Here is a 142886-nt window from a genome sequence, read left to right on the forward strand (position 1 = left end):
CCCTGAGTCCATACATGTTACACTTTTTTGGCAGGGATTAAAGCTGTGAGTCTTCATAAGGGTTTTGCACACCTGGTTTGCACAATATTTGCAGATTCTTTTCAAAATTCTTCACGCTCTGTCAAGGTGTTGGGGATCATGGCTAGACAGCAATTTTCAAGTCTTGCCATAGTTTTTCAAGCAGATTTACATTTGAAGTCGGAGGTTTATTAAAACTTGTTTTTCAACCACTCCACAAATTTCTTGTTAACAAACTATAGTTTTGGCAAATCGGTTAGGACACCTACTTTGTGCATGACACAAATAATTTTCCCAACAATTGTTTACAGACAGATTATTTCACTTATAATTCACTGTATCACAATTCCAGTGGGTCAAACGTTTAGATACACTAAATTGACTGTGCCTTTAAACAGCTTGGAAAATTCCAGAAAATGATGTCATGGCTTTAGAAGCTTCTGATAGGCTAATTGGCATAATTTGAGTCTATTGGAGGTGTAACCTGTGGATGTATTTCAAGGCCTACCTTCAAACTCAATGCTTCTTTGCTTGACATCATGAAAAAATCAAAGAAATCAGCCAAGACCTCAGAAATTTTTTTTTTACATCTCCACATGCCTGGTTCATCCTTGGGAGCAATTTCCAAACGCCTGAAGGTACCACGTTAATCTGTACAAACAACAGTACGCAAGTATAAACACCATGGGACCACGCAGCCGTCATAACGCTCAGAAAGGAGACGCGTTCTGTCTCCTAGAGATGTACATATTTTGGTGCGGAAAGTGCAAATCAATCCCAGAACAACAGCAAAGGACCTTGTGAAGATGCTGGAGGAAACAGGAACAAAATAAATCGATATCCACAGTAAAACAAGTTCCGTATCGACATAACCTGAAAGGCCGCTCAGCATGGAAGAAGCCACTGCTCCAAAACCGCCATTAAAAAGCCAGACTACAAGAAATGTATTGCCTTGAAATGGAAATTGGATTCCTCCCTGCCAGTTGCAATGTGGCTATCGGAAGTTAATAGTTGTATCCCTTTGGAGAAAATCACTTACTGCTTGAGGAATAAGTTAAAGGCATTTTACAGAATTTGGCAACCTTTTATTGACTATATGGAGAATCTCCCCCCACATCTCATTGATTGAATCTATATATAATCCTCACATAATGTTTCACATGTAATGGATAATATGTAGCCTACGGCAGGTGATCAAATGTCTCGTTATTTTTTTATATATTTTTTCTTATTGTATGTTTGTTTATATAATTATTATTATTATTTATTTTTGTTATGCTCGTCTGTTACTGTCACTTTGTCCTATCGTTGTCTAATATCTTTTCACTTTTGTTTTGAATGTTCTTAATTGGAAAATGCAAAAAAAAAATATATATATATATTTTTTTTAAAGCCAGACTATGGTTTGCAACTGCACATGGGGACAAATATCGTACTTTTTGGAGACATGTCCACTGGTCTGATGAAACAAAAATACAACTGTTTGGCCATAATGACCATCGTTATGTTTGGAGGAAAAAGGGTGAGGCTTGCACGCCGAAGAACACCATCCCAACCATGAAGCATGGGGGTGGCAGCATCATGTTGTGGGGGTGCTTTGCTGCAGGAGGGACTGGTGCACTTCACAAAATAGATGGCATCATGAGGCTGGAAAATAATGTAGATATATTGAAGCAACATCTCAGACATCAGTCAGGAAGTTAAAGCTTGGTCGCAAATGGGTCTTCCAAATGGACAATGACCCCAAGCATACTTCCAAAGTTGTGGCAAAATGGCTTAAGGACAACAAAGTCAAGTTATTGGAGTGGCCATAACAAAGCCCTGACCTCAATCCCATAGAAAATGTGTGGGCAGAACTGAAAATGTGTGTGTGAGCAAGGAGGCCTACAAACCTGACTCAGTTACACCAGCTCAGTCAGGAGGAAGTGGCCAAAATTCACCCAACTTATTGTGGGAAGCTTGTGGAAGGCTACCCAGAAACATTTGACCCAAGTTAAACAATTTAAAGGCAATGCTACCAAATACTAATTGAGTGTGTGTGAACTTCTGACCCACTGGGAATGTAATGTAAGAATTAAAAGCTGAAATAAATCATTCTCTCTACTATTAGTTTGAAATTTCACATTCTTACAATAAAGTGGTGATCCTAACTGACCTAAAACTGAGAATTTTTACTGGGATTAAATGTCAGGAATTGTGAAAAACTGAGTTTAAATGTATTTGGCTAAGGTGTATGTAAACTTCCAACTTCAAAAGTAAGTTAAAACTATAACTTTGCCACTCAGGAACATTCACTGTATTCTTAGTAAGCAACTCCGGTGTAGATTTGGCTTTGTGTTGTAGGTTATTGTCCTGCTGAAAGGTGAATTCCTCTCCCAGTGTCTGGTACAAAGCAGACCGAACCATGTTTTTCTCTAAGATTGTGTCTATGCTTAGCTCCATCCCATTTATTTTCATCCTGAAAAACTCCCCAGTCTTTGCCGATGTCAATCATACCCATACTATGATGCAGCCACCACCATGCTTGAAAATAAGGATGTGTTGTGTTGGATTTGCCCCAGACATAAGGCTTTGCATTTAGGACAAAAAGTGTATCCCTATGCTGTGTATTTTGCAGTATTAGTTTAGTGCCTTGTTGCATACATATGCTGTATATTTCTATTCTTCTTTTCGCTCTGTCATTTAGGTCTGGATTGTGTAGTCACTACAATATTGTTGATCCATCCTCAGTTCTTTTCCATCACAGCTATTGAACTCTGTTTTAAAATCCCCAATGTCTTCATGGCGACATTTCCTTCCTGTCGTACAGTTCAGATGGACGACTGCATCTTTGATGTGTCTGGGTGGTTTAATACATCATCCACAGCACAATTATTAATCCACAGTTATATCCTTCCTGTTTGGCCCTGTCCGGGGGTGTCCTCGGATGGGGCCACAGTGTCTCCTGACCCCTCCTGTCTCAGCCTCCAGTATTTATGCTGCAGTAGTTTATGTGTCGGGGGGCTGGGGTCAGTTTGTTATATCTGGAGTACTTCTCCTGTCCTATTCGGTGTCCTGTGTGAATCTAAGTGTGCGTTCTCTAATTCTCTCCTTCTCTCTTTCTTTCTCTCTCTCGGAGGACCTGAGCCCTAGGACCATGCCCCAGGACTACCTGACATGATGACTCCTTGCTGTCCCCAGTCCACCTGGCCATGCTGCTGTTCCAGTTTCAACTGACCTGAGCCCTAGGACCATGCCCCAGGACTACCTGACATGATGACTCCTTGCTGTCCCCAGTCCACCTGGCCATGCTGCTGCTCCAGTTTCAACTTCCACCTGACTGTGCTGCTGCTCCAGTTTCAACTGTTCTGCCTTATTATTATTCGACAATGCTGGTCATTTATGAACATTTGAACATCTTGGCCATGTTCTGTTATAATCTCCACCCGGCACAGCCAGAAGAGGACTGGCCACCCCACATAGCCTGGTTCCTCTCTAGGTTTCTTCCTAGGTATTGGCCTTTCTAGGGAGTTTTTCCTAGCCACCGTGCTTCTACACCTGCATTGCTTGCTGTTTGGGGTTTTAGGCTGGGTTTCTGTACAGCACTTTGAGATATCAGCTGATGTACGAAGGGCTATATAAATAAATTTGATTTGATTTGATTAACTTGACAGTGCTTAAAGATATATTCAATATCTGATTTGTTATTGTTACCCATCTACGAATCACTGCCCTTCTTTTAGGCTTTTGAAAAGCTCAACGGTCTTTGTAGTTGAATCTGTGATTGAAATTCAATACTTGACCAAGGGACCTTACATATGTTGTATGTAATGGGAGACAGAGGAAGGGGTAGTCATTCACAAATCATGTCAACCCCTATTACTTTACACAGAGTGAGTCCATATACACACAAAAAACACATGAACACAACATGCTACAATTTCAAAGATTTTACAGAGTTACAGTTCATAAGAAAATCCGTCAATTGAAATAAATGAATTAGGCCTTAATCTATTGATTTCACATGACTGGGAGTACAGATATGCATCTGTTGGTCACAGATAACTTCAAAAATAGGTAGGGGCGTGGATTAGAAAACCAGTCAGTATCTGGTGGGACCAGCATTTGCCTCAAGCAGCACGACACATCTCCTTTGCATAGAGTTGATCAGGCTGTTGATTGTGGCCTGTGGAATGTTGTCCCACTCCTCTTCAATGGCTGTGCGAAGTTGCTGGATATTGATGGGAACGGGAACACACTGTCGTTCACATCGATCCAGAGGATCCCAAACATGTCTGGTGAGTATGCAGACCACGGAAGAACTGGGACATTTTCAGCTTCCAGGAATTGTGTACAGACCCTTGCAATCCGTGCATTATCATGCTGAAACATGAGGTGATGGCGGCGGATGAATGGCACGACAATGGGCCTCAGGATCTCGTCACGGTATCTCTGTGCATTCAAATTGCAATCAATAAAATGCAATTGTGTTCATTGTCCGTCGCTCCTGCCTGCCCATACCATAACCCCACTGCCACCATGGGGCATTCTGTTCACAATGTTGACATCAGCAAACATGACGCAATACACGCTGTCTGCCATCTGCCCGGTACAGTTGAAACTGAGATTATCCAAGTGAAGAACACACTTCTCCAGGGTGCAAGTGGCCACTGAAGGTGATCATTTTCCCACTGAAGTTGGTTATGATGCCGAACTGCAGTCAGGTCAAGACCCTGGTGAGGATGACAGGCACGCAGATGAGCTTCCCTGAGACGGTTTCTGACAGTTTGTGCAGAAACTCTTCGGTTGTGCAAACACACAGTTTCATCAGCTGTCCGGGTGGCTGGTCTCAGACAATCCCGCAGGAGAAGAAGCCAGATGTGGAGGTGCTGGGCTGGCATGGTTACATGTGGTCTGCGGTTGTGAGGCCGGTTGGATGTACTGCATTCCAAATTCTCTAAAACTACGTTGGAGGCAGTTTATGGTATAGCAATTAACATTCAATTCTCTGGCTACAGCTCTGGTGGACATTCTTGCGGTCAGCATGTCAATTGCGCGCACCCTCAAAACATGAGACATCTGTGGCATTGTGTTGTGTGACAAAACTGCACATTTGAGAGTGGCCTTTTATTGTCCCAAACACCTGTGTAATGATCATGCTGTTTAATCAGCTTCTTGATATACCAGTCCTGTCAGGTGGATGGATTATCTTGGCAAATGAGAAATACTCACTAACAGGGATGTAAACAAATTTGTGCACCATTTGAGAGAAAACCTTTTTGTGCATATGGAGCATTTCTGGGATCTTTTATTTCAGCTCATGAAACACGGGACCAACACTTTACATGTTGCGTTTATATTTTTGTTCATTGTAATTTATTATGTGATTTGTTAAGAACTAATTTAGGCTTGCCTAAATAAAGTGGGTGAATACTTATGCAACTACTATATTGTAGTTATTTAATTGTTATTAATTTGTACAATTTGAAGAATTTTCTTTTCACTTTGACATTATGGAGAATTTTGTGTAGATCAATGACCCCCAAAAATATTAACTCTATTTCAATCCCACTTTTTTAAAGCAACAAAATTTGAGGTCAAGGGGATGTAGACTTTCTATAGGCACTCTATAGGCACTTGCCTTTGGAAAGTATTCAGACCCCTTGACTTTTTCTACATTTTGTTACATTACAGCCTTATTCTAAAATTGATTACATTCTTTTTTTCCCTCATCAATCTACACACAATACCAAATTATGACAAAGCAAAAATACATTTTCGCAAATGTATTTCAAATAAGAACTGAAAAATCACATTTATATAACTATTCAGACCCTTCACTCAGTACTTTGTTGAGGTACCTTTGGCAGCGATTACACCATCGAGTCTTCTTGGGTATGACGCTACAAGCTTGGCACACCTGTATTTGGAGAGTTTCTCCCATTCTTCTCTGCAGATCCTCTCAAGCTCTGTCAGTTTGGATGGGGAGCGTTGCTGCACAGCTATTTTCAGGTCTCTCCAGAGATGTACGATCAGATTCAAGTCCGGGCTCTGGCTGGGCCACTCAAGGACATTCAGTGCATCCTGCGTTGTCTTGGCTGTGTGCTTAGGGTCATTGTCCTGTTGGAAGGTGAACCTTCGGCCCAGTCTGTGGTCCTGAGCGCTCTGGAGCAGGTTTTAATCAAGGATCTCTCTGTACTTTGCTCTGTTCATCTTTGCCTCGATCCTGACTAGTCTCCTAGTCCCTGTCGCTGAAAAACATCCTCACAGCATGATGCTGTTGCCACCACCATGCTTCACCATAGACATGGTGCCAGGTTCACCACCATGCTTCACCATAGACATGGTGCCAGGTTTCCTCTAGACGTGACAATTAGCATTCAGGGCAAAGAGTTCAATCTTGGTTTCATCAGACCAGAGAACCTGTTTTTTCATGGTCTGTGAGTCTTTAGGTGCCTTTTGGCAAACTCCAAGTGGGCTGTCATGTGCCTTTTACTGAGGAGTGGCTTCTGTCTGGCCACTCTACCATAAAGGCCTGATTGGTGGAGTACTGCAGAGATGGTTGTCCTTCTGGACGTTTTCCCATCTCCACAGAGAAACTCTAGAGCTCTGTCAGAGTTACCACCCGGTTCTTGGTCACCTCCCTGACCAAGGCCCTTCTCCCCCGAAATCTCAGTTTGGCCAGGAGGCCAGCTGTAGTAAGAGCCTTGGTGGTTTCAAACTTCTTCCATTTAAGAATGATGGAGGCCTTTGTGTTTTTGGGGACCTTCAATGATGCAGAAATATTTTGGTACCCTTCCCCAGATTTCGGAGCTCTACGGACAATTCCTTTGACCCCATGGCTTGGTTTTTGGTCTTACATGCACTGTCAGCTGTTGGACCTTATATAGACAAGTGTGTGCCTTTCCAAATCATGTCCAATCAATTGAATTTACCACAGGTGAACTCCAATCAAGTTGCAGAAACATCTTAAGCATGATCAATGGAAACAGGATGCACCTGAGCTCAATTTCGAGTCTGAATACTTATGCTAACATTTCTAAAAAGCTGTTTTTGCTTTGTCATTATGGGGTATTGTGTGTAGATTGATGAAGATTGAATTTTATTTAATCCATTTTAGAATAAGGCTGTAACATAACAAAATGTGGAAAAAGTCAAGCGGTCTGAATACTAGTGTGTATTGTAAGTATTGTAGTGTGTAGGTTCAATTCTACTGCAAAATCAATTGGACAAATGTGACAGTTTGCCAATGGGGTTGTTATGTTACTTGTTTTGTTACAGAGACGTTAATGACATGAATATGGGGTGGAGGGGCGGGATCTACTGTCTTTGAAATGGCTGTCTAAAGACAACATACATTTTCACTATTTATGAACAATTCCTTCTGTACAGTGACTTTGCTGACAAGGTACAAATCTGTCGTTCTGCCCCTGTTCTGCCCCTGAACAGGCAGTTAACCCACTGTTCCTAGGCCGTCATTGTAAATAAGAATTTGTTCTTAACTGACTTGCCTAGTTAAATAAAGGTAAAATAAAATAAATAAAACAGTGACTTTGCATAATCTCAGGGGATATCATAACAGTGTGTCTTGCACTGTCATTGCTTCATGTTCTTTTTAGTGAGATATTGAGAGAAATATTTGCCAAAATGCTCAAATTCGCAACCATGAATTAATACAACGGGCGTGGCAACATTGTCTATTATTTTGTCCCTACATAAGAAACCCTGTAATTTTGTGAAAATCCATGGTCAATTTTGCATAAATCAAATGTGCTAGAATATACTGAGTGTACAAAACGTCAGGAACACATGCTCTTTCTATGACAGACAGACCAGGTAAATCCAGGTGAAAGCTATGATCCCTTATTGATGTCACTTGTTAAATTCACTTCAATCAGTGTAGATGAAGGGGGGAGACAGGTTAATTGAGGAAGGATTTTTAAGCCTTGAGTCATGGATCGTGTATGTGTGCCATTCAGAGGGTGAATGGGCAAGACAAATATGCAAGTGCCTTTCAATGGGGTATGGTAGTAGGTGCCAGGCGCACCGGTTTGTATGTTAAGAACTGCAACCTGATGGGTTTTTCCACGCTCAACAGTTTCCTCTTGTGTATCAAGAATGGTCCATCACCCAAAGGACATCCAGCCAACATGACACATTAGAGTCAACATAGGCCAGCATCCCTGTGGAACGCTTGACACCTTGAAGAGTCCATGACTCAACAAATTGAGGCTGTTCTGAGGGCAAAAGGGGGCGCAACTCCAATATTAGGGAGGTGTATATTCAATTACAAATAACTTAATTGATTGGATTATAATGGATGAATTGATTTGATTGGGTGCAGTCCCAGTTGTACATCTCAACAACATTTTCAGCATGGTCAAAAATGATATAACCAATAGCCTAAAATAAAATGGTGTTATAGAGTGGAAATGTTTGGCATCGTGGATATGGATAGAAATGGCTCAATTCTGTTGTCCATCTATTTCAAAAACATGTTGCTGTCCAGATAAACAATAATGTCCCCTGTTGTGGTAAGTATTGCTTTAAGAGGCTTGTATCTGTCCACGCGACGCAGTTTACACACAAGCAGCAAGGTCCCACATCCTGGTACTTTTCACCGTTGTCAAGGCAGCGATAGAGAGAAAGGCTGGCTCGCGGAAAGTATCTGCAGTGTCCTGACAGTATATCTGTCCAAACGTTAACAAACTGTCCCGGAAAGTTAGGTGTAACTACCAGGTAATGCATATGCATGTTTTTTTTCCACACGTTTCCAAACATCCTGCTCTTTCACCGCTGGCTTGGGTTTTATGCTTTTCGATTCATTTCGACAAGGAACACACACGCAGACAGGCGCCAGTCCGTGTGGACAGGGGAGGAGGAAGATATTGTCCATTGTACGCTGGTAGAGACAGCGCTGGTAACGGCATGAATATCACCAAATTTGTCCAATCTTCCGGACGCTTTTCTTTGGAATTGGTGGCGATACTTGGGACACTCGTCAGCACACTGCGTTTGGTATGCACATGAGAATAAATAAAGAATGAAAAACGGCACACGACAGACATATTTTGTGATAGACGAGGGACATGACTTAAAGAGACAGTGCCATTTTTCTCTTCCTGGTTGTAGTGCATGCTGCTAGGAACACAGCCTGCATTTTGGAAGCGTTTCAGATTTCATTTGCCAAAGATCATGTTGTCTTCAAAGAAAATGTGTTTTGCAACACTGTCTCCTTTAGTTTGCATGGAGGCTACTCTGAAAATCTGTCCTATAGTAGAACAAATCAATAAAAATGTTCACAGATAGCTCAGAGCTGTTAGTATAGTAAATATGTTCTTCAAGTTGGTTGTTGAACATTGCTAGACAGCCATTTTCTAGTCTTGCCATAGATTTTTAAGCCCAAACTGTAAGTAGGTCACTCAGGAACATTCAATGTTGACTTGGTTAGCAACTCCAGTGTATATTTGGCCTTGTGTTTTAGGTTATTGTCCTGCTGAAAGGTGAATTTGTCTCCCAGTGTCTGTTGGAAAGCCGACTGAACCATGTTTACTTCTAGGATTTTGCCTGTGCTTAGCTCTATTCCGTTTCTTTTTATCATAAAAAAATTCCCTAGTTCTTGCTGATGATAAGCATACCCATAACAGGATGCAGCCACCACCACACTTGAGAATATGAAGAGTGGTACTCAGTGTTGTTGGGTTTGCCTCAAACATAATGCTTTTCTATTCAGGACATAAAGTCAATTTATTTGCCACGTTTTTTGCAGTCTTTAGTGCCTTATTGCAAACAGGATGCATGTTTTGGAATATTTGTATTAGGTACAGGCTTCCTTCTTTTCATTGTCGTTGAGAATAGGATGAGTATTATAGAGTAACTACAATGTTGTTGATCCATCCTCAGTTTTCTCCTAACACAGCCATTAAACTCTGTAAAGGTTTTAAAGTCACCATTGGCCACCATTGGTGAAATACCAGATTTCCGATTTCCTTCCTCTCCAGCAACTGAGTTAGGAAGGACCAGTGGTGGTAAAAGTGAAAGTCACCTAGTAAAAGTAGGACAGTATTTGGGTTTTAAATATACTTAAGTATCAAAAGTTAATGTAATTGCTAAAATATACTTAAGGTTCAAAAGTATAAGTATAAATCATTTCACATTCCGTATATTAAGAAAACAAGAAAATGGTGCTGTCTGGTTCCCCCCCCCCCCCCCCCCCATTTACTGATAGCCAGGGCCACGCTCCCACACTCAGACATCTATTTACAAACAAAGCATTTGGGTTTATTGAGTCTACCAGATCAGAGGCTGTAGGAATGACCAGGGATGTTCTCTTGATAAGTGTGTGAATTGGACCATTTTCTTGTCCTGTTAAGCAATTACAATGTACTTTTGGGTATCAGGGAAAATGTATGGAGTCAAAAGTACATTATTTTCTTTAGGAATGTAGTGAAGTAAAAGTTGTCAAAAATATAAATAGTGAAGTACAGATAACCCCAAAAACTAAAGTACTTTACACCACCGGGAAGGACGTCTGTGGTTGAATCTGGGTTTGAAATTCACTGCTCAACTGAGGGACCTTACAGATAATTGTCTGTGTGGGGTTCAGAGCTGATGTAGTCATTCAAAAATCATGTTAAACACTATTATTGCACACAGGGTGAGTCCATGCAACTTATTGTGTGACTTGTTAAGCACATTTTTACTCCTGAACTTATTTAGACTAGCAATAACAAAGGGGCTAAATACTTACTGATTCTAGACATTTCAGCTTTCCACTTTTAAAGAATTTAAACATAATTCCACTTTGACATTATGGGGTATTGTGTGTAGGCCGGTGACACAAAATCTTAAATGAACCATTTTTAAATTCAAGCTGTAACACAACAAAATGTGAAAAAAGTCATTAGGGTGTGAATATTTTCTGAAGGCACTGTAAATGGGGTTTTGCGAACACTGATGATATGTGTCTTGAAGAAGTACCTTTCATTTTTTGTTTTATCAACTACCCAAAAAACTATTTCAAGGAGTGATAAGTCAGCTAACAATCCAATCGCAAGCCCAGTTATGATTAATATCTGAATGTGACCTTCAGTTGTTTATTCACGCGTTGTTTATTTTCATACTTTTAGGACTTTACCATCTGGCGTCTGTTAATGTCCAGATGTGGCGGGTGACCACCCGAGATGGGAGATGGACATAACAAGACCTATAGGATGCTACTCAATAGCTAAAGGCTGACGATATCCATATCTGGAGGACATCGGACGATAAATAGTAGGATGAGTGAGGATTCCGCTGCCAGCACAGTTTGGTGAAGAGTAGGAACGGTGACCAAGCAGCAACACGACCATCATGCCAAACACCCAGGGAACCGGAGGGGCTGGCAGCCCACGGGTTCAGCGCTACCGTCCGGCCTCGGAGTTTGACAACGCCACCCTCGCCCAGAAGAGAGAGTACTGGAGGACTAAGAAACGAGAGCAGAGGGCTAAGTTGTCAGAGGTCAAGAAGGAGAGGTCAAAAGCAACAAACAGAGGAAGTAAATCGTTGGACAGTAATGCAGTCCATAAAACCATAACCTCAATGGGGTTGAATTCTGGTGCCTCTTGTTCAATAGCAGGGTCTGCCCCCCCTTTGTTGAATAGTGATGGTTCCTACCAAACTTATGTCGGCGGTGCACCTGTAGTCTTATTGAAGGGAAAGGGCTCTGCTGTCTCCTATAATCAGAACCATAGTGTTGAGGAAGGGGGCCAAAACTATTCCTCAGCAAACCAAAAGGAGAGTTGGTTCCAGAGGATAAAACTCAACAAAGTCTTGCCTCAGTTCCCAATGTCCAGTGCAGGACCAGGAAAAGGTGCAATGGTCTGCAAGATGGCAGTGAACAGTTATCCAACAGGGGGCGCTGTGATTGGAACAGTTACCTCAGCCAAACCCAATGGAGTGCTTCTCAACAGTGGCTCCTTTGTGCCTCCGGTAAGAGTGGCGGTGAGAGCCTCAGGCTCTGCACCTCGCCAACCACAGAGCGGAATGACTATTCTCAATGGCAGCTCTACTGTAGTGTCATCTGAGCAGCATCTGACCACCCAGAGTGTATCAAGGCCCGATGCAATGACAAAGACGCAAGTTACAGTGTCTGTTCAGCCTAGATCGCTAACCACTAACATTACCACAGGGATGGCCATCGTGACCACTCAATCTGCCCCTATGCTCGCTCACAAACCAGGGGTTAGGCCTAGAGGGATGAAAGTAACACCGCTAGGCGGGAAAAAGAGTGCAGTGGTCGCGGCCCAAGAAGTTAGAAGCATCAACGACACATCAGCTACACTGGAGACTGAGGAGGAGCGAGCCGCCAAGCGCAGAGAGAATTGGCGCATCAAGAAAAGAGAACAGCGAGCGAAGCAAGCGGCTAGGTTAAGCAAGGCCAGCAAAAGAATCACTAACATGGAGGTATCGTTGCAGAAAGTAGAACTGTTACCAAACGTGGACGTTGAACGTCCCCAGTCCGCTTTGAGTGGACAGGGCCAGAGGCAGTGTGTTAGTAGGGTCAGTGCCCCGTTCATCTCAGCCGGACGGCTGCTGAAGAACGCCAGAGCAGTGGCTAGCTTTGCTGTCAAAAGGGAGTCTGAGGATTCAATCCTGGCTAAGCTAACCACAGTCGACGCTAATGAACAGACCGTTCAGCTAAGAGCAGAGAATCTGCAGGAGGCTAAAGCAACAATGCAGACTGGTATCACATCTAATATCATTGGTTATAAACCAGCAGGGGAACCAAGCAGAAGGCTCCCTGGTCCAGTGCAGTTTGCCAACGTTAACCGAGTTATGGTCCGTTGTAGGACTCCGAGACAGAGGTTCATTGAAACCCAAAGGAATTTCCTGGGTCAGAGAAAGATGAGGAAGTCCCCCTATCATGCCAAAGCCTTAACAACCTACAACGCACCACGAGATGACTCAAAGGAGACCCCCGAGCAGAGGGCGGCCCAGATGCGGGAATACTGGCGCGTCAAGAAGCGGGAGCAGCGAGCCAAGCTTTCTGGCGAAGTCCGAGCTAAGATGAAGGAGAGGGATGCTCTGATGCAAAGAGTCAAGCGTTACCAGAGCATCCTGGAGGATATGAGGAAGGACAGAGCAGCGGGCTGCAACACCCTGCCACAACCAACAGAAAATAGGCCTACTCACACCAGCGCCTCAGAGATCATTGGAGGTTTCATCATGGAGGATGGCACAGTGACCAATAACATTCCTCAAATTGATCTCACTACAGAAGCAAAAGAGACTGGGGATGAAATTGGGAACAGTAGTGGGATGCCTGTTAATAATTTATTTACCAACACACACCGCCAACACCAGCTGCTTCCCAAACCTACTGGTGATGCCTTTAGTAATGTGGTGTTAAGTCATCAAACACAGGACAACCCACCACCTCCTCTAATCCGTTCTGCTCAGTTTCAAGTCTCTTGCCCTCCTGTCGGCCTGTCGATCATGAATCCTCCCAGGTTGGTTTCAATCAGACCGAGGACTGAATTTCGCAGCACACCGAAAAACCTCTTGAATTTACACACAGTCTTCCAGCCCCAGAGTCATATCACCCTCACACACCCTCAAAACATCCAAAACACCTTTCCTGGTGTGCCTACAGCAATGCCAAAGCCGGCTAGCTGTGTCATGCAGATGGCTGTCAAAGCTTCTACAGCATCAGCAGTGCTTAACTTGGACCCAAAGCTAACAGAGGAGGAAAGTATGGCTAAGAAGAGGGAGTACTGGAGGGTAAAGAAACGAGAGCAGAGGGCAGCCCGCGCCATCCGCCTAAGGCAAGGAGTTCAAGTTCGGGGAAATGCTGCCTCACAGAAGAGGCGGAACCAAAGGTTAGCGCGATTAGCCAATCCCAATGTCAACACCTCTGTCAGCCACACACACACTATCAAGCCTCTCTCAAACACCAGTCTGCCCATGCCTCCACAGGGAAACCAAATAAAAAAAGAAAGAGAATCAATCTCAACACATGCTCCATGTCCTCCACTGGAACAACCCCTCTGTGTTGATATCAAACTGTCCCAGTCTCCACCACATCCAGAGCCACCAGACCTAGCCTTGAGTGCTGACAGCCAGGCCACCACTCTCCTGGCAGTGGCCTCTATGAAGAAGCTTCTGGAGGAATCTCTCAGCACTGTGGCTGACTGTAAAACGGAACAGCCTGACTGTATTACAGGACAGCTGCCTTGTAAAAGTGAACCCCAGGCTTGTTCCTCCGAGGAGAATGCCGTCCAGATTGAGGTCAAGCCAAATCTACCTCTGCTCACCATGGAAGACGAGGAGAAAGCCTCCATATCTGGTGACCTATTGTCGGAGGTCAAAGGGTGGCAGGTGGATGCTGACGCCCCACCACCATGTCAGGGGACCATTCGTCCACTGAGTTCTCATCCTAAGGACTCTCCCCTATCCAGTCCTTGTGCTAAAACCCTCTCTTTCTCAGCTTCCCCTCTCAATCGGTCCAAACCCCCCTCTCACACACCCACACAATCTTGCTCCCATAAGGCAGCTTCCGGAGAACCACCCCTCCCTGTCCCTCGTAGAGCCCAGAGGTTGCGTGTCAAAAAAGCAGGCCACCACCACTGCTGCTCCCCAGAACCTCCGAAGCTACATCACCAGCCACCACAACTACAACCACCTTGCCAACTTCAAAATCAACACCAGCGTCAGCAACATCAAAAACACCCCCAACAACAGCAGCAGCGCCAGCAACATCACCACGCCCCGGGGGTGACAGACCAGAATGTGACTCTGCAGAAGAAGAGGGAGTACTGGAGGATGATGAAGAGGCAGCAGAGAGCCAGGAAGGCTCGGCAGGGAGGAGGGGGGCTGAGGCAGGGGGACTACAGCAGACGACTAGCCCTCAAAGCAGCACAGGTGGGTGGATATAATTTGTAATCCATGCTATTAGATTTCATCATAGTGCAGATTTCATGACTCACATGGTAGGCCAATACCTATCATTTCAATTTAATTTGAGGTAAAAGTACATTTTGTGGTTATGTTAATTGGAATGTGGAACTATTATGTCTTTTTCAATGCAATACTGTACACAAGGCCACTGTCCAGTCTAACTGAAAAGCCACGAATCTCTCTGGCATTTGACACAAGCAGCGAAAATAGAGGGAGAGGGGGAGGAGGTGTATGGATTCTGAGAACTGAACATAAACAAACATAAACAAGTAACTGTTTGTAAAGTAAAATAACCCTGGTTCTAAATTATATATTGAGACATAAAACGAATGTAAAGCTGTCCATTGATTGTGTTGTTGTCTTTTAGGCTCCGAATCTCCATATTGTCAAGACTCTGACACAGAGGCCAGTGCAGAGAGGCGGGAGCTTCAGTCTACAAGCCGCACCAATGCTCAAACCCCAGCCCTCCCCCCTTCTCCAGCCTATATCTCCCCCTGACTCTGGACCTCAGGCAAGCCTCAGCATGGTCACCAACATCCCTACACTTCTGGTTGTGAGCCCCACCACCTCCAACATGGGACAGCCATCTGATACACTACAGCTCAGACCTCCGGTCAACTGTACCAGTATTTCCAATTCATCCATTGGCCACACAGGGTCCCCCCAGACATCTCACAGCTTCAGTACCGCATTTCTCCCTGTAGGAGGCGGTGTCACTGTCCCTCCATTGGGTGAGGGGAAGAAAGGCGGGCTGCTATTGGTGGAGAGCCAACAGGAAGCGGCCACGGGGTCCAGCCCTGACTCGCCACGTGTTAGAAAATGGCGATTGCAAGTGCAGGAAATCTCAGACGCAGACGCCTCACCCATCGCTACTCTCACACCTCCGCCCAACCCTCTGACTAGCATCAAGCTCTTACCAATTCATCCTCCCAGTCAAACGTCCACGTTCACACCAACACAGACTCCTTTCAAATGTCAAGGTGCTCAGATTCCTCAAAGTGGGAATTTACAAAATGTAGGATTGCCTACAATGCAGGGGCTCACTAGAAGCCCCATCTACATAAGCTCCATGGGTCCGCCCAAGCCAGTACCGGGGGAGTCTGAAGAGGAGACTCTGAGGAAGAAGAGGGAGTACTGGAGAGTGAAGAAGAAGGAACAGAGAGCTAGGAAGGCCATGAGGGACAGGGAGCTGACTGAGAAGAGGGCTTCGGTCAACTGGAGGCCCATCCTCCCCAGCAGTCAGCCTCAACACCTGCTGCAGGGGCTGGATACACAGGTAATTTTTTTACAATGGGGAATGTTTCAAAGAAAACACCATATCATATTTTAAGTCCGAACTATATGGTAAAGCAGGCATTGGTACCAAGGGGTGAGGATTCAGCCTTGGGTAACTTTGGTTCCTCTTGGGCAGTTAATTTCCATTAGGGCTGACTGTCATTTTTCTCAACCAAAGGAACAGAATCCTGAGCAGTGGGTCAACACCTCGGAGGACTCTGAACTACATCTAAGGTGAAAGAGTCGTTTTCAGGATCCCTCTGACGTTTCTCTTATCTCAATGTGTATGTTGGTAGTAACCAGTACTGTGGTGTCTTTTTCCATAGTACTTCCACAGAGACAGACATGGGCTACTTTCCTGACCAAAGCCATACGGAACCTATAGAAGGTAATACATTTGAAATGTATAGATGCCTCAAACTCAACTCTGGTCCTCGAAGCCAGTTCCACTGCATTGTTTTGATTGTGACCCTCTAATCAGGGACTGCTTTAGACCTGGGACACCGGGTGGGTGCAATGAATTATCAGGTAGAACAGAAAACCAGAAGACTCCGGACCTCGTAGGGTCAGAGTGAATACCCCTGTTATAGATCTATTAGGCGTAAATCTAGCTACAGCTATAGGCTTTTCTTAGAGTAATCTTGTTGCAAATTAGCCCAAATATTTGTAAATATATTTTCAGCCCTTGGCTAGTAGAATGTTTTCATGGGCTACTGTGACTGGCTAGTGCCCAAAAACTGTGGACGGGCAGTTTTACTATTTTGAACTCGGTTCGGCTTTCAACTTACTCACCAAAGCTGTAATAGTAGAATGCACAAGGTGCAATTTCGAAATTGGGTAGTGCATCATCAGGTTCTCTTGTTGTCATGTCAGTCATTGCATACTGTAGAGAGCTATGTTCTCCAATGCTAGAAGGGGGGCCTGGTTGAAAAAGTTTGGGAACCCCTGTCTTACAATACCACTCTCTTGCCCCCCCCCCAGAGGAATCAGAGCTCCTTTTCCCAGACGGTGATCATAACGACAACTACAACGGCCCCATCTCAGATGCTGTGTGGAGGAACTGCTACCTCATGGACTACGACCCCCTGAACCAGCTGCTGGTGTGCATGGTGTGCGGGGAGCTCCAGTACTCCCACAGCCTGGAGGGGGTGAGGGCCCACATCGAGGAGGCCCACCCGGACACCCTGAGCCTGGTGCCCCCGGAGCGCCGGCACATCCTGGAGGCCTGGGACGAGCAGGTGTCCAGGAGAGAACTTTTCTTCACCAGCCAGCTGCAGCAGCACAGCGGTGGGATGGGAGGTAATAAGGACCTATTACATATTAGAGGGCACAGAGTTCTTCCTGGTAAAGAAAGTCTCCGGTCCCTTGCAATGGGGACATTTGGGATTGAGGGTTTCTGACATATCTATCCATGCACATTTTGTTTCAGGGGACAGTGCCAACCTCCCAGCAGAAGTAGAAGTAATGGTTGATACAGAGGACTCGTCATACCTGAAGAACAGCAAGAGCTCCAAAACCACCAACAGACTCTGAGAGCTAAGGTGAGCATTTGAGCCTTCTTTAACAGTACATTGAACTGACACCATCCATGTCTAAATATCACCACGTTCACCACAGCCACACCACACCACACCACATATTTTCTTGACATACACCTACTTATGTGTCTTGATTTGCAGAAGAAGCACGAATCACTAAATGCCAGACAGCGTAAAAACAACATTGTTCAGAAGTAGAGGAGGAAAAGAAAAACGTTACTGCTGGTTTCTTTTAATGTCTGTTTATTTATTTTTGGAGCAGTTCACCTCTACAAAAGTTAAACTAAACTTGAACTGCATACATAGGTGACATTGAACCACAAGAGACGAGCTTTACCTCATTAACTTTGGGATACACACACACTCGCTGTTTTTGAAAGCGCAGTTTTGTAGCGATTGTCATTCTCTACTACTACACCAAGTCTCCTATGCCGAAGCAAACAGTTAATATTCATGTCGTCACTGGGTTCAATAATGTCATTGTGCTTTATGAAACACACTTAAGCAGACAGGAGGGCTCTCCTCGTCAACTGAATGGGTTAACAATCCCTGTTTTAATGCATCCATGACGAACAGGTCAGTTATGTTCTTCAATCTGAATGAATGACATGTCCTTGGTCTAACTCAATGTATCAGATATGATATGATGCAGGTTAAGGGCAAATCGCAGCCGTGTACATTTGACTTGAGACCATGCGTCATTGGGAATTGTCTACGGGTGATCAGCTGTTTGATATTCGTCTGTACATACAGTACCAGTCAAAGGTTTGGACACACCTACTCATTCCAGGGTTTTTCTTTGTTTGTACTATTTTCTACATTGTATAATAATAGTGACGGCATCAAAACTATGAAATAACACATATGGAATCATGTAGTAAATATAAAAAGGGTTTAACAAATCAAAATAGATTTTCTATTTTAGATTCTTCAAAGTAGCCAACTTTTGCCTTTGCACACTGTTGGCATTCTCTCAACCAGCTTCATGAGCACTTGTTGGCTGCTTTTCCTTCACTCTGTGGTCCAACTCATCCCAAACCATCTCAGTTGGGTTGAGGTCGGTTGATTGTAGAGGCCAGGTCATCTGATGCAGCACTCTCCTTCTTGGTCAAATAGCCCTTACACAGCCTGGAGGGATGTTGGGTCATTGTCCTGTTGAAAAATAAATGATAGTCCCACTAAGCGCAAACCAGATGGGATGGTGTATCGTTGCAGAATGCTGTGGTAGCCATGCTGGTTAAGTGTGCCTTGAATTCTAAATAAATCACAGACAGTGTCACCAGCAAAGAACCATCGCACCTCCATGCTTCACGGTGGGAACCACACACTCGGAGATCATCTGTTACACTACTCTGCGTCTCACAAAGACACAGCAGTTGGAACCAAAAATCTCCAAATTAGACTCAACAGACCAAACGACAGATTATCACCGGTGTAATGTCCATTGCTCGTGTTTCTTGGCCCAAGCAAGTCTCTTCTTCTTATTGGTGTCCTTTAGTAGTGGTTTCTTTGCAGCAATTCGACCACGAAGGCCTGATTCATGCAGTCTCCTCTGAACAGTTGATGTTGAGATGTGTCTGTTACTTGAACTCTGTGAAGCATTTATTTGGGCTGCCATTTCTGGGGCTAGTAACTCTAATGAATTTATCCTCTGCAGCAGTGGTAACTCTGGGTCTTCCTTTCCTGTGGCGGTCCTCATGAGAGGCAGTTTCATCATAGCGCTTGATGGTTTTTGCGACTGCACTTGAAGAAACTTTCAAACTTCTTGAAATGTTCCAAATTGACTGACCTTCATGTCTTAAAGTAATGATGGCTGTTCTTGCCATAATTTGGACTTGGTCTTTTACCAAATAGGTCTATCTTCTGTATACCACCCGTACAACTGATTGGCTCAAACGCATTAAGGAAAGAAATTCCACAAATTAACTTTTAACAAGGCACACCTGTTAATTGAAATCCATTCCAGGTGACTACCTCATGAAGCTGGTGGAGAGAATGCCAACAGTGTGCAAAGCTGTCATCAAGACACAGGGTGGCTACTTTTAAGAATATAAAATATAAAAAAAATACACCTTTTTGGTTACTACATGATTCCATATATGTTTTTTCATAGTTTTGAAGTATTCACTATTGTTCTACAATGTAGAAAATAGTAAAAAAAAATAAAGAAAAACCCGGGAATGAGTAGGCGTATCCAAACATTTGACATTTAATAATTTCATTTTATATTTTTTGACAATTCCTATCAGTTTTTTTATTCAGATCCAAGGGATGTCCTTGCATGAGGTTATTTTAAATATTCCGTAAAAAGTTGATTTTTTTTCGGTCCCACTTTAAAACGGAGAGCAACTTATAAAGCAGGGTCCTCCAACTGGCGTCATGCCAGTTTGGTTTTATTTGCCCCCCCAAGTTATCTGAGCCACAAAATAAGACTGTAAACACCAGCAAATCAGCTCTGGGATTTTAATTTTGGAGATCTGTTCCAAAGTATTCCCAAGCAGAAGAGAGATGCGATCGTATACAAATGCGAACAAGGTTCAAGTAATCTGTAAGCGTATGTGATACTCTATGAACAGTGTACAAACAGTGCATGTCGTCACATTTGGCAATTTACCCTACAGTGGGAATTGTCACCTTTTGGAGAGTATGACATACGCGTATTGATGATTTGTGAAGTATTTATTTAGTGCTTATGAAGCCTTTGTGTATGCAATACAGGTTGCACTTCGTTCAAAGTGGAACCGATTTTTCTAGATATTAATGCACCATACTTTACATCACTGAATCTTCAAAATACGTGTGACTTAAAAAAAAAAAAAACTGTTTTCGTATAACGTTTTTCTGAAATTTAAAAGAATTCTTCCGTTAAGAACATTTACGTTTTTGTAATGGTGATTTGACACATGTATATACAACATTTATGTTTAAAGGGGTGGTTAAATGTCAATACCCTTAATGTATTATTTGATTTCCTATGAAAATAAACCTAACCCTTTATGGTTAGTGGTACTCATACTGCTTCTGATTTTGTTAAGATTTCCTTGTCTCTATACATACTGTGTACATTTAACTCTTTCAATGTATTTATTTGGTCTGAACAATCAGTCAGTGACACATGACTATTTCATTTGTATTTAATATCTTTGATTAAACGATCAACAAATCAGCATTTTTTTCCCCCAGTCAAAATTACGATCCAATGGCCTGCTGCTTGGATGTGGACTGTTGAACATGTATATACGTATAGGAAGTATCAGAAATCATGTGGAAGAGATTTATTTGCAGTGTTTTTGGTTCACCAATATGCTGAAAATAATGTCCAAGAGCACAGTCTTTTTGAAAAGGCATTGAAAACAGAAAGAACTGTGAATTTGTTCTTGTACAGCTGTGACGAACTTTAAAATGTACAGGGGACACTGACCTTGCTGTACTATTTACCTGTTGAGAATGTACCACTTTCAATTGGTTCCTACCTTGTTTGTTTAAAAGGGAATGTTCAAATGCCATTATTTTTTTTTTGGTACTAATAAACCCTTTTGGTAACTTTTTAAAAGTGGTTCTATGATTTAATGGGGGGGGGGGGGTAGGTGTTATCAAGTAAGGTGGGCTGGGAGAGGCCTGTGAAACAAAACTTGTTCGATATGTTACCATCCCATCTTACATGCCATACAAAAGAAACGTCTATAGAAATAAATTCATTTATTGTTTTGTGTTGATTTGAGCATGTCTTGACACGGTGCAAATTCAAAGTTCCTTCAAGAGTCTTATCAAAGGCATTCTAACAGAAACATCAAATGAGTTGAGGGCATCGGGTTACAGCCGTACATATTATCTACAGTATTTTATCAATAGCTAACTTAAGCTTGGTTTCTTGAAAGATCCTAAATTAGTTGACTATAGGTGGGTACATTATAATTAGGTATTAAACCCACTAACTTGAAGACATCCTATGATTACCAGATGTTATGATGAGGGCCAGAAGTGACCTGACAAGAAGAACTCCCGTGTTCTGACAAATGCGCTGTGACAGAAAGCTAGCTCTCCGGGTAATCTCTGGTAGTGAAGTGAGCTATATCATAGTCCTGTCACTGCTTCACTCCCTGGCTACACTGATGCTCCTCCTCCACGACAATATCCGTCTCTGCCTCCTCTTCGCCCTCTTCCCTGTACCCGGGTCCTGGGTCTGCCACTCCCTGGAGCTCCCTGGGGCCGGCCTCCAGGCGGAACAGGGTAGGGACGCGGCCCAGGGTGGGGTTGGTCTCCTGCAGGCCTGAGATCCATTGGTTCAGGGTGGCCTGATCCCCCTGGCTCGTCATACACATGGCAAACACCGGCCCTTCGTCCACTGCAGAAAACAAGACGTATATCCTTAATCACTTTACTGTACGCCCCTGCAACCTCAAAGTCCCGTACGGATTCCTACAGCTGTGCCCAGCATCACTTTAGTTGGCGAGATATCTAAAGCTTTGCCGAATTGAACTGATGAGGTCCTAGGTGTTATCATCTTACCGTCTTCCACGTCAAAGCTGTCGTCGTCCCCCATGTCCCGGTCCAAGTCCAGGTCCAGCTGGAGAGGGTAGTCGAAACACCTCTCAGGGTCGTAAGACTCCTCCACCTGACAGGGTGAAAACAAATCAACTGTTACTGCTCAAGCAACAACATACAATAACACTATTGTAATAGTACGGGACAGATACTACTGAGGCAATATTCATCATCAAAATGATGACATTGCAAATGCTACCGTTAAAATATACACCATTATTTACAAATACACAATGTTATCATTCTTTTGGCTTTAACAGAGTTGCACAGGGTCTCCCACCTTCTCCTCGGGGGGCAGTGGGTCAGCCCTGAGTATGTAGTAGTAGACACAGATCTTCCTCAGCCACAGGGGGAAGGGGCCCTCCACAAACACAGGCCTGTTGGGGTTATGTTTAGCCAGCAGCTCCATCTGGTCTGGGCTCTGGATCCCTAACACAGGGGGAAAGGGCAGAAAGGTAGGAATTAACAATGAGAAGACAGAAACAACATTTATCATATGTTTGCAACCCCCAATACAGGGGTGTCAAACTTATTCCACAGAGGGTCTAGTGTCTGCTGGTTTTTCCTTTCAATTAAGCTCTAGACAACCAGGTGAGGAGAGTTCCTGACTAATCAGTGACTTTAATTCATAACTGCTCCCTAGGCGCTGAAGACGTGGATGTCGATTAAGGCAGCCCCCCCGCACCTCTGACTCAGAGGGGTTGGGTTAAATGCATTCATTTGTACAACTGTACACCTTTCCCTCCGTGGAATGAGTTTAACACATGCCCTAATACCATTGATCTATTCAATTGATCATTGCTAACCTAAATATTTTCTGACCACAAAATACGAGCTATATCAACTGAAAACCCTTCAACTATAGAGTGAGAAAACCTTGGATTCGGATCAGAGTTTGTATGTAAAAGGAGAGGGAACTTTGATTATCTACCTACGACGTGTGGGAAGGTGATCTCCTCTCCTGACTCAGAGATGTCGGTGCAGGGCATCTGGTAGACGGTGACCTTAGCGTCCAGGTCGTTGGCGATGCGGTTGAGACTGAGCCGGGCCAGATCTACAGGATCCTCGGGGAGCTGCAGGGGGACGGGGAAGGGGTTGGCGTGCTTGAACTTGGGGAACCAGTACATGATGCGCTGGTACTTCCTCATCGGGTGGCTCTTGTCCCCGAAGATCTGGACGATCAGGACCTTACTTTCGACATTTGGCATGATACCTGATGACACAACAAAATTAATGTATGACAAAAAGGGGTCTGTCAAAAAGACACTAGCTCCTTATTTTAATGGTTTAAAAAGACACTGTTCTGAAAAACAATTGTTGGCCCAATCTCTCACTCACACGTCCCCTCCCCACCCACCATAGTTCTCCATCTGTTCCAGCAGTTGCACCCCACACTCCTGCTGTCGGGGGTAGTGGTTGAACATGCGCTGGATAAAATTCCTGGGGACAAACACCTCCTTGGGAAAGACATCCAACAGCTTGTTGTAGACTGTAAGGTCCCGTTCCACACCAAACTCGGGCATCTTCTTCAAGGCAGCGTATATGAACTCTACGTGACCCCGACGCCGTATGTCCCTCTTACTGAAGACATCCACCACTCTGTTGAAGGTAGCCTTAGTCTTGGCCTCCCTGGCCACCCTCTCAAACAGGTCATCGTGAGTGATCAGTGACTTGTCCTTCTTTATTCTATCCTCATGCTCTTCACCAGGGTCTGTGGGTACAGGCTGGCTCTTATAACATCCAGGGCTGCCATGGAAACGCCTGAGTGCCTGTTGATAACGAAGAAATACATTGGCGAGGACATAGTTCCAACAAAATGCATAAAAGGTTAACTTGATATTTTCGTCATCCTAACCCTACAATTGAGCATAATGATCATTATCAACTCAAAAACAGACTACCATGATGTGATTAAATGGGAAACTTCATAAAGGGTTCACCCTTGGTCCCCTTGAGATTTTTTTTGTGTGCATTGTTAACACTCCAAAGGGACTCGGAACCCTCAAAAATAGCCCCGAAGCGAACCAAACAGAGCATCTGGAACGTTCGGTTTGCTTGAATTTCGAGGTCGGGTTCCCTTTTTTAGGCCAATGTGAACACAAAGCCCCCCAGGTTCGCTTGTGATTATTCCCGCACCACACTAGACTACTTCAACACCGTTTCCCCTGCCTTAAACCCTCACATTGGTGCCACAAAAGAGAGAAAATTATGTTGTGCAGGCTTGCGGGAAAAAACGTGTGCCGTTTTTCGACATTGAAAAAAAAAGAAGACAAAAATGTGGTGTTTTTATTGCAAGATTATTTGTTTGCAATATGTGATCTTTTGTATAGACGATGAGAGCTTCATAAACTGTTCATTAATTGTGGGGTTTGAATAATGTGAGAGAAGACAACATATACGCAGTGAGAATAATAACCGTACAACATCAATTCTAGCTCTTAAAGGCGCAGTAGCCTACATTGGGTGTACCATTTTCAATTAGAGCATTATTTCACCTGCAGTTATTCTTCTGCCATTCATTCTTCTACCAGTAATATTGACATGTTAATCTATATTCTGATTGCATTTAGTTAAAAGATTAGACATAATTGTAATCTATTAGCTTCCAAAATGCAAGCAGGTAGCTGCCCGATAACACGTTCCGATGGAATAGCTTGTCCTGCACTTTGTAAAAACCTTCCTAAACATAGCAATGTGAATTCAAAAGAGGACTCGGACCACAAAATAGGTGAAGTGAACTGGCAAGAGTTGAGTTCCTCGTTTAAAGGCAAGGGCAGTGTGAATACAAAGAGACCTGAGATCCTTAGCTTCTTATGTTTCTTACCCCGGAGGTTTACTTTAAAGAGGACTTTAAAGAGGACTCCCCCCGGGAGTGCCTTACCTGACCACATGTGTTGTGTGCTGTTATTTGGGACAGTGCTGTGGCTGGCTGAAGCAGGGCAGCATGCTGGACAGCTGCTCTGACAGAGGGGGCCAGGAACCCTACACTCTGGAGCCGTAGTAGACAGCGGGCACAGTTCATGGTACATGCATCATGTGGATCCTAAGAGAAAACAGTGACATGATCAATAAGATAAGCAGGTGGGACAAATAGCACATGTACACTATTATACATCTGCATCCGCATGATTATTGTTACAAATTGCAAGCACGTAAGTGCAGTCTGCTGATCAACCTCTGTGGTTTTGAGGGTTGCATGACACAATCATTGACAGTTAGAGACAACCGACATACTGTAACGCACTGTGGAACGCTAGTTAACTAAGTACTTATCTTCACGCTAGCTATAAGTGTTCAAGTTATCAACTTGTGTGTGAAAGAAGCCCGATACTTACACGGGGACGTGAAAGGGTGAGGTTAATCTCCTTTGTATCAAGTCTCCTTCAGACATGTCTCTCCATGGGCACCTCCATGTTGAAACCGCTGTGATATAAAGGACCAGAGATATTACAGAATGCATGAGATAGGAATCCCATTTGGTAATGAATGGAGAAACGTATTAACACCCCACCCAGCAGACTGCCGACTAATCGCGTAATTTTTAAAATTATTTTTATTTAATCTTTATTTAACCAGGTAGGCTAGTTGAGAACAAGTTCTCATTTACAACTGGCCAAGATAAAGCAAAGCAGGTGCGACACAAAACAACAACACAGAGTTACACATGGAATAAACAAACGTACAGTCAATAATACAATAGAAAAAGACTATATCCAGTGTGTGCAAATGAGGTAGGAAGGGAGGTAAGGCAATAATAGACAATCGTGGCGAAATAATTTAACACTGGACTTATAGATGTGCAGAATAGTCAGGGTATGAGTCGAGAAACCTGCCTATTCTTCTTTAAAGTATATGATGTCTTGATTCAAAAGCTATACGATATTACAGAGAACAAGTTAATTATCTCACATCTCGGAAAATATTTGTAATGTACTTTTTGAGCAAACGCCCAATTGACTCCCATTCACTTCTTGAAGGAGAGCCCTCATTGTCCCATAATCGCCCAGAATACAAGGTGGCACATTGACGACGCATGGGCAACGTACACAATACTCGTTATTACGAGTTTTCCATCTCCTCAAAAGTGTTTCTGTAAGAATGCCGGGTGCATTTCCTGTTTCAACCACGTTTTCATTCCCCCATAATAACAGAAACAAGGACGCCGACTTCAATTCCGCCATCATATGTACATGCAGTACACAAACACGCCACCAGGCGGCAGGAAATCTATGAAAATCTAATCAGTTGAACTGAACTTTTGGACGACTGGGGGGCGTAACCAATGATTTATATATACACTAGATGACTTATTTTGGGGGCACTGTGTTGAAGCCACCTCACCTCCATACTGGCACTCCCTTATCGTGTAATTATTTGGGGTAAACTATAGAAATGCACTTATTAATGTCTACATTCGTTTCTGCCATGTTTATTCTATTACAGACACTTTAACATTATATTATGTTAGCTAAACACAAATAAAAAATTCAAGACAAATATTTACAAACAGTATCATTTTTTTAGATGACTGTTACTGTCCCCACTACAACAACAAAATACTTAAATACATGTAATTTTGTCTATGAAACATTTAATTGAAATAATGTAGAATTGCATTAATTCCTATGGAGGACTGCTCCTACTGGGGAGTGCCAATATGGCCGACCAGTGTCTTCAGAGCCTTTCAATGGCCAATACATAGCTTTAGCAATCCAGTGTTTATATACATCATTATGTGTATGTAACCCAAAAAGTTGTGTTACAAGTTTCAGTAAGGAGCATATTATTGCATGCACGTGTAGTCATATAAAAACGAGGCGATAGTTAACCTATCATTGTCTTGGTAATTCTAGTGCGGTGTGCATGTGAATCTATTGGGCGATTGTGCATTTGCCCACCAGATGCTCAGCTCATTTCCTGGATTTATGTACAGTAAGTATTTGAGTGAATTTTTTAGGCCAATCCTCTCCGGCAACTGCGTACGTTCGTTGCCATGCGTGCCTCTCTTTTCTCAAGAACGACTTCTGACACCCTCAGGTAAAGCAGCGGCATACAGTATGGAAAATACACCCAAAAACAAACTTCACTACTAGAAAACAGTAAATAACTCCTGGACGATCAACCATGGATGGTTCTACGAATAGTCTAGGTAAGTCCAGCATTTAAAATGTATTTTTAGGTAACCTTATTTATTTAATTTTAAGTAGACTACACAGTAAATTGGCCTGTGTTACCTAGTTTAGATTTTTCATTGTAACATTTCTAGTGTTGATGGTGTAAATTAAAAGAACCTCAGTGTAATCCCAATGCAGCTGTTTAAAAAAAATCTCTATCAAAACATTTCTGGGTAACAATTTAAGTACCTTGATGTGATATTTTTCAATTAAAATGGTCATAAATAAACAAAAATAGATTCTTAGCTAAATGCTATTTCTCAAGCAAAAATGTTGCTCGGACATCCTGGGCATGGTCTGAGAGAGGGGCCTAATTGGCGGAACTGAACGGGAGGGATGTGTAACCTGAACTAGCTATTATGATTGGCAGAGAGGAGGGCAAACTCTCTGAATTTATACAGGCAGTCCAGAAAACCCACCCTGCAAAACAAGCTAAAATTTCATGCAGTCTTTTCAAACACATCTAACAGGAAAAGTGTATTATTTGATTTGATATTATCATAATTTTCAGAATTAAACAGTATTATTTCTACCTCATGTGGAAATGTATGTAAAACACAACCTCTGCCCCTTTAATAACCAGAGTAGCACCAAAACCACAGCCATATTTTATCAAAAAATTGTTTTGGGGGGGGGTTGGGTTGTTTCAATGTTCTTGCATGCACATTGATTCATTCATCTTATGCTAATCAATTATAAATAACACATTTTTCTAAACGAATCCTATCTGTTACTAGGCCTTATTGCACCCCTTACTGAAATGATTTAGATTATTTAGGTAGTCTAATACACCACGTGAATACTTGATTGTCAAACTGCTCATTGCAGTCTGCATTCCAATTCATCCCAAAGGTATTCAATGGGGTTGAGGTCAGGGCACTGTGCAGGCCAGTCAAGTTCTTCCACACTGATCTCGACAAAACATTTTGTATGGACCTCGCATTGTGCATTGGGGCATTGTCATGCGGAAACAGGAAAGGACCTTACACACACTGTGGCCTCAAAGTTGTAAGCACAGAATCGTCTAAAATGTCATTGTATGGTGTAGCGTTAAGATTTCACTTTGCTGGAACTAAGGGGCCCAGCCCGAACCATGAAAAACAGCCCCAGACAATTATTCCTCCTCTCCATATTTTACAGTTGGCATTATGCAGTGGGGTAGGTAGTGTTCTCCTGGCATCCGCCAAACCCAGATTTGTCAGTCGGACTGCCAGATGGTGAAGCGTGATTCATCACTCGAGAGAACAGGTTTCCACTGCTCCAGAGTCCAATGGCGGCGAGCTTTACACCACTCCAGCCGACGCTTGGCATTGCGCATGGTGATCTTAGGCTTGTGTGCGGCTGCTCGACCATGAAAAACAGCCCCAGACCATTATTCCTCCTCTACCATATTTTACAGTTGGCACTATGCAGTGGGGTAGGTAGAGTTCTCCTGGCATGAATCTCCTGACCAACCGTTATTGTGCTGACGTTGGTTCCAGGGGCAGTTTGGAACTCTGTAGTGAGTGTTGCAACCGAGGACACATGATTCTTACTTGATTTAGCACTCAGCGGTCCCGTTCTGTGATCTTGTGTGGCCTACCATGATGTGTCTGAGCTCTTCAGTATGGGCCATTCTACTACCAATGTTTGTCTATGGAGATTGCATGACTATGTGCTCAATTTTATACACCTGTCAGCAACTAGTGTGGCTGAAATAGCCGAATCCACTAATTTGAAGGGGCGTCCTCGTACTTTGGGTCGTGTAGTGTATCTTGGTTTTCCTAACCCTGGGCAGTCTTTCTGAATGCAGGTTACGGCTGAATAAAAAATGTAAAACGTTGGATATCCCCACTCTGGCTGGATTCCAATAGGGATTAAGTCACTTTTCAAGCCAGCATAATGTGACTTACAGGCCTGATGTGGCCTGTAAACCATGAGTTTCAGGCCACTGAATTAAGGTCCTTAAAATACAGCCTTATGAAATACATATTCTATTGTCTTAAATACATTTATTGGAATGATTACATATTCACTTAGGATTTCACTAGGTGAAGGCCACAGGTCTGAAAATGAATGAATGCAACAACCATTTCTCTGTCGCTGACAAACACAGTCATGGATGGTAACTCACTCACAATTCACTCGAAAGGCAAGACACACTGAGAAATCTGCAAATAAGGCTTTACACTAAGCAAAGTGTTAATTTAACACTGAAAAGTGTAGACCCATATAGACACTGGAACAGTGTGACATTAAACAGTCTGCGTTGATTTAACACTTGAGAATTTGCTGTGTGCTTTTTCATCTGTCAAGCCCACTCCATAGAACAGTTACCGTCTGTGGGTTTATCAGTTTGCAAATGACAAAACAGCATGTAAACTTCATGTGCATAACATGCAATTTCAAAACAGAAAACATATGTTTGCAATTGTTATAAATGAGCAACATCCATTTGATGATAACCTAGGGCCAGGGATTTTTATTGCAAAAACACTCTTGATAGTACAACATGTTCTTGCTCACTGTTTTCAATCACGAAATTGCACTTTGTTGTATCCTATAGACAGGTGGGAAACCAAGTAACCTCGATCCCCCATAGTCTCTCCGGAGATCCGGTGTGCGAGGTTCAAGTGAATGGAATGGCAGGCGTGGGAACTGAATGTTATCTTGAATGTTACTTTGTTTCTCACACAAATGGATAGGAGGCCACAAAGTATCAAGTTCCATTTTCGATGCCAACGAATTACCCGGATGCCATATTTTCCCCCTTGGTTCTGTGTCTCTCTCTACAGTTACTGTCGTTGATGGACCTCCAGCTGCACCAGAGCAACTTCAGATGTTCCTAGGTTGAGCAAGAGAGGAGCTCATTAAAAAGTCATTTGCAGGCCCTCCCGGGTGGCGCAGTCGTTAAGGGCGCTGTACTGCAGCGCCAGCTGTGCCACCAGAGACTCTGGGTTCCCGCCTAGGCTCTGTCGTAACCGGCCGCGACCGGGAGGTCCGTGGGGCGACACACAATTGGCCTTGCGTCGTCCGGGTTAGGGAGGGTTTGGCCGGTAGGGATATCCTTGTCTCATCGCGCACCAGCGTCTCCTGTGGCGGGCTGCGCGCTAACCAAGGTTGCCAGGTGCACGGTGTTTCCTCCGACACATTGGTGTGGCTGGCTTCTGGGTTGGATGCACGCTGTGATAAGAAGCAGTGAGGCTTGGTTGGGTTGTGTATCGGAGGACGCATGGCTCTCGACCTTCGTCTCTCCCGAGCCCGTAAGGGAGTTGTAGCGATGAGACAAGATAGTAGCTACTAAAAACAATTGGATACCACGAAATTGGGGAGAAAAAGGGCTAAAAATGAAAAAGTCTTCACGGTGGTTTTAAATGGGACAAGTCAGTCTGTGGCTGTTATGCTAATTGTTTATGCCTCCTTTTTTTTGCGCCTTTGACAATGTAGCTTTTACTGCTTCTATAATGACGGAAGTACAATGGGAGCCATTGTGCCACATCTGTTGCTGTCCCAACTCATGTGCTGATGTTTCGTTTACAGTCTTGTAAAGTAGTGGGCGGTTAGGCACACAGGGGAACACACAGCACAGATCTAGGATCAGCTCACCCGACAGCAATCCTACACTCAACCATTTGAGGGCTTAAGAAACAAAACTGCCCTCAGATCAGCGCTATGTGTTATTCAGTAAGAAGGATTGGGGTGTCTGTGTGAGTCCGCAAGTTTACATTCAGGGGTCATTGTCTGCCTCTGTTAGGCTGAACTGTCCATCAAATCACCTTCGTCTCTGTGTCTCTCTCCACGGCAAGCTGACACTACCATGCTGCTCAGTCACCAATCACAAATCAATGCTGACGAGGGTCTAAGAACTTGTCAATGTCCGATAACTTCATTCAATACTGCATTTTCATTGCAGTTTATAATTGTGTTTCTTACAAATTGCAAATCGGTACATTGTTCTGACAAGATCTGTGTCCCAGTCCCTCGAGTACCCTGAGCTGTTACATTAATCACCCATATAAAGCCGAAATCTACCGTAAACATGTTTTTTTTTAAATAAAAAAAATAATAACTTCAGATATGTTTAAATTGAGATAGAAAAAGGTAGGGGCTTTTAACAGTTGACTATATCCAGAAGCTCTTTGCACGACCATCCTCTCTGTGTGTGAGAGATCATACCTCTATTTCTGTAAGATTTATGCTGCCTGTACAAGCAGTTCAACAGAATACTTCATAGCTTTGTTATCTGCAAGCAAAGCAAGTCTGGTCTTGCATAATTTCCCTCTGATTTAGACTTTGCATCACAATCAGCTCAGTGACAGTGTTGACCCCAAACAGCTGAAGATAAATTTCCTTGTGCTTTTTAAAAATGTTTATTTTTAGATTGCTTAGATCCTCTTCATCTCGTGTTTAGCCTCAATATTTGCGGCCAATGTTTAATCTTCAGCTGGCATCGAGTGCATAGTATTATATGGTAGGCTTTGGTGAGGGTGTGTTATGGATTGATGAAGATGAAAGTACACAGTTACCGCCATTCAATCAGACAATTCTACTCTGAATTCTCTCACACGATAACAAAAAAATAGTTTTCTTTTGAACTTTGGACAGGGAGGTATACCAGCAGGCAGTGAGGGTGAGACCGTGAGTGTTCGACTGTGATATGTCTTGTCTTTTTTGGGGTTCAGAGTGACGAGTTAGACTGCATCGCCCACCGCCCGTGCAGGGGAGTACAGTACGGCACAGGGATGTGTTGTGGTGGCGACGTGCTCGGGATCACACGGCTCCCGGGGACGAGTGACGGGGACGGACGCTCTCTGTCGGTGGTGACGCTGCCAGGGTGGTGGTGTTCACAGGAAGGAGCTGACAGGGTGGGCGAACTGTGGGAAGACGCTGTGTGTCTGTGTATGTGAGAGAGAGACTCAACCAGCTGTCACTGCAGACTCTTCCCGAGAGTCTGGGTTGGAAGAATAGCCACTTCTCAATTTAGACTCTTTGAAATAACAATGATCAATCAATCCCATTTATTTGACACATCCCTTTCTACCATCAGCAGTTGTCACAATGTGCTTATAAAGACGCCCGGTCTAAAACACCAACGAGCAAACAATGCAGATGTTGAAGAAAAGTGGCTAGGAAAAACTCTCTAGAAAGGACCTAGAGGAACCAGGCTCCGGGGGGAGGTCCTCTTCTGGCCGTGCCGGGTGGAGATTATGATAAATCACTCAAATAGGCCCAAAATATGAAGGTGACCTTCTAGATATATAGGAAATTGACTTTGATACAGCAACATAAGAATAAAGTGGAATTGGAGAAGAGTGAACATCTAAAAAACAAAGATCGAGACGATAGCGTCCCCATAACCATTAAACCACTACCTTGATTTAAAAAGTACTTTTTCCTTGAATGAAACTACCGTTCTTCAAAAAGTCAGCCTGGGCAAGAGTGCCTTTTTGAGAGGGAGCTGAGCAAATTGATTGAAACTTTCTCCAAATTAGATGAGAAAGGTAGCGGCTTGGGCAAATGCAGTCTGAACAAAGAGTCCGTTTTCTCTGTCCAAACCCGCTTGGCTCCTCATCAATAAGACCTTAGATGACCCAGGCCACTTAGCATATACAGTAAGTGATAGTGAAATTGACTACTAGAGCAACATCCTGCAAGGTTATAAACTAGCTAGAAACCTATCCAAACCTGGCCTCACCCAAGATTCGGTCGCAATTGTGTCGTTTTCTTTTCCTGCCAGGACTGTTGTTTTTATCAGCCAATAATCAGTGACGGTTCTGATCCGTCTTTGTGATAAGGCGTCAATCTCTGGAAAAACATTGGCTTAAACTGAGCCCTTGAATGACAATTTTGTAGTTTGAGGTGTTGAGGCGTTGTTAGTTTCTCACTCAATCACGGTCTTTCAGTCACTGCCATCAAGTCCGTATAAAGCCAGTAGGGAATGTTGTTTTAATTTCCTACCAGTATTGCCGTTTGTCAGCATATCGTCTTTGTGGTGCTTCTGATCTGCCTTTGTGATATGTCGTTCAACCCTGGACAAACATTGGCTTTGACTGAGTGCTTGAGTAACACTTTGAAGTATGAGCTTCTCACTGTCATCGAGGGAGCGCGGGGGAGGGAGAGAGTGTCACTCACTCACTCACTCACTCCAATCAGACCAGAGACCACACTCCAATTCAGCTCTTTAGCTGTGGCCAACTCTCGATTGCTTCCAGCCCCGTCCAGTCAGCCATTGTGAATCTCTCCTCTTCAGCTTCTTCTAAACGACTGTGACTCACCCTCAGGCCAGTTGTAACGACCAAAAAAAACAAGAAGCAGGGAAATGTGTAATAGTTGTGTGTGGTGTGCATGCTTGTTAGGCTACGTTCACATGAGAAGCCCAATTATTGGCAAAAGAGCTGAAAGATTGGAGTTGGGCTGCCTGTACACTTGTGCATGTGACCGTGTGTGTGTGTGTGTGTGTAAGCAAACAACCCTCGCTGGTTCTCTTTAACAAAGTACAGCATTATTGCACTGGAAGAAAGGAAACATGTCCCCCTCTTCCCTTTCACCTCCTGGACATCCTATTCCCATCTGTTGCTCCCGTTCACAACTATAAATACCATACCTCCCCTAAAAACGGACCAAGAACACAAACCTCTAATTACTTCCCGATGTGTTCAGGAGTGCTATTGGCTACGTTCTTGAACATCCCCCTGAAAGTCAAAGCCTCATCATGAATAAATGCATAGTTACAAGGTACACTATATATATACAAAAGTATGTGGACACCCCTTCAAATTAGTGGATTCGGCTATTCCAGACACACCTATTGCTGACAGGTGTATAAAATTGAGCACAGAGCCATGCAATCTCCATAGGAAATAACATTGGCAGTAGAATGGCCTTACTGAAGAGCTCAGTGACTTTCTACATGGCATAGGATGCAACAAGTCAGTTTATCACATTTCTGCCTTGCTAGAACTGTAAGTGCTATTATTGTGAAGTGGAAATGTCTAGGCGCAACAATGGCTTAGCCACGAAGCGGTAGGCCACACAAGCTCACAGAACGGGAACCCTGAGTGCCTGTCCTCAGTTCCACCACAACTACCGAGTTCCAAACTGCCTCTGGAACCAACGTCAGCGCAATAACTGTTGGAGCTTCATGAAATGGGTTTCCATGGCTGAGCAGCTGCACACAAGCCTAAGATCACCATGCGCAATGCCAAGCGTCGGCTGGAGTGGTGTAAAGCTCGCCGCCATTGGACTCTGGAGCAGTGGAAACACGTTCTCTGGAGTGATGAATCACGCTTCACCATCTGGCAGTCTGAGAGACGAATCTGGGTTTGGCAAATGCCAGGAGAATGCTGCTTGCCCCAATGCATAGTGCCAACTGTAAAGTTTGGTGGAGGAGGAATAATGGTCTGAGGCTATTTTCATGGTTTGGGCTGCACAAAGCCCTGACCTCAACCCCATCGAACACATTTGGGATGAATTGTAACTCCAACTGCAAGCCAGGCCTAATCGCCCAATATCAGTACCCAATGTCACTAATGCCTTCACAGAAGAGTGGAGGTTGTTATAGCACTAAAGGGGGACCAACTCCATGTTAATGCCCATGATTTTTGGAATGAGATGTTCGATGTGCAGGTCTCCACATACTTTTGGTCATGTAGTATATCTTACAGTAACTTTCCTTTGCGAGTGCAGACCTACCTAGAGCAATGCATTCTGGGACTGCAAGTGCCCAACTGTACCTTTTGTACATGCCAACTGTACCTGCAAGTGCCCAACCAGGCCCAACTGTATCCTTTAAAAAATGGCTAAGGTCTCTCACCCAATTGTTATGGTGAAGACGTTATAGGTACCACACCGGCACACCCACTGGTTGCTGTAGGAGTGTTATGGCAGAGACTGTTTTCCATGAAAAATGTACTCCGAACACTAGCTTTTATAGGTACATGTATTGAAATGGAGCTCTTTATTATCGGTTTCATTAGTGGTGGCAGTTTTAATGGTTAGCATTAGCAACAGCAGCTGTAGGGCTACCAGGAGAGGGCTAATATTGCAAGGCTAACCTTACATACAGTATATTGGCATTCATGCAATTGCTCAAAGATTCTGCCCACGTTCTTGGCTACATCTTTCACACCCCCCCTATGACTCAGAAGCCATGTTTGCTTAGATCAGACCTGTGATTATTGGCATGAAATACTAGTATGGCTCCTTTCACAACAGATATTAAAGATAATGATAGTGCACTATCTGTGTTCATTGAAATAGATTAACGATAATGTTCAAAGCCCTTTGATTCAGAGGTGCAGGCCCACACAATCTGAGGTTAATCAAGACACACACTACCTTATACACACACTGTCATACAATGTTTGTCCTGTGCAAGGTTTCCCCCCCTTTCCTGCAGAAACGCTGGGGTTGTGAGAGTGTTGTTGCCTCATGAGATTGTTTCTGTACATGTGTTTTGGCCTGAAGTTAGGATGTGGTAGTCATTCTCTGTGTGTGTGTTAATGGTGCGTGGGTCATCCGCCCCGCAATAGCTGATAACCCATCCGCAACCGCCCGACTATACCGTGGATTCAGAAGGAGTTCAGACCCCTTGACTTAATCCACATTTTGTTACGTTACAGCCTTATTCTAAAATTTATTAAATAGTCCCCCCCCCCATCAAGCTCCACACAATACCCCATAATGACAACGCAAAAACAGGTTTTTAGACATTTTTTGCAAATGTTTAAAAAAATAAACTGATATCACATTTACATTAGTATTCAGACCCTTTACTCAGTACTTTGTTGAAGCACCTTCGGCAGCAATTACAGCCTCGAGTCGTCTTGGGTATGACGCTACAAGCTTTGCACACCTGTATTTGGAGTTTTTCCCATTCTACTCAGCAGATCCTCTCAAGCTCTGTCAGGTTGGGTGGGGAGATTCGCTGCACAGGTATTTTTAGGTCTCTCCAGAGATGTTCGATCAGGTTCAAGTCCGGGCTCTGGCTGGGCCACTCAACAAAGCCACTCCTGCGTTGTCTGGGCTGTGTGCTTTGGGTTGTTGTCCTTTTGGAAGGTGAACCGTCGCCCCAGTCTGAGGTCCTGAGCGCTCTGGAGCAAGTTTTCATCAAGGATCTCTCTGTACTTTGCTCCATTCATCTTTCCCTCAACCCTGACTAGTCTTCCAGTCCCTGAAAAACATCCCCACAGCATGATGCTTCACCGTAGGGATGGTGCCAGGTTTCGTCCAGACGTGACACTTGAGAGTTCTTTAAGTGCCTTTTGGCAAACTCCAAGTGGGCTGTCATGTGCTTTTTTACCGAGGAGTGGCTTCCGTCTCGTCACTCTACCATAAAGATGTGATTGGTGGAGTGCTGCAGAGATGGTTTGTCCTTCTGGAAGGTTCTCCCATCTCCACAGAGGAACTCTGTCAGAGTGACCATCGGGTTCTTGGTCACCTCCCTGACCAAGGCCCTTCTACCCCCAATTGCTCAGTTTCGCCGGGGGCGGCCAGCTCTAGGAAGTTCTAGTGTGTGGTTCCAAACTTCTTTCATTTAAGAATGATGGAGGCCATCAAGTTGTAGAAAACATCTCAAGGATGATCAATGGAAACAGGATGCACCTTGAGCTCAATGTCGAGTCTCATAGTAAAGGGTCTGAATACGTGTCTCATAGTAAAGGGTCTGAATACGTGTCTCATAGTAAAGGGTCTGAATACGTGTCTCATAGTAAAGGGTCTGAATACGTGTCTCATAGTAAAGGGTCTGAATACGTGTCTCATAGTAAAGGGTCTGAATACGTGTCTCATAGTAAAGGGTCTGAATACGTGTCTCATAGTAAAGGGTCTGAATACGTGTAAATAAGGTATATCTGTTTCTTTTCTTTTATACATTTGAAAAAATGTCTAAAAACGTGTTTTCGCGTTTTTAGAGGGGTATTGTGTGTAGATGGATTAAAGAATTGGTTTTATTCAGTCCATTTTAGAATAAGGCTGTAACATAACAAAATGTGGGAAAGAGAAGGCTTGTGTATACTTTCTGAATGCACCGTTTGTGATAGGCTAAAGTGAAAATCTGTGACCCGCACCCGACCCTAACCCACTAATATAGAAAATGCGCTGCGGGCCACAGTCAGAGACAGCGGAACGGGTTTTTGACAGGGGGTGCCGGATTTCTTTTGCCTGATTTAGATGTTTCTGCTTATAATTTCAGCCATTTTGGGAGGCAATTTTTTTGTTGTTGTCAGCTTGTGTATAATTTAGATACATGTAGCTTCTCTTCTGTCATTATATGTTACCCTAGAAGACTAAATAAACTCTTGCTCACCAAAGTAATGTCATAAATTGATGGAATGAATGCTTTAATTTAGTTGACATCGGTGAGGTTTTCTGTCGTCTCTGCAGAGTGAAGAGATTTAGGGACCGGGGTGAAAATGCAATAGGTTAACTCAAATATATATATATATATATATTTTTTTTTAACTGTAAAGATTTTCTGTGCAAAATGTCCATATGACATCAATTTGACCGGTTGTAAATAGAAACATTTGAAAACGACCCAGTTTCTGAAAACATTTCAGTTTGGCTTGGATGTGTATTTTATGTGGTTGAAATACTATCAGCTTTCATGATACTAATAGAGATAGCACCTCTATATGAACAGAGGGTTGGTGCCACTTTACTTGGGGAGGACAGGCTCGTGGTTATGGCTGGAGCAGAATCAGTGGAATGGTTTCAAACACATGCTTTGATGCCATTCCATTTGCTTTGTTCCAGCCATGATTATGAGCCTGTCCTACCCTCCAGTCTCTACTGATACAGACGGTATTTAACGGCAAATTTGCATTCTCTCAAGATGCTGAAATAAATCATATCTCCACTCCTGTTCCTGAGTCCAAGTTTAGCCTACATTTTGTGTATCATTTTACTGCAAGAAATTCTTAATTTTGCAGGAGTTAATATATAGGCTCAGTTTCCATTTAACCCAGTAGGCTACAGTTCCCTTGACGTGCCATAGGCCTATTTGAAGTCCCCGTCTTGTGACTGTCAAATTTGTATGGCGCCTCACAATCTTCACACTTAACAAAGCCTGCACTGCTATCATCATCTTTTACCACTTAGCCAAATCGTTCCCAAACATTCATTTTCCGGTCTTTCTCTTTATTTTCAACTCTCCTTTCGCAGCTTTTCTCTTATTTAATTCAACTCTGACATTGACCTTTGTGCCTCCGTGGTTCGACCTGACATTTTTTTTCTGCTTGTTCCCAAAAGTGATTGACGCGTAGGCTATTTGGCGCCTGACAGTTATGCCCCAAAGCTTAGGTTTGCGCACTAATACCAGATAGCCTAAAATAATGAAATAAAAAGCCTACAGATATAAATTGCACACGAATGAGACATTTATGGATGTCTTAAGGTAGGCTATTATTGTCTTTTTATTCAATCCGCCACCCACTCGCCCTTCATCCACACAAAATCGAATGACCCTAAACCCTCCTGCCCTGCGACTATAACAGCGCGTGTGAGCGAGAACGAGCCTGGGAGAAAGCGAGTGATCAAACAATACTGCATGGATGAGTGTATCGACAAGTGAATAGATCATGTTTCATTGCTCCTGTACACAGTCCATTGCATTGTCTCTCCCGTATGTTTTTAATTACTTGGTTACATTTTTGTCCACAAGTTTTTTTGGGGTTTTGTTTTGCTTAATGCTTCACGCACAGTTGATCAAGTCAGCTGATATTTGCCAAAAGAGAGAGTTGGAAGGCTGGCTTTTGATTCTGGTTTAAAGCCAGCGGATTGGAGCAGATCCTAATTATTGTGTTACGATACAACGGAGTCCCGTAAACCGTGTTTAGACACGTAAGCCCAATTCTGATATTTTATTCCAGTAATTGGTCTTTTGACCAATCACATCTAATGTGAAAAGAGCTGATATTTTTCAGAACTGATCTGATTGGGCAAAAGATCAATTGTTTTAAAAAATCTGAATTAGGCTGCCTGTCTAAACTCGGCCAAAGAGCCTCACAACCACATTTTTTAATCAAGACTCTGAGATTAGACTTCCTCGTTGCTTTAGGACCCTATTATCTGTAGGCTGCGGAGCATCTACTCTTCACAATGCTGGTGAATATCAACATTCCTTAGTGGACATTGTGCCCTACCTCACCCACTTTTGAGTCCGGTGTTTCCTATCCTTAATTAGAGTACAGTAGTCTTGCTCTCCCCGCTAAATTCTAAGACCTCTTCAAACAAGTGCGTGTGAAGTCATGTTTGCCTGTGTATGTCATCATGACCAAGTTCACGGAGTTGAGAGAAGAAAGAAAAAAAACGATTTCAACTGGCGAGAATATATGTGTACTGTAGGTAATGTATCAAAACCATGGCATAGTGTCTAACACGCCGTTTTTAACCAGAGCCTTAGATATACAATATATAGCTATGGTTCTAAAGTATAGACCTAAATGAATCCAAAAAGCTTCTACTACTGTCATGTTAATATACAGTGCCTTGCGAAAGTATTCGGCCCCCTTGAACTTTGCGACCTTTTGCCACATTTCAGGCTTCAAACATAAAGATATAAAACTGTATTTTTTTGTGAAGAATCAACAACAAGTGGGACACAATCATGAAGTGGAACGACATTTATTGGATATTTCAAACTTCTTTAACAAATCAAAAACTGAAAAATTGGGCGTGCAAAATTATTCAGCCCCTTTACTTTCAGTGCAGCAAACTCTCTCCAGAAGTTCAGTGAGGATCTCTGAATGATCCAATGTTGACCTAAATGACTAATGATGATAAATACAATCCACCTGTGTGTAATCAAGTCTCCGTATAAATGCACCTGCACTGTGATAGTCTCAGAGGTCCGTAAAAAGCGCAGAGAGCATCATGAAGAACAAGGAACACACCAGGCAGGTCCGAGATACTGTTGTGAAGAAGTTTAAAGCCGGATTTGGATACAAAAATATTTCCCAAGCTTTAAACATCCCAAGGAGCACTGTGCAAGCGATAATATTGAAAAGGAAGGAGTATCAGACCACTGCAAATCTACCAAGACCTGGCCGTCCCTCTAAACTTTCAGCTCATACAAGGAGAAGACTGATCAGAGATGCAGCCAAGAGGCCCATGATCACTCTGGATGAACTGCAGAGATCTACAGCTGAGGTGGGAGACTCTGTCCATAGGACAACAATCAGTCATATATTGCACAAATCTGGCCTTTATGGAAGAGTGGCAAGAAGAAAGCCATTTCTTAAAGATATCCATAAAAAGTGTCGTTTAAGGTTTGCCACAAGCCACCTGGGAGACACACCAAACATGTGGAAGAAGGTGCTCTGGTCAGATGAAACCAAAATTTAACTTTTTGGCAACAATGCAAAATGTTATGTTTGGCGTAAAAGCAACACAGCTCATCACCCTGAACACACCATCCCCACTGTCAAACATGGTGGTGGCAGCATCATGGTTTGGGCCTGCTTTGCTTCAGCAGGGACAGGGAAGATGGTTAAAATTGATGGGAAGATGGATGGAGCCAAATACAGGACCATTCTGGAAGAAAACCTGATGGAGTCTGCAAAAGACCTGAGACTGGGACGGAGATTTGTCTTCCAATAAGACAATGATCCAAAACATAAAGCAAAATCTACAATGGAATGGTTCAAAAATAAACATATCCAGGTGTTAGAATGGCCAAGTCAAAGTCCAGACCTGAATCCAATCGAGAATCTGTGGAAAGAACTGAAAACTGCTGTTCACAAATGCTCTCCATCCAACCTCACTGAGCTCGAGCTGTTTTGCAAGGAGGAATGGGAAAAAATGTCAGTCTCTCGATGTGCAAAACTGATAGAGACATACCCCAAGCGACTTACAGCTGTAATCGCAGAAAAAGGTGGCGCTACAAAGTATTAACTTAAGGGGGCTGAATAATTTTGCACGCCCAATTTTTCAGTTTTTGATTTGTTAAAAAAGTTTGAAATATCCAATAAATGTCGTTCCACTTCATGATTGTGTCCCACTTGTTGTTGATTCTTCACAAAAAATACAGTTTTATATCTTTATGTTTGAAGCCTGAAATGTGGCAAAAGGTCGCAAAGTTCAAGGGGGCCGAATACTTTCGCAAGGCACTGTAACTGGAATATATCTCTTTAGCGTCATTCTCTCATTTCCTTAATATTATACTGGGTGAAATGTCACTGTATTCTTCCATTGCTGTTGTTGTTCTGTCTCTGTGGTGTGTGTGTGTCCAGTGAGAGGCCTGGCTCTGCACACGGTTGGCCAAGTCCGTCTGAACACAGACAGCAGACAGAGACTCCCTCCCAGCAAGCCTCAAAGACCCCATTGTGTGTGTGGAGTGGAGCCATGGTTCTGGTCCAGAGATTGAGTGTGTGGGTGTATCGAATGAAGGCATCACTGGAATCCGTCTGTCTCTGAAAAGCGAAACAGTCTTGTCAGGCCTTAAGGCGAGGGATATATTCGTACTTTCAAGCCGATAAGCGAAACTGGTTCTCCTCTTGGGAGGACATGCATGTTTGCTTGGCCACTGCATTCTTACTCAACCGTTTAAAGTGTTGTTTTTGCCTTACGAGCTAAGCAAGGCGAAACAGTCAAGTGGCTTAGGACGTTCTTAAGAAACGCCTCGCCGAGTGCTCAGTAGTAAGTGGGTGAGAGGCACTCAGTCAGAACCACTCATCTCCTCAATCCTCAAAAGGGAATAAGCCCACTTGCATTATAAATACTTATTATCAACAACAATGACTGTTAGACGATCGCTTGACTGCTATACAGTACTTGTGTCAGCATGAGGATTGAGTAGTAGCATAGGCTATATCACCTGCAGTGACGGTAGGTGAAGGGTTTTAAGGAGGAAGGGAAAGTAACAATCTGTGAGTCACTTTAACACAAGAAAGGAAACGATAAGCTCCCCAACTTGGATATGATGCATGGGAAGGCCTGGGGGAGGAGGAATAGGAGGTGGAGAAAGAGAGGAAGAATTAACCGACAGTCGTGTGCGTCCTCTTGGAACGGACTTTGGAGAACGGAAGCCACACCCACTGGATGCCAGTTTGGCCTGGTATCAGTCATTGCATCACATGAACCCGCTGTGCCAGATTCTCAAGGTATATAAGCCTCTTCAACCCAGTAGATCGCAGAGCTGTTAAGGCATGTTTGGAACATGATTCATGGTGATACACCCCCGTGGTCGGTTTTCATTTCATCCCACAGAAACACTGTTTTTTTTAAGTGCATCATCAAGGTTCTTACAGATCCATATGCATGATACAGAATACACAGGCTATGTAATTCAAACCACCATGCACATTGACATGTCAGGTGACCTATAGATGACTCTGTACTTGTTAAATCAATTCAAATGTTATTTTCATAGAACGTTTTACAAAAGTAGACCTGGAGAATCAGTCTATTTATCCATGATCAGGTTCTTAATCAATCAGACGACTTAATCTTTCCCCCGACCCAGGGAGACATGACAGTTTTATTGGACTGCGTGGTCATTGGTCGGTATTGTTACCATAGCAACATGTGTCCAATTTAGGGAGGAGGAAGTATTTCATAAAGTGATAGAAGAAGCAGGGGATTTTCCAACCGGGAACTTTAGACACACGCACACACACACACGCAAGCGTTTTACAATTGATGCCCATTCAAAATCCTATTTTCCCTAACTCCCTAACCCTAATTATAACCCTAAACCTAATCCCTAAACCTAAAATAGCATTTTTTTCTTGTGGGAACCAGTGAAATTGTGGGGACTGGCAAAATGTCCCCACAAATTGTCCTTGTTTTACTATTCTTGTGAGGACTTCTGGTCCTCGCAAGGATAGTAAAAACAAACACACACACACACATACTGACACACAATAGAACAAATGTTGCCAACCAAAGCAGGAAGTTGTGTAGGCTGCAAAAAAGAAGAAAAAAAGCTGCAGTTGGCTCAGGGTCTGATCATTAGTCACATGACCTGTGGATTGCGACACCCTGGAATGCCTTCTGTCTCCCTTTCACCTCTGAGGAAATCAGTTGGAAATGTAAACATGCAGGATGATAGAATAGATCTAATCCCAACATGTTGTACACACAGAGAAAGTGTACATCTGTGGTGATTGATTAATAGCCCAACAGATTCAAATCCATTCATTCAACACAACCTGATGATAAACAAGTCTTCCGACTGCCATGTCTCAGGAAATTCGCAGGAAACGTGGACATAGACAGAATTTATAATGGAAAAGGCCCGAGACGCTCTTACTTTAGAGAAAGTAAGTCTGCGGACACTTAACAACCATTTGAGCTAAACCTTGTTCCCTAAACACAACCTGATGATAAACAATGAGAACATTCCACTCCTTTTTGCGAGGCTGCCCCTGGAAATGGCAAACGGTTGAGAGAACCAGAAACACATGCGCTTAGCTCCTTTTCTCCTAATAACGGCAATGGTCTCCTGCCTTTTATTTTTGATTAAAAAAAATGGGACTTGATTCAGTCAGTAAGCAGCATCAAAGCCTCGTGATATTGAAGTGAATAAACCATTTCTCTCCAAACTCATCGACACTTTCATCTTCTCCTTCTTAAGTTAGAAAACAGTGCTGGATGGGCACGTTAATGTTGGCTTCACAGGCCCACCTTCATGGACAATGTGTGTCCTGTCTCTTTTGAGGAAGATGTGTGGGCTGTTAGCAGTATTTACAACACTCACTGCGGTCATGTCTAAGTGTGCCCATCTTTTTGAAGTTCTCCCTTCTCTACAGTTCTTTCACGGTATTCCGCGTACGCATTGCTACTGCTTGGTTTATACCACTTCTGTGGGAGTTACAATGGCATGACATCATGGAGTTGGATATAGGCTCCTCATTGGTTGTCCTAGTCCATACTTAGCATTTACCAATGGTTCATCTAGTTCCAGACTGTCTAGTTCCATCTAGTTCCATACCATCTCCTGATTGGTTGTCTTGGTCCACCTGCACAGATGATGTGTCGGCAGGCAGCAGCGCTGAGTACCCAGACCGGGTGTCCGTGATGGAAGGGCGCCTTCAGTTGCAGGAGAACGAGATCACTCTGCTCAAGTCGTCATTGGCCGACGCGCTGCGCAGGCTCCGCCTCCACGACCAGCTGATCCCCCTGCTCAAACAGCAGCTCATCGCAGGTGGGTGGCCAACCATCACACCTTAGATCAGATCGCGGTCTTAAACGACACAAGTACCCGAAGCCAATCGAATAGAATCTAATAAAATAGAGTGTTATCCCATCCCTATGACCATTGTCTTGTGCTTCAATGCCATGTCCATCCTCAATGTGTGTGATTGTGTCTTATCGTATGTGACCTCAGTGAACCCTGCAGCGGCCCGTGTCCTGAACCAAGTCTTCTGCTCTGATGGTTTCTCCAGCTCCCGTAAACTGTCGTCCAGCTCGGCCCTGGATGGCACCCGCCACCCTGCCACCAGGTACTGTACCAGCACAGAGGGACTGTGTGGGTAGGAGAGACCTATATAAAGATAGTGCTCTTAGATTATCAACGTGTGTAAATAGGGCATCGTTTGTTCAGTCAAGACATTGGACTTAGTGACCAGAATGTGGATTTCTAGCTGTCAACTTGAATGGTAAAGTCTTATTGGGTTCATTTTAATATTGTATGATGTTTTCTACTTGTTGATCTCAACTCTACACTGTGTGTGTCTCTAGCCAAGTGGGAAACAACATTGAAGGTGAGAATGGTCACTATGGGGACAATGGAACCCTAGCCCCTATGTGTAAGGCCCCTACATATGATCGGGCTACCCAAACAGAGCTCACCCCGCTGGGGCAGGACCAGGGGCTAGATGGGGTCCCCCTGGCTCTCACCAGTGACATCCAGAGCCTCTCCCTGGAAGATGCCCTCCCCAAGGGTATCTCTCTGACTGAGGGGTCCCAGGCCAAGCTCCACCGCACCCAGGGGCTTGAAGAGGAGGATGAGGAAGTGGAAAAGGACCTGAGCAGGACGTCTTCTGTAGAGGAGCCCATCCACCCCACCACCATCAAGAGCCTCCAGAGAGAGGACCTCCAGGACCCCAATGGCTCCACGGAGAGCCTGAGTTCAGCCCGCCAGACCCCAATCTCGGGGTCCCCAGTTCCCCCTAAGGACCTGCCCCCCAGCCCCCGGAGCGGACCTCTCTCCACTATCCTGGAGGGCCAGAATAAACCCTTGTGCGTTATCGTCTCCTTCTCCTCTTCTCTATTCCTGCCTGATTGCATGGCTTTTGGGGATAAATCTCCTATTCTCTATGCTTGCGTTTCTACAGACCCCCAGTGTCAAAACTCTAATCTATGAATCAGTTTGCGGTAGACTGTTGACTGGGGAGTATACATTACGTTCTCTCTCCCGATGGATCCGGCTGCTGTGTTATTTTTCCATGTGTTTGAGCCGGGGGCTAAATAAGGGTGATTGGGAACATAAGGCTCTGTGTCCTCATAATGACAGCGCTCATCGTATGCTGAGTGACACGTCCTTGAGAGGCAACACACACACACACACACACACAGAATCAAGCGCAGTGGAAAAGGTGTTAAGGGTCATGCGGCTCAGCCCTGTGTATACAATAGCAGTGAATGCTGGGATAAGCTGGGGGGGCCATGTCAACACCTCTTTGATGTGGGGATCTAGAATACAGCGTTTCAAAATGGCCGCGTTGTCCAAGCAGCAGCCGTTTCAGGGCATATCTATAAAAATGAATAAAACACATGCCCTACGGATAAGACATTGAATCAATGTTAAGGGTTGCGTTCAGAACAACTGGGGTTTGCCGTTAAACACACGTTGAGTAGTTCACACGGTGTAACAATAACACTGGGGTTGTGTTCATGAATCCACACTAACCTGATGATCAAACCTGAGCGTCACCCTTTAACAAAGTTCTCCTCCTTCAAGCATGGATTGATTTCGCATCATTTCCTGCATGTGGACATTTCAATGGGGGCTTTTCATTGGTAGATTTTTGTTGTTGTTGCTGCATGCCGCTCCATAATCACAAAATAATTGCTACATTATTCCTCTGATTTGTGTTGTGTGTGGATGTTTTGTTTGCTAGTTATGACTTGGAAGAGGCCTATTGCTGATTGATAGCATATGTTTTAGGTAGCTCTATCATGCCACACCATGAGAGCCACCGGTGCTATGGATAGGAAGTCTTAAGTTATGAAGTACTTTTATCCAGATCCAAACCATTAATATGAACTAGACTATTCAGTTCCATTACATACTTAGACACAAATGCTGTCTACATAATGTACCTAGTGTGTATAATCAGTAGGAGCCACAGGCTTCAGGGGAAGGGAGTCAGCTGGGTTTCACTTCCTAGTTCTACTTCCTGTTACATACCTCGAACATCCCTGTCACATGACGAGGGCAATTTCCTCTGATTATTGAGCACATCGTCAGGAAAATGGTTGTGGCTTACAGGAAAATTCTGGCCCGTCATAGAATACACATAGAATACACATAGAATACACATAGAATACACGTTGAAACACACACATTCATATTTAATCTGAGCGCGTGTGTGTGCATGTCTCTGCGCAAGTATGTGTTTGTGTTCTCAAGTGTGGTTGTCTGTCTCAAACCCTGCACATAAATCCTCTTACACAGACTCCCTATCCTCATTGTCCAGAGTTCGCAGGAACAGTGAGAAACTGGCAAAGGACCCCCAGGAGAAGACCAAGAAGCGGTTGGACAAAAAGGCAGCTTCTTCGGCCAACCTCCTCACCCGATCCCCCAGTCTGGAGAGGTGAGAGAAGGCCCATCTGATCCATCGGCAAGATCCGCTTTCAAACTCATCGCCACATCTCATTTTCCTACGGCCGCAGAAACATATTTCACTAAATAGTCACTCATTGGAAAACAAGTGCCCTTTATTCTAGTATAATAAAATTCCTTTCCTTTTGAAAAGTCTTAGGATTTCCCAAGTTGCGTAAGCTGGGCCCAAAGACTGTATAATATAACGGTTGGTCCAAGTGTCTGAAAGAGTCTCTTGGATATAATGTCTTAACATTTACGGTTGTTTTTCTTTTCTCACAGCCGGACCAAAGATCTCATCGCCAGTGCAGGTCATGTATATCCAACAACACTACTCTCTCCAGACTCTCTACACTGTATTATCCAACCATAGTCTCTATATTGGCTGAAATGACTCGCAGACAGACTGCAGGCCAGATCTGGATAGGATGAATAGCCCATACGTACATAACAGCTCCAGCTAACCTGTGTTTTACTCTACCTATTATTAAATGTGTCCATAGCCTCCCATTTAGGGGGCCTGTAAATGATTAAACATAGTTATAGGCTGAAAGGCTATCTCATTTTTGGTGTGTTAACTTCCCATTCTTTAGTTGGGGACACGAAACTGCATACTAGATGTCAAAGATAGTAGCTTTTATGAGCGTTGGCTTGAAGTCTGGTTTAGCTTTATAATGGGGACTCATTTCTAAACCAGAGCGAGTTAAGAGGACATTCCCTCTTTGATTGTTTCTGTGTTTTTACCAGTTGGACCTAATGGGGATTCAATTGGCGGAAAATCGGTTTGATGCGCCCATCCGATTAGCATAATAGTCTGTAAATTTGATCAGTGAGCCACAAGACAAGGGGTTTCTACTAGACAAAGGGTGCATGGAGTGAGCCTTAAAAGAGCTTATGTCTGTATATACTAGGAGCGTACTGCAACTACAACAACAACAATATTACTTCTAATACTCTACACATTATAATAATGACCGTCGTAAAAAGTGACTGGCCATTGGACGTTGCATCCATCCTCTAGTCGTCTCTAGGCTCAAAGGTCACTCAGAGTCCACCACAGTCCATCCCTCTGCCACAAACTAAAATAAGCCTGGTCAGAAATATCCCTCATCATACTGTGATCACAGAGAAACTTTTTTACACTTGCGTGTTTATGAGGCAGCGCGGCAGCCATTCCTGATGTTAAACACAGAGTGTCTGTTTTAGTGCCCCGCCACTCAGTTCTGGGTTGGGACGCTCCCATTGGACTCTCCCTGGAAAGCCATCCATTGTGGTTAACCATGCTGCCGCAGCACTCCGAGACTCCTGACGGGATGATGGATGACTGTTTTACCCGAGAAGGACAGTTTTCAAAAAAATATATCGATTTCTTTTTTCTCTTTCTGTGAGCTTGCCAGGGCTAGATATATTCCCGTTTTTTCACTGTCTCTCCGAGCTGGCCCGGGACAGGTCTGCCTGAATTCAACACGAGTTAGGTCATTTCTGCAACTGTCTCTTCTGCATCGTGAGAGGGTTGTAAAAAGTGTAACCAGGTCTTAAAAAAAAATTTGAACTCACTATATCCTAACTGAATGTCCATACTTGGAAATGTGAATGGCAATAGTGTGGAAATACCTCTACATTTTAAACCAATCAAAATCTGTCATTGATTTGATTCGACGGGGTACAGGAACAGTATGAAGCAGGCCTATGGGAAAATTCCATGTAGTGTCACCAATGACTAATAAAAGAGCTAGATAATAACTTACAGTAGTTCAACTGTACCGACTTTCCCTCCCATGCTCCTTCAACCTGTGGCGTGGGCCCTGCCTAACAACCTTTTCATAGTGAGACATGCAGATGGGTCAAGCCCCTTTTCTCACCAGAAACATCCCAAACCAGAACCTTCCACAACACGGGTAAAAAAATTAATTAAAAAAAAACCTCTCCACTCCCCAACCTTTTTAAATTGGAGTGTGAGACGTTATTGGTCCCAGATTGCAGTCCGTTTCAAGAGGAGATTCACCTGGTTATTGAGCTATAATGTATACACAGGATGCTTTAAGCTAGGACACGACTCAGACAATCCCTCTTCTTCCACCTCCCTAAAACAGTATGTTATGTTCTCTGTCAAACATTTTGTCAGGCTCTGATGTTTATTTTTTGGGGATTTGACCAACAATTGCGTGTCCCAAAGTTTGGGAACCACTGGTTTAGGTGACCACGCCTGATGTTGGAAAACCTCCCCACTGGTTTGCTCATAGATCACATTCGAGCGGCTCTGAAACTGGTCCCAGTGGATCCGTAATGTCAGAGCAGGATCTGCTCTGCTGCAATCAGCTGTGATTTTAGTTCTGCTCGGATCCCTGTGTTTATTTGTCTCTTCCTCTCCTCTCATAGGTTCTCCCGGATCGAGACGAGGAACCCAAGGTACGAGACATCATAGGAGATGTTATGTGTTAACTGTAATGTCATTCAACTACACGCAGGTCTGAGACTTGGGCTTGGGATTCATACAGGTTAATGGCACTGCACTGTTGACTTAACATTATTGAATGAATTAGGATCTAAATGTGATTTGTGGTGTAGATATTGTAGCATCAGGGCTTTGGCTTGAGGGCTTTGGGCTTTGGTTGAGGATAGGTTTGCGAAAGTTCATATTGAATCATGGTAGCAATTGGAGATGTACAAATATGTATCCATGGTCCAGTCTTGTCATACATGTTTCTTCATCTGTCATTGGCTGACAGGTCAATCAATCAAGATGTTCATCCGCGGCCGACCAATCACCATGTACGTCCCCTCCAACATCCAGAACTACGATGACCTGAGGATGGAGCCACCTGTAGAGAAACTGGAACTCGATTGGGTGTATCCTTCCTAAGTCCCTCCCACCATTCACGACCAATGGGGCTTTGATATAGCAACATACTGTGTGTTTTTAAATCCCAGTCATGGTTGTTTAGAATATTTGGTATCCTATAGTGCAAAGTTTATTGGATGAAAGCCATTAAGTCCATTTTGCCCATGAGTCAGATAGAGAAATGTATGTAAATTCCCTGTCCATGAGCCAAGCCATCCGCTCCTCAGGTCAGTGGAAGTTGTGTCCTCCATAAATCAACAATTATTATGGGTGGAGCTGTGGGTGAAATTGCTTTAGGCTGAATTAATGATTTAGACTGATCAGCCAATGAGACATTTCAGTGATGTCACCTTGACTGGAGCCGCATAGTTACGGTTACCGGGGGCGCGACTGCCGAGCCAACCTGTACCTGCTGGCGTCGGGGGAGGCAGTATACTTCATCGCGTGTGTGGTGGTGCTGTACCACATCAACAACCGCACTCAACGCCACTACAGCAAACACACAGACTGTGTCCGCTGGTGAGTGGCTCACGTTGAACCATGACCTCTCATTTCATAATTCAAGGTTGTTTGTCATGTGTACAAAACACAACAAACTGTACAAAATCAACACAAATTGTTGTTGAGCAAGCAAAATGTGAGAATTGATTGTCAAGTGAAAAGGAAGTGATGCTGTGTAAAAATCACAATTTGTCTGTCCTTCAGTCTAACCATCCATCCAGACAAGGTGCGGGTGGCGTCGGGACAGACGGCTGGGGTGGATAAGGATGGCAAGGTGAGGCAATTTATGAATGAAAAATGTTTACTAAATCTATGTACTGTAAATGGTCACACTTATCATCAAGTCCTATACATCCAATTGTGTCTCTCAGCCCCTGCAGCCTTATGTCCACATATGGGATTCCTCCACACTGATCACCCTACAACAGATAGGACTGGGCACGTTTGAGCGAGGTGTAGGATCTGTAGCCTTCTCCTTTGCTGTAAGTGATCATCCTTACTACAAAACACCCTTCCTCCCACACACTAGATGTGACTGAGTATAACGGGTCTATATGTTTAAGTACCTTGTGCTTTGTCAACTCACAAAGGCTTTTGAAGAACTCCTGACACTAATCTCCATGCAACACTCACAAACAACCAATGCAGGCTTACATTGAGAGAGCTGGATAGACTCAGCAACAACAAAAAAGAAACGTCCCTTTTTCAGGGCCCTGTCTTTCAAAGATAATTCGTAAAAATCCAAATAACTTCCCCGTTCTTCATTGTAAAGGGTTTAAACATAGTTTCCCATGCTTCATGGTTCAATGAACCATAAACAATTAATGAACATGCACCTCTGGAACGGTCGTTAAAACACTAAATGCTTACAGATGGTAGGCAATTAAGGTCACAGTAATGAAAACTTAGGACACTAAAGAGGCCTTTCTACTGACTCTGAAAACACCAAAAGAAAGATGCCCAGGGTCCCTGCTCATCTGCGTGAACGTGACTTAGGCATGCTGCAAGGAGGCATGAGGACTGCAGATGTGGCCAGGGAAATAAATTGTCCGTACTGTGAGACGCCTAAGACGGTACTACAGGGAGACAGGATGGACAGCTGATCGTCCTCGCAGTGGCAGACCACGTCTAACAACAACTGCACAGGATCGGTACGTCCGAACATCACACCTGCGGGACAGGTACAAAAACAACTGGACATGGTACAACCAGGAACGCCTGTTGTAAGGCAGGTCCTCGCCAGACATCACCGGCAACAACCCACCTTCGCTGGACCAGACAGGACTGGCAAAAAGTGCTCTTCACTAACGAGTCGCGGTTTTGTCTCACCAGGGGTGATGGTCGGATTCGCATTTATCTTCGAAGGAATGAGCGTTACACCAAGACCTTGCGCATGTCTGGGACCTGTTGGATTGGAGGGTGAGGGCTAGGGCCATTCCCCCCAGAAATGTTTGGGAACTTGCAGGTGTCTTGGTGGAAGAGTAGGGTAACAAATCACAGCAAGAACTGTCAAATCTGGTGCAAATGCACTGCAGTACTTAATGCAGCTGGTGGCCTCACCAGATACTGACTGTTACTTTAGATTTCCCCCCCCCCCCCCCCCTTTGTTCAGGGACACATTATTTAATTTCTGTTAGTCACATGTCTGTGGAACTTGTTCAGTTTATATCTCAGTTGTTGAGTCTTGTTATGTTCATACAAATATTTACACATGTTAAGTTTGCCGAAAATAAATGCAGTTGACAGTGAGAGGACGTTTGTATTTTTTTTGCTGAGTTATATATACTGCTCAAAAAAATAAAGGGAACACTTAAACAACACAATGTAACTCCAAGTCAATCACACTTCTGTGAAATCAGACTGTCCACTTAGGAAGCAACACTGATTGACAATACATTTCACATGCTGTTGTGCAAATGGAATAGACGACAGGTGGAAATTATAGGCAATTAGCAAGACACCCCCAATAAAGGAGTGGTTCTGCAGGTGGTGACCACAGACCACTTCTCAGTTCCTATGCTTCCTGGCTGATGTTTTGGTCACTTTTGAATGCTGGCGGTGCTTTCACTCTAGTGGTAGCATGAGACGGAGTCTACAACCCACACAAGTGGCTCAGGTAGTGCAGCTCATCCAGGATGGCACATCAATGCGAGCTGTGGCAAGAAGGTTTGCTGTGTCTGTCAGCGTAGTGTCCAGAGCATGGAGGCGCTACCAGGAGACAGGCCAGTACATCAGGAGACGTGGAGGAGGCCGTAGGAGGGCAACAACCCAGCATCAGGACCGCTACCTCCGCCTTTGTGCAAGGAGGAGCAGGAGCAGCACTGCCAGAGCCCTGAAAAATGACCTCCGGCAGGCCACAAAGGTGCATGTGTCTGCTCAAACGGTCAGAAACAGACTCCATGAGGGTGGTATGTAGGCCCGTCGTCCACAGGTGGGGGTTGTGCTTACAGCCCAACACCGTGCAGGACGTTTGGCATTTGCCAGAGAACACCAAGATTGGAAAATTCGCCACTGGCACCCTGTGCTCTTCACAGATGAAAGCAGGTTCACACTGAGCACATGTGACCGAGTCTGGAGACGCCGTGGAGAACGTTCTGCTGCCTGCAACATCCTCCAGCATAACCGGTTTGGCGGTGGGTCAGTCATGGTGTGGGGTGGCATTTCTTTGGTGGGCCTCACAGCCCTCCATGTGCTCGCCAGAGGTAGCCTGACTACCATTAGGTACCGAGATGAGATCCTCAGACCCCTTGTGAGACTGGTGCGGTTGGCCCTGGGTTTCTCCTAATGCAAGGCAATGCTAGACCTCATGTGGCTGGAGTGTGTCAGCAGTTCCTGCAAGAGGAAGGCATTGATGCTATGGACTGGCCCGCCCGTTCCCCAGACCTAAATCCAATTGAGCACATCTGGGACATCATGTCTTGCTCCATCCACCAACGCCACGTTGCACCACAGACTATCCAGGAGTTGGCGGATGCTTTAGTCCAGGTCTGGGAGGAGATCCCTCAGGAGACCATCCGCCACCTCATCAGGAGCATGCCCAGGCGTTGTAGGGAGGTCATACAGGCACGTGGAGGCCACACACACTACTGAGCCTCATTTTGACATGTTTTTAGGACATTACATCAAAGTTGGATCAGCCTGTAGTGTGGTTTTTCACAATTTTGAGTGTGTCTCCAAATCCAGATCTCCATGGGTTGATAAATTTGATTTCCATTGATAATTTGTGTGTGATTTTGTTGTCAGCACATTCAACTATGTAAAGAAAAGTATTTAATAAGAATATTTTATTCATTCAGATCTTAGGATGTGTTATTTTAGTGTTCCCTTTATTTTTTTGATCAGTGTGTATACATATGCCGTTTTAGCAGATGCTTTTATCCAACGCGACTTACCGTCATGTGTACATATATTTTGCTATGGGTAGCCTCAGTGGAATGCACCCGTGACCCTTCAGACGGTTTCACATGAGCTATTGATCTCCGTTTCCCTGTCCTTGTGACTCTGCATCACCTAAACATCACCTAAATCTCCATCTGCCATATGGCCTCACTGGTTCCTTCTCTCGCTCGTACTTACATCTCCGCCGCTTGCAGGACTCTGGAGCCTTCCTCTGTGTGATTGATGACTCCAATGAACACATGCTGTCTGTGTGGGACTGCGCCAAAGGAACCAAGCACGCAGAGGTTAAGGTAAAGCAATGCACCAAGACACACACTCATGCACACTTGGCATTCATGCAAGCACACAGGCACGGACGCACCTACATGCATGCACACAAAAACACACACACACACACACACACACACACACACACACACTCATACTCATAGAGAGTCCTATTCATATTGCACAGTAGGTTTATTGCAGTAAAATAGTGAGAATCAATATAATTTACAGTATACATCTGCTTCCTTGTGCTATAACAAACCTGCCCATGTACATGAAATAAGCCTCTAGTGTATCTTTGCTGGGAGCCAAGACTGTCATTTGCGTGCGTAGGCTTTAAAGCCAACATTCCTTAGAGTGAGAATCTGTAGATGCCTGAAAAAAGAGGACTGTTTGCGTAGATTAAGAAAAAAATATGGCGTCCACGTCATCTCGTTCTGTCGCAGACTTCTGTCCCAAATTTCTCAACTTCCCTGAGAGTAAGTTCAGCAGGGTTGCCACGGCAACTGTGTAAATATTTTAGACAGTGAATTTGTGTGTGTGTGTGCGTGCGTGCGTGTGTGTGACTGTGCGTGTGTGTTGGTGGGTGGTTTGGATATTAGGTGGGTGTTTATATGAGCTCATTTCCTGTCTTTGGTCCTCAGTTTCTTGTAGCACACATGTATGATTCGCCAAATTGATTTTGCATAAGCATAATTTGTCATGAGAGTGGCATAGATTCAAGAGTACAGTTTTGGATCTCCAGCAAAAATTGGGAGTGGTCACATGGTCGGTCGGTCGGGCGGGCGGGCGGGGGGGGTAGCAGCCCACATACATATAGCAGTTTGTTCAGTATACAGTATGTAACATATGCCCATCCCCCACTGTAATGCAATAGTTCAATGCTTTTTTTCATATAGTGCAGCTGCTGCCCATTGAGACTTTGGTGCAGGAGTGTTGGGCATTATACCCTCTTATACAACATTGTCCTCAAGTTAATTCCAAGGGTGGCAAAATCATAGAAATGCAGTTCTGAGATATTGCGATTCACCGTTTCAATTGATATTTAGCATTTGAATCAATTATTTCACGACTTGAACTCTTCTCCTGGTGTGTGTTAATCCAGAGCACCAACGAGGCAGTGTTTACAGTAGAGTTCAACCCCAACGACAGCACCAACATCATCACCTGTGGGAAGTCTCACGTCTACTTCTGGACGCTAAGTGCTGGCTCACTCACCAAGAAACAGGGCATCTTTGGGGTGAGTGTAATCCATTATAAGCCCCTACAAGTACATTGACAGCCTTTTTCACATTGTCAAAAGGTTAACAGCACCCTGTAAATATGACCGACTGGGTATATCAAACCCGGCTTATTTGAATGCCTCAAGAAAGACTATTATAGCCCACTGAGCTAAAGCCTAGACTAGTCTGCAGGTCTCAGGCAAGGCTATTTATCACTGAACCACCTCCACTACATATAGTCATTCAAACTCTTTGTTGCATAAATGTTTGTCTTTATCTACTGTCAGAAATACAAAGATCCCAATAAATATAGTCATTGAAACTTGTTTGTGATGTTTCCTCGCTCTTCTCTTTTAGAAATACAAGAAGCCCAAGTTCATCCAGTGCTTTGTGTTCAGCCTGACGGGAGACGTGCTGACTGGGGACTCAGAGGGGAACATCCTGACATGGGGCAAATCACCCGGCGACGTCAAGACACTGGGGAAAGGGGCCAAAGGTAACTGTCTGTTCCAAATTACGACTAGGTGAAATAAATGTAATTTTAAATGGACAAAATATCGTTTCATTTGATTTAGTACCTCCTCAACCAACTATGCTACCAGACTCCATAGCTGTGACTCTTTTTCCCCTTGCTCTCCAAATGTGTGAGACCTGTGACAATAGTAAGTAAGTAGCCTTGGCTTGTGTGAGCCGGAACGGCTCATAGGAGCAGGAGCCCATCTCCTGTTTCTGTAGAGTGAGGCAGCATGATGTACAAGTTACACCCCCTGGACAGGACGCTCGTCTATCACAGGGTCTGTGACAATAGACTAAGTCATCTTCTCACTTCCTCCTTTTGCAGAGACATTCCAGATCATGCGGCAGACGCGGGCCCACGACGGCAGTGTGTTTACTCTGTGTATGCTGCAGGGGGGTGCTCTCCTCAGCGGCGGGGGCAAAGACCGTAAGATCATCCGCTGGAGCGCTGACCTTGCACCCGAGAGAGAGTGTGAGGTGAAAGACACGTGTGTGTGTGTGCATTGTCGCTCTTAATAACCAAACTGAGCGTGTTACAACCCCTTTTTGTGGCTATTTCTGTATTATTTCAGAATAATACCTACGTTTTATGTATTTGTTATAGATTCCAGAAAAGTTTGGGGCGGTCCGTTGCATTGCGGATGTAGACGGGGAAGAGTTGTTGGTTGGTACCACCCGAAATGCCATCCTGAGGGGCACTTTCTCTGACGGCTTTGTAGCCATAGTACAGGTATGTAAACATTAGCATGATGGAGTATATGTCGAGTGATATGTGGAATGGTTTGCGGTTACACACCTGGTCTGCACATGTTCTGCGTTCCGATTCCCTACACGTCTCCCCGACGTGCACAGCGCACATTCTCGCTCCCCGTTGTGGATTTAAAAGCATTAGATTGTTGTATCCATGGGTCAAACTACTGGAGGTGTCAACCATGTCTTACTCCAGTCCAATCAGTGTCGAGGAGGGAACATTGAGGCTTAGAGGATAGAAACCTTAAGCCAGCGTGTGTGTGATAGTTTGTATTGCTCTCTTCCGTGCAGGGCCATGTGGATGAGATGTGGGGCTTGGCCACACACCCCTCCCAGGATGTCTTCCTCACCTGTGGACATGACAGACTGGTGTGCGTGTGGAACACAGAGGAGCACAAACTGGACTGGTGCACCACGCTAGAGGTGAGCGGGCATAAATGCACACACCTACACACACACACACACACACACGGTGAAACATATTCTTAAATACTTATCCTCATATTTTTCAGGAGTATGGACTGTGTGCTGATTTCTGTCCCAATGGGGCTGTGGTGTCTGTTGGGCTCAGCACAGGCAGGTGAGAAACCCCACTCTGAAATACAACCGCATCAAACGCGAAGACGAGAGCAGGCAATAGAAGTATTTCATTCGTTATCTGCTAATCTACTGCGTTAATCAGTGTCAATGCGTTCCTGTTTGTCACGATGTCGACCCTAGATATTTACCCCAAACTCCAGGACGATAAAGCAGACTCGTTTGCCTGGAGGATCGAACCTTCACACTGGTTGTGTTCCTCTCTCTCCCTGTAACAGGTGGCTGGTCCTTGACCTGCAGACCAAAGACATAGTCTCAGACTACACCGACGGGAATGAACAGCTGTCCGTAATGAGATACTCAACAGGTCAGAGGTCAAGCTCCTTCAGTGTGTCACAATGGAGCGAACGTCAACCATGCTTCAGCAATAAGTGCTGACTCACCACTAGGTTTGACCTCTGTTGTTTGTATTTATCTCTATTTGGAACATGTTTATTTTATTTTTTTTACCCTTTCAGATGGTAGCTTCCTGGCCGTGGGTTCCCATGACAACTTCATCTACATCTATAACGTCACAGAGAGTGGACGGCGCTACTCCCGCTACGGAAAGTGTAACGTAAGTTGCAGTGCCGTCCTGGGATGTTGCGGATTATTTATGTCATGAATGAATGATCCATTGTGGGTTACAGTTTGGAGCACAGTGGCCCTGTTGTTCAGTCAGACGGGGGACATATTCGTCACGGTGTTTGGGCGTTGTGTCACTTTGTCATGTCTGTCTCTTTTAGGGTCACTCCAGCTTCATCACTCACCTTGATTGGTCCAAAGACGGGAAGTACATTATGTCCAACTCAGGCGATTACGAAATCCTTTACTGTGAGTGACTGTGCAAACATCTACATTTTTTTATTTGTGCATTTGTGTCTCATTTGAACACGTGTATATTTTTTAATATGACAACATGTCTAATTTTCACTAAGTCAATTATCCTAAGGACTATTTTACTCAAACAGGGGACATCGCTGGAGGCTGCAAACTGTTGAGGAACCGCTATGAGAGCAAAGACAGAGAATGGGCGTCCTACACCTGCGTACTGGGCTTCCACGTCATGGGTGAGAAGAACCAGCATTCAAACTATCACGAGCCTCCTCAATATCACTCAATCCGTTACCTGTGGCTGAGGGGCTGACGTGTTGTGTGTTATTGTGTGTCTTCCCACAGGTGTGTGGTTGGAGGGTTCAGACGGTACAGACATCAACGCCCTCTGTCGCTCCCACAATGAGAGAATGGTGGCGGTGGCCGACGACTTCTGTAAAGTCCACCTCTTCCAGTACCCCTGCCCAAAACCCAAAGTCAGTAATAATTCAGTGCCACATTTTTCAATTGATTTCAATCATTTTTACTCCTTCCACCAGACAGCTCACCACATATCAAATGTCTTATTTGACCCATCAGGCTCCAAACCACAGCTATGAGGGCCATGGCAGTCACGTGACCAACGTGCGCTTCACCCACTGTGACAGTCACGTGCTCTCCATGGGCGGCAAGGACACCTGTATCCTCCAGTGGAGGGTCAAGAGAGGAGGGACGGGGGACAGCGGTGGAGACCGCCTACACTCCTCCTCTTCCACCTCAACCAGCTCCCCAGAACCTTAAGGGAGAGAAGGAGACATGGAGAGAAAGACCGAGACTGAGAGAATCAGAGAGAGGCTGATAGAGAGACAAAGGGGAGAGAATGTTTACAGAAGGAGAGCGAGAGGGAGGGAGCAACGTAGAAAGAGAGTGGCTTCTGGACCTGTGGCGTAGTGTTTGTCTGGCTTTTAAATCAAAGCAGGTTTAGGAATCACATACCTGATGTCCACAGGATTCTCTGTTCAAACACAATGGAGTTTTGTAATGCAGATATGAGCCACACATGACGTAATGAAAACATTTAATACATCTGGGCACAATTTACTTCTCAGAATGAGTGAAATGCTGTTGCATCTTTGTGAATTTCCTAGATTGATGCAATTGAAAAAGGTCAAACTGTTAACAACTGACTGTTTGGACTGCCATCATTAATTGACGACAAACGGATCAATTGTTGAAAACATTCCAAAATATCCTATTTTGTTTACTAAATTGTTTACCATGCCAACTTACCCTACTGGTGTTTTATGGTTATTGTCTTCTCATAAATGTCATATAAAATCATACATATCTTGTGCTGTTGCGATCTTATGAATATTGAACTTTTTATGTGCTTCTGACAAATTTAGCATTTTGCTACATGTTGACAATCACTCAAGTGCCTTAGAATTGAATAACAAAAATATTTGCTTTACTCATTGTAGTTTAAACTAATCTCCTGAGTATTAGACAAATTCTGAAATGTTTACCTTCATTGTACACTTTGCTTTTGTATTGGATTTCTTCTATGTTTATTTAAAAGTACTTTTGAATGGGTCGTGGTTTTCTTTGTCTCCAGATATTTCGATCAATAAACTATGACAAACTAGTGCTTATGAATTCATAGCATCCTTCATTATAAAAGCATGCCTGCATTTCCAGTTACACTGTAGCGCTAAAAACTGTATGCTATCGAAATGAACGCTAGAGGGGAGTGTTGTTCAAATTATGACCTTTGGGTTGTCATTTTGCTTACTGCATCAATGTAGGTTTTAGAGGAAGGCTGTTTCTCATCAAAGTGCTCATCTGCATACTCTTCATGCGAAATATGCGAATCAGATTATCTGCCTTCAGTATTACTTTAATTATATCTATGGGCTGACACAATAATGTTGGTGTTGGTGATGGTTGGAGCAACTCTGTCTTGCTGAGAATTTTGTGTGTGTGTAATAAGTAGCCGGAGTTTTCCGATTCGAAGTTACATTTTCCGGAGATGACGTTTACAAACGAGGGGGAGCAGTGTGTGTGTATGTATGTGTGTGTGTGTGCAAACTGAGCGGAGGTGAAGAAGAGGAGGATGAAGCTGGGAGCTGAGGATGGGAGGAAGAGTGGAGTAAGAGACAGGCTAGCTATCAAGGGCTGTGTATGCATGCCTGCCTGCAAGTGTGAATGCGTGAGTGAGTGTGGAAGAGGGAGGTCGTTATCGGACTGAAACAAAAGACGCATTTTGGAACCCCGAAACATTGCAACGGAAACTTTAAACTTTTACCCGCCAGAGCTTGGCTACTGTGCCGGGTCCCGGCTTTGTTTCGCGGCGGGTGAGGTCTCTAATAAATGCAGTGATAAAATAGCTCCAGATCGACATTTTTTAACGCAGGAGGGGAATCCCTTTGGACAGTGTTTTGTTGGGGGTAACGAGAGAATGGCGGCCAACATGTACCGAGTGGGAGGTAAGTATTTTTTTATTTTATTTTTTTATTTTGAGGAGCCCTCACGGTGAATGTTAGCTAGCTATGCTAGGGTAATTAGCTGGCTGATTTGCATTCGCTATCTAGCAAACGGTTGTTATTTCCGCGAATGCTGGCCACCAAGTTAGCAGGCTAGTGCTAGCTAACTTAATAGCGAGACGTGTTAAATTAGAACGCGTTCGTTGGCTAACGACCTAACGTCAGTTGTATTTTACGACTAGTTAGTCCACTTGTAGTGTAGTATAGTCAACCAAGTTTTTATATATAGCCTGCCGCTAATTGCTTTGTTGAAACCAATGATTTATGTCATTGGCTGAACCCAGCAAGTTAACTTGAGTCAAACATGGTTTGACCAACAACCTTTTTACAGTCAGGCTACCTATGTTATCTAGCTAGCTAGCTGTATATTTTTAACTCGCAAGTCAGCTTGCTAGCTACGTAGTTAGCGTAAATTAACGTTAGCATGCACGGCAAGGAAATGTATTATCTTTGGGGAAGACGTATTGTTACACTTCAAACTACTCTGCAATTTGTAACATATTTTGTAGTTACTATCATTTACCATTTAGCTGCATTGTTTAGCTGCCACGGTCAATATAGTGCATTTAGCAAAATAACAACACTGAGGTCTGCATGTTAAAAAAGCCGGTAAACGTGCGTTGCGTTAGGTCGCAAAATGGCCAGAGTTAAGCCGGCTCCTCAATCCCTAGGGTAGACCGCTTAATTTGATCATCAACATTGCAATGATATGCGATACTATTATTGGTGGTGAGAAAGATGATCAATATCAGTGATCTTGACTTGGTTGGTGCAACGTTGTTGTAATTCACGTTCCCTTTCATGTCTTGGCTCGAGTCAAGTGTTTTGGTGGATGCACAGTTACTGTGTCTGTGAAATATAGCCATACGTTCTGGCTATTTTATCGATGTGTAATGTTTCAACAAGAGCGTCTGTATTTAGGTCACGTTGATTAAACCGTGATGTCTGCTTTCTGTGCATAATATAACTTGAACAATATAGCCTACAGCATTCATTGAATTCTACATCATTGATAAAGACATACAGACGTCTTGCAATATATGTTGATGTTGCGTTGGGCTGTTTTACAGGCAACAGCATAGATGGATTTAACTACTGACTGTCTGAAAGACATGACACTGCTGAGACTATTTCTTCCATGTCATTGTTTTAGTTGCAGGATTATGCAGTCATTGATTTCACCTCTACTAACATGACAATTTCAGTTTGGCATTTCAGCCTTTTTAATCCCCCCCCCACCCACAGTGCTCTATGCTGACTTTTTTTACAAGTTGAAAAATATTTGAGGTAATAGAATCTGTAATTGTTCAAGGTGCACTGGTGCTCCTAAATAAAAAGTTGAAGTTGCACCGCAAAATATTTAGGTGCTTATAGAGTAAAATGGTCTCACTGTAGAGCCCCTCCCCCCTCGGTCATCTTGGCCTTGAGACTGTGCCCGAGATGGCACTGCCCCACAGATGGTAGTGTCTTCCGGCCTGTCTGTCTGCAAGGCCTGCTTGCCTAATCCCTCACAGCACTGCATCCTAGCACCTCAGAGCGCGACAAAATGCTTATTAACCCGTGTACCGTCGCCCTCCTGGGGGGAACCTTCCCAGAAAGCGCTCACACAAGGCAGCCATTACATCTATTGTTGTTCCACCGCTGAGGAAAGTGATGTTCTTGCCAATTTTCCTCGCTCCAGTCAAGGTGGTCACATGAACCACTGCCTAGCAAAATAAATACCCAGTTGGGTAGCTCTGGGCCAGCGTTTCCGAGTAGGTGTACTGATCTAGAATCAGCCCCCCCCCCCCCCGTCCATTCAATCTTATTCATTGTGAACTAAAAGGTTGAACTTATCCTTTATCAGCACTCCTACTCTGAGACGTGCTATATATATGGCCACTAGTCTAGTATGCAGTGGTGTGTCAAGGAAACTTGTTCTTGTCGCATTTCATTGTATAATCAAAATGGTGTGTTTAGCATATTCTGTTATCCTCCCAAACAGTAGAGACAGACCATACACGACTGCTCTCTTCTTTTGGCTGCTAAGAGTCCTTGAAAATATGTTTTCATGCGACTTCCCTCAGTTGAATGACTCACAGCTACTGACTGTGTTGCTCCATGTCTGTGGTAGAGTTTCTGCTCTGTAATGAAATGACGTGTCACTCTTGACAAATTGTGTGTTGGCTATGAAATTGTGCTCTAATTATTCATTTGAATATGAGGGCGCTGTGTTCTATTTGCTCAGTTGCGGTTATTTCTGAGGGTCCCACATGTCATAGCTTTGCCATTTTTGTCTGGACCTCGTCTGATCTTGGATAGTCTACTGGATTTAGGCTTGCAACTGTATTTACCTCATATAAGATCACATGTCCCTTCTGGTGAATTGTGTTTTAAGCTGTTACTTGTCTCCATTAGTTGAATTGAATGCCTTGGTCTCGGGCTAGGTCCTGCTTTATAGCCAGAGGAGCCCATTGAAATCAACATTTTATTTGTCACATGCGGACGAAAAACAGATGTAGACCTTACCGTGAAACGTTTACTTACGAGCCCTTAACCAACAATGCAGTTTAAGAAATAGAGTTTAAAAAATATTTACTAAATAATAAAATAAGAAGCAACACAATAAAATGACCGTAACGGGGCTGTATGTGGGGGTACAGGTTAGTTGAGGTGATTTGTACGTGTTGGTAGGGGTGAAGTGACTATCCATAGATAATAGACGGTGGCTGGATACGGGTCCTGTTGATATAGTGGCGCAGCGGTCTAAGGCACTGCATCTCAGTGCAAAGAGCGTCACTACAGTCCCTGGTTCGAATCCAGGCTGTATCACATCCGGCTGTGATTGGGAGTCCAATCGGCCCAGCGTGGTCCGGGGTATATAGCTCATGGAAGGAATCAGTGCTACTGGGAATGCATCAACGGTGTAAGGGGCTAATGCAGGGTCAGTGAGATTGAGACCCGGGACCCCAGGCTGACCCTTGTGTAGTATTGACTGTTTTGTGAAATTTACTTGGTTACATGGGAGTTCATCCTATAGAAGTGTATGGAATTGGTGAAAATCCACTCACCCGTGTTTCAGTCCAATGTCTCAACAGCAACATGCTATTAATGGATTGTAGGTTGTTAGTGCTTGCCACGGGTGTTTTGTAAGTAGCAATAGATGACCTGGTAAGACTGTGATCCTAAAACGATAGAGCATCCATTGCTTCATGAAAGGGCAGATCCTAACGGCACCGCAAGTCATTATAAATGTATAGACCTAATTAGGCAGTTCTTCAGATTTTTTTTAAGGGCTCCCTCCACTCACTACTCTGAATCCACCCACAAGCACCTAACACACTGCGCCACAACTGCCACCGTACAGTAACTGCAATAGACGAGAAGCATATTACGCTTCCTGCGATTATTTGTCCTTCAAACAACAATTGGTCATATTGAACATCGTAGGCATCTGGTTAATGCTGACTGACTCTGGGTGTCTGAGCTGAGGTTGTCTTTTCAGAAGGGCAGATTGTGATCCCCGTTCAAAAAGCCCCTGGTCCTTTGATCCGTGAGGCACCACTTTAGTCTGCTGTCTCCCTGTCTCTCACCGTTTTCATCCAGGCAGGCACGGAGCCCCCATAGCGTGGAGAGAGGGCTTCATGTTTTCATTTGTCCCGCTGGGGCAAGACCGAGAGCCGAGAACATCGATGAATATGGAGAAAGAGGGGTGAATGGATGACGGGAAAGAAGAGGATGACAGTGCTGTGTGCGGTCTTTTCTCTTGAGCCAGTGTCGGTGGTTACATAATGGCAGCGGGGGAATTTCTCCCGTCATCCACGACGTGTTCTTTTAACCTAGGAGTGGAAAATATTTTTGGTATCTCTTGATTTTTCTGGCAATTCTCACATAGAAACTTTATTGGTTTGGATGATGATTGTCTAAAAATGGGAAAAATCTAAATTGTCCTAAAATGTCAAATTTCATCATGATTTTCAATAAAGTGGTTTATAAGACACATGTAAAAAGCATCCTTCCACCCAATTAAGTTTTTTTATGTGAGAGTTGCCAGAACATTCTGAGATACCGAAAATATTATTTTGCTCCCGCTTGCGTGGAATTTCCCCTGGGCTACATCCTGTAACTCTCCTTCTATATAATAGATATGATTGCTGATGCATTCCAATGTTGGTGTCCGTCTTACGGTTAGTGTCCCTGATCATATCCAAGGCGACAGCATTGCTCGTAGACACCCATTTTCAATATGTTTTCTGTATTATCCAGGTTTGACTGGCTATGTCTTGGTGTAGACAATGTCCAGTCTCCACGATAGTTATAGATAGTGTCACATAATTTGCTTGTATTTCCTAGATTAATGTTGAACAGAGCTGTTGATTCATCAGGACAGTTATTTTGCTGAGAGTTACGTTACAGGGCCTTTGGCTTTTGCAAAATGACCTGCAAATGACCCCTAAAACACACTGGTGTGGTTCCCCTTCCAAAACACTGCTAGAACCAAAATATTGGCCACGCGAGCCAAAATATCACCTGTCATGCCTTAATCACTGGCGAGAAATAATTTCGAGGTGTGTTTTTGATATTGTAACCTAAACCGTATGGGTAGCCAAGGCCTATAATACTGGGCATACCAAAACAATTTTGGTGTGTCTTCAAAGACTGACTTCTCTTCTGGGTGATTAATTAATTTACTTCAGTCATAGGCTACTATCAGTAGGCTGTGGGGGAAGAGATCGAGGTCCACCATCTTTGTAGACAAAGACAGAGTAGGCGAAGGTGCTGGGCTTTGTTCTTTTAACTGAAGCCCCATTTTTTTGTTGGGGGGGCGTCTCTTTTCAGTAACACCAGCATCTCTAATAATGTCATGAGATATGAGGGAAATTCCCGAGATGTCACATGCAAACAGAAGTCATCTTATGGTGGTACTGTAGTCTGGCGTAGCCTAGGATGGCTGAGTGAATATTGGCTCACTTGTCCTTGAAATGGCAGACACAGACGGGTGTGTTGTGCAAGGCTATTAGCTCTCCCCACCAAGCACCTGTAGGCTTTTTGATGGATTGATTTTGCCTGGTGAAAGCCTGTCTGAGTGGTAGTTGACGTCATCTGCCGTTAGTGGTGGTGGGTTCCCCTTAGTCATATCAATAAGTGACTGTACCAAGACTCCGACAGAGTCCAGTCTCCACACAGACGCATTACAATGATTCTCCTGTGAACGTGTTAAGAGTAACCGGAGAGGTCAAGTTCAAAGTCATGCTCTGAATTGAAATGCTACAGATTTTTATGATTCATATGACTCAGGCTTTTCTTTCCCTTTCAGATTACGTGTACTTTGAGAATTCCTCCAGCAACCCCTACCTAATCCGCAGAATAGAAGAGCTCAACAAGGTTGGTACAATAATCTGTCCTTCACATCTACCCTCTGATTCGGAGCGTTTACATAAAAACTCGCTGACATTAACAGCCCCATTTTGTAAATGTAAAGCTTTTCATATCTGACCTGAGAGCCTGTGTGTTTGTAACTAATTTCAACACTGGGGCGGTGATGGTGGTAAAACACACACACACCCAGAGAGAGAGATTCACACACACCTCCAGGTTCTAACCACAATCTTCTTGCCCCCCCCCTGCCACCCTCTTCCCGATGTATTGTGCTTTCGTTAGCCAGCCAGGACTACTACAGTAGTGACAAGATGCTGGTGCAAGAGCCATTACGTAATGCTGCTGGCTATAGCAGTAGCATAGTGGCGTATGACACAGCCTTGTTTCCCAGTCAAAGGATTAAGCTCATTTATATAACACTCTTAAATGGAAGGGGTTGTGGCGAGCACCACTAGCAGAACCCTGTCCTTCTGAGCACTAATGGAAGAGGAGGAGGAGGGGGGGGGGGGCAATAATAGATATTATTATGACTGAGGCTGCGTCTGAAAATTCCCTTCCCTACGTAGTGCGCCGCTTTTGGAAAGAGCCCTGGCCAAAAGCAGTGCCCTACATGGGGAATAGGGCGTCGTTTCGGACATTACCTTGAGTGTGAATTAGATGAGGAGCCCAACATTGAGGCCTCAGTTTTGTGGTTTCTCTCTCCCTCTCTTCAGATCATGGTTAATCCAATGGTAATGATGGAGAGTCTCGCGTCACCCCCTCGTCACTTACAGCCCCAGTTTAAGTTCTAGCATATATTCAATACATTTGATTCAATTCAAAATGGCCGATTTTTTCCATTCATAGATGGGGAAATCGTATCTATGAATGTGGCATGCCGTTCAGAGAATAATATTGTGATATGGCAATCATTCAAAGTATTGGCCGGAAGTGACTGACCACTCTTGTCGCACATGTCTCTCAGACGGCCAATGGGAACGTGGAAGCCAAGGTGGTGTGTCTGTTCCGGAGGCGGGACATCTCGGGCAACCTCAACACTCTGGCCGACAGCAACGCGAGTGAGTACAACAGCCTTTATGTCCGTGTAGTCTCATCGCAGTCCATCGGTGCTCTGCTCCTTCACCGTGTTCAGAAAAAGATCAAGAGGCCTATTACACAAACCACTTGAGAGAGCCAACTCTTTGCTCTATGCCAAACTCTAATGCTGTGCGGTCTGTGTAAAGTTATTGGAGAGCATTATTAGAGCAGGCGTCTCTTTCGTATAAACCAGTTTATTATCTCCATCCAGAATGAGTACTGTGTTGCGTTCCAATCAGATTGGGATCTCCCTCTGCGCTACCAGCAGGCAATTGGCTCTCGCTCTAAGGAGAGGGATGCTCTGCCTGCGTCCCAAATGGAGCCCAATGTAGTTTGCTGCTTTTGACCAGGACCCATAGGGAGTGCACCACATAGGGACTAGGGTGCCATTTGGGGCGGACAGTCTGTCTCCAGCTGAAGCAGAACAGCGTCTGTAAGTGTGTGCTTACTGCGTAGTGCTGTTCCTCTACAGCTGCCAGTAGGAGTTTGATACTAATGTAGGATTCATTCACAATGGACGAGGGGATTTTTTTTTTTTTGTGTGTTTTTCTATCATGAATAGTGCTGTACTTGTGGGTTGTTGTAGGAGTAATAGTGGCTGGCTATTGGTTTGAGTGTCGGTGTTTATCACACACGTTTCCAGTTAAAGGGGGTCGCCCACTAGAGTGCCCTGAGTGGTGCATTTGTGCAGATGCCCAGGGATCAGAGGAAGAGATGCAGAGCGGGGGAAATGGAGAGAGAAGCGGCCGCCGAGGTAGTGTTGTGATGCTAATGATACTCGGATTACCTAGAGCCCTGATCGACTTCATTTATCCACACACACACAATCAGTCCTCTAACATAGTGGGCTGCATGCAGTGGCAGGGCTCCAGACAAAACATTCAGATCCACACCCCAAAATGGATGCATTTACCAGCAATCTGTAATGCATTTTATAATGTTAACTACTACACCTATCTAGCTGACAAAGTTAATTTGTTTGACTCTGGATTTACATTTTATTCCATGTTTTACCTGTAGGCCTGTGCAGTGCCTCCGGTTTGGTTTCATGAAAGATCCTACTTATTGCAAGTTACTCTGGATAAGACATTCTATTTGCTGAATGACTAAAATGTCATAAAAAAAAGTCATTTAGCGACAATAGGAGATAGGATCTCCAGTAGGAGGCAGGGATGGCTGCGGGTTGCTGGGTAGGTAGGTGATCTCCTGTCCTGCCCTGGAGCCCCTGCTAGCTGATTGGTAATGTCACCGTGGTGTGTTGGCGTTAACTGCCCCTGTGTGCTGTGGAGGTATTCTATCTAACCTCTCCTGGGGGGGGGTCAGTGGAGAAACACAAAGATGGCCCTGAAACTGGCTGCAACCAGTCGAGAGGGAGAGGAAGGCTGAGGATGGGTTGCAAACAAATGGCCACAACTGGGCCGGTGTAGAGACCCTAGTGCCCAGTCTAGCTCCAGCCCTCCTCGCGACCTGGCCCAGTTGTCTGGTTCACTCTGATCTGACTCCCCGCTACACACACACTGTCAGCTGTTGCGTTATGCTTCGCTACTGTACGTCCCTCTCCTGCGTTTTGGCTCGGGCGTCTGAAAAACGCCTCGCTCCCGCCTCTCACTCGGCAGCACGAGCCACCGCTTTGGCACTGTCCTGTTACACAAGACCTGGGCTTCTCTCCCAGTCTCTCTCTCTCCCTCCAACAGTAACCCCCCCTCTTCTTTATTCAAATCCTTTATTCTCTTCCTCTACCACCACACCCCCCCCAATTGCCCACACTCCTCTTAGCTTGTCCCCAGCCCAGGCACGCTGCTCAGAACAAAAGGCCCTTGGTGTGTCCCACAGGGCTACGGCACGCAACGGGTTAACTCTGACTTGCCTTGTGTCTTTGTCAAGGAAGAAAGTGTGTGTGTGTGTGTGGAGGGAGAGAGCGTGTTCACTGCTCTGCTGGAGCGCCACTGCACGTGGGTGTGCCTTGAGTGCCTGCCTTTTTTTCTTTTCTTTTTTATGTATTTTTTTCTTGTGGGTGGGGGGTGTATACATGATGGGGGGGATGGGCGCCTCAGGTTTGACGCACAGGGTTTCCCACTTGGTCTGGCAGGGACTTGCCGGACAAGGGGAGGGAAGGGGGGCGGGGGTTGAGGGGTGGCAGGAGGGGTTAACAGAGAGAGAGGTGTGGCCTGAGGTCCTGCCCCCCCCCCCCTACTGACAGGGTTTCCTGTGGCTGAGTGCAGGGGTGGAGTCCGTGGAGATGGAGCGATAGTCCTGCCCAGTTCGTTCTCTCCTCCCTCAGTGCTCAATCCACCACCACCTCACACATTTCTGACTTGCCCGCCTCAAATTAGGAATGTAGCGAAGCATAACGCAATTTTAGTCGTGTAAAACTAGATATAATACAAAAACAATTTCCATACAGGGAAAGGAATGTTTCTTTATCTACACTGACTAATTTTTGCCTGCCAGGTCATATAGGCTATATGCAGTCCTTTGTTTACATTGACTGTAAAGCTTCAGTGGGGCTATAGAAGGTCACTAGAATAGACCAGAAGAGTTTGTCCTTCCGAGTAGGGAATTATTTTCATTGTCTGGTATTGGTTACACATAAGTACAGTTACAAGTTAAAGTTCCAGGTCACAGGTCATGATAGACTTGCACTTGTCACAGTAGATAAAAGGGCAATGTATATAGTCAGTTTCACTTTGCTGTTCAGCGTGTTTGATTTCAATAAAGATACTGCCGGGGGCTGGTCGATTGGCAGTGCTTCCACCCCTGGACCACACATTTCCCATGGCGGCAGCGGTTGGATCCCCTGTTCCGTCACTCACTTTCTGAGCTTTATCCCCCTCGTTCTGTTTCCCCATCTTCATTTCTAACCGATATCTGTCATTTAAGACTTGAAAATGTCAAAACCAATACACTGCGGGATCGTTCTCCCCGTAGCCACAATTCTCAGTTGGTTATATTGATATGAATTGTGTGATTGAACAGATCATGACTATTAGAACCCATCTAACTGGGGAAATGTGCTTTGTCGCTAATGTGTCTTTTTGTGTTCTGCGTTCCATAGGAGACTTTGAGGAGGAGTCCAAGCAGCCCACTGTGTCTGAACAGCAGAAACACCAGCTGAAGCACCGAGAGCTTTTCCTCTCTCGGCAGTTTGAGTCTCTACCTGCAACTCACATAAGGTAAGATAGAGCGTGTGTGTGTGTGTGCCCCTGAGGTGGTCTCACCGCATAGCGGTAGCTGCAGACAATGGTGCTGCCGTTCAACCCTTTCAACTCTGACGGGATATGGTGTCATGTGACAGGACTGATATGCACAGTTAACTCTCAACCTGGAACGTTATCCTCTCTGGGCCATTCACAATCATTAAGCCACTGTGTTCAAACTGTCCCTTTCTATAACATGAACAATCGCCACTGTTCAGGCTCCTGATTTTAAAATATAGTAAGTGACGGTATTATGACTGTCAATCATTTAACTGTGTTGAAATGATCTTGCCTGTTCTGAATTTCTTTCCCAGGATCTCCACAGACATTCTATTGTTTTCCAGTGCCTTATTGGGGATATAGGCTTGGTACAGCAGCGGGGCTAGGTGCAGCTCAGTTCCGTTTAATGCAGGGTGCCGTTTTGACCTCCTGAATAACCCTCACTCTGTCTCTTCTCCTGGCGCCTCTCTCCCCTCCCCAGAGGGAAATGTAACGTCACCCTCCTCAACGAAACGGACATCCTCGCCGGGTACCTGGAGAAAGAGGTGAGCTTCAGTCTCTCTCCAAAGCGTCACTGTTCATCACCAGCAAGTCTGTCCCACGTATTACATTGACTACTGCACTGTTGAGGAATTTATGGCAAAGGAGTTGTGCATGTCTATTTTAATGTTTTTTTTATTTTTAGGACTACCTTTTTTGAGTGAGGATATATTTTTTGATACAATAAAGCAGTGAAATATAGCGTCTATTGGCTGAGAATGTATCCACTCAATCCATTCCTAACATCTGTTCATCTTTCTGTCCAGGAGTGTTTCTTTTACTCGCTGGTGTTTGACCCGGTTCAGAAGACCCTCCTGGCGGACCAGGGAGAGATCCGCGTAGGCTCCAAGTACCAGGCCGAGATCCCTGACAAGCTCGCCGAAGGTGTGTGGGGGGGCCTGGCTTAACTCTGACCTTTTGGAATGGGCTATCACGTTGTATCCTGTTGTGGTTGTCATAGTGCTCTGACTACACACTCTTGGGGTTAAGTTGCACCCCACTTCTTAAGGTACTGGGTTGAAAGAAGGTCTTTTATCACGTCTAAATGATGGTGTATGAGTGAGTAGTGAGACATGGGTCGTGTTCAGTAGGGCACACAGGAAAATGTTTTGGAATGGGGGGGGGGGGGGGGCATTTGTATTCCCTTTCAGTCTATCACTTGGCATAACATACTATGGGGAGTCAATGACCAATCCTATTCACCTGAAGCAAACTGAAATCGCGCCCAAAGGGCCAATGGATGCCGAGCCCGCCCTAGGAAGACCCTTTTTCCTGGCTATAATACCGGGGCTCGCATCCATTTCCCAAATTCTTTGCTTTTCAGCTCGCCTGAAGGAAGGACGCGTCACGCAATTTACAAACTTTTCAAGAATATGAAGGCTATGAGATTCTGCCCCGTCATAGGTGTCTGTTAGTGGGAGAGATTATTTGTCCCCTTAGATGTTGCACGTTTTGGATCTCGGTATCGGTTTTTGTTTGATTAAAAACCCACAACTTTCTGCTCTGCTAGTGGCGCCAGTGCTTCCTTGTTTGATTGCCAGTGGTAAAAGTTCAAAAAGGCTAGCCAGCTGAGTTTGAACCTCCGACTGTGCCCTAGGGCATGTTGTTTCACAATGAAAAATAAATATACTCACCAATGCTGTCCTGTTGCTTGGGGTGGAAACGCGCTCAGGAGGCCTCCGCTTGGACCGGTTTGTTTGACCATTGTCTCCGGCTGGGTTCAACTTCCTATTGGAAGTCGGGCTGACTTTGTGCGGAAGGTTGGGTGGTGGGATTTGATAGGGGTGTCATCCCGAGTGAGGCTCGTTCCGGTTTCTCTGGCAGTGTTCAAAGTCCGGATTCTGGGGATGATATTCAATCACTGATTGGCTCTGGAGTGTGAATCGGATGACATCAGTACAGGGTCTGAACCATTGGCGGTGAATGCGACTTTGGTGTTTTCTCCCCCGTGGCGAAGTTCGTCCAGCAGCGTTGCTTACCCCTGTTTCAAAGATTTCCCCGATGGGTGGCGAGTGACGCACGGAGCTCTGCCCCTTCAGGAGATAACATATGGGATACTTTGAGCGTGCTCCATCCAGTGGCGGGCATGCACAGTTTCACCATGGGAGATGCGGACAGTGACGAGGGGATACGGTCTGTGCACTGTGCATCCTCCTTTTCGTGGCGTCATTATGTCAGTGTTCGCAGGGTCATAGCAACTGTCTTAAGAGGAGATTTCGTCTCTCTACTTCAAAAGCGGGCTATTCGGGTGGTCCCAGTGTCAGATGTACAGAGTGGTTGATACAGCCAGTACTTCATAGTTCCCAAGAGCCCTGAGAGTCCCATTCTGGACTTGTGTGTTAAAGCAGTTTTATCATGTCCCCCTCCATCCTTGACAAAACAGAACTGGAGTCATAACCAGTTTTAGGAGGCCTCGTAATAATGGTTTTCCCACTGTGCGCCTCCGTCTCCCAACAGTAAGGCCTGCTCCGCTCAATCTTCCGCCAGTTATGTGCAGTGCCCAGCTGATAATCACAAAACTGCTTCGAAACTGATCCTTAACTATGCAAAACTAATTTTACACACGCACAACAACAGATTAATAAAATTAAGTGAAGTATGATTGGGGGGGGGGGGGCGTTGATGAGCGAGGGGAAGCAAATGATGCATAGTTATTAATCACCAAATGTGAATGAAGAACAGGGTGGGCCACTCTATTGTATTGCTCCATTCTAATCTTAAAATGGTATGTACCTTATATCAGTCCACCGACTCATAGAAGTCTTATCAGACTACTCTGACCTACTTGGGGTAGGCTACTCTGACCTACTTGGGGTAGGCTACACAGTGAGAGCGTGCGTAGTTAGTTGTACATGCAGAATGGCTTTCAATATCTGGGAAAATATGCACCGGGCAGCAGGTGAGCGAGTGTTGGAGAATGTGGTGATGAGTGTTGTGGAGCCTTACATTGGCAAGGGGAGAAATGTCACCATGGACAATTTCTTAACTTCACTGTCATTAGCAAACAATTTACTTCCAAAGAAAAAAAGTCTGGTTGGCACCATGAACAAAGTGAGATGGGAGCTCCTTCCCGCTGAACAAAATAAGGCACCTGCGCAGCCATTGTACTCCACAATGGTGCTAAATAATGACAACGGGAACACAATCAAGAAACAAACGGAGACTTATGCACCACAAACAAAGGTGTGTCATGCAAGTAAAAGTTAGGCAACCGTTAGGGCATGGGAAAACAGCCAGATGAAATCCAACTGCTGCCGTTGCGTGAAGACGCACACTATGTAAGCATGAGCTGAAGACAATTGAGTGTTTTTGAATGCTTTATGATCGACACTTATATGAATTAAAATGCCATTATTGCTTTTGTGTTGAGTTTCACAATCTATCGAAGCCACTTGGCGCTTGTAATGGTATTTAGGCTACTGATGTTTTCATAATTTGACTGCACATTTTGGTGGTTGGGGTATATTTATATTTTGTTATAAAAATATTTTACCGTGTTCCAGCACATGTCCTTTCTGTTTCATAGTTGTAACAAAGGCACTCCATGAATATAATTGATTGAACTCTTGAATTGGAGTGTTTTTTGTTTTTACATCTAGCCTACAGCCCTCAAACTCAACTCTGGACCTCATAGTCAGTGCCACTTCATTTTGTCATTGTCCCCTCTAATCAGGGACACCAGGTGTGTGCAATTATCAGGTAAAAGAGAACCAGCAGGCTCTGGACCTTGTAGGGTAATGCAATTTTAAAGCTGATCCTCCCCTTGAATTATTTTTTTTTTTTTTCAAAAAATAAATTGTTGACTACCCCTGGCCTAGAGTAACATAATCTAATGAAAAGGCTGTTATTATTTGAAATAAAGATCTGAAGGACGCATATTTTCATATCCTATACATTCTCCCTATCGCCCCTCACCTTTTCTATGGTGATGGAGGAGGCTTTGGCACCGGTGCGGTGCCAGAGGATCAGAGTATTGGCCTATCTGAATGATTGGCTGGTCATAGCGGAGTCGATAGAACAAGTGGAGCTCCGCTGGTTTCCCATATTCAGTCTCTGGGCTTGACGGTGAATCACAAGAAAGTAGTTTGTCTACGGCTCAACACATTTCGTTTCTGGGTCTCGTTCTGGACTCACTTCTGAATCATGCTCTTTGTTCGTGTTCCGGCTCTGTCTGGCACGCTTTCAGCTGGGGCACTCGTGCTTTTCGCGTGGGCCTATGGTTATTGGGTCGTATTGGCCTCTATGATAGCTGTATTGCCGCTGGTATGTCTGAGGCATCTGTTTCAGGGGTGGTTGCTACGTGTCTCTCCGCTTCTCGCCACTGTCATGGATTGCTCAAGGTATCCCTGTCGTGCCTAAGGGTGTTGAAACCTTGGGGAGACCGGCGAATGCTGTTGCTGGGGGTTCTCATGGGCCGGGTAGTGTCCCCGCAGGGTAATCATGACAGGCTCATCCTTACTGGGATGGGGGAGCGCTGTGTGTGGGCTACTTTGAAAGAGGGATTTGGTCAAGAGCGCAAAGGGCCCTGCATATCAACAATCTAGAGCCACTGACTGTTTTGCTAGCGCTGAGACGGTTCCTTCCGATGTTGGAAGGCCAGCATGTGTTTTTAAGGTCTGACAACAGGACGATGGTGGCATACATCAACAGGCAGAGAGGGACGCGGCCTCTCTGACAGCATGTAGTCGGGATCTATTGTCCCAGGCGCACGGGAGGATTTGGCACCCGCGACCGCAGATAACGGCTCTGTGTGTTTGGCCCCTGAAGGCTGATTTTGACTGCTACGTGGTTTACCTAGAGAGTTGTGTACATAAGTGGTGCGCATTTGAGGGTTGGTGTCAGGTTGAAGGATTTTCTCATTGTCTGTGCTCTTTGATAGACACTTTTTGAGCAGGACTTTTCTTTTTCCACATTTCCGGTTTACACTATATGGCCAAAAGTATGTGGACACCTGCTTGTCAAACATCCTCATTCCAAAATGATGGTAATTAATATGGAGTTTGTCCCCCTTGCTGCTATAACAGACTCTACTCTTCTGGCAAGGATTTCCACTAGATGTTGGAACATTGCTGCAGGGACCTGCTTCCATTCAGCCACGAGCACTAGTGAGGTCGGGAGCTGGTGTTGGGCGATTAGGCCTGGCTCGCAGTCGGCGTTCCAATACATCCCAAAGGTGTTTGATGGGGTTGAGGTCAGGGCTCTGTGCAGGCCAGTCAAGTTCTTCCACACCGATCTCAACAAACAGTTTTTGTATGGACCATTGCGCATTGGGGCGTTGTCATGCTGAAACAGGAAAGGGTCTTCCGCAAACTGTTGCCACAAAGTTGGAAGCACTCCAAAGTGACGTTACGTCCTAAGGCATAATGTTGGGCGCAAACTGCATATGTCTTACAGGTCTTTTCCTTTCTCACCACCACCGTTTGTTCTTCACTGGAAGCAGAGGTTGCATGGCCTGTGTCCAGTGCACGCTTTACGTACGTACAGTGCATTCTGAAAGTATTCAAACCCTTTGCTATGAGACTTGAAATTGAGCTCAGGTGCATCCAGTTTCCATTGATCCTCCTTGAGATGTTTCTGCAACTTGATTGGAGTCCACCTGTGGTAAATTCAATTGATTGGACATAATTTGGGAAGGCACACACACACACCTGTCTATATAAGGTCCCACATTTGACAGTGCATGTCAGAGCAAAAACTTAGCCATGAGGTCGAAGGAATTGTCCGTAGAGCTTCGAGACAGGATTGTGTCGAGGCACAGATCTGGGGAAGGGAACCAAAACATATCTGCAGCATTGAAGGTCCCTAAGAATGCATTGGCCTCCATCATTCTTAAATGGAAGAAGTTTGGAACCACCAAGACTCTTCCTAGAGCTAGCTGCCTGGCCAAACTGAGCAATCGGGGGAGAAGGGCCTTGGTCAGGAAGGTGACCAAGAACCCGATGGTCGCTCTGACAGAGCTCTAGAGTTCCTCTGTGGACAGAGAACCTTCAAGATTGAGAACCATCTCTGCAGCACTCCACCAATCAGGCCAGACTGAAACCACTCCTCAGTAATAAGGCACATGACAGTCTACTTGGAGTTTGCCAAAAGATAGTTAAAGATCTCTGACTGTAAGTAAAAGATTCTCTGGTCTGGTTTTTCAGTGGCATGGACTGGGATACTAGGTTTGTGGGAAAGATGAATGGAGCAAGGTACAGAGATCCTTGATTGAAACCTGTTCCAGAGCACTCAGGATCTCGGGTGAGGGTTTACTTTCCAACAGGACAACGACCCTAAGCACACAGCCAAGACAACGCAGGAGTGGCTTTGTTGAGTGGCCCAGCCAGAGCCCAGACTTAAACCCGATTGAACATCTCTGGAAAGACCTGAAAATAGCTGTGACGCGATGTTCCCCATCTAACATGACCGAGCGTGAGAGGATATTCAGACAAGAATGTGTGTGGAATGGGTGTGGCAAGCTTGTAGCGTCATACCCAAGGCTGTAATCGCCGCCAAAAGTGCTTCAACAAAGTACTGAGTGAAGGGTCAGAATACTTAAGTAAATGTGATATTTCAGTGCATTTTCTTGAATACATTCTGAAAGAAATCCTGTTTTTGCTTTGTCATTATGGGGTATTGTGTGTAGATTGATGGGGAGGGGAATGTTTTAAATCCATTTTGGAATAAGGCTGTAATGTAACAAAATGTAGAAAAGTCAAGGGGTCGTAATACTTTCCAAATGCACTGTCTATGGATAGGCACAAGCATGTCTGTGTTGGTGACCAGCTTTTTTTGTCTGTTTTGCAAATCCAGCTTGGGGTAGGGTGCTTTATAAGCTGTGTCATTCTAATTGGATTATGGAGGCTATCTCCCTGGCGTATAGCAAAGGGCAAGGGTTGCCTAGCGGTGTGCCTGCTCACTCTCTACTAGGGGTGTGGTGTCTTCTTGGGCATTGTTCAGGGACTTGCCGATTGTTGATATCTGTGCTGCAGCGAGTTAGGGTTCCCCCACATACTGTACCCATGTGTTTTTTTTGTATTGCTTGGCTGTAACTGCTTCCAGTGTGGCTCATAGTGTTCTTATGGCTGGGTCCGGGAGTGGCTGTTGAGCAGCGTGCAGGTTGCATATTTATCCGGTTTACCACAGTTGCCCTGTGGGATTTAGCCTTGGGCTGCCTTGGTTTCCTGCAGTGCGCATGATTTCAAGTTTTTCAGATTCAGTGAAATCCTTAGGTGTCTGTATGAGGCCTTTGTAACCGGTTAGGTCTATGGACTTGGTCGACGTTAGACAGCATTTTGTCTGGGTTACCACAGCTTCCCTGTGGTGTTGAGCCTTGATGTGTGGCACACAGTGTGCATTTATCAGGGTTACCACAGTTCCCTGTGGGTTTGTACCTTGGGCTGCTGTGGCAGTGTGCGGGTACTCTGTTTCCAGGTTACTGCAGGTTTTCTGTGGGTTTGATCCTCTGCTGCTGTGTTTCATCGACTCTGGTCGATGCTATGTAGCGAGCGTGTGCGCTTAACCAAGTCATGACAAGTGTTGTATTGGACTTGTGGTTCCTGTTTTGTGTTTTCAGACACTCAAGTTAAGTATTGTTCCAGGACCCGTGGGGTCTGGACTTGGGGTGCGGTGTCAGTACGCAATAGCCAAGTTGTAGCAGGTTCGTTCTGGTTCCCTATGTTGGTCTATGACAGTTCAGGTTTCTCGGCTAAGTATTAAGGAGAAAATGTGTTTTCTGTAACACCTTTTTGGAGCCGGTGAAACCTGTCAGCTCGGGCTGCCGTGGGCCTCCTAGTTTGGTACCCTTTGAGCCAGCTTTGGGCATGATTGTATGTCCCCCGTAGTATGTTATACCGAGTGACTGACTGACATAGGGAACGTATAGTTATGAATACAACTACTCTTCCCAAAAGGAGAGAACCATGTATAACATTTTGGCCTGCGCAGTCAGGTGGGGTTGGGCTCGCTGAAGATGGATAGGGCCCTTCAGGCAGGTGGTGTGGTAAGCTGCTGCCCTCTCTTATGTTCCCTAGTGTAGCCAGTGTTAAGTTGAACGTTGACTTTTTGTGGAAGGCGTTCGAGCCCCTGTGTGTCTGACACTGGTTCTGTCTGGTCAGACGGACATAGCTGTTCATCCTCTGGAGACTACGTAGGAGTAGTCTGGACTGCCTGCACACGCTGTAATTTCTGTCCCCTTCCTCTCGCATCCTCTGTTCATTCATATTTTTTTTCTCTTCTGCTTATCCCCCTCTCCTATTCCTCTTTCACCATTTCCTCTCCTCTCAAGTCTCTATCTTGTTATAGCCATAGTCCAGTGTCTACCCAAATACTGGGCCACACAACCAGTATCTTTCACTATCTGCTGCGTCATTAGTTAACGTGTCTGATCGTTGTTCTATTGGTATTGTCCCTCACAGGTGAAACACACACCCGTATCCAGGAAAAGCTGGAGACCAAGGTCTGGGACCCTGACAACCAGCTCAAAGACCCACAGATTGACCAGTTCCTGGTGGTGGCTCGGTGAGTGTCCCCTGTCCCCCTTCATCTGTCACAGGTTGCCCTGGTTACGTTACAACCCGGCCCTGTTGCTATGTAGGTTCTTGTCGTCGGGACGTTGTCAGGGTGCCTCGTGAGCTTGGTGCAAATTCTGATTTGAGTTTCGAAGTCCGCCTTTTGGTTTAATTGTAGCACAGTCATTTCCTGACATCTTTGAATGATCTTGCCTAAGCGGTGTAGTAGCAGGAGGACCCCAGTCAAACACACAGCATGTTTGTCCCTGTTTTTGGAGGGAATCGACATTGTAGTGAAAGACTCCTTGATTACATCAAGCTGGAGTGCCATCTTGTGGCCATATGATGTAAATTGACACATTTACTAAACCCCATCTGATTGGGTATCAAAATGCCCAGACAAAAATAAGTTTGTAATGTGTGTGTTTCAGTACTGGGTTTGTCATAGATTCTAATTATGATATTTGATGGTTGTGTGTGTGTGTGTGTGTTCCAGTGCTGTGGGGACGTTTGCCAGAGCCCTGGACTGCAGTAGCTCCATCCGTCAACCCAGCCTGCATATGAGTGCTGCAGCAGCCTCCAGAGACATCACACTGGTGAGACACACACACTTTATCCATGTCCCATGGTGACGAGACAGTCAGCAAGTGCTCCACTACCCCCTAAACTAACGGACATCTACCTTGCCGTAATTAGTAGCAGGAATGTACATTGTATCGTAATATTTATCTAATACTATATGCAATATCACATATTTACAAAAACCTGAATAATGCGACCTGTGCCAAAATCACCACGACCTAATCTCCCCCTCCCCCCTTCTAGTTCCATGCCATGGACACCCTGCAGAAGAACGGTTACGACCTAGCCAAGGCCATGTCCACGCTGGTCCCGCAGGGCGGGCCGGTCCTCTGCCGTGACGAGATGGAGGAGTGGAGTGCCTCGGAGGCCATGCTGTTTGAGGAGGCCCTGGAGAAGTACGGCAAGGACTTTAACGACATCCGCCAGGACTTTGTAAGTAGTGAACACTCATCTCAATGACACTCCTACGGTCCTTCATTCATGACTCCAAGGTCATGTTCATTAGGGCACACAATGGAAAATGCTATAAAACATTTAGCCAAGAAAAGCAAAAATGATTCCGTTTGCCCCTACCTTCTTTTTGGGGGGGGGGGGGGGAGATATCTTAACACCTTCCTTGTTGTCATGCTATGCACCTATGGTGTATGTTCTACTGGTCACAGATGGCATTGGTGATTCTGATTTGTGTGGTGTTTATACCTCTTCTTTTTTTTTAGTTACCATGGAAGTCACTAGCCAGTGTGGTCCAGTTCTACTACATGTGGAAGACTACTGACCGCTACATCCAACAGGTAATTCACCTCCTCTCACCTCTCAATGACAATATGACATGGTTTGCATTCGTCAGTTGTTTCACTGATGTATAAATAGTAGTTTCATTCACGCCTATCAAATGTTATTAGTCACATGCGCTGAATACAACCGGTGTAGACCTTACAGTGAAATGCTTATTTACGAGCCCCTAACCAACAATGCAGTTTAAAAAAATATGGACAAGAATAAGAAATAAAAGTAACAAGTAATTAATGAGTAACAGTAAAATAACAATAGCGAGACTATATACAGGGGGGTACCAGTACAATGTGCGGGGTCACCAGTTAGTTGAGGTAATATGTACATGTAGGTCTTAAAGTAGATAACAGAGTAACGGTGGTGTTAAAGAAGGGGGGCGCGCGCAGGTAATGCAGATAGGCTGGATAGCCATTTGATTAGGTGTTCAGGAGTCTTATGGCTTGGGTGTAGAAGTTGTTTAGAAGCCTCTTGGACCTAGACTTGGTGCTCCGGTACCACTTGCCATGCGGTAACAGAGAATAGTCTAACTAGGGTGACTGGAGTCTTTGACCATTTTTAAGGCCTTCCTCCGACAGTGCCTGATATAGAGGTCCTGGATGGCAGGAAGCTTGGCCCCAGTCATGTACTTGGCCGTACGCACTACCCTCTGTAGTTCCTTGCAGTCGGAGGCCGAGCAGTTGCCATACCAGGCAGTGATACAACCAGGATGCTCTCGATGGTGCAGCTATAGAAGCATTTGAGGACCCATACAAAATGTTTTCAGTCTCCTGAGCGGGAATAGGTTTTGTCGTGCCCTCTTCACGACTGTCTTGGTGTGCTTGGACGTTGTTGGTGATGTGGACACCAAGGAACTTGAAACTCTCAACCCGCTCCAATAACCTACTTGCTATTCCTGTGCTAATTGTATCTCATGTTTATACCCTTTCAGAAACGACTAAAGGCAGCAGAAGCAGACAGCAAGCTGAAGCAGGTGTACATCCCCACCTAGTGAGTATCGGTCTGAACTGCATTCTCCTCAATATTACTATCCTTGCATCAAATACCATTATGACACATTTTTCCCTCCCTCCAGCACCAAACCCAACCCCAACCAGATCATGGCTCCTGGTAACAAGCCTGGCATGAACGGGGCCGCTGGCTTCCAGAAAGGTCTGAGCTGCGAGAGCTGCCATAGTGAGTATATGTGTGTCTTGAAAGTCTCTCTCTCTCTGTCTCACTGTATTGATAAATGCGTGTATGTACCTTTAACGTCATGCATTTTAAAAAATATATATTTTTGTTAACAAATCTTTATTCATTTTCTTGTTGGGTGGGGCTACACGCACAATACACACATTCAGATAATGTAATAGTTGGCTTGCATCACAGAGCCAAAAAGTATGTGTAAAGAGAGAAAGAAAACATAGGTGAGCCTCCTCCCACCCCACCACTTGGAAACCATGTTTCCCACTCCTCCCCAGCAACCATCCCATACCACCCCTTCTCTGTGGGTCTGAAAGCAAAGAATGTAAAACAGATAAAAATGTGTACATTTACACTATCCTCAGAAAGAATTCACACACCTTGACTTTTTCCGTCTTTTGTTTTTATACGGATTGAATTTCAATTTTGTCACTGCCCTTCACACAATACACCCATAATTTCAAACGGATATTATTAATTACACTTTGGATGGTTTATCAATACACCCAGTCACTGCAAAGATATAGCTCTCCTTCCTAACTCAGTTGCCGGAGAGGAAAGAAACAGCTCAGGAATTTCACCATGAGGCCAATGGTGACTTTAAAATCTACAGAGTTTAATTGCTGTGAAAGAATAAAACTGAGGATGGATCAACAACATTGTAGTTATTCAACAATACTAACCTAATTGACAGAGTGAAAAGAAGGAATCCTGTACAGAATAAAATGTTTCCAAAACATGCATCCTGTTTGCAATAAGACGCTCAAGTAAAACTTGAGTTATCTGTGACCAACAGATGCATATCTGTATTCCCAGTCATGTGAAATCCATAGATTAGGACCTAATTAATTCCTTGAAATTGACTGAATTCCTTACAATTCATTTATCTCAGTAAAAAAAAATTTTTGCATGTTACATTTAAATTAGTTTACTTTGTGTGTGTCATATATATTTTTCATGTTTGGCCTTAATAGATTGTTTATTTGTTGGGCTTTAGCTCAGATTATTCTTTAGTCAAGTATATTTGTCCAGGCCTCAATTGTTTGCCTCTCACCATTCATTCGTATGTTATAACTTCAAATACTAACTGGATCCACTTGGCAATTGGGAGCTGGTGAGGTGAGTGCCATCTAAGAGCCAAAGTCATTTTTGCTTTTTGCAGCAGTGCTGCCTGCCAGCAGTAATAGTCTCTGATGTATTGATTTTCAAGGAGCTATCATCGTTAAGTAGCATTAGTAGATGCAAAGTATTGAATATTTACATTCATGCACTTTGGGAATGAATGGTGTAATTTTGTCCCAGAAGCATTTAACTGCAGGGCACTCTCACATCATGTGAGTTAGGGGACACGGCGAACAGTTGGGAGTTGGGGCCAATTTCATTGCAAAATGTTTCTTGCTGTTAAATAGTCTGAACAAACTTAAAATGTGTAAATTGATGGTTCGGATTACGGGAAGCCATGGTCATAATTTTCCATTTTCTGTGGTTTAAGGGTTGTTTCTGTGGTTAAAGGGTTGTTCATATTCACTTAAATCTGTGGACCATAATTTTTTTTTAATAGCTTGCTCAGAATATGAGCTTTCCAAAAGTAGTTTATATATTAGAGAGATCAGTCCTTTTGGGAGCCCAGATAATCATTGGATGGTTCGGTAGTTGGGTTTTCCGTGGGACTCCATAGGCCAGCATACTAGACCTAAGTTGTAAAAAAGCAGTTGCCTGGTAATGTTTTTCAAATCTAGGAATGTTTTCAAACCATTACAGTCCATGATATTGGCATGGGTACGGATTCCCAGTTACGTTGTTTTAACATTTTGCGCCAAATAGAAAATTGTGTGAGCAATAATCGGCCCAAAGCGTAGTTTACATTAAGGGATAGAGTGAGCTCAAAGTATTGGGACAGTGACACATTTTTGTTGTTGGCGTCCTCCACCGGGATTTGTCTATGATCTTCAAAGTGTTTTAGGAGGGATTGAGATATATCGTTGGCGTGATCTGTCGAATGGAGATATTGGTGTAAATTCTTTCGATTGTCTAATTGCCAGAGCCAGGGGCTCCATAGACAATACAAATAGTGTTACTTTTCTTGTGAGCTAATACAAACACCTTGCCTCTTCCAGCTGCCCAGTCAGCACAGTGGTACGCATGGGGTCCTCCCAACATGCAGTGCAGACTGTGTGCCTCCTGCTGGATTTACTGGAAGAAATATGGAGGTTTGAAGACCCCCACACAGCTAGAGGGCGCTGCAAGATCTGTCTCGGTACGTCTGCTTTCACTAACCAGCTTCCCTAAACCTCGGTTCATCTCCGTAACCTTAAGTGATACATTGGACAGGGAAGAGTGCGTTCATATTTTCATTTCATAATCCCTGGTGGGCATCCACCTTGTTGCTTTCACCTACCCTGTGTTATCAGATCATTACAGCGGCAGGAGGAGAGGAAGCCACTGTAGACTAGACTAGTGAGATGGCTGTGCTAGCCGGAATCCTTCAGACATCCCTACGCTAACCCTTAATCTTACCATAACCCTTAGTTAACCATTTTACATTTCAACTTCAATGGGGGGTAGGGATGTCCCAAGGATCCCGGATAGCACGGACCCTATTGCAATGGACCCTAAACAGTCAGTCTGACCAGTCATGATATTGCAATATGTTAACTTGACTCTTTTGGCCCCTCAGGAGTCCACTCCGCGCGGTCACATGACCCGCCAGGAGGTGCAAGGCCTGTCCCCGTTCACGACGAGCGGGGGGCGCGCCAAGCTGCTGGCCAAGAACCGGCAGACATTCATCCTGCAGACCACCAAGCTGACGCGTATTGCCCGCCGCGTCTGCACTGACATCCTGCAGCCCCGCCGCGCGGCACGCCGCCCCTACGCCTCCATCAATGCAAACGCCGTCAAGGCCGAGTGTGAGTAGAGGAGATACTTTATACACACAAACACACTCAGACATGTGATTTTCACACACACACTGCTTATCGTCATCTTTTCTTCCTCAGGTATGATAAGGTTGCCTAAAGCAACCAAGGCCCCTATAAAGAACCGCTCTATCCCTCGACCACCGCTGGCCACTATAGTGAAGGAACTGGGTGAGAATCTACCAACCACCAGAGAGCTCCTAAGAGATCTTTTTATTTATTACTTCTCAAAATAGCATTGTGAACTATTGGGATTCAAAACACTTGCCTGTAGCTTTCCCCTACAATCCTTTTTTGTACTTCTATGTCAGTTCTCTTTCAATACTCTTTATAGCTTCAATGCAATAGTTAGGCTCCTTCCTGTTGTAAGTGTCTTGATTTTGGTTTGTGATTTATGCCTCTCCTGTCCTCTCCCTAGCCATCCAGGCTCCACTCAAGCTGAAGGCCCCCAGAGGCGCTCCCACACCCATCAACCGCAACCAGGCCAACCAGCCCCGCGGGGGATCAGGCCTGCTCGGGAAGAGGCCCTTTGACAGTAGCGTGAGTACTCCTCAGTCCTCACACACAAACACACCACAACCACCATTTTGACTTCCCCCATCTGTCAGTCAAACCATATATGTGACACTGACTGGTTCTTGTTTGGTATAGACGGCCTGTTATCTTTCCTCTGTTAATGTAACCTTGGATAGCGTCCCAGGCTACTCTGACTGTGGAGAGGGAGAGACTAGCAAACTGGTTCTGGTTCCTCCGTTACAATGGGAGATTCACTGACTAGAGCCTGACCGATAAATCTGTTGACCAATATTGTCGGCCGATATTAGCCTTTCACAGAAATATATATTTTTTTATTCCACAGATAAAGCGCCAATATTATATACATAGAATAAACAAATACGTCTGCACATTTGCGTTCATTTTTATTTTATTTTCAATGGTTGCCTGACGAGGGCTCTCTACCAGCTGCTCATTGAACATCGTTCAGCCCTAGGTCACAATGTGCACGAGTTGGCATGGTGGTTTGACAGTGAGTAGCTTGTTACAGCCAGTGTATTTGGATAGGTAAATCATCAAAAGTACACTTCAAGCAAGCAGCCCTGTCCTCATCACATTCTCACTTAGCTAAGCTAACCATGTTAATAACTAACAAGCCAGCAAGGTAGTTAGCTTAGCTAGCTAGCAATCTGTTCTACTTATGTGCTGACATTGAACTGGTGCAAAAAGTCAACACTCGTCCTAGATACAAAAATAACTCTTACTGTCTGGGCCTATTATGTGAGCTATGGGATTTATTTATTTTCTTTTCTCAAATATGCAATCTGCAGCAAATGTCTTGCTTTTTTCAGATCTATCATTCATCTGTTTGTATTCTTTATGAGATGAGTAGCTAATGTTAGCTAGCTAGCTAAATTAGAACGTGCGACTAAAACCAGTGCGGAAAACATTTGCCTGCATGTCCCTTGTGACACAGTTGGTAGAGCATGGCGCTTGCAACGCCAGGGTTGTGGGTTCTCGTCCCACGGGACCAGTGCGAAAAATCTATGCGCTCACTACTATTAGTCGCTCTAGATAAGAACATCTGCTACATTACAAAAAAATTTAAGAAATGTTTTCAGTCCCCATTTGCAGTTGAAATGTATAGCCAATACATTTTGTATACCACCCTGCATCCCACTGCTGGCTTGTCTCGGAAGCTAAGCAGGGTTGACCATGACCGGTGCCTGGATGGGCGACCAGATGCTGCTAGGAGGGCCAGCAGGAGGCACTCTTTCTTCTGGTCTTAAAAAAATAATAGCCCAATGCCCCAGGGCAGAGATTGGGGACATTGCCCTGTGTAGGGTGCCGTCTTTCGAATGGTATATTAAACCGGTTTTCTTGACTCACTAAATATCCCATGGCACTTATCGTGAGGGTGTTGATCCCGGTGTCATGGTTAAATTCCCAATCTGCCCCTTGTACCATCCACGGTCCCTTAATCTTTCCCAGCTTCCAATTGGCTCATTCATTCCCTCTCCTCTAACTATTCACCAGGTCATTGATGTACATGAGAATGTGTTCTCAGTCAACTTATAAATAAAACATTGTATTGTATAACAGTGTAATGACGCAAACATTGTCGTAATGAATAGCTAGCTTTTGCTTGTCATAACATACTCGCATTGCTAGGTTGCCATTAAGTGTTTGCATGACCTTTTGATTCTTGTAAACCCTGTAGTATATCTACTCAATACAAATGCTGACACCTAGTGGTGACATTACAAACAGCATGTCACTGCATTTCAAAGCTTATTTGTGAACAGTGCAGTTTCAGATTTACTTTGAGGCAGTTTAATTCAGCCAGCCACCCTTTGTGGTGGTTTTGCACAAACACTTCTACATACTTCTTATCCACTGCTGTAGATAGGCATATCTTTAAGTGGTAGCTAAAAAGGTCAACTAAAATAGTTTTGTATTTACAGAGGATTTATAGAGGATAAAGTTGGTTTTGATGGATTATCTGTAAACCCGAAGATTTTCTTAAATGTACATGTTAAATATTTTGTTAAGAAATCATAATTTAGAGTGTCTGCTTATCCTTTGGAGCACAATTTGTGCAAAAAAACATTTGGGGTAAAAAATGTTTTTATTCCACCTCTAAAAATAAAAACTATATCGGCAGGGGTATTGGTAATCGGTCACTTTTGCTTCCATAAAATTGGTATCGGACCCAAAAATTCCATATCAGTCGGGTTCTCCCACTGACCATCTGTCCATCTCCCTCCTCCACCTTTGCGCAAAGCAGCATCACCACAACTTGGGCCAAGTGGCTACACACATACACACACTTGCGTGGCACACCGCGTCAGCGCACACACTTCTTCCCTCACAGTTCTTCTCTCATTTAGTCACAGGCGGCAGGGCTGCCGTTCCCCACCAATGGGAGGCCGTTCACATCGGGCATGAGGACCACCTCACAGTCGGTGATCAAGCGTCAGAAAGTGAACCAGGGAGACGCACCCAACCCCGTGGTGTTTGTGGCCACGAAAGACACCAGGTACTGTCCTTTTGTACAGATTACTTTCTGTATATAGTAGCAAGCAGCAATTGAGGATACTAATTTAGATTCTGTCCTTTTTGTGTTGAAAAATATACAGTGTTGTACCCTGAGTGTACAAAACATTAGTAACGTTGCTCTTTCCATGACACAGACTGACCAGGTGAATCCGGGTGAAAACTATGATCCCTTATGGATGTCACTTGTTAAATCGACTTCAATCATTGTAGATGAGGGGGAGGATTTTGAGACATGGATTGTGTAAGACAAAACATTTCAGTGCCTTTGAACGGGGTAGTAGGTGCCAGGCGCACTGGTTTGAATGTGTCGAACTGCCACACTGAGTTTTTCACACTCAACCGTTTCCCATTTGTATCAAAAATGGTCCACCACTCAAAAGACATCCAGCCAACATGACACAACTGTGGGAAGCATTGGATTCAACATGGGCCAGCATCCCTGTGGAAGGCTTTTGACACCTTGTGGAGTCCATGCACTGACGAATTGACGCTGTTCTGAAGGCAAAAGGGCTGCATCTCAATATTAAGGTGTTCCTAATGTTTTATACATTTGTTGTATATGGAATACCTGACAAAGGGTATCAATCAGGTCTCTATGGCAGTAAATTCAATGGGAGAATTTTTTTTTTTAACCAAAAGGTTGCATTTGTTGATTAATGCGTAATATTGCATTCAACTAGTTTGAAGACGAGACGGATTCACTTCTTTGCACCTGTGCACTTTGACTCCTAGGTGTGCAAATGTGGATTTTGTCAGTCCTATAGCTAATTCACTGTGTTGTGTGTTTCTCTCCTCTCAAGGGCTCTGAGAAAACACCTTACTCAGTCTGAGATGCGGCGTGCAGCCAGAAAACCTCACCTCCCGGTCAGGGTCAAGCTGCCCCTAGGTCCCCGGACCCTGGTTCTGCCCACCCTGCCATCCAGCACCAGCGAGCCCATCGTCCTGGAGGACTAAGGGGAGGGGGGGGCGCTGAGACCCACTGCGACATGGGGGGCGCACCACCCTGCACGCCCACCTGCTAGTGCAACAGCGCACGCAATACCAGTCCAGTAGTCGTTTTCTGTTATATTTTTTTTGTTCTGTTACCTCCCAAAAGCTGACGTGCTGCTCACCACACACACACACACACACACACTTTAGTGACACCCACATGCATACTTTTCATTGAGCTCACACACACACATGCCAACATTACTTCTCTACACACTTACACCCACGCGCTAGGCTTTGTAGTATTTTATTCCGGCTCTTTTTGCTTAATTATTTTGCTCCCCTTTTTTTAATGGCAAATATTTTTAACTGTGTAATTTAAACTCTGAAATATTTCTCATCCTGAAATAATGGTGTTAAAACACTTTATTTTTTCCTCCAGGTCTTATTTGTGTAAATATTTGCAGCTTTTTGAGGGGGTGACACCAATTTGGTTGGATGTGGGAAGGCCATAGAAAGAAAAAGAAATATAAATACTAGAAGGGACAAAGTCTCTCAGACCACGGCAATTTGACTGAATGCCCATTCTAGTTATTCTATTTCTATTGGGAAGGCTAAATGGGACAGGAGTTTATAGCATGTTTATTTTGATTATTTTTCTGGGAAAATGTTCCTTCATAGGTCTGGGAGGTTGAGGTGAAGTACTTTGTATGACTCATCATTCAAGCATACTTGTCAAATAATCATGTTCTACTTTTGGACACTCATTCTGTTAGACTTTAATTTGCACTATTACCCTGCCCCCTTTCCACACACCCAAATAAGAACTGATCCCCCCTCTATCTCTCCACAAGCCTATCAGAAGTTACGTTTGATGGTTTGATAGTGAGAGGGGAAAATGCTGTTGGCCCCTAGTAGTTTGAGCTCTGTTTTTCTTGTTTGTCATCACAATCCATTTGAGTCCTGCCTTGTCTCCTATCACTTGATTGTCATGCTTGTTACAGCCACGTTTTACCCATCCGGAGGTGCGTTTTGGTTTTGACCTGCGAGAACGACCTCTCGATTACAACGGTCTTGCATCATCAATACAATGGTAGGAGAGAGTAATGGTTTAGGAAAAGGTGTAATGTAGGTTAACAGGGTAGAAGACATTCATTTCATGTAGGTTTGGAAGATATTCATATGTGTGTTCTGGATGTGGATCTGATGGGTTACTGTGGTTTGAGACATATGGAATAGATGCTGTTGTCTTTAAGGCCCTTATTGTGAGAAAGATGGGTTATTTTTAGTGAAGGAGACAGAATTAAGCCATAAACATTCAAGGTGTGTAAAACTCCATTCTAAGATGGCCCCTGTGCATGTTGCCACCTGTACGTATAAAACATGCATTCAGATCCCCCACCCATAGGTTAAGTCACAGCAGTTATGACAATGGACTGTTTCACTCTTGCTTTTGAACAGACATGGCAAATTGTTACGAGCTGGTCGTCAGAATGTCATTACTAAAGCAGCAATATGTATTGACTTGGGTACAGAAGTCATGTTTTTAATGATATGATGGGAGAGGAATCTCCGGTGATGTCTTTACTTGTGGATTGATTTGGTTTGAATCTGTATTTTACCTTTTTGTGTTTTATGATGAAAGGGTGCGTTAGATTAAATCGATGCTTAATTGGATATTATAATTCCTCATGCTCCCTCAGGCATTGGGAACTGACAGCCAATACTGGGGTAGAAATGAAGGATTTATATGCAAGTTTGGTCCCAATGTGGGCTTTTGTAATGTTTCTAAAACAAATTTTAAGTGTTAAATGCTTAGTGAAAATACTAATCTGAAGAGAAAAAACTTGGCCTATTGATAATGTCAGTTTTTTTTATATAAAACCTTTTAAGAAAAGCTTGTAATTACTTCATATTTTGGAGAAGGTTAAAATACTGTACATGTGAACATTGCTCTCTGTCATTGAGTGGGTTTGGGATGGGAGACTGGGATGGTTGGCCATCAAACAGTTGGGAGGGATGGAGAGGGGGTTAGAATTTTGTATGTTGGAGAGATAATTATGCTACAATTACATTTTTTTCTCAAGTGTTTTTTATTCCAATGTGTCTATCCTTTTAATGTATCTTGATAAGAAAATAAAAAGATTTTTCTTTGTGGTCATATACACATTTCTCTTCCATGCGACTACTTTTTCTGGGTGTGTATGAAATGCATTGTCCCCTAGTTGTCAGTGACAAAAGTAATTACATTTGAATCATTTGTGTTTGTCTCTCATTAAATGTGTTCCTATAAATACTGTAAATCAAGCTAGATGAGTCCCCCACACATTAAATGTGTATTTTATTCATTTCAAACAAGGGCATTATCAATCACACAAAGGTTTATATTTTCCTACATCAGACAGCATTTAAAAAACGAATTACACGGGTGCGAGGTTGACCAACTGTGGTGTAAATTGCCGAAATAGGTGTTTGTTCTCAATGGGCTTGCAGTTAGTAGTCAGGGAAGTAATTGGCAAACGTTTTTTTTTTAAATCAATACATAACGCACATGTATTGATTTGGGAAGGCTAAATTATTTTCCACCATAATTTGCAAATAAATTAATTAAAAATCCTACAATGTGATTTTCTGGATTTTTTTTTTTCTCTAATTTTGCCTGTCATAGTTGAAGTGTACCTATGATGAAAATTACAGGCCTCTCCATCTTTTTAAGTGGGAGAACTTGCACAATTGGTGGCTGACTAAATACTTTTTTGCCCCACTGTACTTACAATTCTAACAGCTTTTTTGTTAGTAGAGCATTTAACCGTCTTAATACAGTTCAATTTCTTTTTGTAGGGTACGAAAATGTGGTTTTCTGTTTGTAAATTTACATTTGTGTACATGAAATTTGGCCAAAAGAATAATGAAATGAATTACATAAAAATGTTTCAGCTTATTTCTATTGTATGTAAAGAATCCAAACAGTACATCTCTCCACAATAGTATAAAATATTCATAAATGTGTTCAATTATAAACCTACTGATGTCTTGCCACAGTTTTCTTACATGCATACAATGCCAAAAAAGATGCAATACGTGTTTCTGGGTGGTCATTACAAAAGGAGCCATTTGAGTTGATGTTTTCCTTAAACTTCTTCATATAGTGGTTGGCAGGATAATATTTATGAATAATTTTAAAGGAAACTTCCTTAATTTTGTTAACAAGTAGGTATGTGTGTGGCAACATCCAAACTTTTTTCCAACAGATTATCAATAAATCCATTCCAATAAGCCATGACAATGTATAGATACAACATCCTGCTGAAACAAGGATCGTATCGCTCTGTTGTTGAATGGACCAAAAGAGAAACAAATCTTTCCTACTGATGGGTCAATAGAAGGTAGGCTCTGAGGGTCAGGTCTTGACACGTTCCTGAATAACATAGCAACACCTGAGGGAATGGCATCTAAAACAATTGCAAAATCTTTAGGTGTTACAGGGACCTTGTAAAGTGATAAGAATGATAAAAGACCCTCTGCATTTACCAGTTGGCTCACCAATAGGATATTATTTCAGAACCAATATTCTAAAAACAAAGAGGTATTTTTATACAATATATCCCGATTATTCCATATATAATATATGTGTGGAGAAAAATCGTGTTTATAAATTAAGGACCATGACAAGAAAACCTGCCGATGAAAAGCAGAACGTTTCACTGGAACTTTGTCAATATTATAACTGCAAAACAACATGAAGTTAAGGCCACCAAAAGTAGAGAAGACATGATGAGGAATACAATTCCAGATAGAAGTGGGTCTTAGGAATTGTTTTATCTTAAAAGTATTATTTAAAGTAGTAAAGTCCAGAAAATTCAGTCTGACATTCTCATAAGTGTTCATTACAACAGTTTTCCTAATGTAATGGGTACGGTTTCTCCAAAGAAAGTTGAAAAGCATCTGGTCTATCTCCTTGCTTATTTTACTGTCAAGATATAAAGCACCATATGTTAGTCTAGAGATACCTTCAGCCTTGGTTATTAGGACTCTACCTTTTAAAGATAAGTCCCTCTGTAGCCATTGATTTAGTTTCTTCTGGGGTTTTTTAATAAGAGGGTTACAATTTAGTAAGCCTCTAGACTTCTGATCCTTTGTAATGGTTATGCCTAAATATGTAAGTTCTTCTTTTACTGGAATACCATAATATGAAGGTGTCACACAATCTTTGACAGCTATGAGTTCACATTTATTAATGTTAAGATATAGACCAAATGCTTTGGAAAATGATTGTATCACATTGATCGATATGGGAATTTGGTTAGCGTCTTTCAGAAAAAGTGTAGTATCGTCAGCCAGCTGGCTTATAATAATTTCTTTACCAGCTATGGAAATACCTTGTACAGGACTATTATTTAAATAATTTGAAAGAAGTTGGGTGATTAATAAAAACAGGTACGGAGAGATAGGACAACCTTGCCTAATTCCTCTCTTTAACTAAAATCTAGGTGAGGTGCCATATTTCAATTTGATAGAGCTGTTACCATTTGCATAGAGAGTCTTAATAGCCTTACAGAAAAAATCCTCAAAGCCAAGTCTCTCAAGGGAGTGGAAGAGAAACTGATGCTCTACTGTGTCAAATGCTTTATGAAAATATAAAAATAATATGAAGCTATCCTCAGTTATTAGGTCTGAGTAGTCAAGTATGTCTAATACTAGTCTGACATTGTTAGAAATATGTCTGTTCCTCATGAAGCCAGACTGTGTTTCATCAATGATTGCATCCAGGACTTCTTTAATTATTTTTGCAAGTAGTAAGGCTAATATTGTCACGCACTGGTCTTAGTATTTTCTTTATTATTTTGGTCAGGCCAGGGTGTGACATGAGTTAATTATGTGGTGTGTTTTGTCTTGTTTTTTTTTGTAGGTATTGGGATTGTGGTATAGTGGGGTTATCGTTGTCTCTGATTGGGAACCATATTTAGGCAGCCATATTCTTTGAGTGTTTCGTGGGTGATTGTTCCTGTCTCAGTGTTTGTTTGCACCAGTATAGGCTGTGTAGATTTTCACATTACGTTTATTGTTTTTGTATTGTTCGTGTATCATCTTCATTAAAGATGTATCAAATTAACCACGCTGCATTTTGGTCCGCCTCTCCTTCACCGGAAGAAAACCTTAACAAATATCTTATAGTCATTATTAAGAAGACAAATTGGGCGCCAGTTATCGATGAGCAGCACTTCTTTTTTAGGCTTAGGTGTCAGTGTTATTAACCCCTGACTCATTGTAGGAGGGAGAACATTGTTTTTAATACTCTCTAAAAAGACTTCAAATAGGAAGGGAGCTACTTGTTCAGAAAATAATTTGTAAAATTATGATGTAATTCCATCAACACCTGGTGATTTATTGTTCCTTAGATGTTTGATAGACTCTAATCTCTTCAACTTTGATGGGTTCATCACACTGTTTAGATTCTATATCACTGATAGAGTGAACATTATTCAGTTAAAAAACATATCTGTGGATTCCTGACAGTACGTAGAGCTATACAATTTTCTGTAAAAATTGCTACACTATTTAGCGATTCATTTTTGGTCATCTGTAATAACACCATCAATGTTTAACTTATGGATAGTGTTATTTTTAGAGTGAAATTTCTCAAGTCTAAAGAAATTGGATGAATTCTATTCTCCCTCCTCAATCCATTTTTTCCTAGATCTAATAAAGGCTCCTTCTGCTTTTAATTGATATATATTATCCAGTTTATTTTGTAACTCAATTAGTTCCATCTTCTCCTCCCCCAAGATGTCAGCTGGGGACCTCTGAGAAAGGGAAGTTATCTTAATGATCACCTTTTCCTCCTCAGCTCTTCTGGTCTTAGCAAGATTACTACCATATTTTCTAAGGTATTTGGACACCTCAAATTTAAAGAGCTCCCAGTTCTTGCAATAAGATTTTTCTTCACAAGCCCTTTCCCAAAAGCGTGAGAGCAGATCTTTAACCTCAAATTTAACTATATCATTATTTAATAATGAGCTATTTAGCTTCCAGTAGGATGCTCTACCAAGGTTAGGATCAGGGGTAAATATTTTGATATCAATGTAAATGGCCCTATGGTCTGTGAGGGGAGTAGTACAAATATTTGTAGTAACACACTCACTATCAATACATTTGGATATAAGCCAAAAATCTATTCTGGATTGTCTGGAACCTGTTTTGTTACTCCAAGTGAATGATCTTTTGCCCGGAAACCTCTCTCTCCATATATCAGTAAGATCAAACTTTTCCATAAAAAGTATTAAACCCAAATTCTGATTGGTTGGCCTACCTGGGGGCCATCTATCAGTTGAATGATCTATTTTTAATGTTAAAGTCCCCTCCTATCAATAACAGCGAAATTTAGATAACCAATGAAGTATACGTTTCTCTATAGATTCAAGCAACTCATCATTCTCATGTTTGGTGTTGTACCTGTAGAAGTTTACAGTAATGAGTGTAATGTCATTGTAACTGATCACAAGACAAATAAAGTGACCAAAGGGGTCACATTCCGAGTGTAGAATATTACCACCAAAGGTATTTTTCATTGTAGTGACACCAGCAGAGCGTTCAGATCCATGGGAGAGCCAAATATCGTTGTCCCACTGTGACCTCCAGAAGTTGGCATCAGCCGAAATTGAGTGAGACTTGAAAAAAGCAAAAATCTGTTTGAAATTGTTTAGCAAATAAAAATAAGGCCTTGCGCTTCACATTGTTTCGTAACCCCCTAGCATTAAGAGAAACTATAGACAAAGACAAAACAACAAAGATTATATAACAGTAGAAACTGTAGTAGGATGAGTCAAAGATGTAGGAGCAGTGAACGTAAACGATAAGGAACCGAGATCTGCACCATTTAAGTCAATTTAAAGTGAAAATAGCTTATTCCATAACCTTTGAGCTAGACGTTATCTGGCTTTGAAATTCAACTCAACTGAAAATTATGTTCAAGACCAAACCAAGGGTTCTTGCAGTAAGAGAGACTAAAAACTCTCTTTAGTGTAATCAGGAACTATTCTGAGAAATAAAACAACAAATAGTTTAAATAAAAGGGTACCTACTATGTTAAGTACATATGAAAACTAATCATTAAATAATTGAATAAAACATGTTTTCCATATAAACGTTCCTAAGACCTTTTTTGGAAATAAGTATTAATAACTAAATAGAGCGATAACCGTGTAAAGTCAGAGCAGACCTGTATGCCCTTTAAAACAGTATCTTAGTTACTGTATACATCAAAAAGAAATACAGCTTTCAATCTTCTTCGTAAGTTTGGAAACAAAATAGGTCTTCTGGTTAAAAACAAAATCTTTAACGTTTGAGTTGGATCAACAACTCTTATTTGACATTCCAGGGCATTCCACTGCCCTCATGTTTTTTTAACCTGCATGTCGGCCACTGCTGCTTGATGATACCTGTGCTTTTGTATTTATATCTGTCATATTTTGATTGGCAATTTAATATTAAGCACGTTCAGTGTTGCACAGCTGAGCCTCATTATAAAGGGAACGCGGGAACTGGGTCAAGATTAAGATATTTTAAAATAAACAGTAGACACAGCGACAGATAGTACATGTGACTTCGTAACAAAGCAATCAGTGTAGCATGTTGTCTAAGTTTTTACTGAAATACGTTTTCCGGATCTTTCCTGTTATTTCTACGAATTGCAATACCGAAATAATATTCATAGAATTTGGCTTGAACATTGGGGAAAATCTACTCATCTTGCAGTATTTCAATCTTCTTGTAACGGTTTTCTGTATGGGAAAGAGAGTCGGACCAAAATGCGGCGTGTAGATTGCGATCCATGTTTATTCAACTGAAGCAACACGAATCTAAATACAAACACTACAAAACAATAAACGTAACGAAAACCGAAACAGCCTAATACTGGTGCACATACACACAGAATAAGGACAATCACCCACAAAACCCAACACCAAACAGGCTACCTAAATATGGTTCCCAATCAGAGACAATGACGAACACCTGCCTCTGATTGAGAACCATATCAGGCCAAACATAGAACTAGACAAACTAGACAATTAACATAGAATGCCCAACCAGATCACACCCTGACCAACCAAAACATAGAAACATACAAAGCAAACTATGGTCAGGGTGTGACACTTCTCGACATAAAATGTTGGATATTTAGGACTACAGCGCCCTCTCCTATCCCTGGATTGGGGTACATTATCAGAGACATATCTCGCCCCGGTTCCGCGGTGTCCTGATCATTGCAGCCTGCCATTCAGATCTTAACAGGGAAATGAAGTCAATCTTGATGCTATCATGTGGATAGATCAGATTAGCATGACCGTTGTCGACCTACTCTAGATTTGACACTGATTTTTTTATGTCATAGTTGTATCTTTGCCTACACAATACATTGAGACCAGAATTGCTAGTGTACTGTTGCATTTTTACCTTTCCTCTATATCCTGTTTTTCATGGGCCTAAATAGTGTAGGCCTACCATCCAAATTAATAATTTAACCCTGATATTAAATATGCTTTTCTCAGACCAGCAGTAACAACCTGCCCATGTTCCATTACCAAGAGGGGACAGATGACCTGTTCCCAGGGGAGCAGGGCTCAGCTGGTGTTGGAGAAGACTTGTCCCTGGTTAAGGCCCCCCTGCACCTAGTAGAGTCTCAGTCTCTCCCCCTGATCCTCTGGAAGTGTTCCACCCGCTACAAGACATCGAGTGTGATGGTAGCGGCAGCCTCCGTGATGGCGGCCTGGTATCCCGGAGTCTCCAGGCTGAGGATAAGGCCCCCATTGCCGGGCCCACACACTCAGGACTGGAGGCCCTGTGGGGCCCTGTGCTGCACCTTTGGCTTCGGCCTCTACGAAACCCGCTGCCGCATCCAGCACAACCTTCCCAGCAACATCAGAGGCTCTGACTCCACCACTCAGGGGGGTGCCTACACTCAGCTGTTCGGTGGGAGAGCCCTGTTCACAGCCTCGGACATGTTTTCCTCCTGCTCATCCAAATCCCCCTCGCCCCCCCCCCCCCCCCCCCCCCCCCATCTGGACTACCCTGCCCGGTCTGGCCAGACTCTTCGTCTTCCCTGACCACCTTGCTGAACGAACCTGTGGCCCATCATGTATTCACCTTATCCTGCCAGTTGAACGATCTCCTGCTGGCTTCGGCCCTCAAGCTCCAGCAGCTAGAGAACAGCCAGACCATGGCTGCTTCCTGCACCATGCAGGATGTGTGGGAGAACAAGCCATGGTCACTGTAGTCAAGACCACAGTATTTCTGTTTTAAAGTATAGTGTATATAGTGATTTCCTATGAGCTTGGAAGCCATGTGTGCTATGTATTTTCATTGAGTGGGGTGGGCTGAGTGTCGGTTTTGGTGTTCCATGTGTTAATCTTCCATGAGATGTTGGCACTGTCCTGCACTACATTTGTATAGCCTCCATGGATTTTTGACTCGCCCATCTCTTTATGTAAATTTGATCTTTAACTATTTGAATCAGTTTTCAATGTTGGATTCATGAATGTCATGTCTAATTTAAGTTTTTCACTTACATTTATTGTGATACTTCTGCAGCAAAGTCAGCTTCTTTAAAAAAAAATGCACGTTCTGTCACTGAACTAGCCGGAACTTCTCACTGCTCAATGAACTCTTACTTTTTTTTTTTTTTGGTCTGCGTAGGCTTTCTACCTATTCGGGTTTATTTGGCAATCAGGCTTTACTTTAGATTTGTTGCATAAACCATGTTCTCCAATGGCAACTTTTCTATCAATGTGCTTGACCATTTTGGGACGCAACCCTCAGGCTGTGTGGATTCGAATGCACTCCTTTTACTAAAGACATTATTTTATCTTCCTGGCTCTGCTGTTGCAGATGCATATTTACTAAAGATACTATTTTATCTTCCTGGCTCTGCTGTTGCAGATGCATATTTAAGGATCTACTTGCAGTAACGTTTGTTTTCCTCTGAAACTTGGCATTCAACCAAGTCTCTCTGGATAAGCACATCTAAATGAAAATGTAATGTCAATTTATAATTGCATAGGCTCACGCATCTATCAAGACTAGTATAGGACTTACAATGACTATTTGGGCAATTCAAACAGACTGCTTGATTCGAAAATGTGTTTTTAGGCGCGGTATGGATGATGGGACGCAATTGCGTCGCCCCGGGATACGCAGATGCCAAATTGAGCTCATTATTGCTGTGTGCCTCTAATTTTGTAAAGATGTGGATGGCTCTGTATTGATAGGATAATACAAAACCTCCTGTCAACCAAACGCACCCTCCTCTTGATAACTTCCTTCACAACAGCGCCGCTCAGCGGCGCGTAAGAAGTGTGAATGCCCTGACTTCTGCAGAGTCCATATCACCCTTAATACTGCACAGCCAATGCAGACCTAGCCCTGCGTCGTTAGGGTTTGGCAGGGGTACAGTCCAGTTGGTGGAGGTAATACCTTAAAATTGGCTGCCAACCGCCATAAAAAAATGTTTTTTTTAAATCCACAGAAGAAGAATAAGTAGCGGTTGTGGGAGTGACGCACATTTGAGTGACATCGAATTGGACCAATCTTTGGAAGGCTGGCTTTCCGGAAAATGTCGGCGCACCCGAGTGAGGTTCCTGTGTGCGGTTTAGAGGGATAACCTTGCAAATTCATACCGTCCAGTTGCACCAGTTGGTAAGTGATTGTGTCGCATTGAGCTACAGACTGTTGGCATTGTTTTCGTATAAACTTTTAATCGTCGCCTGCACGAATCAAGATAAATTGGCTAGCCTAATGCTAACAAATCATATTCGTTAGCTAGTAAGCTAACTATACCAGCAAGATACACATGTGTGGTTATTTTGCAGGTCTCTCTCCTCAGATCTGCGGGTCTACCGGGACGCTGCCGTGAGCATGGAGGAGAGGCGCTTCGCTGAAGTCCCCAGAGAGTCTGTCAAACTCATGGCTGAGAGTGCGGGAGTGGAACTCAGCGACGATGTGGCTGCATTGTTGGCTGAAGATGTCTGCTACCGGCTTAGGGAAGCCACACAGGTAAACAATAAAACCGGTGCCAAATCGATGTTGATTTTTAGATGTCGTGAGGGTCAGGAGTTTTCCCTCACCATTTGTTCTGACCAGGACGAACTCTGAGCCCGATTCATAGGTAAAGTATGTAAAGTTGGCTATTTGTAGATATTTGTTTGTCTGATGTGACTTTGACCAACACAGAGCAGCTCTCAGTTCATGAGACATGCCAAGAGGAGGAAGCTGACAGTAGAGGACTTCAACAGAGCACTGCGCTGGAGCAATGTGGAGGTGAGAGAGTGCCTACTGTTTTATTGAATGTATACATGCAATTAGTGTACTAATCATTAGGGACACCTTCATACTATTGAGTTGCACCCCCTTTTTCTCTCAGAACAGTCTCAATTTGTCAGGGTATGGACTCGACAAGGTGTCGAAGGCATTCCACAGGGATGCTGGCCCATGTTGACTCCAATGCTTCCCACAGTTGTGTCAAGTTGGCTGGATGTCCTTTAGGTGGTGGACCATTCTTGATACACACAGGAAACTGTTGATAGTGGAAAAGCCCAGCAATGTTGCAGTTCTTGACACAATCAAACCCGGTGCGCCTGGTACCTACTACCAAAGGCACTTCAATCTTGTTTTGCCCACCCTCTGAATGGCACACATACACAGTCCATGTGGCAGTTGTCTCAAAGCTTAAAAAACATAATTGAACCTGTCTCCACCCCTTAATCGACACTGATTGAAGTTGATATAACAAGTGGTGTCAATAAGGGGTCATAGTGTTCAGCTAGTCAGCCTGTCATTGAAAGAACAGGTTTCCCTAATGTTTTACACTCAGTGTATACATTGTGTGAGCCTGTTTCAACTGAATCCTGCTTGCTGGGTGATGTCTGTCTTTATTATTTTTACTCTAACTGAACTCCTATCTGTACTGTCTTCTCTTTTTGCCAGGCCATAGCTGGCTACGGTGCGCAAGATGCCCTACCTTTCCGACCGATCAAGGAGGGCGAGCTATTCTTTGTGGATGACCGTGATGTCAACCTGGTTGAACTTGCCCTGGCCACCAACATACCCAAGGGCTGTGCCGAGACCATGGTGCGAGGTATGACCGCCGATGCTCGTTATAGAAATGCGTCTCACTGACTTACTAGATACTAACCCGCCACCTGCACATCAATAGTCAAATCGATACTCATTCTACTTGTAAGAGATTTAGTAGAATTTATGGTGACTATGATTTGTTCTCCTACTAGTGAATGTGTCTTATCTGGATGGGAAAGGCAACCTGGAGCCTCAAGGTACAGGTAAGGGCTCAGAGTAAATTTGAACGTTGGGTGATATTTACTCCCATGGCTTTTGCAGAGTGGTTGATCCCTCCTTTTACTCTCCTTCAAAGTTCCCAGTGCTGTACAAACTCTCTCTGAGGATCTGCTCAAGTACTACCAGCAGATCACCCGGGCCATACTAGGAGAGGACCCACACCTTATGAAGGTACAGTTTTGTCCTGGCGTCGACATGTGATAGAACACATTCGATTGGAGAAACTGTTGAAATCGCTCAAACATTTTAATCCATGGTGGATTAACTATTTCCTCATCAGGTGGCTTTGCTGGATCTCCAGTCCAACTCCAAGATTGCTGCCCTCCTGCCATATTTTGTATATGTCATCAGTGGGGTATGTTATACTTATTTGAAACACAAAATCTAACGTCATGGATGCATTCAAATCTCCAGTCGTTTAGTGCCTATAGGGCAATGGGTTTTTCCTGACCAGCAGAAACTCTAGAAAACCCTAATCATACAGTAGCCTATAACTATGCCCTGGATTTGATCCTCGTCAGGAAAAAGTCCTGACGGCTGGGGATGCCGTCTGGGCCTGACTGATCTTTACTAAATGTAGCTAGCGCTGTACTTCATATCTACCCCTCTCTCCACTCTGCCCACCAGGTGAAGTCTGTGAGCCACGACCTGGAGCAGCTGAACCGTCTGCTGCACATGGTGAAGAGTCTGGTGCAGAACCCCTACCTGTACCTTGGCTCCTACGTGCGTAGCCTGGTGTCCAGCGTCATGTACTGCATCCTGGAGCCGCTGGCCGCCTCCATCAACCCCCTCAACGACCACTGGACCTTAAGGGACTACGCAGCACTTCTGCTCAGCCACATCTTCTGGTATGACTGACCACTCATAAAGATGCACTATATATACAGTACAGATATGTACAGTAGAATGACTAGACTGTCGACAAAGCCCCTCAGACCATGGCAGTTTGACTGATACACTTATTGGTTTATGAGGGGAAAAAAACAAAGACCTGCACACTGTAAGGCTCCTAATACCACCTTTAAATAATGTTTTGGTCAAAAGTGGACCATCTTAGTCTCTGTGACACTGTCAACAACAGAATCACAGCCATCTTGACGTAATTCTCTCCAAAACACGTGTCTTTGTCAGGACCCATGGAGACCTGGTCAGTGGTCTGTACCATCAGATTCTGCTGTCTCTGCAGAAGGTTCTGTCAGACCCGGTCCGCCCGCTGTGTTCTCACTATGGAGCTGTCGTGGGGCTACACGCACTCGGCTGGAAGGTAACTACGTTTCCTCTATCTTGATCGTCTTTGAGTGAGAGTGTTTTCTTTCGTTTCTGTTGGTTCATTTTTAGGATCTTTGCTGATCACTGTCTGTCTGTGTGTTTTTTGTAGGCTGTTGAGCGGGTGTTATATCCACACCTGCCAGCCTACTGGGCTAACCTGCAAGCTGTCCTGGATGATTACTCTGTCTCCAACGCCCAGGTGAAAGCAGACGGACACAAGGTCTACGGAGCCATCCTGGTAAGTGCAGCAGACCAGTCACTGAGTCTGTAATGTGGTAGGTTTTCTGTGACGCGTACTAGAGAACGACCGTTAATCGGCCAGGCCGATATATCGGGCCGATATTTGACTTTTCTAGTCTTTCGGCCCTTCACTATTGGCTTTGTCGACAATCCCTCTACATAGTAAAGCTGCTGCTATGCCAGCCGCCCCTCACTGCTTGAGCCACGAGCACTGCCCAATGCTGAGGCTTGTCTAGCTGGGAAAATCAGCAGCAGCAAGATGGCTCATTCACCAACAGAAAGGTGTAGTATTGGTGAATTGACACAGTGACTCCTGTTGCTAATATTCATTTAGTTAAATAACTTATAATAAGGCCAATGTCTACGTGTCTGGACATGCATGCAAGCAAGCTAAGCAGATAGCAAAAGTTACTATAACCAACCCTTTAATTTGTGGTGTTAGCTAGGTGGCTATATGAGACTTGACATTGTTGTCATTCAGCAGATGCTACATACTTCAAATCAAATGTTATTTGTCACATACACATGGTTAGCAGATGTTAATGCGAGTGTAGCGAAATGCTTGTGCTTCTAGTTCCGACAATGCAGTAATAACCAACAAGTAATCTAACTAACAATTCCAAAACTACTGTCTTATACACACAAGTGTAAGGGGATAAAGAATATGTACATAAAGATATATGAATGAGTGATGGTACAGAGCGGCATAGGCAAGATGCAGTAGATGGTATCGAGTACAGTATATACATATGAGATGAGTATGTAAATAAAGTGGCTAGTGATACATGTATTACATAAAGATGATATAGAGTACAGTATATACGTATACATATGAGATGAATAATGTAGGGTATGTAAACATTATATTAGGTAGCATTGTTTAAAGTGGCTAGTGATATATTTTACATAATTTCCCATCAATTCCCATTATTAAAGTGGCTGGAGTTGAGTCAGTGTGTTGGCAGCAGCCACTCAATGTTAGTGGTGGCTGTTTAACAGTCTGATGGCCTTGAGATAGAAGCTGTTTTTCAGTCTCTCGGTCCCAGCTTTGATGCACCTGTACTGACCTCACCTTCTGGATGATAGCGGGGTGAACAGGCAGTGGCTCGGGTGGTTGTTGTCCTTGATGATCTTTATGGCCTTCCTGTAACATCGGGTGGTGTAGGTGTCCTGGAGGGCAGGTAGTTTGTCCCCGGTGATGCGTTGTGCAGACCTCACTACCCTCTGGAGAGCCTTACGGTTGTGAGCGGAGCAGTTGCCGTACCAGGCGGTGATACAGCCCGCCAGGATGCTCTCGATTGTGCATCTGTAGAAGTTAGTGAGTGCTTTTGGTGACAAGCTGAATTTCTTCAGCCTCCTGAGGTTGAAGAGGCGCTGCTGCGCCTTCTTCACAATGCTGTCTGTGTGGGTGGACCAATTCAGTTTGTCTGTGATGTGTATGCCGAGGAACTTAAAACTTGCTACCCTCTCCACTACTGTTCCATCGATGTGGATAGGGGGGTGTTCCCTCTGCTGTTTCCTGAAGTCCACAATCATCTCCTTAGTTTTGTTGACGTTGAGTGTGAGGTTATTTTCCTGACACCACACTCCGAGGGCCCTCACCTCCTCCCTGTAGGCCGTCTCGTCGTTGTTGGTAATCAAGCCTACCACTGTTGTGTCGTCCGCAAATTTGATGTTTGAGTTGGAGGCGTGCGTGGCCACGCAGTCGTGGGTGAACAGGGAGTACAGGAGAGGGCTCAGAACGCACCCTTGTGGGGCCCCAGTGTTGAGGATCAGCGGGGTGGAGATGTTGTTGCCTACCCTCACCACCTGGGGGCGGCCCGTCAGGAAGTCCAGTACCCAGTTGCACAGGGCGGGGTCGAGACCCAGGGTCTCGAGCTTGATGACGAGCTTGGAGGGTACTATGGTGTTAAATGCCGAGCTGTAGTCGATGAACAGCATTCTCACATAGGTATTCCTCTTGTCCAGATGGGTTAGGGCAGTGTGCAGTGTGGTTGAGATTGCATCGTCTGTGGACCTATTTGGGCGGTAAGCAAATTGGAGTGGGTCTAGGGTGTCAGGTAGGGTGGAGGTGATATGGTCCTTGACTAGTCTCTCAAAGCACTTCATGATGACGGAAGTGAATGCTACAGAGCGGTAGTCGTTTAGCTCAGTTACCTCAGCTTTCTTGGGAACAGGAACAATGGTGGCCCTCTTGAAGCATGTGGGAACAGCAGACTGGGATAGGGATTGATTGAATATGTCCGTATACACACCAGCCAGCTGGTCTGCGCATGCTCTGAAGGCGCGGCTGGGGATGCCGTCTGGGCCTGCAGCCTTGCGAGGGTTGTCGTGGAAATTTCCTTAATTACCAACTGATGAGAGAGCAAATCACACGAGTCAGAGTTATGCTTAATCTTCACCTTTAATAATAATTAAGCTTTTGCAATAGCATTTTGACTTTCAACAGTTCAGTATCTCTAATGAAAAGTTGATAGTGCCTTACACAATGGCAAATGGGATCCTTTATAGCAAAGATCCACCCCTTCTAGACGACATGACAAAACACAGGTCTTAGAACTTACACAAAGAAAAAACCTTACTTCAGAGAGAATATCCCCTAGTCAGACAGAGTGGGCTATAAATTATCGTTCAGTTTGGTCTCCTAAACAAAGCTCTTATCTCGTCTTTGGTACAAAATGGTATCAAGACATTACCCCCACCCTATGATATATATCAAATTGTCATTTAGATAGAACCAATTCTAAATACAACCAATCAGAGGACAAACTCACGGAGAGGAGAGTGACCCTATAGGTCAACAAAGAGGGAGCATAGAATGATTCCAGACACTGTCACCCTACTTTCCCCGATGAGACAATTAGGGAGTCACTGCCACACCGAAAAGATATGTTTACACATGATGACCCCTTGACCTCTCCCCTCTCCGTGGCCCATTCAACTTAGTCCTGACATAGAACAGATAACTGCCAATGGCCACCACTATAGTACAACAAAATACATTCTTATGAGAAATAACTCATAAGAATATCATGAAAATAAAACATCTTATCTATGTTACCCAACTAATTCTGATCATTCCACAACAGGGTTAACATGTTTAAATGTTTTACTCACCTCGGCTGTAGTGAAGGAGAGGCCGCATGTTGTGGTTGCAGGCTGTGTCAGTGGCACTGTATTGTCCTCAAAGCGGGCAAAAAAGTTATTTAGTCTGCCTGGTAGCAAGACATCCTGGTCCATGACGGGGCTGGTTTTCATTTTGTAATCCGTGATTGGCTGTAGACCCTGCCACATACCTCTTGTGTCTGAGCCGTTGAATTGAGATTCTACTTTGTCTCTATGCTGACGCCTAGCTTGTTTGATTGCCTTGCGGAGGGAATAGCTACACTGTTTGTATTCGGTCATATTTCCGGTCACCTTGCCCTGATTAAAAGCAGTGGTTCGCGCTTTCAGTTTCACGCGAATGCTGCCAACAATCCACGGTTTCTGGTTTGGGAATGTTTTAATCGTTGCTATGGGAACGACATCTTCAACGCAAGTTCTAATGAACTCGCTCACCGAATCAGCGTATTCGTCAATGTTGTTGTCTGACGCAATACGAAACATATCCCAGTCCACGTGATGGAAGCAGTCTTGGAGTGTGGAATCAGATTGGTCGGACCAGCGTTGAACAGACCTCAGCGTGGGAGCTTCTTGTTTTAGCTTCTGTCGGTAGGCAGGGAGCAACAAAATGGAGTCGTGGTCAGCTTTTCCGAAAGGAGGGCGGGGCAGGGCCTTATATGCATCGCGGATGTTAGAATAGCAGTGATCCAAGGTTTTGCCAGCCCTGGTTGCGCAATCGATATGCTGATACAATTTAGGGAGTCTTGTTTTCAGATTAGCCTTGTTAAAATCCCCAGCTACAATGAATGCAGCCTCAGGATGTATGGATTCCAGTTTGCAAAGAGTCAAATAAAATTTGTTCAGAGCCATCGATGTGTCTGCTTGGGGGGGAATATATACGGCTGTGATTATAATCGAAGAGAATTCCCTTGGTAGATAATGCGGTCGACATTTGATTGTGAGGAATTCTAAATCAGGTGAACAGAAGGACTTGAGTTCCTGTATGCTTTTGTGACCACACCACATCTCGTTAGCCATAAGGCATACGCCCCCGCCCCTCTTCTTACCAGAAAGATGTTTGTTTCTGTCGGCGCGATGCGTGGAGAAACCAGCTGGCTGCACCGACTCCGATAGTGTCTCTCCAGTGAGCCATGTTTCCGTGAAGCAAAGAACGTTACAGTCCCTGATGTCCCTCTGGAATGCTACCCTTGCTCGGATTTCATCAACCTTGTTGTCAAGAGACTGGACATTGGCGAGAAGTATACTGGGGAGTGGTGCACGATGAGCCCGTCTCCGGAGTCTGACCAGAAGACGGCTACGTTTCCCTCTTTTACGAAGTCGTTTTTTTGGGTCGCCGGCTGGGATCCATTCCGTTGTCCTGGGTGGAAGGCAGAACACCGGATCCCCTTCGCAAAAGTCATATTCTTGGTCGTACTGATGGTGAGTTGACGCTGCTCTTATATTCAGTAGTTCTTCTCGACTGTATGTAATGAAACCTAAGATGAGCTGGGGTACTAATGTAAGAAATAACATGTAAAAAAACAAAACGGCATAGTTTCCTAGGAACGCGAAGCGAGGTGGCCATCTCTGTCGGCGCCGGAAGTAACTTGAACCCACAACCCTGGCATTGCAAGCGCCGGGCTCTACCTACTGAGCTACATGGGACTACTATGCTGGCTAGATGTACATGGTACGAAGATATCAGATAGGAGATAATAGCCAACGTCAGCTGGTTCTCATTTTGAAAATGCACCATTTTTGGCAGCGAGCCCTCTGACTTGCGTTGTAACGTTAGCTATTTACTGGTGTGCTGATCTGACCAGCAGCTATCGGATCTGTAAATTGACAGTTGATGGTCGGATTAGATTGTTATCACAATCGGGAAAGAAGGAAGTGTCTTAAAATGCCCAAATGAAGGTTGTCAATAGGTTTAGCTGCCTATGAATCTTCCTCCTTGTTTATGGAACAAGAACGCTTGCATTGAAAATATGTTATTTTATATTCTCAAACTAACAGCAGTGCCTATGTCCTTTCATATAGACATGACACTCTTTTGAGTGATGCTTTTTGTCAAATGTTGTTGATCAGTAGGCTAATATGAGTCCAAAATGGAAGGCTAACAGATTGTTTGTCATCTGTAGCACCGTAACACTCCACCGATCAGCCAAAACAAGCTCAATAACTCAATGCATGCACACGCTCCTATTGAATATGCGTTCACCTGTATTGTAGGCCTATGCCATCTCCATTAACCCAGTTGATCAAGAGATTTACCATTCAAATAAAATGATTGAAATTGTTATGTAATTAGATTGGTAAAAATAACGTCAAATGTATGGTTTGATTTAAAAATGTATGCATTAATGCATACACTGCTGTCTCTGGGAAATGTTGTCATTAAAATGTTATAATGTAATGATATTGAATATCGGCCTAAAATGTTGGCCTCCTTGAGGCCCAAAAAATCCATATCTGCCGTTCTCTAATGCAATCAAAGCTTTCCAAAGTAATACAAGAGATTCCCAGTAATGTATTGTCACGAATTGCATTTGTTGCGCCTTTCACCCGATCTCAAAGCGCTTTACATTTTTTATGTTGGTAACACACCCTATCAACCTCCACTGTGCCCACTAAGTACCAATCTCCCCTCTGTCCTGCAGGTGGCGGTGGAGCGCCTGCTGAAGATGAAAGCCCTGTCTCTGTCCCAGCCAGCGGAGGGGAGCAGCAGCGCCCAGCCGGGCTCTGGTGGCGTGATGGGTTTCAGGGTGAGTTCCCCCGGGCTCAGCCCCCCTCCAGAGCCCCTCTCCGAGGCCGCCCTGGGCATCGCCAGCCACCTGCAGGGACCTGGGGGGGTTGGCACCCCCTGGGATGACTGGACCCCCGTCCCCCTGCCCGCCATGTACTGTGAGCTCTACTCCTTCTTCGGCGACAGCCTGGCGGTACGCTTCAGCACAGGTCCCAGCTTGGGAGGTTGCCCCCCGTCAGCCCCCTCCCAGCCCCCTGATACGAGGAAGGAGCCCCCTGGTCCCGCTGCTAACCTAGACACCACGCGCAAGATGCCTCAGCTCACTGCTAACCTCAACATCAGCCCCCGGCAAGATGGGAGCCCTCGCACTGAGCCCGCCCCACCTAGTCTAGCTGCCACTGCTCCAGGAAGGTAATGTAGCATCTGTATAACTAGTTATATTATAGGAGGGTGTGAGAGGCACAGCTCTCACTCATAAAGTAAAAAATATCCTTTATTTATTTAGATTGCATACATTAACAGTACAATTTACAATACACTTCTGTGCAAATAAATGATGATTTCTATTGCATCTTACACATTGTCCACATTGCTTAGTAGTGAAAAAATGCCAATTTTAAGAAGTGATAATGAGTTATGTGATCAGAGCGGGTGTCTCGCAGACCATAAGACAGCCTGTTTTAATCACAATATAGAGAAACCAGAGAAAGAGAGACAACCAGACAGCTGGTCCAGACAGAAAGCTGGTGTCTAACACAAAAAAATAAGTTCTTATGTTATACTGAAGAATATATACAGGTAACAACCAAAATAAAGGGAACTCCAAAATAGTGTCTTAATCGGGTGGTCAGAAAATCTTTGGCGTTGACAGAAATAATGGACAACTGGGTGTTTTTTATACATGACTCACCCTAAGCATGATGGGATGCTGTTTGCTTAATTAAATCAGGAACCACACCTGTGTGGAAGTACCTACTCCAGTGTTTCCTTTATTTTGGCAGTTACATGTACCTTTTTGAAGGCTGAAATTATTTATCTTCTATATCTAACATGTTCCTTTTACATCACTCTTTCCTTCTCTCAGGTCCCTGGCTCGCTCTTCCTCCTCATCCTCCATCCAGCGCAGAAACTCCTCCTCCCGGCCGGGACAGCGCTCAGCGGGTCCATCCCGCGACGTGTTCACCAAGGCCCGTTTCCCCCCTCCTCAGACCGGACCCCCCACATTCTCCTTCCTCATCGGGGGACGTCAGATGGGCCGGCGTTGCCAGGGTCGCCGCTTCCAGACCAGCTTCAGCTCTCCCCCACCCCTGTCCACCGTACCGCCCCGTGCCTACGCCCACAAGCTGCCCGTCATCGGGAGGGTTGGCAAACCGGTGCGCCGATGGACCTGCTCCCACTACTCCCTGCACCTGCCCCTCTGAGAGAGAGAAAAGTGAGACTATGGTTGGGGGTCAAGGCCTTGGAACAAGGCTGAGGCTACCTCACTGCTCAGTAGTGCAGGTGGAGTTCCCTATATCCTCCCTCCCTATTCGGCCTATGACATAAGAGGTAGACTAGGACTAGAGGATAGGCACATTAGGTGGGAGGGACCCTACTGGAGTCGCATAAGACACTGACTCATGTACACATTGTTCTAGAGCTCTGATTTTCCAACCTGAAAATCACTGACGTCATGATTTGACCTCATTTGTTCTTGAGTTCCCAGTTGTCTTGAATGCACCATAAGGACGCTACTAGTTTGACAACTTCAGACTAACGGGCCTGGGGTGTGTTGAATAGAAGGGATCCATGGATATGGAAGGAGTATTCGCACCGAGCTGAGAGCTTGACACCGTCTTAAAACATGGACAATGTATTTTCTACCATGTACCTGAGTAATTTTACCAACCTGTACATGTATATGGACGAAAGCCAATATCCTAAAATAAATATTCTTACAATATTACATATTTTCCACATTTGTTATTTACAGTGAAATTCAAACTTGATATGTTTTTGACAGTTTTTTCCTATTTTAATTTGAGTTAATTCATTTCCTGAATTGACATTCTATGGAGTTCTCAATGAGTGGAATGGTGTTTGAATTGTGTTTTAAATATTTAAAACAAGTGGCTCACCTGCGTCTGAGTGTTTGGTTACCTCCACTAGCGATACACAGCAAGGTCAGTCCGACAAACAACCATGATCTGTTGGGTCGACTCGTCCCAGAGGTTCTGTCGGAAGCATGCCTTCTGGTTCCTGCTCCTCAGCTACGTCCTCTTCACACTCTTTGGGGGTCTGGTGCTCATGGCTATTGAGCAGCCCCAGGAAAACAAGCTCAAAGCACAGGTCCTTGAACTCCGAGAGAACTTTCTGAGGGACAACTACTGCGCACCGGAGAGCAGGCTGGATACAATTATCGTGAAAGCGTCCTTTTCTGCTAATCGAAACATTGCTGTCTTAGATGCACACAGAGATGATTGGAGCTGGGATTTTATCTCGTCCATGTTCTTTGTGATCAATGTTTTGACTGTCCGTGGTAAGAAGAACAAATAAATAAAGCTAGTTGATTCCACAGTTAAAATTTTACATAATTTCAATCTATGATTTATTGTAGGGCCAAATAATCACATATTGAACCACTTGAATAGTTCTCTCATGTGCAATGTAGTTTATTGAGGAGAGTGTAGGCTACATCCTGTTGCCGCAGGCCAAAGTCAGATGCAAAAATTCAAAGATGGCTTTAGGGTCTATGTAGATGTGTGCACACGTCTCACAACTACCCTAGTAAAACATGCTTTAGGTTACTTGTTTCACGTGGAAGTCAAAATCCCTGTAAATCCACTTTTTATGCCAACTGTTTTTTCCCCAGGTTATGGTAACTCCAGTCTCCTTTCTGATGACGGAAAACTTTTCTGCATCTTCTACTGCCTGCTGGGAATCCCCCTCACCCTTTATGTCCTCTCCTGCCTGTCTGACCTCATGCTGCCCATCCTTACCCATGGCCCTGTGCGCCACCTCCAGACCTACTGGGGCCTGCCCTACGGCCGGGCAGTGCTGCTCCATGCCAGCCTCTTCTCTCTGGTCCTGGTGATACTCTTGTTCCTGCTGCCCGCTACCAGCCTCTGCTACCTGAAGCCAGAGTGGAGCTTCCTGGACACCCTGTTCTTCTGCGTGGTCACCCTCAGCACCATCGGCCAGGGGGACTACCTACTGGGGAAAAGGCACAACAAGGCGACCAAGGAGTGCATGGAATTCCTCACCTCCTGTGAGAGTAGCCATAGCATTTTTTGCAGTTGATTTCAGAATTGGCAGTAATCAAGATGGAAATGGAATTGACCCTAATCCTGCCTGGTCCTCCACACAGGCTTCTGCTTCCCCTCTTGTCCTCACAGCTTTGTGATAATCGGATGTATCCGTCTCATATGTCTGCCGTTTTTTTTTCTCTCCACAGGTTATTTAATGGCTGGCATCGTGGCGATTCTGACTTTCCAGGAGACTGCCACGGAGGTGCCACAGGTCCAAGCAGTGTTCCGGCTGTTCTGTGGACCCCAGGACAGAGAAGTGAAGGGAACAGACGGGGATGAGATGGTGCTCAGTGAAGAGGAGCTCCAGTACACTCTCCCTGACTCAATCGCCCCCTGTCCTCTGGAACCGCCTGCACCCCTGTCTCCTGATCAGCCGAATCCCCATGATCCTGACCCCCAACCTATCCTGTGGTAGCCAGAACACTGTTCCTAACTCCCACCGTTAGCATTCAAAGACGTTGAAATAGATGGGTGAGTGATTTGACTATGTTGCTAAAATTCTTCGTCTTGGGGCCTAATACATGAATGTATTTGTTTTGTATAAGAACTGTAAAAGTTATTTGAATTTGACCTCTAGTCTACATGTTAGCTGCTTAAAGGGATACTTTGGGATTTTGGCAATTTATCTACTTCCCTCGAGTCCGACGAGCTCGTGGACACCAGTTTGAAGAAAGTTGCTGGCTAGCACAATTGCTAGTTACTAGTGCTAGCACAATGACTGGAAGTCTATTGGTATCTGCTAGCATGGCTTCCAGCCATTGCACTAATGCGAGTTAGCATTGGCTTGCGAAACTACTTCTAACTTCCTCCATACTGGACAGAGACATAAAAATTGTGTCCACGAGTTCATCTGACTCTGGGGAAGTAGATAAAGGGCTAATTGCCAAAATCCCGAAGTATCCCTTTGAGGTCATTGTTGATTTGTACATACAATAATATATTCATATTGCGTAGATGGTATTGATTTTAGACTTCCTATAATAATGTAAATCAGGTGATGAGGCATTTCATTTTTTAAATTGTAAACCCCTGATAGAAGGGTTGAGTTTGTGTATTCTGGTTATTTGAATTGTACAATACAGTTTAGTGTATTTTTTTGCGAAGATGAAAAGTGATTGTAATATCTGAGAAGCCAGACAGTCTTATTAAGTACTAATAATAGACATCTGCATCTGCAGGGCCAGATGTTCTATCTTTTGTCATACAGACCCATTTAGGGAAGGCGTCTTGAGAAACAAAGCGTTCCCATTTCTCCCACTCCATACCATGGCTTAAAATGAAAATCATTTTATGACTTATTCCAAAAACAATTGTTAGTATCGAAGTCCTACACTTTCCTATTACAAGTGTTCGTCAACTAAATTACTTGCCACACAGTCAGTCCCTGATGAATGTAATGGCTTAAGATTGTCATGATCATGAATGCACTAAACAGGTGAGGTAATTTTTTTTCCTGTGTCGTTTTTACCCACTCTTATACTGGGCATGCTCTGTACATGTTTTTTTTTTTGGGTTGCACCTTTCACTGAATAAAATCGTAAATGTACCATATCTTGTGAGTGGAGCTCTCTGATGATCCTTTGCCATTGACAGCAGCCCAGTTAGTGTCAGCCCTGCCCTGCTACGACTCTGTATGAAATAGAGGGGTAGAGGGGGCCCACGGAACACGATTCAGAGCCTGTGCCTTGTACTGGCAGCCCTGGCACCCTACCAGGCAGCCTCTCAGGCATCCTCTATAAACATATCCACGGTAGTGCTTATTGGGTCATTTAGAGGACCATGAATTGAGGTGGAGGGTGGTGTCTTCCTGGTTGTTGTTGTGCCCCAAATAATCCTATATCCAATCTCTCTGTTGCTAAGATTTGTAGCAACTGGCCATGTTTGAGCGCATCAATTCTGCTTAGTAGCTGACGACCAACTGAGCAGACTGACTGATCTACAAATCATAATTAGTAGTTATTGAGGGATGGGAGGTGATTGGTAGATCAGCCAGTCAGACTGATCAGAGTTGATGCTCTCAAACACAGCTACTCTTTTTCATGGATTAACCGTCCCGTCATGGGCCGCCCTTTGCTGCCTGAGTCACAGGTTTGCAATCCCAGTTGTCCCCATTTAGGTTGTGAGATGAACAGGCTGAGGCTGGTATGCACTGGTCAGAAGAACTACGGTGGAGGGATCCCCCCCCCCCAAACGCACACCCCTGATTGGGTCGCTCTTATGTATGAGCACTGTGCAACTGTGGGTCACGTAGGACCCCCAGGACACGGTGGACAAACTGTCACTCCCTCTGACACATAAAGTTGAAGTCGGAAGTTTGCATACACCTTAGCCAAATACATTTAAACTCAGTTTTTCACAATTCCTGACATTTAATCCTAACAAATATTCCCTGTTTTAGGTCAGTTAAGATCACCACTTTATTTTAAGAATGTGAAATGTCAGAATAATAGTAGAGTGATTTTATTTAAGCTTTTATTTCTTTCATCACATTCCCAGTGGGTCAGAAGTTTTACATACACTCAATTAGTATTTGGTAGCATTGCGTTTAAATTGTTTAACTTGTGTAAAACGTTTAGGGTAGCCTTCCACAAGCTTCCCACAAGTTCGGTGAATTTTGGCCCATTCTTACTGACAGAGCTGGAGTCAGGTTTGTCGGCCCCCTTGCTCGCACACACTTTTTCAGTTCTGCCCACAAATGTTCTATAGGATTGAGGTCAGGGCTTTGTGATGGCCACTCCAATACCTTGACTTTGTTGTGCTTAAGCCATTTTGTCACAACTTTGTAAGTATGCTTGGGGTCATTGTCCATTTGGAAGACCCATTTACGACCAAGCTTAAACTTCCTGACTGATGTCTTGAGATGTTGCTTCAATACATCCACCTAATTGTCCATCCTCATGATGCCATCTATTTTGTGAAGTGCACCAGTCCCTCCTGCAGCAAAGAACCCCCACAACATGATGCTGCCACCTCCGTGCTCCGTGGTTGGGATGGTGTTCTTCGGCTTGCAAGCCTCACCCTTTTGGGGAGCCATGACATAAAACAGCTTGGAAAATTCCAGAAAATTAAGGCACAGTCAAATTCGTGTTTGTAAACTTCTGACCCACTGGAATTGTGATACAGTGAAATAATCTGTAAACAATTGTTGGGAAAATTACTTGTGTCATGCACAAAGTAGATGTCCTAACCGACTTGCCAAAACCATAGTTTGTTAACAAGAAATTTGTGGAGTAGTTGAAAAACTAGTTTTAATGACTCCAACATAAGTGTATGTAAACTTCCGACTTCAACTGTACATGCACACACACGTACATGCACACACACGTACACAGAGACGGGGGATTCCCAACCAGGTGGTGACATTATCTAACTCCTAGCCTCATGGGACACAGACTGGTGTCTTGCGATTGCTGTTGCATATAATGTAGCTATTGACACAGCATATGTCATAGTGCACTCTCAAAGACCACAGGTAGGTAGTTTAGTGCTATATTTAGAGGGGAATACGGTGATCTGACTGTGCAAAATCTGATCTGGTGCCAGGAATATATAGCTGCTCTTTTAATCCAAGAACACTTGATTGTATATATTGCAAAAGCCCTATATGAACCCTTATATCCTATAGGCCTCAATTAGTGTTACGATATTCAGTGACCTTGTTAAAATTTTTCCAGTGAGTCTCTGGGTTCTCGCTGTCACCATCCCCTTCATTTTGATGGACAGCCGGCAGGTGTTTGGCCCTGCGTGTCTATATTTATCAAGGAGGGGACTATGGGACATCGCTCTGCATGCTGCCGTGGCTCTGATCTCTCCATGACTCATATAACCACCATGTTATTTTCCACCCCTAGAAAGAGAGGGACATTATGGCCTCATCCCTTTTCTCAGTCAACTATTTAGTTGCCAACTTTTGGAATTCCTCTCAATTCCAATGTGAACTGCAGTTTCAACTTTGTCACATAGAAAACGTTTGTGACAGGTAATCAACTTGGCCCAGAGTCTAATTAACAGCCATGACGATTGCTCTGACGACCTCTTGTGGCTGAGACTTCCAGCCTATTCATCCTCTACCAATTATGCCAACTAACCCGGACAGCATCCTTATTTTAAAGGGAGCTAGGTCAATCTCGTCAGAGACATGACATGTTGTACCCCATTTTGGCTCTAAATCCTCCATTTGAAGTCAGCTGTCTGCATACAGTTGCCCTGAAGTACCATTTCTCCCAGCACATCCTGTGGACCCAGGTGGCAATGAATGACACAAGTGGGGCCCTGCAGCTGGAAAATAGGATGTGCAGCGACCAATAGGTGGCCCACCCAACAGGAAAAAGATTGTTGTGGAAACATATTACCTCTAAATAACCTGTCTAGATGAGTTAACAAGATTGGAGAACACATTGGGAGGAAACTTAGACCATTCCTCCATACAGAATCTTTCCAGATCCATTCCAATGGGTTTCAGAGACTGAAATGGCCATTGCAAAATGTTGATTTTTGTTGTCAATTAACCATTTCTTTGTGGATTTGAATGTGTGCTTGAGATTATTGTCTTGCTGGAAGATCCACTTCCTGGCCAAGTTTCAGCCTCCTGGTAGAGGCAACCAGGTTTTTGGCTAAAATATTCTGGTACCGGGTAAAGTTCATCATGATACCATTGAACTGAACAAGGGCCCCAGTACCAGTGGAAACAAATAGCCCCATAACATCAAAGATTCACCACCACCATATTTTACGGGTAGGGTATGGTGTTATTTTCTGCATTTTCATCCTTATTTTGACGTCAAACCCACCACTGGTGTATGATGTCAAAGAGCACTATTTTCATGTCATCTGACCACAGCGCAGGTTCCAAATCAAGTGCCAATGCCGTTTAGCAAACTCCTGGCGTTTACATTTGTTGGATGACATGAAAATAGAGCCCTTACACTTTTGTTCTCAGGGCCAGTAATAAACTCCCCAGCTGCCTGTGTCGGTCGGCGTTGCGCCACAACTTATAAATAAACACCCGAGTAAACTGAAAAGTCCCCTGCTATTAGGTACAGTGTACTGTAGCCTTTGGTTTGCTGTATGAAGGGACTAAGCAAGAACATATTGCCCTGACATGTTTCCTGGCCCCCCAAATATCCGGTTCTTACATGCCCCCCCCCCTCCCCCCCAGTAATTTTTTTTAGGCTATTGGTACCTATTGAATACCTCTTACCACACCTCAGCAAAGCCAGGACCATAGTGGGCTTATTACCATGGGGTTACATTGGCATGTCCCCCTCCCCAACCCCCAAACACAGTGCACCCTTGGACTAAAAAAATATATACATTGCTTCCCACACTCATCTCAAACAATGGACTAGCTACAGTTGCAATAACAAGGAGATGCTTTCCTATTTTTCATACTTGTATTATATTTTTAAACCAGTAGAATATTATTTAAATAACATACTGGTCAAATGTTGTTTTTTAAATAAAGTCATAGGCTACAAGTGAAAATACAATACCTCAATTGATGTTTAATAAAAAGTGTTATTGAATGAGAAATTGTTATGTTCATATCAATTTTTTTTTTTTGCTTGGGGTGTCGTCTGTCTCACTGTTCGGATCTGTCGTGGCGTGCGTTTGTTTTGCCTGAATTCTGTGTGTGACATTCGGGACATGTGAACACCAGTCAGACTGTTGAACAGTGAGTGAACATTGACGGTCTTTCTTTCGCAGCAAACGCAAGTGTTGCGGCAACAGACTGGTGTTTCACCAAGCAGTGAGGGCAGAGGGGAACTGTGGAGAGGATTGAAACCAATGTCCCTTGAGAAAATAACATTATAGTCTCCAAACATGACTTCAGTTTGGAAGAGACTTCAGCGTGTCGGCAAGAAAGCCTCGAAATTCCAGTTTGCGGCGACTTTTCAAGAACTGACGGTAGAATGCACGAAGAAATGGTAAGTGAATAAAATTGACATTTTAGTCATTTAGCATACGCTCTTAGTCTTATCTACAGCAAATTACAGGAGCAATTAGGGTAAGTGCCTTGCTCAAGGGCACATCGATAGGTTTTTCACGTAGTCCGATCGAGGATTCGAACCACCGACCTTTCGGTTACTGTCCCAACGCTCTTAACAGCTTGGCTACCTACCGCCCTTTACAGGATTTAGCTTTGATAAAGTTGTCATGTCTGAACCGATAAAACAACCTCGTGGGGTTTGAAACTTTTGTCACCTTGTCCTTCATTTCCTTGTCCCCTGTTTGAGATGTAATTTAATCAGGTCATACTTTCAGGTTCATATTTGGTTTGTGTGCAATGCGCAATGATATGTTTGTTGTCCGTTTCTTACCGCTATTACATTGACTCTCTAATTTTTGTTGATCGTACACGTTTATTGCACAGTGCACAATGCATGAATATACTGTAGCCTACAGCTTTCTTCAACAGTCAATGCACTTCCGCATTTGTCCTCATGCTGTTTTCCCAATCTAATCATCGTCATGCGACAAGCATCCAAATTGACATTGTTGTTTTGAGCGTAAGCAAAACATATTTTGTCCAAATGTGCCTAAGCTTTGACGTGTCACAGGTGTAAATAGATGATGTCATATGTTAGAATATGATAACATCTATTTAGACCTGTTATATGCATGACATCTATTTAGGCCTGTAATATGCATGACATCTATTTAGGCCTGTAATATGCATGACATCTATTTAGGCCTGTATGTATGACATCATCATACAGCACCTGTAGTGAATTGTTTTCCCTGTTCCAATCAGGTGATATTATTCTTAGAACCTATATATGTAATTGTTTTATTTATCCAGGTAAGTTGGAAGAACACATTCTCATTTACAGCAACAACCTGGGGAACAGTTACAAGGCATGAATGAGCCAATTGTAACTGGGGATGATTAGGAATTTAGCCATGACACCAGGGTTAATAGCCCTACAATAAGTGCCATGGGGATCTTTAGTGATCACAGAGAGTCAGGACACCTGTTTAACATCCCATCAGAAAGACAGCAACCTACACAGGGCAATGTCCCCAATCTCTACCCTGGGGTATTGGGATATATATTTTTTAGACCAGAGGAAAGGGTGCCTCCTACTGGCCCTCAAACAGCAGTATCTGGTCTCCCATCCAGGGACCAAGCCTGCTTAGCTTCAGAAGCAAGCCAGCAGTGTGACACTGGGTGGTATGCTGCAGTGCTGAAAGTTCTCTCTCAATGGTCAGGTGTGTGAGTGTGCACATTCTTGTTCCATGCAGTATAGAGTTAATATGGGTGTCCTTTTCCCCAAAGGTCACATTATACAACAGCAGCTGGGCTGTGTTTCTTTTACACTATTCCACTTTGGCTTTCTGTGTCCTCTCTGTTTTAACTGGGCCAGTTGTCCAAATTCAGAGGAGTGTGTTTATTGAACAGTTAACTTAATCTCCATTTATTATTTAAGTAGTTTTACCTTTTTATATAGGCCTATTTTAGACTAGCATGTTGCCTTAGCTCCAGGAGTTCTCATCATTATAGACAATATAGTCTGTGTGTACTGTACAGTACAGTATTTCAGGGGCGCAACTTTCACTGTGGTCAGGGGGACTTGACCCCCCCCCCCCCACACACATTCTGAAATTGTATTTTTGTACCCCCCCAGTTTCATCATTGCTCTGTGATACAAAAAGTGGCAACGGTGTGCTTTAGGACCATGCGGACACCTCAGTGCGGTCGGGTAGGCTGTTTGGCGATTTGAGCCGGCTGGATTTAGGACTGCGCGGACCCCACAGAGCATGCAAACAGAGGCAGCTGTTGTCTGTGTGTGTTATGCTTTTTCTCCGAGTTGTAAAAGCAAGCAGAGCAGAAACTGGCTACTCTTTATTTGACTGTTGTAGCTGGCAAGGTAACTGCTGTTTGGAAGAAGATGAAAAAAAGATTCCCAGTGCTGAGCTAGTAGTGTATCTTTAGCTAATGTTTCATCCCCTCTCGATTGAAGTTCTGTCTGAAGTAAATGAACTAGCTAGCTAACGTTAGCTAGTTAGTATCTACCACAGCCAGTTCAGCTCTAGTCTCGAGCTATCTGTCAGGTAGTAGTATCTAACAGCTGTTGTGTGTATGGAAATGTTTTGTCCTGTTTCAACAGAAGTAAATTAACTTGGCTAGTTTTCGCCAGATGATGTAGCTACCATTAGAGAGAGACAAAATTTGGCTAATGTTAGCGAGCTAGCTCACAAACTTTAGCTATTATTTTTGGCTCAATAGACCTGAATCAAATGATGAAACCAGCAGCCAAATAATTGAAGACCGGTATTATTCTGACGTGCAATGTGAGTTTTTTTTAGAGTCAATATAGCAATGCAATGTTATTTATCTGTCAGTTTCCCGAGGTAATTCCCTACTTTTCACACTGACATGGTATTAACAGCTCTACAGGCTTCGCTGTTATGGTGTACATCACTATGCTCATCATGTCTTAGCAGGATGAGATGGTGACAGGGTCAGACAGCAAGGCCCTCAGGTGAATTTTGCAGTATATTATAACAATCAGTGAATGGATACAAAGTCCCATCTTGAGTTGATGGGTAGACTATAGTCAGGGATCTGAGAATAATGGTAATTTCAATTATTGAACCATTGATTCTATTCTTTGATAATACAATGTATAAATGTACACCAAGGTAATCTTTTGTCGTGCTTCATCTGAGCAGCATCAGATGGTGACAGCAGGGTCAGGCAACCAGGGATGGTCAGTCTGTGACGGCACTGAGGTGAACTTTTGCAAATGCAACTCTTTATTCGCTCTGTGCGGGCAAAAACTGGACAAGCCAGAATCTTCAAAGATTGAAACTATTTAAAGGCAGTCTGACCCCTAAAGTTGATTTCCAAACTGTATTAAGGGTTGATAGCGTCTTTTCCCCGATGACACAAGACTTGCCAAACAAACAGGTAAGGACGACCTGGTAGACAGTATTGTTGATGATGAATGGATACAGATATGTTTGAATACCCCAGCCATGTTCATATAATCTCAGACATAAATTACTGCAGTTTAAGACCATCCATAGAGCATACTATTATGCCAGTGGAACTGAATATCATGCACTCAGACATGTTATTCCTCTGCTGGAGGTGTAAAACACAAAAGGGGACATATTTGAACATGCTATGCTCTTGTGAAGGCTGGCTGAATTCTGGCAAAGTGTATGTTCTTACTGGAGACTGTCATCAGAAGAAACTGTTACCTAGCATTTATAGGTGCTAAGAAATGCATTGCCGTTAAATTGGAATGTTGGTTATCTTCCCACAATGTCACAATGGATAGCAAATTGTTTGATTTTATTTTATTTTATTTAATCAGGTAGGCAAGTTGAGAACAAGTTCTCATTGACAATTGCGACCTGGCCAAGATAAAGCAAAGCAGTGGAGTAAAACAAACATACAGTCAATAATACAGTAGAACCAAGTCTATATACGATGTGAGCAAATGAGGTGAGATAAGGCAAAAAAAGGCCATGGTGGCAAAGTAAATACAATATAGCAAGTAAAACACTGGAATGGTAGATTTGCAGTGGAAGAATATGCAAAGGGCCAGCCAACGAGAATGTACAGGTCGCAATGGTGGGTATTAAGTATATGGGGCTTTGGTGACAAAAGGGATGGCACTGTTATAGACTGTATCCAATTTGTTGAGTAGGGTATTGGAGGCTATTTTGTAAATGACATCGCCGAAGTCGAGGATTGGTAGGATGGTCAGTTTTACAAGTGTATGTTTGTCAAGTTACATATCACTAGATTTGATTTATTACAAGATTATGGGTATACTGTGCAACTTTCATAAGGTCTGGATGCCTTTGTGGAATACTGTACAACAAAAGGAGTCTGTTGTGAAAACATGCCCACATCAGGGGAGATAGCTATTAAGGCAATCCCTAGCTGCTGGGCTGCTCAGTCCTGGCCCTGGGGGTCTTCCATACTGCTGGTTCTCACTCTGGCCTTGGCCTAACACCTGAAACCAATAATACATGTTTTACTAAGGTCCTAAAGCTGAGTGGTGTGTGTTAGGTTGGGGGCTCTGCAGGGCGGTGGACCCCTAGGGGCAGGACGGGGCGATCCAGCTGTATTGTGTCAAGTAAAGAGAGCTCTACAGCCCTATTAGTCCAATGACATGAATTACAGCGCCCTCTGTACTTATTGGGACAGTGAAGCATATTTTATTTTGTCTCTATACTCCCAAAAGTTTGATTTGGAAATCAAAACAATGACTTTGAAGTTAAAGTACAGACTGTCCACTTTAATCTTAGGGTGTTTTCATCCATGTCAGGTGAACCGTTTAGAAATTACTGCACTTTTTGTACATAGTCCCCCACCATTTTAGGGGAGCAAAAGTGTTGGGACAACTTCACTTGTATGCTTATTAAAGTAGTAAAAAGTGAAGTATTTGGTCCAGCATTCATAGCACGCAATGACTCTACACATTTGTTTAGATGCATTTGCTGTTGGTTTTGGTTGTGTTTCCTATTATTTTGTGTCCAATAGAATTGAATGGTAAATGTATTGTGTCATTGTGGTGTCACTTTTATTGTAAATAAGAATAGAATATGTTTCTAAACACTTCTACATTGATGTGGATGCTTCCATAATTACATAGAATACTGAATGAACCGTGAATAATGATGAGTGATGAAAGTTACAGATGCACAAATATCATACCCCAAAGACATGCTAACCTCTCACCATTACAATAACAGGGGAGGTCAGCATGTCTTTGGGGTATGATATTTGTGCATCTGTAACTTTCATCACTCATCATTATTCACAGTTCATTCAGTATTCTATGTAATTATGGAAGCATCCACATCAATGTAGAAGTGTTTAGAAACATATTCTATTCTTATTTAAGATAAAAGTGACACCACAAATTACATTGTGTAGAAATGCCGCAAATGAGCTTTAGATGCCCCCAAAATGTAGAATTTTCAGCAGATACTGTATCTCTTAGTAGAGCCTAACCTTAATCTACTCATGTAATCGTTTGCTCACGTGGAAACAGACTGTCAGGCTGGCGAGGCTGCGTGTTTTACAGCCCCACCGATGGCATGATGCACTCTGCTAATTCAATCAGTGAATCGGATGAAATGCTGCAATGACTGCTCTGCACGGTAGGTGCGCGTACACACTAGAGGTCGACCGATTCTGATTTTTCAATACCGATACCGATTATTGGAGGACCAAAAAAGCCGATTCCGATTAATCAGCCGATTTTTATTTTATTTATTTGTAATAATGACAGTTACAACAATACTGAATGAACACTTATTTTAACTTAATATAATACATCAATAAAATCAATTTAGCCTCAAGTAAATAATGAAACATGTTCAATTTTGTTTAAATAATGCAAAAATAAAGTGTTGGAGAAGAAAGTAAAAGTGCAATATGTGTTATGTAAGAAAGCTAACATTTCAGTTCCTTGCTCAGAACATGAGAACAAATGAAAGCTGGTGGTTCCTTTTATCATGAGTCTTCAATAATCCCAGGTAAGAAGTTTTAGGTTGTAGTTATTATAGGAATTATAGGACTATTTCCCTCTATACCATTTGTATTTCATTATCCTTTGACTATTAGATGTTCTTATAGGCACTTTAGTATTGCCAGTGTAACAGTTTAGCTTCCGTCCCTCTCCTCGCTCCTCCCTGGGCTCGACCCAGCAACACAACAGCCACCATCGAAGCAGCGTTACCCATGCAGAGCAAGGGGAACAACTACTGGAAGGCTCAGAGCGAGTGACGTTTGAAACGCTATTAGCGCAGGCTAACTAGCTAGCCATTTCACTTCGGTTAAACAGCGCAATGCTTGACGCACAACGAAGAGCGGCTGGCAAAACGCACGAAAATGCTGTTTGAATGAATGTTTACGCGCCTGCTTCTGCCTACCACCGCTCAGTCAGATACTTAGATGCTTGTATATGCTCAGTCAGATTATATGCAATGCAAGACACGCTAGATAATATCTAGTAATATCATCAACCATGTGTAGTTAACTTGTGATTATGATTGATTGTTTTTTATAAGATAAATTTAATGCTAGCTAGCAACTTACCTTGGCTTACTGCATTTGCCAAACAGGCAGTCTTCTTGTGGAGTGCAACGAGAGAGAGACAGGTCGTTATTGCGTTGGACTAGTTAACTGTAAGGTTGCAAGATTGGATCCCGCGAGCTGACAAATTGTCGTTCTGCCCCTGAACGAGGCAGTTAACCCACCGTTCCTAGGCCGTCATTGAAAATAAGAGTGTGTTCTTAACTGACTTGCCTAGTTAAAAAGGTATACACACACACACACACACACACACACACACACACACAAACCCGACAGCATGGTTTTAACTTAAGTCAGCTCCTATGCATGCATGTTATGTGCACACAGCCAGTGGTGCTGTGGTTCCTGTCTGGGCTCTGTCACTGCAAGAGTTTCATTATTACTCACACCTAGCATGTAGCCTACTTCCAAGCTTTCGCTTGCAGACGAGCCTAGCTCTCTGTCTGTCTCCTCATTGTTGTCGTCTTCACCGACTTCACTAGTAACAGCATGTTAGGCCTATGCTCTTGGGATGGCAGTCTATCGAACCGTCCTACACGTATTCAGTTCGATGATAACATCCTTAATTACTGTCTAATTCTAATGATATAATAATCAAGCCTGGCGAGTTTAATAACCTCTTATTCATAGAAGATGACGTGACACTTATGACTGTTTGATTATATGGAATGGACACAACCATTGTTATGTGTTGGGGGCGGCAGGTAGCCTGGTGGTTCGAGCGTCAGGCCAGTAACCGAAAGGTTGCTACATCAAATCCCTGAGCTTTCAAGGTATTAAAAAAATATATATATGTCGGTGTGAACAAGGCAGTTAACCCACTGTTCCTAAGCCGTATTTGTAACTAAGGATTTGTTCTTAACTGACTTGCCCGTTTTAAATTTAAAAAACTGTCTGCAGGTGATTGTAGTCTGTATGTTTTGGGGATCTGACTCTTAGCTGCATACTGTGGGCCTGCTTGTTCATCAATACTGTCATGTGATGCTATGAAACCACAAACTTCACGTCACATTACTCTCTCACAACGAGCCTCAGCAGCCCAGGTCTGTAACAAGGGTCGGTCATGTGCACATACTATGTTTCGGCCTACTGTGTTCACCAAAGTTCTCCGATAGTTCAGGAGTGTGCTTTTGTTGTAATTCAGACATGTTAAACCTGTTACATTGTGGTTTTGGTGTCTGTTCACATACAGAGTATAGCAGGAACCAGACCATAGTGTTTGGGTGTTCTGGTTGAGGTTACCATGTTTCCAGTTGGCAAGAAGAATGTGTCAAATGTGGATCAGCTAGACAGGCCGTCCCACTTAACTGATTAGCAAAACGGCTGATCACTAATGTTCAGTTTGCAGAAATAATGTGTGTGCGTTATCTGTTCAAGGTTCATTCTCCGAATACAGCACATCAGTCTCTCAAATGTGTTTCCTCCAGAATGCATGCTGGGAGTGGGATCAAAAACATACACTCGTGTGACATGATGGAATATGGGAGTACAGTACAGTACATCCCTTCTATAACACTGTAGCCTGTAAGATGATGTGGGAACCATTCACACAACGAAGGTTATTTGGCTACTTAATGGCTTATTAGCTACCCATGTAAACACAGTTTCAGTTTCATCAGCATGTTGAGTGACCCAATTCGATGACAGGTCAGTGGCAAGCTCTGGTTGCTTACGTCTCTCATGTATTTCACAAATAGGTACTGTCGTGCAACACATCTGTGCTTGAGTTGGGCCGGGTGCTCACCGCCGTCTCAAATTGTCCACTGCGTGAGTACCGGCACCTCTTCTAGAATATTGGCTCTAGAGAACTACAGGCACCGTGCAATTCATCAAGAGTAGACTGCGGTGTGTAACTATGCTAGAGCGCGTGGCTGGCAGGTACATGGGGTAGGCGGATATTTGGCTGGCGGTGGGTGAACTGAAGCAGCAGTTAACTAATGGTTAAGACCAACCATTCTACAGGTCTATTTCTGTGCCCCCCCACCTCCCCACCTTTCCCCCAGCCCCTTCCCTTCCACTGTGCCCTTTCTCTTCAATCCTCCCGTCTTCTATAACTGGCCTGCAACACGAGAAAGAGGCCCTGTCAGACTGTTCACACACTGCCCTTACTCTCTCTCCTCTCTATATGTCTTCTATTCTCTTTCCCTCTGCCAACAGAAATACGGTGCTGTGAGAAATGATATGCTCCCTTTCAGATTTTCTAAATACTTGCATATTTTTTGACACTGAATGTTGTCAGATCTTCAACCAAACTTGCTGCATGACCCAGCTGCACTTCAGCTCACAGACGGATTGCCTGACGTTTTCCTTTAGAATTCTCTGATCAGAATTTATGGTTCCTTCAATGATGGCAAGTCATCCAGGTCCTGAGGCAGCAAAGCATCCCCAAACCATCACACTACCACCACCATGCTTGGCCTTTGTTGGTATGAGGTTATTGCTGTGGAATGCAGTGTTTGGTTTTTGCAAGACATAATGGGACCCGTGTTGTCCAAAAAGTTCCACTTTTGACTCATCTGTCCATAGAACATTCTTCCAGGAATCTTGATGATCATCCAGGTTCTTCCAGGTGCTTTTTTTTGACAAACTTGAGTCAACTTTTTGGATGACATAGGTCCCGTTATGTCTGGCGAAAACCAAACACTGCATTCCACAGTGAGGACCTCGCACAACGGTCAAGCGTGGTGGTGGTAGTGTAATGGTCAGAAAGGGGGTAAATACCTTTTCAGGGCACTGTATAGTTTTACTCATGGGCAGCTAGACTTTTAAGTAACTATGTTCATTTTAATATACTTCAAGACGTAACAGTGCATTCTGTTTCACTTCAACATGCAATTAGCCTGTTGCATGTTTACCTTTTCGGAGTCGCCGGACTGACTGTATGCGAACAGCAATATCTTGCTCACTCACTATTGGTTCTTGTTGTCGGGAGTTGGCAAAGGTAAACAATACAATGCTATTTCACGTCCCTGCAAAGAATATCTTCTAGGATTACATAATTGCTGTTCTAGTCTAGAACAGATCTGTTGAGTGACAACCCTCCTTGTGTGACACACATGTAGGAGGTTGCTGGCTGAGGCTGGAGACAAATTGAAGTATTATGCCCTGGTGGTTGCTAGGGCCACACCCTCTATTGATAGGGCCCTGAGGCTTGTAAACACAGAAGAAGAAGAAAAATGCCCCAGCTGGGTCATGTTCAGTCAGAGTGAACGTTTTGAAATGGGGATGTACAATAATGTTGTAAAATGTTTTGCTATGATATGCCCTACTGAACATTCCCCAGCTGATGTCTCCCATACTAGAGGAACTATAGGAGGCTGCCACTCAGGCCGTAGCAGGGAAGTTAGTTTGTCGACGTTGATCCGATTATGGAGCTCATTCTCTTCCTCTGAGATGTCTGTTAGTCAGAGCACTGAACAGAGTCACAAGATGTAGGTTTTTGCCCAGGCTGAAGCCCACCCCCCCCTTCTCTGTTTTTTTCCCTCACAGCAGTGTGTGTGTGTGCTTGTGCGTGCATGCATGCTTGTTTGTATTTAAGAGAAGGCCAACTGGTCATGTCTTGAGCTTTTATCTTTGTTCCTCTTAAATTCCAACACTCTATGGGGGGGGTATGTATTTCTGATGGCTCTAAAATATAGCCACGTTCCAGACAGCCTAGCCTATGGACTAAAAGCATTCATCAGTATTAGTATGTGCATTGATACTGTTCATAGTATGTGCTTACATTCAACATGACTGTGCCATGGTATAGCCTGAAGGAACAGGATGCACAGGGAGCTCAGTCCTGTAAACAATCCTATGCTAAATACCGGTATTTTCCTATATAAAGAATACCTGCAGTTGCGGCCTATTTCGGTCCTATGATACGGGTTAGGAAACCAAATACTGCATTATCAATGGAAACACTGGTCGACACTGAAGTCCCTACTTATGTACTTATGTAGTGTTTATATACGTCTGTACAGTCATTATATGTTGTCCTTTCTCTACTTACAGGCAACCAGACAAACTGAGAGTGGTATGGACCAGGAGAAACAGACGAAACTGCACCAAGGTAATATGGGGAAAGCTACTTCGTTCAACAAGTAGAGGAGTGGCATGTGTAGCCTATTTGTCGAACACTTGTCATCATGATGAAGTCTGAGAAGGCACCAAAGGTATGTAGACTACCTGAGGGTGTGTAGCCTGTAAGGGGAAAGGTCAAATTTGCTTGTGTCTGAGGAAATGGAACCATCTAGATGCAGAAGTGTATAGGTATGAGATTTGAGCTAAGCCATAGATACATCTGCCTTTATTTATCCCAGTTATGGCTTTATTAATCCCATCACATGAACTTCTAGTAACATTCAGCACTCTATGAGACACACGTGGCTTATTCAATATAAAATGCATATGGTCAGCACATGCTCTGGTCCTTTCCCTGACCTGGGCTTTCCAATCCTCAGCTGCATGGATGGCAGCCGGGCATCAAGAACCCCTACAGGGGCACGGTGGTATGGCAGGTGCCCGAAAACCTGGACATCAATGTCACACTTTTCAAGGTATGGCATCTCAACCCTAGGAAGATGTGTGTGAATGATTGGGAAATAATTTAGATGAATCTGCATTTGAATTGTCAAAACATTGTTTCCTTATTCTCAAAAATCTCTCACATTTAGGAGCCGACTGCAGACGAATTTGAAGACAAGGACTGGACGTTCATCATTGAGAATGTGAGTGAATTAATGTTTCCATCAATTCTGAATTCCATTTTTAGTCAAGGCGGATTCATGGAATACGTTTGACAGAGCTGTCAAGGATGACATGGTACATGCTACCCAAAAATGTCCTGAATTAAAGCCTCTTATATACTGTGAAGTGAAATACATTGGATTAAAAACAGCATTACTTTGAACACATACGATTGGCTAATGACCCCTGTCTTTTGTCCTTCTAGGAGACTAACAAGGGCCACAGGAAGGTGCTGGCATCGGTGGACGTCAACATGAAGAAGTTTGCCAGCGCCACGCCTGCCCAGTATGACCTGACGCTGAAGCTCAAGCCTCTGTCGGTGAAGGTGGTGGAGGCCACGCTCAAACTGACCTTGACCTGCGTCTTCCTCAAAGAGGGCAAGGCCACGTGAGTCACCATTTATCTAATCAGTGAAGCATTTCATCTTCAACCACGAGGTCAGGAGGGTCTCACGGATTTTGCCATTAAAATGTGCAAACAATAGTCTTCTATCCATCGTTTTGGGAATTTTCAATGCTCCTTGACTGTCTAGTGATTATTAACGAGCTGGACTGTCAAGAAACTATGAATATAGATCCATTATCATTTCTACACAGTTTCGATTTGGTTTTAGTCACAATTTTTTTTTCTCCAAAATAAATACTGTGTGTGTACATACAGTGGCAAGAAAAAAGTATGTGAACCGTTCAGAATTACCTGGATTTCTGCATAAATTGGACATCAAATTTGATTCATCAAATTTTCAACTAAGTCACAACAATAGACAAACTAATAACACACAAATTATTGTATTTTCTTGTCTCTATTGAATACATAATTTAAACATTCACAGTGTAGGTTGGAAAACGTATGTGAACCCCTAGGCTAATGACTTCTCCAAAAGCTAATTGGAGTCAGGAGTCAGCTAACCTGGAATCCAGTCAATGAGACAAGATTGGAGATGTTGGTTAGAGCTGCCCTGCCCTAACAAAAACACTCACAAAATTTGAGTTTGCTATTCACAAGAAGCTTTGCCTGATGTGAACCATGCCTCAAACAAAAGAGATCTCCGAAGAACTAAGATTAAGAATTGTTGAAAAGGGTTACAAAAGTATCTCTAAAAGCCTTGATGTTCATCAGTCCATGGTAAGACAAATTGTCTATAAATGGAGAAAGTTCAGCACTGTTGCTACTCTCCCTAGGAGTGGCCGTCCTGCAAAGATGACTGCAATGAGCACAGCGCAAAATGCTCAATGAGGTTAAGAAGCATCCTAGAGTGTCAGCTAAAGACTTACAGAAATCTCTGGAACATGCTAACATCTCTGTTGACGAGTCTATGATACGTTAAACACTAAACAATAATTGATTTATTTATTTTATTTCACCTTTATTTAACCAGGTAGGCAAGTTGAGAACAAGTTCTCATTTACAATTGCGACCTGGCCAAGATAAAGCAAAGCAGTTCGACACATACAACGACACAGAGTTACACATGGAGTAAAACAAACATACAGTCAATGTTACAGAATGGTGTTCATGGGAGGACACCAGGGAAGAAGCCACTGCTGTCCTAAAAAAACATTGCTGCACGTCTGAAGTTTGAAAAAGTTCACCTGGATGTTCTACAGCGCTACTGGCAAAATATTCTGTGGACAGATGAAACAGTTGAGTTGTTTGGAAGGAACACACAACACTATGGGTGGAGCAAAAAAATAAAAACATCAAAACCTCATCCCAACTGTAAAGTATGGTGGAGGGAGCATCATGGTTTGGGGCTGCTTTGCTTCCTCAAGGCCTGGACAGCTTGCTATCATCAACGGGAAAATGAATTCCCAAGTTTATTAAGATATTTTGCAGGAGAATGTTAGGCTATCTGTCCACCAATTGAAACTCAAGAGAAGTTGGGTGACGCAACAGGACAATGAACCAAAACACAGAAGTACATCAACAACAGAATGGCTTCAACAGAAGAAATTACGCCTTCTGGAGTGGCCCAGTCAGAGTCCTGACCTCAACTCGATTGAGATGCTGTGGCATGACCTCGAGAGAGCAGTTCACACCAGACATCCCAAGAGTATTGCTGACCTTTGTAAAGAGGAATGGTCCAAAATTCCTCCTGGCCGTTGTGCAGGTCTGATACACAACTACAGAAAATGTTTGGTTGAGGTTATTGCTGCCAAAGGAGGGTCAACAAGTTATTAAATCCAAGGGTTCACATACTTTTCTGATTGTTTACACTGTGTGTTCAATAAAGACATGAACACGTATAATTGTTTGTGTGTTATTAGTTTAAGCAGACTGTTTGTCTATTGTTGTGACCTAGATGAAGATCAGAACAAATTTGATGACCAGGGTTCACATACTTTTTCTTGCCACTGTATACACTACCGTTCATAAGTTTGGGGTCACTTAGAAATGTCCTTGTTTTGAAAGAAAATCAACATTTTTGTTCATTAAAATAACATCAAATTGATCAGAAATACAGTGTAGACATTGTTAATGTTGTAAATTACTATTGTAGCTGGAAACGGATGATTTTTAATGGAATATCTATATAGACGTACAGAGGCCCATTATCAGCAACCATCACCCCTGTGTTCCAATGGCACATTGTGTTACCTAATCCAAGTTGATCATTTTAAAAGGCTAATTGATCATTAGAAAACCTGTTTGCAATTATGTTAGCACAGCTTAAAACGGTTGTTCTGATTAAAGAAGCAATAAAACTGTCCTTATTTCGACCAGTTGCGTATCTGGAGCATAAGCATTTGTGGATTCGACTACAGGCTCAAAAAGGCCAGAAACAAAGAACATTCTTCCAAAACGCGTCAGTCTATTCTTGTTCTGAGAAATGAAGGCTATTCCATGCGAGAAATTGCCAAGAAACTGAAGATATCGTACAATGCTGAGTACTACTCCCTTCACAGAACAGCGCAAACTGGCACTAACCAGAATAGAAAGAGGAGTGGGAGGCCCCGGTGCACAACTGAGCAAGAGGTACATTGGAGTGTCTAGTTTGAGAAACAGACACCTCACAACTCCTCAACTGGCAGCTTCATAAAATAGAAGCAAAGATAAAGCCATATCTCAGACAGGCCAATAAAAATAATTATTCTACAATGTAGAATAATTGGGAGAATGTCATATGGTCAGATTAAACCAAAATATAACTTTTTGGTAAAAACTCAACTCGTCGTGTTTGGAGGACAAAGAATGCTGAGTTGCATCCAAAGAACACCATACCTACTGTGAAGCATGGGGGTGGAAACATCATGCTTTTGGGCTGTTTTTCTGGGACCAGGACGACTGATCCGTGTAAAGGAAAGAATGAATGGGGCCATGTATCGTGAGATTTTGAGTGAAAACCTCCTTCCATCAGCAAGGGCATTGAAGATGAAACGTGGCTGGGTCTTTCAGCATGACAATGATCCCAAACACACCGCCCGGGCAACGAAGGAGTGGCTTCGTAAGAAGCATTTCAAGGTCCTGGAGTGGCCTAGCCAGTCTCCAGATCTCAACCCCATAGAAAATCTTTGGAGGGAGTTGAAAGTCCGTGTTGCCCAGCAACAGCCCCAAAACATCACTGCTCTATAGGAGATCTGCATGGAGGAATGGGCCAAAATACCAGCAACAGTGTGTGAAAACCTTGTGAAGACTTACAGAAAACATTTGACCTCTGTCATTGCCAACAAAGGGTATGTAACAAAGTATTGAGATAAACTTTTGTTATTGACCAAATACTTATTTTCCTCCATAATTTGCAAATAAATTCATAAAAAATCCTACAATGTGATTTTCTGGATTTATTTTCTTCTCATTTTGTCTGTCACAGTTGAAGTGTACCTATGATGAAAATTACAAGCCTCTCTCATCTTTTAAGTGGGAGAACTTGCACAACTGGTGGCTGACTAAAAACTTTTTTGCCCCACTGTGTTTATACAGTTGAAATTGGAAGTTTGCATACACCTTAGCCAAAATCATTTAAACTCAGTTTTTCACAATTCCTGACATTTAATCCTAGTAAAAATTCCCTGTTTTAGTTCAGTTAGGATCGCCACTTTATTTTATGAATGTGAAATGTGAGAATAATAGTAGAGAGAATTATTTATTTAAGCTTTTATTTATTTCATCACATGTGTGTGTGTGTGTTCTTACTCAAACCACCCTGTACTAAACAGTTTACCACATTATGTAAAGTTGAAAAAGCCTTGAGCCAACTGTCTTTCAACTAAGCTTACAGTTAAATAACACACTGTGCAATTCAAGTAGGTATGTAGTGGATAGGTACAGTATATAAACGTTTGAGTTGGCCATTACTGACCTGTATACACTTGTATAGTGAGTTGATGATGTTCAATGATTAGTCATAAACTGTCATTTAGATAATATTACTGTTTTGGGATGAGTCATAAGGCTCGTTGCTTCCTTTCTCCTCTACAGAGATGAGGACATGCAGAGTCTGGCCAGTCTGATGAGCCTGAAGCAGAGTGACATCGGCAACCTGGATGACTTCAACGATAGTGACGAGGAAGAGGGCGGAAGAAGAGCCAGCATCGGAGCCAGCATGGGAGCCGCAACTCCCGTCACAGGTAGTGGTCTCAGCAGACATTACACAAGTCATCAGTGTTTTCATGTTCCGAGATCTAGTCTAGGTTTAGAGAAAATGTGTCAGAGACAGAGACACTCAAAATGCTATGGTCTGGAATACTGCCACGCTGATAAATACAGTAGCTATATACTAATCTTGCATACACAATGAAAAAACAAGAGTATTTATCCACTTCATGTGACAGTGATGCATATACAGTTGAAGTCAGAAGTTTACATACACCTTAACCAAATACATTTAAACTCAGTTTTTCACAATTCCTGACATTTAATCCTGGTAAAAATTCCCTGTCTTAGGTCAGATCGCCACTTTATTTTAAGAATGTGAAATGTCAGAATAATAGTAGAGAGAATGATTTATTTAAACTTTTATTTCTTTCATCACATTCCCAGCAGGTCAGAAGTTTACATACACTCAATTAGTATTTGGTAGCATTGGGTTTAAATTGTTTAACTTGGGTGAAACATTTCAGGTAGCCTTCCACAAGCTTCCCACAATAAGTTGTGTCAATTTTGGCCCATTCCTCCTGACAGAGCTAGTGTAACTGAGTCAGGTTTGTAGGCCTCCTTGCTCGCACACGCTTTTTCAGTTCTGCCCACACATTTTCTATGGGATTGAGGTCAGGGCTTTGTTATGGCCACTCCAATACCTTCACTTTGTTTTCCTTAAGTCATTTTGTCACAACTTTGGAAGTATGCTTGGGATCACTGTCCATTTGGAAGACCCATTTGCGACCAAGCTTAAACTTCCTGACTGATGTCTTGAGATGTTGCTTCAATATATCCACGTAATTTCCCATCCTCATGATGCCATCTATTTTGTGAAGTGCACCAGTCCCTCCTGCAGCAAAGCACCCCCACAACATGATGATTTTACCATTATGTCAAGCAAAGAGGCACTGAGTTTGAAGGTACGCCTTGAAATACATCAACAGGTACACCTCCAATTGACTCAAATTATGTCAATTTGCCTATCTGAAGCTTCTAAAGCCATGACATCATTTTCTGGATTTTTCCAAGCTGTTTAAAGGCACAGTCAACTTAGTGCATGTAAACTTCTGACCCACTGGAATTGTGATACAGTGAATTATAAGTGAAATAATCTGTCTGTAAACAATTGTTGGAAAAAATATTTGTATCATGCACAAAGTAGATGTCCTAACCGACTTGCCAAAGCTATAGTTTGTTAACAAAACATTTGTGGAGTGGTTGAAAAACGAGTTTTAATGAATCCAACATAAGTGTATGTAAACTTCCGACTTCAACTGTAGTAACAGGTAAACAAAATTATCATAGGAGACGTTTACTTTGCACATATGATTGCCAGCCATATGAGGTGTGACAATTCTATTTTAAGCATTTATGTTTAAAAACATTGCTCAATACACCAGCATAGCATGTTGCTCCACTCTCCAGCCTCACACCTATGTCTCAACTATGGTGGCCCAATTTCCCTGTTCTACATTTTCCCTTTCAAATATATGAACGCCAAGAAACTCTCTTTCCACGCCAAGCTTCCCTTTCCATGGTATATCCATTTAATTTCCTTCCTTTTCTTTCTTTTTCCTTTAATTGAATATGTTCCTTCCTTCCTTCCTTTTACTTTGAAAGCCTCCACAAGAAGAATACGTGATCAGGCATGGAGACCTGTGATTGACCCAGAGGCCACAGGTAACTTCCTGTTTCCTCCCCTGCTCCCGCCTCCTCTGAATCCTGATTGGACTTTTCCCCCTATCCCTTCTCCTTCTATATAACATCCCATCCCTCATTTGAAATTATGATATTCATGGGTTATAAGCGTTTGTCTAAATATTGATCATCAACCTATATACATCATTTGTATGGTTTGATGAATCATATTTACAGTGAGGGGGGGGGGAAGTATTTGATCCCCTGCTGATTTTGTACATTTGCCCACTGACAAAGAAATGATCAGTCTATAATTTTAATGGGAGGTTTATTTGAACAGTGAGAGACAGAATAACAACAAAAAAATCCAGAAAAACGCATGTCAAAAATGTTATAAATTGATTTGCATTTTAATGAGGGAAATAAGTATTTGGCCCCTCTGCAAAACATGACTTAGTACTTGGTGGCAAAAACCTTGTTGGCAATCACACATGTCAGACGTTTCTTGTAGTTGGCCACCAGGTTTGCACACATCTCAGGAGGGATTTTGTCCCAGTCCTCTTTGCAGATCTTCTCAAAGTCAATAAGGTTTCGAGGTTGACGTTTAGCAACTCAAACCTTCAGCTCCCTACACAGGTTTTCTATGGGATTAAGGTCTGGAGACTGGCTAGGCCACTCCAGGACCTTAATGTGCTTCTTCTTGAGCCACTCGTTTGTTGCCTTGGCCGTGTGTTTTGGGTCATTGTCATGCTGGAATACCCATCCACGACCTATTTTCAATGCCCTGGCTGAGGGAAGGAGGTTCTTGCCCAAGTTTTGACGGTACATGGCCCCGTCCATCTTCTCTTTGATGCGGTGAAGTTGTCCTGTCCCCTTAATAGAAAAACACCCGTGGGGGATATTTATAGATGGGTTTCAATTGTAGGTCAGTATCAATAATGTCCCAGTGCTTTCTGATAATGTCCTTAAAATTCTTTCCCCAGTGGTGAGTATCGGGTGAAGGATGAGGGGTTGAAGGTGTTTGGTTGAAGGCTTTCCAACTGTGTTAGACCATCAAAATGATCATTGGCATGTTTTACCCAATTGTCTTTGTACCCCCTTTCCTTAAACCTTTATGTGAGGTGCGTGGCCTGTTTCTGGTAAGAAGCATCAGAGCTGCATATTCTTCTTATGTGGCTGAACTGACTTCCAGGGAGACTTATAATTGGACGTGGATGAACGCTGTCAACATACAGTATATATATATTTTTAACTTAAAAAAATCAACATTTTCATCACCATGTTATTTTGATTAATTTATTCATTCCATTTCATCCTTCCACAAGATATAGTCCCGACACAAATCTAGGGTTGCTAGAGACGCGACCCAGTCATTCAGTCTTTTTGTTCTGTATCTATGGATGCGACCCAGTCGTTCATTCTTAACTGTCTGGCAACGTTCTTATCCCTTGCTTGCTAGCTAGCCAACTACGGCTAACTTACAGTCACGTCCAAAATTGCAGCCAGAATAACAGCAAAGTAGCTGCATTTGCATTTGTTTAAGCTGTTAGTGACATTTATTTGGGTACATCCATAACATTGAGTTAATGAGGTGCGATTTCACCTGTCATAGAAAATGTGCTCACTCATCAGGACACTGTTGTTCAGAGGAGCTAGCCAACAACACAGCTACAGTAACACAATCACTGCAAACTGAAGCTGGAATGAGTGCAAATTAGCTGCGTTTCGTTTTTCAATTGACCTTTTTTTGTGTATATCCATAAAAATGATGCCAGCTGATTCATGTTTTCGACTGGTGGCCATGGTGGAGAGTTTGGAATCTGATTGATTGATTGATTGCTTCTGTGGACAGGTGTCTTTTATACAGGTAATAAACTGACATTAGGAGTACTCCCTTTAAGAGTGTGCTCCTAATCTCAGCTCGTTACCTGTATAAAAGACACCTGGGAGCCAGAAATCTTTCTGATTGAGAGGGGGTCAAATACTTATTTCCCTCAATTAAATGCAAATCAATTTATAGCATTTTTGAACATGCGTTTTTCTGGATTTTTGTTGTTGTTATTCTGTCTCTCACTGTTCAAATAAACCTACCATTGAAATTATAGACTGATCATTTCTTTGTCAGTGGGCAAACGTACAAAATCAGCAGGGGATCAAATACTTTTTTCCCTCACTGTATTAAACCAAATGGATATTAGCCAATTAGGTTTCAAATGAAGTTGTATACCTCATTACATTCTCATATTAAATCAGATACTCTCTGCAAGGGTAAATTAAGCACACAAATTACCAGTCGTTTAAATCACTGTTTGAAGTGATGGAATCTGATAGATGTTAAAATGTATGGTTACACAATACGGAGTCCTAAGGTGTCCATAGGAGCTGAGCTTTTTCTTTTAAATTCTTCTCATGTACAGTATCAAATGTACTGTAATTAAACTGTGGGACTGAATGCTGGGGCCTAACCAATAATTATTGTCCCTGGCACATAGAAATTAGAGTAGGGTTTAATCATTGATAATGAAGAGTTACAGTGTGAAAAAACTGTAATTCGAGCAACTGTACAGTTTGACTGTATGGTATGAGTATCCGAGTACTATCACTCTCCATTGCTTATATGCTTTCAATCTTCCCCTCTTCCCTTTTCTCACTTCCTCTTCCCTTCTGTTTTCACTTCTGTTTCCCCTCTCTTCTCTTCCTCAACTGAATCTCACTTATCTTCTCATCTCTTTGGTCCATTTTTTTTTTACACCACTTTCTTTCTCTACATTCCCTGATGTTCTATTCTGTTTTCTCCTGCATCTGTCCTCCCTTTTATCCTTTGCTCCTACTCTCTTTTCCATCTTCCTTTTTCTGCCCATCGCCTCCCCTCCCTCCCACCCCATCCTCATCTCTCACCCAGCTGCCAGTAAGATGGATTGGAGTAGCTCATCTGGCACTGTGTCTACCATCTCACTTCTGTCACGCCCCCCTCTGCCCGTACCCCTCGACCCCTCCGCCCTGCCTCCCGCCCCTGCCGCCCACTCCCGCCTCACCACTGGCCCTGCGGGCACCGCTCAGCAGCCACGACCCTCCCCCTATGCCTACCAAGTGCCAGCCTTTGTCCGCGCCCACCCACCTGCACTGCCCAAAATCTTCCAGCCCGCTGCTGGCTCAGGTACCGGCAGACTGACTGACTTACAGACAGACTGATTCACGGTGAAGAAAATTCAAGCTGAAATAAATACATTTCAAGCTGAAATCCGTACAAGGTGAAACAGCGCAACTGTTCGCCCCCAGCACATTTGTAATTGTTTTGTTGGTGAAACGTAGGAGATGAGCATCGTGGAAAAAAAAAAAATCGCAGTACATACTCTTCTGTTCTATCGCACGTGCAATGATGTCTGAGAAGGGGGGGGGGGGGGGGCTGTCTTGTTTTGAAGTTACTTTGTTGTTGTAACATCACAAACGGACGTGGCAGTTTCACCAAGTACGGATTACAGCTTTAATTACAGGCTACCCCTATTGTAATAACTGAAAGGTCAAATAGCAGCTTTTATTCAAGGTAAGGGGGGATACCCAAATGTTTGATTCTTTGAGTTTTGTTGTTTGGGTATTCTGACGGGAACACAGTAAAGGGGTCATTACCATGTTATGCCATGTACAGTCAGGTCCAAAATTATTGGCACCCTTGAGAAAGATGGGCAAAAAAAGACTGTATAAAATAAATACAAATACTGAGCTATATTCTCAATTTTTGGGAAATTATATTATTTTATACTAATAAAATTGCTCAGAGAAAGAGATTTTGTTTAACAAGTAAGCTTTTTTTCTAAAAAAGATTGGGCTCAAAATGATTTGCATCCGTTTTCAATTGCTTTCAATATCTCACCTTGCGAGGATAACGGCACTGAGACTTTTTCTAAAATGTTTTGAGATGGGAGACGACATTGGGAGGGATCTTAGACCATTCCTCCATAAAAAACCTTCCAGATCCTTGATATCCTTCATCTGTGTTTATGAACTGACCTCTTCAATTCAAACCGCAGGTTTTCAATGGGGTTCAAGTCCAGAGACCTAGATGGCCATTTCAAAAGGTTTTCTGTTCAATTAACCATTTCTTTGTTGGTTTTGATGTGTGCTTGGTGTTATTGTCTTGCTGGAACATCCACTTTCAGCCAAGTTTCAGCTTCCTTGTAGAAGCAACTAAGTTTTTGGCTAAAATGTCCTGGTACTGGGTAAAGTTCATGATGCCGTTGAACTTTACAAGGGCCTCAGGACCAGTGTACGCAAAATAGCCCCATAACATCAAAGAGCCACCACCATATTTTACAGTATGTAATGGGTTCTTTTCTGCATATGCAGAACTCAGCAAACTTTAGGCGTTTACATTTGTTGAATGACATGAAATTAGAGCTCTTTGAATTGAAGATGGCAGTCCATAAGCACAGTGTCACACCCTGGCCATAGAGAGGCTTTTATTCTCTATTTTGGTTAGGCCAGGGTGTGACTAGGGTGGGCATTCTAGTTTCTTTATTTCTATGTTTTCTATTTCTTTGTGTTTGGCCCGGGGGGGTTCTCAATCAGAGGCAGCTAGCTGTCTATCGTTGTCTCTGTTTGAGAATCATACTTAGGCAGCTTTTTCCCACCTGTGTTTTGTGGGTAGTTGTTTTCTGTTTTGTGTCTGCACCAGACAGAACTTTCGTTTTGTTCCATTTTGTCTCAGTGTTCAGTTAAAATAAATGATCATGAACACGTACCACGCTGCGCCTTGGTCCACTCCTTCTTCATGCAACGATGAGCGTTACACAAAGATAAAGAGTATCAAGTATCTGGAAAGATTCTGAATGGAGGAATGGTCGAAGATCTCTCCCAATGTATTCTTCAATTTCATCATTTTTGAGGGGCTGATAACGTCACGAAATGTTGCGCGCATCGATGTGGCCAGAAGGCATGAATAGATAGCAGCAATGTTAAGAAGCTGCCATATGGGAAATCGTAGGTGACTCGCTTCAGGTCATTGTATCTTGTTAGTGATACCATGTCTTGTTTTGACTGATGTCATGTCTAAGCTAATATGGCAAAAATTCGCTAGCTAACCAACAACTGTAACGATGTATTTGAGAGACAACAAGTGCTCATTGTGCAAATGTATTTGTTTTCATAAAAAATGTGAAAATATAGTTCAATATAGATGAAATTGTCAAGGCTCAGGAGAAGACCCAGATGCAGACAGTTTCAAAGTAACAAAAGTTTATTACAAAAACAGCGGGGCAGGCAAACGACGGGTCAAAGGCAGGCAGAGGTCAGTAGTCCAGGGCAGAGTCTGAAAGGTACAGAATGGCAGGCAGGGTCAGGGCAGGCAGAGGTCAGTAATTCAGGGTGGTATAACAGGGCACAGAATGACAGGCAGGCTCAGGGTCAAGGCAGGCAGAATGGTAAAAGACTGGGAAAGCTAGAAAACAGGAACTAGAGACAGACAGGAGCACGGGGAAGAAACGCTGGTAGGCTTGACGAAAAACTAAACGAACTGGCAACAGACAAACAGAGAACACAGGTATAAGTACACTGGGGATAATGGGGAAGATGGGTGACACCTGGAGGGGGGTGGAGACAAGCACAAAGACAGGTGAAACAGATCAGCGTGTGACAGAAATATAGTTTATATGTTGTCATGAGTCTAAGACAACCCCATCTGTTTTGCCCCAGAGATGCGCACGTGTTGCTTTTGACCAACCCGTCTATAGAAATGTATTGAAAACAGAGCTGCCAACCATTTTGACCCTTATCTTTTTTAGAAAAAAAAGTGAATTACTTGTTAAACAAACTCTCTTTCTCTGAGCAATTGTATTAGTATAAAATAATATACATTTCCCATTGTTTTGAGCATATATATAGCTCGGTATTTGTATTATTCATTATTTACAATCATCTTTGCTCATCTTTATCAAGGGTGCCAAACATGTTGGACCTGACTGTATCTTTCTATGGTCTGAAGCACCCCCTGCTGTTTACATCAGTAAAGCTATAGCAAGATTGGGAAAAACATGTCGACACATTCCTTGAGGAATGAACTGAATGTCCTGAATTACCTTGAGTCTCTAGAGACACACAGGGGTCTGGAATAATTATTTTCTACACTGATCGAAATGCCAGGCATACATGTTTATTGCAGAGATTGCCAGAGGCAATTGCTTAATTTCCATAGCAACTGCCTTAGCTCGCAGTGAGTTTCTTCATCAAAGCGGTGTCATACTGTATTTATGGTTTCTGGCGTTGGTCCATGACTGTTGCTAGGGAAGTGAGATCACAGTTAATAGTTGTGGAGTAGTTTAGTTTACTTCAGGCCAGTTTCAAGAGAAAGCATGTACTTTGAATTATTTTTTTTTGTATTCTTTTACATTTAGCCATGCTGAATGACACAATTGTTCTACTCTCTGCACTGGTCAAGCTTGATTCTAATTTCTCAACCCCTCTTTACTATGCTTTCTGTTTCTCACTGTCTGCCCTCTCCCTTTTCCTTTACTCCTCTCTTTCTTCCTCTACTCTCTCCTCTACCGTTTACTCTCAGTGCCCATATCTGTAGGCCGGAGGCCCTGTGGCTTCCAGACTGACCCGGCCCTTGACCCTGCCAGTCTTGCTGAGGGCCATGTGGCCCCTGGTCTCCCCACCTTCTCTCCATCAAGACCCCTCTCAGCCTCCTTCACTGGGCCTTCCTCCTCTTCCACCTCTCCTCTCTCCTCTTCACCCTCTGCCCCATCTGTGTTTCCAACTCCCTCTTTCTCTGATATTCCACAGACAGGTACTGCATGCACAGAAATTGATGGGATAGTTTCAAGGCATTTGTCATTCATTTCAATTTACTGCATGGATGCAATTTGTCTTTGATTCTGTAAGTTATCCCTTTTGTCTGTAGTTGCTATTCATCACCATCCTCTTTCCTTTCATCTTCTCTACCCCCCACATTCTCCTTTCCATCCTCTCTTCTCTCAGCCACCTATGCTGCTGCTCGCACCAGTGCTTGGAGACCCCAGAGCGTCCCCTCCTTCTCATCCTCCTCCTTCTCTTCCACCACTATCGGCACCTCCCCTCCTACTTCCCAGCCCCTTCCTGTCCCCTGTCGGCCCAAAGCATACATCACCTCCCTGGCAGAGCCGGGCTCTGCCCTCACTAGGCCTACCAGCCTGCCCTCAGCCCCTGAGACAGGTACGATACAGGCATAAGGCAAAAGCATATGGAGTGATTTCAGTGCCAACAGAAATTATATTTAAATTCCAACATTTTGAATTTTGTATTAGGATATTGAATTGAAATGTAATATTTTTGAATTTGTAATGCACACATGTAATCATTTAATTCATAAATTGGACTTGTATTTCATGATTTGAAACTGAATTGAATGAATATTTAATTCAGTAAAATAATTCATTTACAATTTAATTGAATATTCAAATTCAATATTTATATATTCAGTTTCAATATGGAAGATATTTCATTCATTGTCTGTGTATCAAGTTTAAAAACTATATATTCAAGTTTCATATATTTAACTTCTCCAGTTTTCAAATTCAGTTCAGATTCAAAACCAGAGGCAACATCCTGGTACTTTGCCAGCCAGGAAATGTGGAGGAGAACAGATAGAATCAAACGCTCTCTCTGGTAACCAGAAGTTTTTGGCAGTTTCTGAATTTGTTTTCTTCCTATGAATTTGGCTCTAGCTATAAGCTATTAGGATCCCATTCCTGAAAGCTTAGACTCTCTGGAACATTTATTTTAATGATTATTTTTTACATTTTATTTAACATGGACCTACCTTCTGTTCCCATCTATGATGATCACAGGCCATGCAGGACACGTCAGAAAGGATTGTCACAAAAACAGCAATTTGGTTGAATAGTTGAATAGCCCTGTCATAGCCCTTCTAAGGATACCCTTTTCACTCCCTATACAATCTTGCTTTTGTGACTGACTGGGTTCGAACCAGTGGCTAACACAGTCTTATGAGATGCAGGGGACCTGGTTCTAAACCAGTCAGTCACAAGAGCAAGATTAAATAGGGAGTGGAAAGGCTATGTCAGGGCTATTCAACTATATTCTTAAGGGGGCCAAATTGCGTCTTTAAAGCATAAAAAAGCTCTTTACCTGACTCGCTTTTCAAAGATGGCTAGAAATGCACACATTTTGTGCTTTTGTAGGAAGCAACCACTCTCCCATTGTTGACTCGAAATTTGCTATACAGCGGCTTGCGAAAGTATTCACCCCCTTGGCATTTTACCTATTTGGTGCCTTACAACCTGGAATAAACATTTATTTTTGGGGGGTTTGTATCATTTGATTTACACAACATGCCTACCACTTTGAAGATGCAGAATATTTTTTTATTGTGAAACTAACAAGAAATAAGACAACATTTTTTAACTTGAGCGTGCATAACTATTCACCCCCCCCCCCCCCCCAAAGTTAATACTTTGTAGAGACACCTTTTGCAGCAATTACAGCTGCAAGTCTCTTGAGGTATGTCTCTATAAGCTTGGCACATTTAGCCACTGGGATTTTTACCCATTCTTCAAGGCAAAACTGCTCCAACTCCTTCAAGTTGGAAGAGCTCCGCTGGTGTACATAGATTTTGTAATGCGATGCTACTGC

At 43.6% G+C, this 142886-nt stretch overlaps 7 protein-coding genes across 18 annotated transcripts in view; 6 read left to right on the top strand and 1 right to left on the bottom strand.

The window, feature by feature from the left end:
* Positions 1-8601: 8601 nt before the first annotated feature.
* LOC109906594 (uncharacterized) lies at positions 8602-21123 on the top strand. Of its 2 annotated transcripts, XM_020504370.2 has the most exons (8): positions 8602-8736; positions 11127-14898; positions 15302-16210; positions 16388-16443; positions 16536-16597; positions 17191-17508; positions 17639-17750; positions 17889-21123. In XM_020504370.2, the coding sequence occupies exons 2-7, from the start codon at positions 11350-11352 to the stop codon at positions 17740-17742; spliced, it is 4998 nt and encodes a 1665-aa protein (XP_020359959.1). In that variant the 5' UTR covers positions 8602-8736; positions 11127-11349; the 3' UTR covers positions 17743-17750; positions 17889-21123. The 2 variants fall into 2 exon arrangements, with proteins under 2 accessions (XP_020359959.1, XP_031648041.1); XM_031792181.1 differs by having other exon boundaries at positions 17639-21123.
* A 308-nt stretch (positions 21124-21431) lies between these two features.
* Positions 21432-25749, bottom strand: LOC109906595 (ECSIT signaling integrator). The gene is made up of 7 exons (XM_020504371.2): positions 25628-25749; positions 25174-25335; positions 23650-24061; positions 23224-23505; positions 22573-22721; positions 22257-22362; positions 21432-22092 (listed from the first exon to the last, which is right to left on the bottom strand). Exons 2-7 carry the CDS (start codon positions 25312-25314, stop codon positions 21833-21835), a joined length of 1350 nt encoding a protein of 449 aa, XP_020359960.2. The 5' UTR covers positions 25315-25335; positions 25628-25749; the 3' UTR covers positions 21432-21832.
* Positions 25750-27029: 1280 nt separating this feature from the next.
* LOC109906597 (echinoderm microtubule-associated protein-like 3) lies at positions 27030-59748 on the top strand. Of its 3 annotated transcripts, XM_020504373.2 has the most exons (25): positions 27032-27224; positions 27330-27441; positions 44415-44591; positions 44775-44889; positions 45128-45628; positions 47089-47205; positions 47496-47524; positions 49593-49622; positions 49943-50063; positions 50425-50574; positions 50761-50830; positions 50928-51038; positions 54150-54245; positions 55328-55462; positions 55803-55941; positions 56287-56438; positions 56566-56691; positions 57003-57134; positions 57224-57291; positions 57527-57615; positions 57767-57864; positions 58034-58121; positions 58259-58357; positions 58467-58597; positions 58701-59748. In XM_020504373.2, exons 2-25 carry the CDS (start codon positions 27417-27419, stop codon positions 58899-58901), a joined length of 3000 nt encoding a protein of 999 aa, XP_020359962.1. In that variant the 5' UTR covers positions 27032-27224; positions 27330-27416; the 3' UTR covers positions 58902-59748. The 3 variants fall into 3 exon arrangements, with proteins under 3 accessions (XP_020359963.1, XP_020359962.1, XP_020359964.1); XM_020504374.2 differs by lacking the exon at positions 58467-58597 and having other exon boundaries at positions 27030-27224; positions 58259-58419; positions 59380-59748; XM_020504375.2 differs by lacking the exon at positions 45128-45628 and having other exon boundaries at positions 27033-27224.
* A 390-nt stretch (positions 59749-60138) lies between these two features.
* Positions 60139-90428, top strand: LOC109906598 (metastasis-associated protein MTA2). 2 transcript variants are annotated; one of them, XM_020504376.2, is made up of 19 exons: positions 60139-60586; positions 65940-66007; positions 66715-66732; positions 66966-67059; positions 70134-70251; positions 70757-70820; positions 71082-71199; positions 78711-78813; positions 79300-79399; positions 79629-79817; positions 80102-80176; positions 81106-81164; positions 81250-81350; positions 83477-83616; positions 84037-84265; positions 84356-84445; positions 84693-84814; positions 87160-87308; positions 88129-90428. In XM_020504376.2, the coding sequence occupies exons 1-19, from the start codon at positions 60559-60561 to the stop codon at positions 88280-88282; spliced, it is 2019 nt and encodes a 672-aa protein (XP_020359965.1). In that variant the 5' UTR covers positions 60139-60558; the 3' UTR covers positions 88283-90428. The 2 variants fall into 2 exon arrangements, with proteins under 2 accessions (XP_020359965.1, XP_020359967.1); XM_020504378.2 differs by lacking the exon at positions 66715-66732 and having other exon boundaries at positions 60141-60586.
* Positions 90429-98681: 8253 nt separating this feature from the next.
* Positions 98682-109908, top strand: taf6l (TAF6-like RNA polymerase II, p300/CBP-associated factor (PCAF)-associated factor). 2 transcript variants are annotated; one of them, XM_020504379.2, is made up of 12 exons: positions 98682-98950; positions 99124-99307; positions 99485-99571; positions 100238-100388; positions 100540-100590; positions 100683-100777; positions 100887-100961; positions 101234-101454; positions 101738-101870; positions 101985-102113; positions 107878-108374; positions 109048-109908. In XM_020504379.2, the coding sequence occupies exons 2-12, from the start codon at positions 99170-99172 to the stop codon at positions 109382-109384; spliced, it is 1914 nt and encodes a 637-aa protein (XP_020359968.1). In that variant the 5' UTR covers positions 98682-98950; positions 99124-99169; the 3' UTR covers positions 109385-109908. The 2 variants fall into 2 exon arrangements, with proteins under 2 accessions (XP_020359968.1, XP_020359969.1); XM_020504380.2 differs by having other exon boundaries at positions 98683-98950; positions 99138-99307.
* Positions 109909-110144: 236 nt separating this feature from the next.
* Positions 110145-111665, top strand: kcnk7 (potassium channel, subfamily K, member 7). The gene is made up of 3 exons (XM_031792242.1): positions 110145-110481; positions 110815-111210; positions 111397-111665. Exons 1-3 carry the CDS (start codon positions 110145-110147, stop codon positions 111663-111665), a joined length of 1002 nt encoding a protein of 333 aa, XP_031648102.1.
* A 5235-nt stretch (positions 111666-116900) lies between these two features.
* LOC109906761 (EH domain-binding protein 1-like protein 1) overlaps positions 116901-142886 on the top strand; it is a 63107-nt gene continuing 37121 nt past the window's right edge. Inside the window, exons 1-10 of one of the 7 annotated variants that reach the window (XM_031792185.1) lie at positions 116901-117177; positions 127311-127368; positions 127760-127855; positions 127973-128026; positions 128251-128432; positions 132465-132613; positions 134244-134303; positions 137164-137418; positions 140812-141042; positions 141234-141446. In XM_031792185.1, the coding sequence (XP_031648045.1) occupies positions 117074-117177; positions 127311-127368; positions 127760-127855; positions 127973-128026; positions 128251-128432; positions 132465-132613; positions 134244-134303; positions 137164-137418; positions 140812-141042; positions 141234-141446 (1402 nt within the window). In that variant the 5' untranslated portion in view covers positions 116901-117073. The remainder of the gene's footprint in view (positions 117178-127310; positions 127369-127759; positions 127856-127972; positions 128027-128250; positions 128433-132464; positions 132614-134243; positions 134304-137163; positions 137419-140811; positions 141043-141233; positions 141447-142886) is intronic. The other 6 variants (XM_031792187.1, XM_031792190.1, XM_031792189.1 and 3 more) reach the window with 6 other exon arrangements.

Source organism: Oncorhynchus kisutch, linkage group LG16 (genome assembly GCF_002021735.2).
Source record: "Oncorhynchus kisutch isolate 150728-3 linkage group LG16, Okis_V2, whole genome shotgun sequence".
NCBI classification, from domain to species: domain Eukaryota; kingdom Metazoa; phylum Chordata; class Actinopteri; order Salmoniformes; family Salmonidae; genus Oncorhynchus; species Oncorhynchus kisutch.

Bases quoted from the DNA above. Each gene is read 5' to 3' on its own strand.
- taf6l (XM_020504379.2), top strand. From the start codon at position 99,170: ATGGAGGAGAGGCGCTTCGCTGAAGTCCCCAGAGAGTCTGTCAAACTC. The intron at 100,591-100,682 runs GTAAGGGCTCAG...TCTCCTTCAAAG, and splicing joins CCTGGAGCCTCAAGGTACAG to TTCCCAGTGCTGTACAAACT. The intron at 108,375-109,047 runs GTAATGTAGCAT...TCCTTCTCTCAG, and splicing joins GCTGCCACTGCTCCAGGAAG to GTCCCTGGCTCGCTCTTCCT.
- kcnk7 (XM_031792242.1), top strand. From the start codon at position 110,145: ATGATCTGTTGGGTCGACTCGTCCCAGAGGTTCTGTCGGAAGCATGCC. The intron at 110,482-110,814 runs GTAAGAAGAACA...TTTTTTCCCCAG, and splicing joins CAATGTTTTGACTGTCCGTG to GTTATGGTAACTCCAGTCTC. The intron at 111,211-111,396 runs GTGAGAGTAGCC...TTCTCTCCACAG, and splicing joins CATGGAATTCCTCACCTCCT to GTTATTTAATGGCTGGCATC.
- LOC109906598 (XM_020504376.2), top strand. From the start codon at position 60,559: ATGGCGGCCAACATGTACCGAGTGGGAG. The intron at 79,818-80,101 runs GTAAGTAGTGAA...CTTTTTTTTTAG, and splicing joins ACGACATCCGCCAGGACTTT to TTACCATGGAAGTCACTAGC. The intron at 83,617-84,036 runs GTACGTCTGCTT...TTGGCCCCTCAG, and splicing joins GCGCTGCAAGATCTGTCTCG to GAGTCCACTCCGCGCGGTCA.
- LOC109906595 (XM_020504371.2), bottom strand. From the start codon at position 25,314: ATGAACTGTGCCCGCTGTCTACTACGGCTCCAGAGTGTAGGGTTCCTG. The intron at 23,506-23,649 runs GTGGGTGGGGAG...TTGTGTCATCAG, and splicing joins GGAACAGATGGAGAACTATG to GTATCATGCCAAATGTCGAA. The intron at 22,722-23,223 runs GTAGATAATCAA...CCCCTGTGTTAG, and splicing joins CACCTTCCCACACGTCGTAG to GGATCCAGAGCCCAGACCAG.
- LOC109906594 (XM_031792181.1), top strand. From the start codon at position 11,350: ATGCCAAACACCCAGGGAACCGGAGGGGCTGGCAGCCCACGGGTTCAG. The intron at 16,211-16,387 runs GTAATTTTTTTA...TCTCAACCAAAG, and splicing joins TGCAGGGGCTGGATACACAG to GAACAGAATCCTGAGCAGTG. The intron at 17,509-17,638 runs GTAATAAGGACC...ATTTTGTTTCAG, and splicing joins GCACAGCGGTGGGATGGGAG to GGGACAGTGCCAACCTCCCA.
- LOC109906597 (XM_020504373.2), top strand. From the start codon at position 27,417: ATGGATGGTTCTACGAATAGTCTAG. The intron at 55,942-56,286 runs GTAACTGTCTGT...CTCCTTTTGCAG, and splicing joins ACTGGGGAAAGGGGCCAAAG to AGACATTCCAGATCATGCGG. The intron at 58,358-58,466 runs GTGAGAAGAACC...GTCTTCCCACAG, and splicing joins ACTGGGCTTCCACGTCATGG to GTGTGTGGTTGGAGGGTTCA.